At 36.0% G+C, this 144179-nt stretch overlaps 1 protein-coding gene across 1 annotated transcript; it reads right to left on the reverse strand.

Annotated features, from left to right (window-relative positions):
• Positions 1-11954: 11954 nt before the first annotated feature.
• On the reverse strand, positions 11955-98199 carry LOC149549741 (U11/U12 small nuclear ribonucleoprotein). The gene is made up of 9 exons (XM_089793020.1): positions 98053-98199; positions 84851-85025; positions 84140-84566; positions 83879-83962; positions 49433-49498; positions 38541-38613; positions 18403-18788; positions 12616-12656; positions 11955-12501 (listed from the first exon to the last, which is right to left on the reverse strand). The coding sequence occupies exons 2-9, from the start codon at positions 85012-85014 to the stop codon at positions 12372-12374; spliced, it is 1371 nt and encodes a 456-aa protein (XP_089649146.1). The 5' UTR covers positions 85015-85025; positions 98053-98199; the 3' UTR covers positions 11955-12371.
• Positions 98200-144179: the final 45980 nt, after the last annotated feature.

The raw sequence follows: 144179 nt of genomic DNA on the forward strand, positions 1-144179 counted from the left end.
CATCAGTATTTGGGCATCTGAACTTCACGTCAAGCAAGGAGGTTACAGCAAGTAAGTCTCCATCCAGTGAAAGGGTCTCGCGGCATATGCAAGATTGGATATGTTTTGAGATAAAGTAATCATCCCCCTACAGTGAACGTGCAAGTTAAGTATGGAGAAGTCATAATCAATCCGTACCTACACCACAAGACAGATTATGACCCACAAGACAGTTCGTACATGATTTGTCTGACAGAATGTCTGGTACCATTTTTGCTTTGTTTTATTCAATTACGACTTAGTATTGTTTGTTCATATATTGTTTAGTATTGTTTTGAATCATGGACCCCCCACCCAATCCAGCAACATTACAGCAGATAGTTGACCACTTGGCATTATTAGAGAAGGATAATGCAGCTCTGAAAGTCACAACTCTTTCTCTCTCAGCAGTTTCCCAAGGTCTCTTAGTGCAGCTCCAGAAGTTCGAATCAGTGAATCAAACTCTCTAGGATACTATTCACTCCCTATCTCAATCATTAAATGACTTGAACCAACAAGTTGTAGCTAATTCTTCACGCATCTAGGACCTTTTTGAAACTTTTACCACACAAACGGTAGGCATTACAAAAGATATCAGCTCCATTATTGAAGACTTTGGAGACATTGGAAACCTCAAGGATAAGCAGACTGAGCTTGTTAAAAAACAATCATCTCTTTTGACTGAAACAGAGCAGCAAATTAAAACTTGGGTCTCTACTTGCAAAAACTCCAGCACTACGCCTCTGCCAGTGATTGAAAAAAATGTCCAAGAGAAGTTGGCAGAAGACCGAGTTAGGCACTTCAGGGAACTCAACCTTTGGGTTAGAGGTCTTCCTTCATCCTCCATTGATCCTCTCCCCACAGGCTACTCATTTCTCAATGAGCAATTGGGTATTTCAGATATTACATTAGACAGAGCATGGTTTGGGCACGATGGTACCCTTTTTCTTAGGTTTCTCTCACTGGTTGATTGACTACAAGCTCTCAGGGCAAAGAAGAAGCGCTTCCTTCTTCCCACAAAGATATTTCTTGATGAGGACCTCACAAAATCACAGGTAGCTGAACTAAAGCACTCTATGAGTCTCGTGGTAGAAGCAAGGAGTAACGGGAAATGGGCAGTTATAAGGAATCTAAAGGCAGTTATTCGTGACTCACCTCCCAAGGGTTGGGATGAGAGACATACCCAAGCCAAATGACAGTCTGAGCACCAATAGTTTGGCAAGTCTAAACCCTCCATTGGCTCCTTGCTTGTCAATTGTTGGAATGGCAATGGTTCCCTGTGGTCTTTGCCAGGCTTACTTCATGATGTAGTTGGGGATGTTGATTTGTTAGCTGTTACCGAGACTCGTGAGAGTCCTGCTCGGCCCCTTCCAAGTTACACAAGTTATCAGTGGCTTTCAGTTTGTAGAGAGGAGGTTCGAGCTTCGGGTGGTGTGTGGTTTCGGTGGAGTTGCTTGTTTAATTAGAGATGATCTGTTCAATAATACCACATTGGTTCTTTCTGACACTTATGCCAGATTTATGTGGATCCGAGTTGGAGGTACCAGTCACCGTCAAAAAGATATCTTCATTGTTGTTTGTTACTTCCCGCCGACTACCTCACCTTACGCCATTCATAGTGTTGAGGATGGGAACCCTTTTTTAGACCTATTCGAGAGCATCTCCAAGTTTGGGGCTATGGGCGACATCATCATCTTAGGAGATTTTAATGCACGAACTAAAGATCTCCAGACCCCCCAATATGGCCGTGGGTCCGATTTGATTTGTACTACTGAGAGGGATCTTACTAGTATGGGGCTTCAGCGTTTATCCAAGGATCATAGTGGACCTCTAACTTGTTATGGTCGCCACCTTCTCCAGCTCTGTGAGTCCTCCAACTTGGTGATTCTGAATGGCCTCTCTTGTTTCTCGGGTTCTGAGCTTTTTACGTGTTGGCCTCATAGTGGGGGTGCGAGCGTGGTGGATTACATCCTCGTTGTTGCTTCCTTCCTCCCCTCCATCCAAAATTTTACTATCTCCCATCTTCGCTTGGCTAATCATGCCCTTCTTAGCCTTTCGGTCTGTGTTTCTTCCCACCCTTTATCACCCATCTCTACTCACCCTGCCCGGTTCTGCCCCCACACTCGTTTCTGTTTCGAGGATAGTGATCAAGACCTCTTCATTTTCCATTTAAGAAGATTCCTCTGCCCAGCTAGCTTCACAAATCACAGTCAAGTGTCCACCATGTTTCACTCACTAGCTACCACGATTTGGGAGTCGACTCTCCTCTCTATCCCTCACCGCTCCATTTCCAGCACTCACAGATCGGCTCGACGAAATACTTGTCCCATAAATCAGTGGTTTGATGATGACTGTAAAACTTTCCACTGCTCCTTGCGCTTAGCTTTTGATACTCATTCCCCCACTTTCACCAATTTACGACTCTCTTACAAACGCTTTCTTCGCCATAAGAAGTGATTATTTATTGCTTCACAGGGCAGATCCCTCTGAGACACGCTTATTCAGTATCCCAAGTTTTTTTGGCACATCATGTTCCCCAAGCGTAGCCAACCCCAGTCCACCCGACCTTCATCTCCTTGCTTCCCATATCTCCACGTTGTATGACATCCCGGGTCAGCTCGCCCCCCTTCCCTGCCCACTCCCCCATTGTCACTTATTCTCCACCTCCAGCATTTACGAGGCCATCAGACTTATGAGATGCAACAAGGCAGGTGATGAGGAGGGTTTTCAGGCGGAGCTCTTCAAACTCGGTACCACGATCTTGGGCCCTTATCTCTCTACGCTCTTTAATAGAGTGGGTTGTTTTGGTTTTCCGAACTCTTGGTCGAGACACATTATTCGCCTAATCCATAAGTCTGGGCTGACCTCTGATCCCGAAAACTATAGGACCATCATGATTGGGCATACATTTGCCAAACTTTATGCTACAGCTTTGAATACTATTTTCTCCAGTGATTCAGAACAGACTACCAGATCATAGATCATATCTTTACACTACGAGCTATTATCGAGGAGGCTTGACATCATTCGAAGAAAGTCTACTGTTGTTTTGTGGATTTTCGTAAGGCTTTTGATTCCATCCCCAGAGCAGCCCTTTTTCAAAGACTGAGAGATATTGGTATTTCTGAGATCTTATTGACGGCTATTATGAGGTTATATGAGACTGTGATTGGTAGACTCAGGACCACAAAGGGCCTCTCTGATCCTATCTAGAGCACCATTGGGGTGAAGTAGGGCTGCCCTCTCTCGCCCACCTTGTTCGGGATCTACATTGATGAACTCGAGGCTTTTCTTATTGACTCCTCACTTCCAGGTGATGGTTGTAACCTACACCAAGTATTGATCTCCATCCTTCTCTTTGCTGATGATGTGGTTCTTCTTGCTTCCTCTCCTAAGGGTCTTCAGAGGCTTTTAGATAGACTTGCATCTTTTTGTGATATGAGATAGTTGGTTGTGAACCTTGAGAAGACTCGGGTTATGGTCTTCAATAGTCTGAAGACTTCACGTCTCCATTTTCACTTCCAAGGTCGGGAAGTTGATATTACATCATCTTACACATACCTTGGGGTTAAGTTTTCTGGATCTCGTTTTAGCTTGAGATCAGTTATTCAGCCTCGGATCAGTAAAGGGTTGGGTTCCCTTGCCATGCTCGAGAGACAGTGCTTCAGACACCACTTTCAGGATACATCGTCTAAGCTATCCCTCCTGGATTCCTTACTAAGACCCATAGTGCTCTATGGTTCGATAGTTTGTGGTCCTTCTCTTTTAGACTCGGATTGGGCCATGATCGATCGTACCCAGATTATGCTCCTCTGTCGAATTATCAGATGTCATGATTCTACCCCCCACAGTATTATTTTGGCCGAGTTCGGTGCTCACCCATTCAGACTTGCAGCCATTTTTGACTTGATCTGATTTCTCCACCGTCTTCGTGGCTTTGCTGACTCGGAGGAAGGCCAACACAAATACCCTTATTTAGCCTATTGCTCTTCAGTTGCTATTGCTGATGTCGATCCTGCCACTAGAGCCCATGGTTGGTATGCTCAAGCTACTATCCTACTGAGTTTAGTGGGGATCGACATTGATCATCTTCCTCCCTACCAGTTCTCATTGGATGCCCCTGCTCATCTACTCCCTTCTCAGCAGGAGTTGAACGAGCATGTCAAACTTGACATTTACAGGAAGTATATCACACGGACCTAGGTGGATCCTCTAGGGGGACTACGTCCAAGGATGGCTTTCTACGCTGAGCACTTCTTAGTTATCCGAGATGGGATTATTGTATGCCCTGAGTACTTACATAGATACTAGGCTCACACCCTGCGTATCTCCCTTGGCTCCTTTAGGGTGGGCTCACACAAACTCTGGATTTAGGTCGATCACCATATTGCTAGAGAGGATCGGGTGTGTACACTTTGTACCTTAGCAGAGGCAGAATCTGAGATTCATTTTCTTTTCAGATGCCCCATATACTACGAGATTAGAGGGAGATTTTACTGTCTGTTTAGAGATTGCAGATCCCTCTCGAATTTTTTCAGGTACACCGATCAGCGTTGCATTGCACTCTATCTTCGCGAGTCCTTACAGCTTCATGACCATACTTTACAGCTTTCATTTCCCAGGAGTCAGACCCAGGCACAGCTTATTACGACCTTCTTCTCGCCCTTAACTCCAACTCGAGGTGTGAAGCGACTGTACAGTTTCCCTAACATGGGTTGTTCCAGATCGATGAGACCCCGCAGGGGACCTTTTTGCCAGCGACACTCCTCTCGTGGCACTCAACTTCATCATAGGCCTTCTGGTAGCCGCATAGATCAGTCACTGTTGGACTTTTTCCTTGTGAAGGCGGATACCTAATCTTTTCCGTGATGTTTCCTGCTTTCTTCTTCTTTTGTTGTGCTTGTTCTTTTTTGGACACCGTTTGGTGCTCCATTTGTCTGTTTTTTCCTTGTTCTAAGCTTCCAATCCCATAGACCCACATTGTGGTCTTTTGTTGGACATTAATAAATTTATTGTATCTTTTCTTATCTTATCTTATCTTATCATTTGAGTAAACCAAGGTTTGTAGAAATCCGGGTTTTTTAAATTCCACAAACCAAACGGACCTTAAGAGAAATTAGTAGGGAGTAGAAAAAAACAAAGCTAAAAAGGGATGTTTTCTCGTGGATTTTTTTTCATATTAATTGTCTTATTTTTCATATGTATGCTCCAATACAAGGATTTATTTCTCTTGTTGAATCCATATATGTTTATATCAATATATCCCTCCATTATATTTATATCATATTTTATTAAATAATAAAATTAACAGTGGTACATAGGAATGTGTCTCCTAAGTTGTTAGGCAAAGTCCCTTACCTAGGATGTTCCAAGGATGGACAGCGCCTTGTGACATTTCCAAGGTTGGAAAAAAATTAATCTTTTTTTATTGTTGGGATGTCTTGGAGATGCCTAGGGGATGACTAAACATCCCCAAGACACAATAGGATATCTAAGATGACCAAAACGTCCAAGGAATGACTATTTTTTACTTCATCTTTTATTCAGCGCCATTTTCAAACCAAGATGGATGTTTGAAACGATGTGCACTTTAAGGATTTAATACATCCAAACAACAAAGACAAGGTGGCCTTCAACTATGCATTGCATGCTCTAGGTTTATGTCTCTCATGTGTGCATGTAACTAGACTTCATCATTGATCAATGCCAAATGCATTTATAAAGAAAAAGATTAAATGTTAATTGATAATGACATTTAATATTCATCTTTATCAATTGGCATTTAATAGTGATAATTTTAGTTGTTTAATGCTCTCCACTCCAAAACCCCCTCACTATAATCAAATTGCTTATATGATGTAATGTGTCGCCCAGAGATCCTTGGAAACAAAGATGAACATTTTCTTTTCTAATATAAAGCAACAATACATGCAACTATAAACATATAAGACAATTAAGCAAATTACCAAAGATCCCCAAGCGTTCATCACTTACAAACGAATCCATTTCCATCTACATGAATTAATCGTACAAGGTCCATCTCAAGATAAATGTAGCATTATTATCAAGGTTCGTTTTAAAGCCCAAATGCAATGTTCCTACATGATTAATCCATACAAGTTCATTTACCAAGCTAAAACGCAACAAAGAAACATAAAACACTCTGACCCAAAAACATCTGATAAGTGGATTGTGAAGCTCCCACAAGATGTGAGGCCCTAAAGGGTATCCAAAAGTAAAAATTGCATCTTCCTGAAGTGTGTGGAAACACTCACTCTTTGCCATGCAACAAAACAGCCTGAATGTCAACGCGAGTCAGGATTGGCTCCTATACGAGCATTCCCCATGAGCCATGCAAGATACCTTTCCAGACTCATAGGAGATAGCAAAGTCTCATACAATTCTTTGCACTATCATTCCAGTGAATGTATGTCTCATGCAACAATTTGCTCTATCATATGAGAGAATGCCTTCCCTAGGCAGCATCAAGTCGATAGCACCACAACAACACATAAAAAGAAAGCACAAAAAGATGAAACCTCCACATTGGGGATTACCAGAATTACCAAACTTGAGGAGCAAACACCTAAGAGCTTCAATAAGCATAAAGAAGCTCAACATACCTCACATAACACCATACTACTCTAATCCATGATAATCAACATCCTCATAAAATAATATGCACATCAGCAACATCACAATGAAGGGAAAGTACAAGCATAAGATGTAACCAAACTAAATCAACATTGCTTGTTTCCTCTCAACCTTAATGAAATCATGAGACCTCAAGGATCCTAACCATACCCACAAACATGAAATCTCAAATCCCCAACAAGATTGTTGGTGTTGCCTTATGAGCTCTACCTTACCAATTACCATTCTTAATACCATCAATGACAAATGAAACATCCTACATGTTAATCCATCCATTGCATCACTAATCCTAGGAGTGGCCAGTAACATCAACTAAGCAATAATATCTAACATCATGACAAAGAAATGCAACAAGTAATACCCAACATCATTCAAAACATGATATCAAGGCATTCAAGCTAAAGCACAAAGTAAACATCAGCTCTAACCTCAAGACTAGAAGCAAATTGCCTTTGTACATCGAACCCTAGCAGTGGTATAGGTAGCTAGACCTCCCAACCATGTGGTACCCACAAGCCCACTCCTATCGTGCTAATGGAGATAATGATCAAACCACAATCACATAAGACAAATACCCATGGCCAACACACGCGTCAATCAAGTATGATACCAACATCTATATTATCATGAAGACAACACAATACACCAATTCATTGGTCACACCCACTCTACAATAACTATGTAGGGACTCTAGTGGAGTGTCATTACTTGCTTCGAGTAGTACAAGTACTTCAAGCCTTCGTTCTGACTCCCTCAAGATGCCAAACGCATGTGTACGTACACGTGTGGGCACAACCAACTTCAGGAATATAATCACATAATACCAATGCAACGGTTGGATATGAGAAATGTCACAAATGATATAACAATTCATACAATCATAGGCTTCAATCCTACAACAGAATCTTTTACTCATTTGCCTCTTTGGGTTAGACTCCCTAATCTTCCCCTTCACCTGTGGCTGGATTCGATTCTTGAAGCTGTAGGAGATGCTATTAGTGACTTCCAGATGATGGACTCCAAATCTTCTGATATCTTGCATACCACTTATGTTCGTATCCTTGTGGTGGTGAATATGTCAAAGGGACTTCCTGAGAAGATCAAACTTGAGGTTCATAATGGTTCCTGGGTTCAAACTCTAGACTACGAAAGAATTCCTTTCCGTTGTAGGGCCTGCTCTAGGACAAGTCATGTTGTTGCTTGTTGCCCCACGAAAATTAAGAAATCAAATAAAAGACCTTGGTGGTTTGGAGCATTGGTTCAGCATTACTCTGTCCTTAAAGAGGTTGCCCTTAAGGATGCCCTTCGGCTGTGGTTGTTAAGGGCGCCAGTAGCCCTGCTCCGGTTGGACCTGTTCTTGATCCTTTGTTGGATTAGGATGCTACGGCTTCTCCTCCCTCTGGGGTTCAGGTTCTGTCAGACATTGCTTCGGATGCGATCTTAACTATTTCGCCAGTTGTGTCAATCGATGATGCTTTGGTGTGGGAGGAGGCTTCTCTAGTGGAGGAAGGTTGGACAAAGGTTAAAGGTAAAAAATACAAACATCCCCAACAATCCTTGGACCGTCTTCTTAGATCTCACTCTTTTGGGAGTAGGGCGTCTTAACTATTTTGAGTTGTAATTGGCAGTAGTATTGCACGGAGTTATCTGCAGGGCCACCCTAGTCACCCTTTGTTGGTTGGTGACCTATTTCTCCTTTTGTATGTGGTCTCTTATGGTCAGGCTTCATTGAAAATCTTTAGTGTGAAGGGTTTCAGGAACCCTTCAAAACTTGTTTTCCTTAATAAAAAACAATTCATACAATCATCCTATATCTGGGAGTACGGATTTGACACAAATCCAATACTGTAATAAATTACTAAATACCATGAACTCACTCAACCGACCTAAATCCTAGTATGGATTTGACAAGAATCCCAATGTCCACGAAGTAAAAGCATAACATGCAAGGAAACATGGAATACAATCCATTTCCGCAATCTAAGAAGACATTGTTAAAGTCCCAATCAAATATGGGTAGCATGCAAAACGAGGCAAGAATAAAAAAATCCAAAATTCAAACTTCTCAAATAACAACGAAACTAAAACCCCAACCCTAGAATATAGTCGCATGACCAAGGGTTCAATAAAATTTGCAAAACAGGCTCAAATTCAACAGGCTCAAATTCAACAGGCTCAGATTCACAATCTGATAAATCCAGCAAAATTGTCGAGTCCATAAAATTCAACATGAAAATACAACTTTGGATTGGGAGATAAAATACCCTGAAATGTCCTATAACCATTATGATATCATGATCCTAATTGTTAAGGCAAGGGCTACAAGATCAAATCCTTAATTAAGCCAAATAGAGAAACGGACGAAAACCAGATGGCACACAAAACAAGACAATGTCAAATATCAAACATCGAATAAATTGACACAATTAAAACCCATTGGTCAAAATCCACCCAACATTACACTTTTCAAATAAAATCTTGGACCTTGACACTTACGGAAATCCAACAGCATATCAATAGGAAAGCTTACAAACCCGCATGTTGAAAAGGCAAAATGTTCACACTTGTCCAATCGGGTGATGGAATTGCGTAAAAAGAGGGGAACACTAGTTCTCCACTCCCTAACATTTAGCAACCGAGACAAGAAGTAAAATAGGCTAAAACTAAATAAATCAGAAAGTCCTACCTCACAACCAAAAGGACAAAACAAGAAATACCATCGTAAAATAACGAGGTTGCCGAATCAGACCAAACCATTAGCATAACGAAGTAATCCTGATATGAATCGAACGAGACCAATCTCATGAACATTCGTCAAGCCAAACTTCCGCAATGAGCAAAACACTGAATTCTCGCAAGAGGCTTGAAGAATTTCCTCAGAAACCATGAAATAACGAAGTGAGAAGTGAAAATAGAAACTAACTTTTTGCCTAATATAAGCACTTTATTCAGGTGACTTATAAATTAGGATATTAAAATAACTTAATAAACTAATTGACCCTTTCCCAAATTAAATTAGAGAATTCCGATTAAATTGGAATATATATACGGCAAATTAGCCGACAATAAAATAAATTAAACCAAATAATGAAAATCTCTCTAACCCATTAAAACAACATTTAATTAAATATTTTCTGTCACAACTGCGGGTTCCTAAATGCACAGACACGCTCATGGCTCTAGACCGCTCACAGGTCTAGACACATTTGCATAATAAATCCAGATTTTTCAATTACTGGTGAGTTATTAATAACGATATAACGATACATAGCTCATATAGGGACAATATTGGCATATGTCCTACACAATCAAGTGTAGATGCACAGTATATAATAGCCAAAGCAACAATTACATGTAATCATGTAATAAAGCGTCTAATTAATTTCATTTAAATAATCCATTTTCATTGTCTGCTGAAATGAACAAGGCAAATATCTGTAACACATAATTCCAAGAATCTAATATGGATAGATCACTTCCAGTTATTCTCAGAATTTAATAATAGAATTAATAACATAATACTCAGCAGTATAAAAGGAACAATATACATGAATCTTATTAGTCAACATGAAACAAATAAGACCAAATTACCATAAGTCAACATGGTCAAACACTGTAATGTTGACCCTAGAAATAGCTCTGATACCACTGTAATGGTTACTCTACAAATAGCTCTGATACCACTGAAATGGATACCCTTGAAATAGCTCTGATACCACTGTAATGGTTACTCTAGAAATAGCTCTGAAATTATATTAATGCTGAAAATGTTGCAATCAATTACAAAGAGATGTATTCCAAAGGCCAAACCCTAAGGGAAGGACGTCTAGAATGTTACAACAGAGAATGAACGTCCTCTATTGCCAAAAAAAGGAGTGTGATTCACACATCCAAGCTCTTATTAAATACAAGTCATAATCCTCCGATACAATAATCCTCATGCTCAACAATGAGACTTTCAACCCTATTTATCCTTTTCTTCATCCTTCTAGAAGGAACTAAAACATTAATTAATTGCAAGAGCTAGAAGCTTCCTCCTTCCAATAATTAATGCATTCTCTAGAAATCCCTCCCAAGCAATAATTAATTAAATGACGAGAGGTTTCCGTCCTTCCTATAATTAATACATACCCTAGAAGCTACTCCCTTGTAATTAATAATTAAATTAATTAAATACAAAGTCACCTTTAAATTAAATGACTTTATAAGAAATTAATTTAATTTCTTCTTATCCTCCACTTAAGACTTTGGAGAAAGTGAGAGCTAAAAGATGGGATCATTACAAACACATAAGTCAACACTGCTGCAGGAACCCAATCAGCTGCAACAAATAAACCATATAAGGAGAGAATCAGAGATTATGTGTGTTATTGGTTCTAGTTCCATTGGGAAGTTCAGTTACTCATCTGTTTGTTTTTTATTATCTGTGTTATTGGTTCTAGTTCCATTGGGGAAGTTCAGTTATCTGTGGTTGTGGTAATAAACCATATAAGGAGAGAATCAGAGATCCATGGCAAGGCTTGGCAAGGCCATAGCAGCAGGACTTTATGCTTCTGGTTACAGAATAGCTTGTACAAGCCTACAGGAATGCAAGAGGCTGAGCAGTGTGCTCTGATTGTTGAAGGATGAAAGGATGCTCTAGAAGAGATTGAACATATGCAGTATGGGTGACCTATAAGAGAGGAATGAGTTTGGCAGATCTAGCTGAGCACGTGTTACTACGACCAAAAAGCGGAGCATTAATAAATTTATGTTTTTAGGATGAGAAACATTTCTTACAAGAACAAATTGTTCAGATAGAATGTTATCCACTAGAGAAAAAAAATTCAGGAAAATTGTAATCTTCAAAAGCATATTGTTGTCCCCGCATGTTGACAGCTGAAGCAAAATATGGAAGCAAACCTGGAGCATCATCAAGAATCAGTATTGTGTAGGATCTGAGGCTAGGAAGAGTGTGAAGCACCTTGTTGTTCAGGTATGTGGAGTATTGTTTCTACATGATGGAAAATATTGTATGAGGCAATTGCCTTTCAAATTCACTACATTGGACTGCACACTGGCTCTCTGTCACTTGCTTACAGAAATCACTCTCTAATACTCTTCTTTCCCCATTCTACAATACAACTATGCACTTTGAAGTTCTGCATTTGCTTCTTGAATCTTTAGCCGAATCTGTCCTCATGCCATAAATGACATGGTGGATCTGATCTGCAACAAACCCAAAATACTATACTGAAGCTGCCCAAAAACGGAAATGAGAATTTTTCTTGTGTATCTGCAGATTTGGATGAAAGGTTTAATTAAATTTGAGGAAAACAAAACAGCAGCAAAGGCTCAATTATTTATCTTTTCTTGTCATCCTGTCATGAGATTATTATAACATGGACAGACTGTCTTCATAACTTACAGAATTCACCTGTAGCTTATAGTTTATACTATATACAATTTGGTATAGAACCATTTAGAGAACATGAATTTGCTTATATGACTTCTAATCATATACATGGCATAAGAATTCTCTACATTTACAGCTGTAACAAAAAAGAGTCCATGAAAGAATTTAGGATTTATCAATTCTTGATGCCAAAGGGTGCTGGGTATCTTGCCATGACCCAGGGACTAGATTGACAATTTAAGGGCATTCCTATGCAAAAATTCTAATCATACGCATGTTCATAAATCAGGATACTATTAAATTTTTATCTATTTTCCCTTTTTCTCTTTCTTTGCTTTGCTTGGTTCTTTGTACTTCCTTCTTTATTTACCAGGTATGAGGCCCAAACTTCATCTGCAGGAGGTGACGCCTGAACCCAATGGGCAGGAATACGACTGCAATTCAGATACGAATCAATTTAAACATCACAAAAAGAACATGCAAAACCTAAATTTGTATGTCAAAATAAAATTTCCAGACTGATAAAAGCATTCAACAAATAAACTTGCCTCCCTCCAGGCATAATAAAAGCATCCCACATTCTCCTGACCTGCATGACAAATGGATAGTTACTAAGAATACATCCAACATGTTTCTGAAAAAGTGTACAGGATCTCTGATAGAGTAGTTTCACAATTTTACTGACAATAATTTATAGTAATTCTGATGTAGAATAGAACTAAACTGATCAGTATATATTTACTAAGTTGTGGCAGTAAATAACTTGACCAAATCTGACATATGTAACAGACCCTATATACAAGAGAATTCTGAATTACTGATCGTTGTTGAAGGTAATGACTGCTGCAGAAGGTATTTAGGATTGCCGTGGGTATTGATCCATTTCCCATTGGCAGCAATAATATATATGAGGGCAACAGTCATGTCATGTAGAGACATGACTCTACGTGGCTATGATCTTAATAACCATTCGAAGAGATGCTTGTTATTAATAGTTTCATTTGTCCTGACTATCGGGTATTATAAGGAAGCCCGATCATATTGAGTTTAATTTCTTTGTATATTACTTATATTACTTATATATATATATATATATATATATATATATATATATATATATATATATATATATATATATATATATATATATATATATCTTTTAACTCATTGCTATCACCTTAACACTCCCTCGCTAAGTGAGTCATTCAAAGACGCTCATATTCTCTTGATATGTGCAATGGCATCAACCTCATTGACTATCAAGAGAATAGGTTATCTGATTTCCGACACTCCAGGACAGCAACTAAATGTAGTCTATCAGATAACAAGAATTCACAATGTCATGAACTCTATCATGACAAGTATTATGATCTCGGGCACTCCGGGACAACAATTTAATGAAGTCTGATCATAATACGTTCGTTATCATGACTTCTGACATTCCAAGACAACAATTTAATGAAGTCTGTCATGACAACAGGTCTACCATTGATAAGATCATCACCTTACAATACTTACCTTTTGTTTACTTATCAGTGAAAGATCGTCACCTTTCATGACATATTACATACAATATAAGATAGTAACTTTATCATTAAGAATTTATATGAATGTACATATATATTACAAAAACTGAGATTTAATTTCAGTAGTTACTATCACATTTGAACCATCCCAAGTTTACCTATGAAATACTCCAATTTAGGCTCAGATAGAGGTTTAGTGAGTACATGGGAAGTTTGTTCATTGGTACTAATGTATTCTAGCTTGAGGACATCTCTGTCCACCATATCTTGTAATGGTAAGGAATTTCAATATGCTTTGATCTGTTGTGAAAAACTGGGTTTACTGACAGCTTGATGCAGCTTTAGTTGTCACAATGCATAACTATAGGCTTTAAAGGCTTCTCGAATAATCCAACCAGCGATTTCCTTAACCATACTGGCTCCCATAGAGGCAGCTATGTATTCTTCTTCAGTGGAACTTAAGGGAACTGATGATTGTTTCCTGCTAAACCAAGATATCATGGCTAAACCAAGACTAATGCAACATCCTGTAGTGTTTTTGCGGTTAGTGGAGCTACCAGCTCAATCAACATCAGAGTACCAATGAAGTTGGATCTCAACTTGATCATATTTAAGACCAAATCCAACCATACCCCACAAGTATCATAAGATGTGTTTGGCTGCCATGAGATGAATCTTCTTAGGTTTGCACATGAATTGACTTAAGGTATTGGTTGCATAATAGATATCTGGACTAGTATTCATCAAATACATTAGTGATCTGATGATTTGTTTGTAGTAAGTGGGATCAGTAGGTTCTGATTCAAATCCATCATTTTTAAGCTTCTGAAGATTTGCTTCCATTGGTGTAGTCAAAGGCTTACAGTCCATTCCAAATTTGGTCAAGATATCAACAGTATTTTCCTTGATTTAGAAAATTGTAGTTCTCCTTTTGCCATACTTAGAGTCCCAATAAGTACTAAAGGGGTCCAAGATCTTTCATGTCGAATTCAACTACCAAATCCTGTTTGCATTTTACTATCAGATGGTCTTCACCTTTTATTAGTAAGTCATCAACATATAATACAAGAATAATCATATCACCATTAGATACTTTGAAATAGATATTAGGATCAACTTTATTTTTGGAGTACACTAATTTAGAGAGATAATTGTCTATCCTTTCATACCATGTCCTGGGGGCTTGTTTCGAACCAAAGTGCCTTATTTAATTTGCATACATAGTTATTTTTGTCATGAGTGACAAATCCTTCAGGTTGTTCTATATACACTTCTTCGATAATGTCATTTAGAAAAGCAGTCTTAACATTCATTTGATGTATCTTCCATCCTTTAGATGCTGCAATGGTTATGATACTTATGACAGAGGTGTATCGAGCAACTGGAGCAAATGTCTCTTCGTAATCAATTCTAGCTTTCTAAGAAAATCCTCAAGCTACGAATCTGGCTTTGTATTTTTCAATACTACCATCTGCGGCATATTTGATTTTGAATAACCATTTGGAGGAAACAATAGATTTATCCTTGGGTCTAGGTACAAGGTCCCATACATCATTTTTCAATATAGATTGGTATCCTTCAATCATTGGATCTTTCCAGAGTTGACATGTAATGCTTCTTCAACATTTGATGGGGTTTGATTAGTTTGGCTACTAGGGAAACATAGCATGAATGGCTTCTCGTTCTCTTGCTTTCTCTGAATACTTCATCAAGTTCTACTTGATTTTATTCTATCATCTTTCTTGCCCAAAGTGCCCTCTTCTTACTGTTAGGGTTTTCAGCAATTCTTCTAGTAAAATAAGGATCATGATCTTCTAAATCACTCTCCCTCTGATTCTCAACTATAGGATTCTCATCTAATTCACTAGTTGATTCTATGTTTGATTTGTTAATGTTCTTCGAGAGGTTAAAAGCAATGTCTTCTTCAAATTTTACATCTCTATTGATTTCAATGGTTCTCTGTCCAAGAATATATACCCTGTTCGATGATTCACTGTATCCTATAAATATGTCTTTCTTTCCGAATGGTTCAAGATTAGTTCTCTTTTCTTTGGGAATGTGAATATATACAGGACATCCAAAGATTCTTAGATGGCTTAAGTCTGGTTTAGTTCCTATAAATACTTATTCAGGAGTAACTATAAACTACGGTGTTGGATGCTTCAGCCCAAAATGATGTGTGGATATTTTGGTCATGCATCATGGCTTTGGCGGATTCTATAATAGATTTGTTTTTCCTTTCTGCAACTTCATTTTGTTGAGAATTATATGGCACAGAAAACTCCCTCTTAATCCCAACAGAGGTAAAGAATTCTTTGAAGCGTTTTCACCCCCATTGTCAGATCTTAGAGTTTTGATTTTCTTTCCAGTTTGGTTTTCAACTATAGACTTGAACTCTTTCAATTTGGATAATACTTCACTTGATTTGTTAAGTTTTAAGAAGTAAATCCAGGTTTTCCTAGACAAATCATCTAAAAAGATTACTTAGTAAAGACACCCATTTAGGGAAGCGACTGACATAGGACCACACATGTCAGTATGAATAAGTTCAAGTATAGTTTTGGATTTGTGTTCGCTTTTGGGAAAAGGTCCTTTGGTATTTTTTCCTAAGGCACATCTTGTACATGTTCCAATATGGTCTGCTTTAAGACTAGGTAGGCCAGTTACACTCTTTTCTATAGATGGTAAGGCACGAAAATAAAGGTGGCCTAGTCTTCTATGCCGGATTTCATTAGATTTTGAAATTTCATGATTTAAGACTAGATTTTTATGGTTACAAAGTTTGTACAGGCTTCCATCTCTGAGACCAATGGTGATAGCATTCTTGATATTGGAGTTCTTGGGCTAGGATAGAACTTTATCTTCTTGAAATGCAATGCAATACCCTTGATCTGCAAGGCCAAATAGTGAAACTGAGTTTTTCTTTATGCCAAGTACAAATAACACATTCTTTAGCTGAATAGTGATTCTTGTTTTTGGTTCTATTGAGCAAGATCCAATTCCTTTTACTGGATAAGTAGAATTATCCCCAATCGCTGCTTCTTCAGATGAGTAAGCTTCAAGTGTTTCGAATTTGTCTTTGAATCGCGTTATATGACAGGATGCTCCACTGTCAATTATCCATGTATTCTTGTTGGTGTATAATTCACTTGATAGAGCTAAATAAAATGCTGAATTTTCATCCTTTAATTCTAGTAGGACAGCTTGAATTTTCTTCCTTTCAGGGTAGACTTTGTGAGTGTGACCAAATTTGTCACATTTGTAACAATGTACTTTAGACCACTCTTTTTTCAAGTATGATTGGTTTCCTCTTTTCTGTTTGAATTTACCCTTCTTTCCTTTATTGTTTGCATTCGTTTGCAGAGCTTCAATTTCTCCCTCTTGATGTGGACTGATTCCTCTTGAGATTAGTCTCGACTCCTCTTGTGTGCATTCATTTTTGAGTTGCTCAAAATTTGGTAGTTCAGGTCAAGAGTTCAATCCATGGATAAAGGTTTCCCAAGATAAGGGTAAGCCTTTTAGAGCAATTAGACATTGCTCTTTATTATCTACTTCATTTCTGATGATAGCAAGTTGATCTTTTAATTCTACAATTCTTAAAAAATATGATGTAATATACTCTCCATTGTTCATTTTGATGTATACTAGTTGTTGCTTCAGTGTTAGCAGTCTGCTGGCATTATTAATGTTGAATGTATTTTTAATAGTGGTGAGCATCTCATGTGCTGTTTTGAGGCTTGATATTGATGGGAGTATATGATTTTTGACAGAATCTATAATGGTCTTCATAGCTTTATTATTATGTCTTCTCCAGATTGTTTTGTCAGGATCACTTGCAGGTATAGACTTATTTTCTTATATGTATTATTTATTCTAGTTCCATCTCTCGAAGGATAGTCATTATACATGTTTTACATGATGCAAAGTTGGAGGCACCTTCAAGTCTATCTTCTAATCTTTACATGGTTCACCATAGTTGCAGATTTGAGATAATTCAATGGATCTGAAATCTAAATGAAACTGAATGTTTTACTCTATCAGCTAGGCTCTGATACCATGTAAAAGTGTACAGGATCTCTGATAGAGTAGTTCCACAATTTTGCTGACAATAATTTATAGTAGTTCTGATGTAGAATAGAACTGAACTGATCAATATATATTTACTAAGTTGTGGCAGTAAATAACTTGACCAAATCTGACATATGTAACAGACCCTATATTCAAGAGAGTTCTGAATTACTGATCGTTGTTGAAAGTAATGACAGCTGCAGAAGGTATTTAGGATTGCTGTGGTTATTGATCCATTTCCCATCGGCAGCAATAGTATATATGAGGGCAACAGTCATGTCATGTAGGGACGTGACTTTACGTGGCTATTGCCATGTAGGGTCATGTCCCTACGTGGCATGACTTAATCTTGATTTACAATGATCTTAATAACCATTTGAAGAGATGCTTGCTATTAATAGTTTCATTTGTCCTGACTCTTGGGTATTATATGGAAGCCCAATCATATTGAGTTTAATTTCTTTGTGTGTGTGTGTGTGTGTGTGTGTGTGTGTGTGTGTGTGCTTTAACTTATAACGAATGCATATACAATCTGATCTGTGGATATTTCGACTGATGCTATCACCTTAACAGTTTCTATCTGTCAGGCACTACTCATTTTTTGTAAATAATATATTTCCAAAATAGAATCAACTTATGCAAAATTTGTAAAATGCTCTCACACAAAAGAACTGCTAAAAATAAGGATATTTCCTCACACAGCAACAAAAAGATATGAGAGCACTTGATTGATAAAATTACCTCAATAAGTGTTCCCAGGTCTGCATTGCTTCCGTGGTAGTAATGATAGAACTCAGCTGGTAAATTGTAATGTGCACCATGCACTGAAATTTTATTTCCTTTAAGTTTGTGGTTTCTATCAGGTTCTACATCTGACTTGCCTGCTGCCAGTGGACATTTATTGATAGCATCCTTTTCAGCTGAATCTCTCTTATTATTAGAACTTAAGTCCTCTTTACAAGTCTCAGTTCCAACAGTTCCCACAGCTTTTCGATACTCCTCTGCATTAGCAATAGCATCCTTTGCAGCACGTGTGTCAGCTGCAGCTGCAGCTTGTCGCTCCTCCTCTTCTACAGCTGCCCGGACACGTTCTAAAAATTTGTTGTCTTCATCCGGAAGAAAATGACCTGTGCACAGAGGCAATTATCCAGCAAAATTGAGATTGGTCCTGAAATTCAAACTAGTAGCAGAATGTTTGTAACAGGGAAAATAGTAGATGCGGCTGACCAGGTAAAAAATCATCTTGATTCTCTATATTCAACCTTGACAATATCTTTTAGCCCCAACCATAAATGAGCATCCTAACAGGAATATGGTAGACTTTGATAGAACTACCAAAAATGGGTACACAAATTTGCCTCCATGTGTTTTTGTCATACAACTCTTATTTTCAAGTATCTTCTGATTTCTAACAAGCCATAAAAACAGAGAATGCAAATTAAAGATTGATCTTAGTAGCCATTCTTAATAAATCTAGCACAGCCAATAGGCATCAGCAACAGAGAACCAAATCTAGAAGTCAATGGAAGTTCACAACCAACTGAATACTCAAAGAACAGACTGAAAAGATCTCATACAGTTTTACAGATAAAGTAGAAGATACTGAGTAATGCATCACGTTGCCAAAGGTAGAATTTTAAAATGGGTAAAACCTATAATGTTCCACTACTTCTGTTTCTGGTTTACTCAGAAAAAACCTCACATCTAGGTCCAGTTCATCCCGACTCAAAGTTCATGATGCAGTTCAGGTGGGTGTGGAGTCTGTGGACAGATGTCTTTTGAATTTCTCTTTCTTTTCCTCTCTCTTTATTTGTTTTTCTTTTTACTTATTCTTTGTACTCTAAATTTTTGTTTTTGATAGCACATTTCATGGAGGAGAATAGAAAAGACCCCTACATCACCATTACTGTTACAAAGAAAATGACTGCGCATGAAAATGATGTTTTGCTGATGGTGTTATGTTAGTGCAGCTGCTCTCAAGTTTTTTGTTTTGTTTTCAGCTTTGGAATTTGTGCAGCTATTGGAGGCTTTATGGCTTGACCGTTTGCAGAAAGCCTTGGACGATTACCTGCTTCCCATCCCTGTAAAACGCAATTATTGCTGGCTTGATGTTATAATAAGCAACGCATGCTTTACTTTTTAGTGCCTTTTAAGTGTCCACCCAAAGGGAGTTACAGATTTTAATATTAAGGTCAATACGATCCCATAAAACTTTTGTGGTTGTTATAAGATGTTATTTGGTTATTTTAACATAGTTTCTGTTTGTACTTGTTAGGCTAAAATATGTATATAGTAAGCATTTTTAAATATTTATTATACGTACATAATCAACCACCAATAATAAATTGTCTGCCAGCAAACTTAAATTGGTCATGGTCCACAAGTGAAGTGAAACATTGAAGGCTAACTGGCCAAAAGATGCCAGACTCATTACCTTTAAAGTTCTAAACCCAGCCCAGAAAGTTTATAAGCTGGATTGGTTGAAAATTTGAGATAAATTGTAACCATAATATACAGTGATCTCTCTATGTTGCCTTATTCTGGCTGAAGTATACTACAGTTCCAAACCTTTAAACTACAGAATACTAGTAATTTCCAGATAAAAAGTTTGGGAACATTGTCACCAAAGACTTCTACTGAATTCTGTGCAAAGATGATATGCATTGAAACAAGTAACAAACTACAAAAATGGTTAGTGAAATAGATGCCCAACTAGGTTTAAGAGTTTATGCTATCAATTGCTAATCCTCTACAGAAATTAGACTCGAAAGAACCACCTTAGCTGTCTTGAAAATCATAACCTTTATCCTTAAAATGGTTCATTATGTATTAGGATTACAGATCACAAAAGCAGAAAAAAGAAAATACTTTAAAGCCATTCCAGAAAAGAGGTTACAAAAGTTGTGAAATCCACAAGAAAATAACATTGCCTAACATCATCAAGAATACAATCGTCTAAAGCCATGTAGTCCCACCTCCCTATCAACAAGGTACTGCTCCAACTCAAAAAAATAGAAAAAATGAGAGGACAAGCATCGCTGCTCAACCCCCTCGATACTAGAAATATGCCTTGAAAACCCTTAGACCACAGAAAAATGATCCACTTTTCTCTCACAAATTCTTATCATAGAAGCCATTAAAAGTTTGGAAACTACAATGAAATGGAGTTACTCAAAAAGAAAACATTCGAAAGGGTTGCACAATTTCCTTCAAATGAGTTAAATCCACTAGACAGCCTGTAGAGTAAACTTATTTTTTACCTACTCGACGATGATTTAGGGATCAAAAAATATGAGCCACAATTTGACAATCCTTCAAGTAACTTGAACTTCCCCTACTAATATCAGCTGAAAAGCAATTGTTTGTACGAATCCCCATCAAGATGGCCTCCAGTCCAAAGGATCATATACATATGAGAACACTCTCAGAACTGACTCATCAAGAAGACTTTATCTGCACATGGTTTTGCGGATCTGAACCACAATATTTTTATATGTGTTTTTGTTTGCAAAATAATTTCCTTTATCCTATGCTATAGCTTCTGTTATATCAGAAGATCATTCCATGACAGAATTTCTCGACCTTGACCATAATGTTCTCGTCTGAACTATCCTGGTCACATTTGTTAGAGTTTTCTCAAAGTAAAGTACTATTTTTCAGATGTGAACCATCCCAGTGAAATTTCTTGCAGATGTTCTTGTGGTTTTTAAGAAAAATCTGCAGGTGAAGAATTTTTCTAAAACTTACTTTACATTTGTATGTTGTGACTTTAGTGTTTATGCACCTAGATGCGCATTGCGTAACTATTGTGTGGTTTTCACACCATCGCTCCATTGCAAATGGGGACCCCCTCTTTTCATTTTAGCAAGTAGGAGTCTTTGTCTTAGGTGGTTTTTGTTGGTAACATTTTTTCAAGTCTTGGTCTCAAGTTTGAGCAAGCATTTTGATGCCACTTAGAGGAATTTCAGTAGCCCAAGTCCAAGTGAAGAGAGGAATATTAGTCTAGGAGATAAGGGTTTGCATGTTTCAGAAATGGGACAAAGTTTGTGAGAGAACCAAGTCTTGGGGGAATTTTCCATCTTCAAGAATTTCCCTCTAGAAAAATTCCCCATCTGTTCCCTACCTCATCATTTCTCCCAAATAGGCAAGATGAAACGCAAACACTTTAGGAGGCCTATATTTGGTGACAATTAAACATTACAATATTAGAAAGATGAGGGGAAGAAATTGAAATTTTCAAAAGGATTTCCCTCCTCGGGAAATTTCCCATCTCTCGGAAATTTTCCCGCATTGAGTCTCCCAAGTTTTGCCATTCTCTGGCATTAGAAGATTGATTTATGGCATGAAGGCAACATCATGAGCAAGAATAGAGAAAGGAATCGCCAAGGAATGTTCAAATGACGAAATTTTAAGAGCGCCATGTCCTGGAGAAATTTCCCATCTGTCAGAAATCTCCCTCCTAGGGAAATTTCCCATCTTTCGGGAATTTACCCAACCAACTATCATCTTTTACTAATTGCCAAAACCATCCTACCTCTCCGCAAAAAAATGAGAGAAAATGACGAAAATTAGAAATAAAAATAAAAATAATATAAATGGTTTTGGATTGTGATGAGATTAAAATTTGCCTCAACTTTGCAAATGGTTGGTTTTAAGTTGGAAAGGATTTTGTAAATTATTGATGTGATTTTACTTTCAGATATTTTCCACAAGCTTAATGTTTTTCTCCTTTGTTTTGCAAGGTGGATCCAAGAAGAAGAAGGGCTGAATCAAAATTCATTCTTGCAAAATCAAAGCATTGTTGATGCACATACTCCCCATCGTCACGCCAACTAGAAGGAGAAGCTAGAGGGCAAGGTGATGATCAAGGCCTCAAGAATTTAGGATACTACAAGAAGATGGCTCAATCCCGAGGACTCAAGTGAGAAGGAAGGATTCATGGTCAAGCTATCAACCCACAAATTCAGATTGAAATCAAGAGGAAATTCAGGAGAGCAAAGAAGATCTAGCTACATGAGGACATATTCAAGGAAAATCAAGAGAGATCAAGTTCACAAGTTCACGAAGATGCAAGCGATTCAAGTCAATTCCATAAGGAAATTCCAAAGGATGATGAGATGGCAATTATTTGCCTCCAATTAGAAGATTTCAGTTTCAAGCACAGCCAATCAAATGGTGCCAAGTGTCCCATTTTCTCATTGGCTATCAAAATCATTGTAACTTTCTTATTGGCCCATGAATTGGTGCATCACGTAATTGGTTGAAAATTTGGCAACCCTAATTAGTGTTGGTAGGAAGAAATCTCAAACCTTGATCTTGAATCAATCTTGACCCTCCATTGTAATTGAACTACTATAAAAGGCCAAGGCCTTCTCATTTGTAATTCATTAAAATTAGTTTAGAGATTAGAGGAGACTAGCTTAGAGATTGGAGGTAGTAGAGAGCTAGGAGATTAGAGTAGGCTAACTAAGGGGAAGACGTGATCAAATTGTTGCTATTATGCTTGTCAAAGTAATTGATAATTCATTGTTGGTTCTTTATAGTGGATTACTTAGTATTGCTTTGTAGTATCGCATGGTTTCCTCAATCTTTCACTTGGAGTAGATTTCTTTTCATGTTGAAGTACTTTAGTTGAATGGAAGTTGTTATGGATGTTTACTTGTTTGACTTGAACAAATCAGGGCTACAAGCCTCTTGCCGATGGTAAGGGTGACTTGCATGGTAAGCTAATGAAAACACTTAAATTCAATTGATGTTCAATCTTTGGTTTGCATCCAGAGGATGGGATTCGAGAAAGGATATTGATGTAAAAATCATTTGTGTATTCCTTAGAAGCTTGCACTAGGTGAGTGGAGCCACTAGTGAGATTACATCTACTAGAATCCAAGTGATCCATGATTCCTTGCATCCCTCGTTAGAAGTAGAAATAAAGTTTAGAAGTTTAAGTTGGAGTTGAAGTGAAAATCTAGAAAATCATAAGCTAATATTTTTGTTGCACATTGCAAAGAAAAATCTTTAGAAGTGAAATTTGATATCCATTGAATGAATAATGTAAGTCCCTTTGTGATAACCAGCATATCACGCCATAAAACTGAGTGAAATCCACAATTAAGAAGGAACCTTGAAGTCATTTCAAGATCTTACTTTGCAAGCTTAGTGTGAGAGATGACCTTATATCAAGAGAGGATTGAATACTTGGTGTTTCTGTTAGGATTAACGAGACAGAAATAACAATTACATGCCAATATAACCAATATCAGTAAAATAATAATGCATACAGAAGAGAACACAAGACACAAGATTTAACGTGGTTCACCCAATCCCTGGGCTATGTCCACCAAACAAGGAATCCAATATTTTTATTATCTAGTGATTACAACCTAATTACAATCTGTAAACCCTTACAGCTCAATACCACCACAAGAAGCAACTATCACATCGCACCTTATGAAAACCCCTAACCCTAAGCCATTTTATACAAATATTTTTGCCACTTTAGGGTTAAAATTAGTGACAACGTATCAGCCCAAAAATGCCGATAAAATAGCCCACCCCTTGAGGAATTATGGTGTGTACAGTACTTCCCAAATCAGTCACCACAAACTAACAATCTCCCACTTGGGGACTGATCAGGCTCCACACTAGATAACAATCTTCCACTTGGAGATTGGTCTTATAGCTATACCGCTACTCAATGAGGCTACACTGGATCAAACCACCCTAGGCTCAATTGTTCCTTTATTCTATTCAGACAAGACCAACCGAAGCTGAAGAGGAGTTCAGCTTCTCCCTTGTCACTACCTTTGTAAACATATCTGTTGGATTATCATCTGTATGTATCTTGTCCAACTTTAACTATCCATCATCCAAAATTGACTGAATGAAATGGTACCACAACTGAATCTATTTTGTCTATGAATGCTAAGCAGAATTCTTGGCAGATGAATGGCACTCTGACTATCTGTAAACAAATAATTATCCCTCTATGGGTGTCCCAACTCTTCCATGAAGAACTAAAGCCATATCATCTCCTTGGCTACCTCTGTGGCAACAACATACTCTACCTCTATAGTGGATGAAGCATTTACCTTTTGCAACCAAGAAATCCAACTCACTATTTTCCCACCAACAGTAAATACATAACCTGTAGTACTTCGCCTAGTATCAATATCCCCTACCAAATCTAAGTCAATATAGCCCTATAAACCAATAGTAGGGCCCCCAAAATGTAAACACTTACTAGATGTTTTTCTCAAATATCTGAGAATCCATTTGATTGCATTCCAATGTGCAATCCCAGGATGACTCATATACCTGCTAACAACTCCCATTGCATCTGCAATATCTGGCCTAGTACATACCATGGCATTCATTAAGCTCCCTACAGTTGAAGCATAAGGTGCCTTGGACATCTTACCCTCCTCTTCTGGTGTCTTTGGAGTCTTGGACACATCTCCTTAGTTAATTTCAAATGACCAGGCAAAGGTGTGCTGACAACTTTGGCATTCTCCATAAAGAAACGTTACAACACTTTCTCAATATAATCAGTCTGAGATAATGACAATTTTATGTGCTTCTTAACTTTGCAAATTTCCATACCAAGGATTTGTTTTGCTGCCCCCAAATCTTTCATAGCAAATGAATGTACTAAGTGTTGTTTTAACCCCTTAATGTGATCCATGTTAGACTCAGCTATGAGCATATCATCAACATATAAACATAGAATAATGTAATTGTCATCATCCAACCTCTTAAAATAAATGCAATGGTCTAAATGACAAATATACCCATGCTCAATCATAAAACTGTCAAATTTAAGATATCATTGTCAAGGTGGTTGCTTCAAGCCATATAAACTTTTCTTTAACCTGCACACTAAATTATCCTTGCCATTGACCTCAAATTCCTGTAGTTGTGCCATATATATCTCTTCATCCAAATCACCATGAAGAAAGGCGATTTTAACATCAAGCTGCTCCAAATGCAAATCTGCAGTAGCCACAATAATTAGAATAGCGCACATAGAAGTTATTTTAACAATAGGAGAAAATATTTTATCAAAATCAATGCCCTTTTTCTGTGCAAATCCTTTTACAATTGACTTGGCTTTAAATATTTTCTTACCTCCATCCTCTTCTTTCAACCTATAAACTCATTTATTCTATAAAGCCCTTTTACCTGCAGGCAACTTACATAAATCCCAAGTCTGATTTTTCAGCAAAGAGTCCATCTCTTCTCTCATTGCAGACTCCCACTGAATCTTTGTATCCACCTACACAACCTCATCATAACATTCACATTCACTAGCATCTATTAATAAAATAGAATACAAAAAGGGAAAAAATCTTTCTAGAGGTCTACTTAGCCTTGTTGATTCTCTAACATTCATTGGGGTGTGTGGTATTTGTTGTTACGGTTGATGCAGAGCATGAGGAACTGCTGAAACATCATCCTTTTGGGTATCATCCAGCACTACATAATCATTTTCTTTCTTCTTATGCCACTACAATAGATTTTTGTACAACACTTTCTTATTGAATATGACATCACTGCTTACAATTTTATGATTTTCAAAATCCCAAAGCCTATAACCAAATTCATTAATGTCATATCCAACAAATATACATTTCTTTGACATAGATTCCAGCTTGGTTCTATTTTTAGAATCTATATATGGAAAAGCTTCACAACCAAAGGTTTTGAGAAAAGAATGACTCACCTTATGTCAGCCGACTGGATGGTCCCAGCGGTGTTTCTGTAGCCGAAGGAATGACTGTCGTCGGTGTTTTGTATTCTGTAGCCGTTGGGTATATAGTTTGTAGCAGACATAATGTTTGTGGCCAACGGACTCCTTCGGGAAGGTTCGGCGGATAGTATTTATATCCCATCTGGGATCATTGTAAATCATCATCTTCTATTACTAATCTTAAGAAGCATAATGAATGTTCTGGTATATGCGATTATAATTCTGCTATTCTGTTCCATTGTCTGTATGCGTTGATTTCTTTACCAGTACAGACTGCTCGGACGCATTGTCTGTAAGGAAAGATTAAAGACGGATCTCGACAAGGTGAGAGTCATTCTTGAAATGCAGCCATCTACTAATGTGACGGAGGTAAAATCTTTTCTCGGGCATATAGGTTATTACAGGAGATTTATTAAAAAAATTTGCCAAGGTGTCCCAAAAGTTAGATAAGTTAACCTGCAAGGAAGAATCATTTAGATGGGATAAAGAGCAGGTTGAGGCATTTTAAGGGCTAAAGGTACGACTGGCTACAACACCCATCTTGGCATATCCGGACTGGAATAAAGAATTTCATGTGCATGTGGATGCCTCCAACTATGCGATCGGCGCAACCCTAGCACAGACTGGTAACCACCGACTGGATCCCCCAATATACTTTGCCAGCCGGTTGTTATCAAAGGCCGAGCAGAACTACAGCACGACTGAACGAGAAGCATTGGGAATGGTCTATGCTGTGCAAAAATTCCGTCATTATTTGCTTGCCACACCGTTTGTGTTCTATGTTGATCACCAAGCCTTGTTGTACATGATTAATAAACCTGTCATCCAAGGGAGGATCAGCAAATGGCTACTCCTGTTGCAGGAATTTACTTTCAAAATCATTGTCCGGCCAAGAAAGAAACATGTCAGTGCCGACCACCTGTCATGGATCAAAACAGGGGAACCAGCAGAGGGTGTGAATGATGACTTTCCTGAAGCGTAGCTATTTCAGATTGGGGTACTGCCGGAATGGTACAGGAGTATTGGCGAGTACCTGTCAACAGGATAGTTTCCCACTGGGATGTCACCAAATGATAGGCGCAAGTTGATAATCAGGAGTCGCAAGTTTCAATTGATCAATGGATTGCTCTACAAAATGGGGCCGGATCATATTCTTCAGCGGCGTGTGTTGGAAGAGGAGATACCACAGGTGTTAAAAGAAGCACATGAGGGTCCCACGGGAGGACACATGGGGCCCGACACCACTGCACGGAAGATATTGCTCGCAGGTCTCTGGTGGCCAACAGTGTACAATGACGCGCGGGAATGGGTCGTCGGATGTGACACTTGCCAACGGGCCGAGAAGCCGCTGAAGAGAGATTACATGCCACTTCACCCCTCACATGAGCAGGAACTTTTTGAGCGATGGGGATTAGATTTCATTGGACCACTGAGGGTGAGCAAGACTCAACGGTGCCGGTATATCATTACTGCAACGAAGTACCTGACTAAGTGGGTGGAGGCACGTGCGTTGCTAGATAACTCGGTCGTCAGCACTGCGAAATTTATTTATGAACAGATCATTACCAGGTATGGAATCCTGTTACAATTAACAAGTGATAGGGGAGGTCATTTTGTTAATCATGTCATCCGCTTGTTCACCACCTAGTTCAAGATTTATCATTCATTGTCAAGTCTGTATTATCCAAGAGCAAACGGATAGGCCGAGGCTACCAATAAAATCCTAGTATCCATCATCTACAAATCCTGTGCGGTTGAAGGTGCTGATTGGGAAGAAAACTTACCCGCCACCCTGTGGGCTTACCACACGGCGTACAAGGTGACAACAAGGCACACACCATTCCAGTTAATGTTTGGACAGGAAGCGGTAGTCCCAGCGGAATTCATGATCCCGAGCCTACGAATAGCGTTGGAAAACAAGTTGGATGACGACGGAAGCTTACAAGAGCGATTAAACAATCTGAATAAGTTGGAGGATAAGCGATTGCTGGCACAGTGGGCGACAGAAGTGGCACAGAACAGACGCAAGGTTGGCTCCACGGCTAACTCTCCTCCACCGTTGTTCGCAGGATTGTCAAAGCCGTCGCCCGTGTTACAAACAAACTTTGTTACAAGACTCTTCCACGGGTTGCAATTGGAGGACGACATTCTCACACATTAAGAAGAGAGTTTCGCGAGCAGAAAATAGAACAACCCCGCGCACTTCAACCTCCAAGTCATTAGCCGCGGAGCTCGTCCTTGTTGTGCACCATCGGATTCAACACCGGCATTGCTACTGCAATTTATGATGAACTAACGAGCACGGCGAACAGCAATAGGAGGGTCATCATGTTATGAAATTTACCTGCCAGCATAATTAAGATCACCATTTCCAACTTGCCGCGGGGGGAAATCAAGCTCGGTAGCAAAATGGGGAGTCACGGGTGAGAAATCAAGCTTGCATCTGGTCCAACCGGTTGGAAAAGTTTCTGAAGACACGTTATAGCAAAGCCTACTATAATACTTCTGGGCGACCAATCAGATTGTGGGGAAAGAAGTGACTGCTCCTGCTGAGAAACGTTTCAGTTTCCTTTCTCAGACGAATTTGTGTGGACATCGGCAACCGGTGGGATCCCCTTGGAATTTTGCGAATTCACCGGCTGGGTTTCAAATGCGCAGGGTTGTGTATGGCAGGTTCCCATATTTTATATGACAAGTTCTTTTGGCTTTCCTTCTCACCTGCCCGAGTATGATACTTGTTGCGGTGGCGCAGTGTCCAGTGATGTGAAGATGCGATGTAGGTGATAATGTCGCACAAAAGAAGAGGGTTTGGTAATAGAGGTGTTCCATCAACATCTGGTAGAAGGAAAGAAGAGCCACATCCAGCAGGTGATTCCTTGTGCATAACAATAAAATTGATAAGCTAGCCTTTCTCTCCCACGGAGGGGGGGGTGCGAACAGTTTTTCCGCAGAAGGAAATTAAGCGGCATTTCGTTTGTCTGCCATGGGAGTAAAGGGAGAACTATATAAGAAAGAAGACGCCATTTTTTTATTTTTTTTTCATGGAATCAGCAGGCAAACGGAAGCCGTGAAAGAGTCAGCTGGCAACAAATATGGAAAAGAATTCAAGAGTTTTGGCATCGGGGATTCAAGTTGCAAGCCCCTCAAGTTCTAGTAGCAAGAAGCAGAAGACCAAGGAGGAACTTACTTATCTCACCGTCCAGTTTGAAAGTCTTAGTGGCAGCGAATGCCGGAGGTGGTGGCAGGAGACCCCGGAGGCAGACCAGATTAAACAAATTCTGATACGGGCACAGGTACATTGGGCCATCCAGATTCCCATCTTCTCCATCCGGTTGTTCGAATCAGTATTGCATACCGTGATAAAGACATATAGCGCCCGGAGCAGAACAAGTACATTCTTGTACAAGAAGCAACAAATGACGATGTCCTTTAAACCTAGAGATTTCACTAGGGTTTTCGGCATCCCTGGCCCCAAAGGGAGGAAAGTGGAAATCAAGAACCATAAACTCTCACGAGTACGGAAGGAGCATTGGATAGATCTAGTGTGCCAGGACCTTACACCCGTGGAGAGGGAGGCAGCGGTTCAAGGGTCAAAGTGAAGAGGGCTTCGCAAGGACTTTATTCGAGAGGGTCACTGGCGGTGTATCATGGACGTCATCAAGAGCAGGTTGACAGGTGCCACTTGAGCTTCAGATATAGCATTGTCACAGGTTGTGTTTATGAATGGTATCATGCAGGGAGTGGTATATGATTGGGCCTCAGTCCTAGCTGACAGGATGGAGGAGTTTATGACCCTTCAGCAACGAACATTTTTTATGTTGCACCATGCCATCGAGCTATTTCTGGAGGCTGCAACTAGCCAGATTCCACTGGATGATTTTGAGGCTCCTCCAAGGGGCAAGTTGGCAGACGGGGAGCCTCCCATATTCTATTGGCAACACTTGGATACAAGAGGATCAGCAACAGGCCACAAGAAAGTACTCCGCGGACTGGATGCTTTCGGAAAGATAGATAGCGGACGGGAGGGAACTTCGGTGAGTGACAAAGCTGAGTCCGTGGAAGAAGAGGAGAGCACTTTGGTGGAAGTTGGCGGTGAGGCAGCAGGTAGTGGGCCCACATTCCTTACCCCTCCTCAGCTGTCAACTTCGGCGCACTTGTCTACCTTTCCGACAGTCATTCTGTCGTTTGGCCAGTGCCATGCCCCGGTCCTCATGACTCCTCCAGCGGAGGCAGATGTCCCACGAATAATGACGAAGATGGCCCCACGGACAGCGACAAAAGTTCTCCCACAGATAGCGACAGATGTTGTCCCACGGATAGTAGCCGAGATATTGCCGACGGTCATAGCGGAGATGATTCTAGTTGTACCAACAAAGCAAGTTTCACAACCAGATGTCATTACCACCGCAGTCTCACAGAGAGCACAGTTGCCACCGCCGAAGCCTGAGCCTCAGGTTCGGTTGGATGTCATTGATTGTGATGTAGTTGTCACTGTTTCGTCATCTTTTTTAGCAGAGGCCGAGTCAGCCCAGCTAGTACAAGAGAACATGGAGCTCGCATAGTCAGACCAACCGCAGGTGATGGATAGAGCTAGTATGTTTTTGAGGTAGCAGTTTCGACTCACTCCTACCAAGCGGGGTCCGTCCATTCAGTCTCCTAGGCGTTCAGGAACATCATCACCAGCAGTACCAGAGCCTCAACTTTAGGAGGGAATGCCACATGCCGTGGTTGCGCCGACAACAGAGGAGGCGGCACCGGATGTGGACATGTCTCCCGCTAATGAGGAGAACAGTGATGCGGAATGGTCATTGGAGGACTTCACCAAGGAGGATTACGGGTCGGATGAGGACAGGTGCAGGCATTACCTCAAGACTATGAAGTCTGCGTTGAAGAAAGGACATGATGTGGCAATTCAAGCTCTAACTCGGCGAAGGGAGTGGCATTTGATTAGAGCATATATCCGTGGGATCTGTCCTCGACGATTTCAGACTTGTTTTGTAGACAGGGGTTAGCCGGCGGTGGAGATAGCTGAGATGTTGGTAGATTGGGCTACTAAGCCGGAGTTGGGACCCAGTGACACCCCTCTGATGAAGCTGGCACATGAGATTGTGAAATTGTACAAGGATGTTTACTATGCTCGTCGGCGTGCGGAGGCGGACAGGGTTGCAACAAAGAGATCAATGGCAGCTAAGAGAGAGGCTAGAGAGAAGCTAGCCGCCGACTTGGCCGACCAGTAGGCAGCATGGGCCGCAGAGCGGGCGGCACTGTTGGCTGATATGGCAGCAATGGTGCAAGAGAGGGACGTGGCTAGGCAAGGTACAGAAGCGGCTATCCGAGATAAGGATGCGGCTGAGCACAAGATGCAGTTAGCTAGGAGGCAGGCTATGGATGTTGCGCTTCTTCTAAAGGAGGCCGTCGAGGTTAATTCTCAGATTCAGACAGATCTCTGCATCAGAACAGAGCAGGTGTATGAGTTACGTTGCCAGCAACACTCTTCTCGGACGCCCCCTTCTCTCTAGTATTTCTTTTGTTGTCTGTAAGTTGTCTCCTAATTTTGTTAATCATCAGGAGACGACTGTTCTTTTTGGGGGGGATGGTGTCAGCTAACTGGATGGTCCCGGCGGTGTTTCTGTAGCCGACGGAATGACTGTCGTCAGTGTTTTGTACTCTGTAGCCGACGGGTATATAGTTTGTAGCGGACATAATGTTCGTGGCCGACGGACTCCTTCGGGAAGGTTTAGCGGATAGTATTTATATCCCGTCTGGGACCATTGTAAATCATCATCTTCTATTACTGATCTTAGGAAGCATAATAAATGTTCTGGTATATGCGAATATAATTCTGCTATTCTGTTCCATTGTCTGTATGCGTTAATTTCTTTACCAGTATAGTAAACACCTTACCTGTCCATGCTTCCTCTGGAATACCAAAACCCAAAGGAGTAGAGGGACCTCTATTGATCAAATATGCAGCAATATTGACAGCCTTCGCCCACATGTTTAAGGGCAGCCCAGCATGCAACCTCATGCTCCTTGCATGCTCCATTATTGTCATGTTCATGCGTTCAGCAACTTTATTTTCCTATAGAGTCCTTGAAACAATTTTCCATCTACGGATACCATTAGTGGAGCAAGAATCTTCAAATTCATTGCTGCAATACTCACCGCCATTATCAGATCTAAGACATTTTAACCTTTTACCAATTTCATTTTCAAACAAGCATTTCCATTTCTTAAAAGTTTGAAATACATCAGATTTGTTTCTAAGGAAATAAACTCATACTTTTCTAGTTGCATCATTAATGAATGTAACATTCAGGTTATGCCCTAGGTTCTCCAACCCTTGCTTCTTACTCCCAAGTAGAGTAATTGGTATACTATTGTTGCTCCCACTGCTTACTCAGCAGAATAGACCTATGCTATCGGTGCTGATAATGAGAGCCACCAAGGGAAGATACATGAGCTAGTCCCCATACATCTGTATGCACAAACTCTAATTTCTCATTTTTCTTTTCCTTCCCACTCTTCACAAAACTAACTCTTTTGTTTTTCATACACACAACTTTCACAAAAATCCATATTGACACATTTTAAACCTGGTAAAATTTTCTTTGAATGAAGTAATTTCGTACCTTTCTTACTCGTGTGCCCAAGTCTATTGTGCCATAGCATGGTATCAAAATCTACAACAACTATTTGTTCTCCCTATTCAACTACAACGACTGTTCTTGGACATTCATTTTTCTCTGAAACAATTGAAGTAGAAGAAACAGTATGACCTGTACAAAGATATAAAGTGTATACTTCCACACCTTTTGTTAATACAAGGGAATCTTTTAAAACCTTCCAATTTTTTTTAATTAAAACTAACTACGCAACCCTCATCACCCAGTTGCCCTGCTGAAATTAAATTCCTACTCAACCTTGGAACATGTCTTACCTCTTGTAGTAGCGCTAATGATTCCCATTCTGCAACTTAATCTTAATTTTGCCCTTTTCTACAATTTGACAAGGTTCATTATCCCCCAAATAAACAAGCCCAAATTCCCCTAGGACATAATCAATAAAATAACCTCTATGGGGAGTAGCATGAAATGAAGCCCTAAAATTTAAAACCCATGAATCATCAACATTTTTCAAGGAAAGAAGCAAAGCATCCTCTTTGGATTTATTACTTACCACATTTGTCTCCTTGTTTCCATCTTTTTTGTCGCCTTCACTGTCCTTTCGAGTCCAACAATCTTTCTTCTTGTGCCCTAGTTTTCCATAATACCAGCAATCTCTTGGTCCTCTTGATTGAGACCTCTTCCCGTTTGATTTTTCTCTTGATTTCCCACAATTTCCAGAATTGTTTCCTCTTTCAATTGTTCTTCCTCTACTTTGTGCGTTCAAAACACTTCCTAATATAGATCCACCTGAGCTTTTCCTACGAGTTTCCTCACTTAGAATAACACCAATCACATCATAAAATTTTAGGGTATTAGACCCAAAAACAAAATTACTCACAGCCATGACCAAGCCATTCCAGCTTTCAAGCAAAGAACACAAAATCAAGAGTCCTAATTTCTTCATCAAAATTAACATTTACAAAAGATAATTGACTAGTAACCATATTAAACTCATTTAAATGAACTGCAACAGATCCACCTTCTATCATCTTCATATTAAATAAACACTTCATGAGAAATACCTTGTTTGAAGCGGAGGGTTTTTCATATAACCTTACTAGGGTTTGCATCAACTCTTATGTCGTCTTTGCTTTTGTAATATTAAATGTCACCGATTGCATCAGGCATACACGAATACTTCCAAGTGTCTTTCTATCCAAAATCTCTCAGTCCTCATCTGTCATAGTGGTTGGTTTCTTGGATTTTCCTTCCAATGGCTGCCATAAATCCTTCTGATAAAGATAGTCTTCCATTTGCATTTTCTATAACTAAAAGTTCTACCCATTAAACTTCTCAACCTTCAACTTACCCTCGTCTAGCATTTCTCCCACTCAACTATGAGACTCCCACTCAACCATGAGACTTTCTAGTAGAGGATAACTGAAATAACTAGGCTTTGCTACCACTTGTTAGGATTAACAAGACAGAATAACAATTACATATAAATATAACCAATATCAGAAAAATAATAATGCACACAGAAGAGAACACAAGACACGAAGATTTAACGTAGTTCACCCAATCCTTGGGCTACATCCACCAAACAGGGAGTCCAATATTTTTATTATCCACTAATTACAACCTGATTACAATTTGTAATCCCTTACAACTCAATACCGCTGCAAGAAGCAACTATCACATCACACCTTGTGATAACCCCTAACCCTAAGCCATTTTATACAAGTATTTTTGCCGCTTTAGGGTTAAAATTAGTTACAAGATGTCGGCCCAAAAATGCCGATAAAATAGCCCCAAACCCTGCCAAGGAATTATGGAGTGTCTACAGTACTTCCCTGATCAGTCACCTCAAACTAACAATTTCTCCTTGAAACATTAAGCATTTGATTGTGCGCATTGTAGTGGAACAAAACTCACATCAGTAGTACCCCATGGCCATAATTTCCAAATCCAGGCCAGCTTCTTAAGTAAAATAATTTACTAATTCGCACAACTGCTTATCCTCAGCCACTTGTCTGAAAAGAATATATCATAAAGAAAATATTAAGAAAGTGTAATAATATTTCTTGCCATTATATGACAAAACCCAGGTATAAGTGGGGTTTGTTCTTCGCAATCTCCCTTCAAAATGTAAATCCATCCAGAACTTAAACAAGGATTTGTTTCCTTAATTTTGTGAGTGCTAGAAAACAACACAGATATTTTTGCACGACAAAACATCTAGACTGTTGCTGACCACTTTTCAATAATAGTGATGACTGCTGAGGGGAATGGGGAGAGAGTGGGCAGCAAGGAAGTAGAAAGGGCTTATTTACAAGAAAAATATCCAGAATGTTTTGTTAGCAAAACACATGAGGGAAATCAAAATAAAGAAATAATTTCTAAAACAGTTGAGCACGGGCACACCTTAAGTCTGCAGAGTAAGCAAGCCAAACCTACAAATAGGTTTATATTTTGAAACTTGTTGGGAAATCGCCAAAGAGACTCAGTGAATTAAAAACATTAAGAAAAATTAAAATATGTTTCATTTTCTTAAATCTTTTAAAAAGTCATGCAAATCTGTAACTAAAACTGCAAACAATTTTCTTGTGTATGTAGGCACGACATATTGTTAGCTTATATGAGAATCCTTAGTCCCAAGTTTTAGTGCCACTATTTGTTTCATCTATCTAGGATTAATGAAGGCTTTAGTGGGGGTTCTTTTCCAGAGAATATAATGAGAAAAATCATGATAAGTGTCTCTCTCTAAATCTTATTTTGCTAACACAACACATAGCCGCCGTTTCTTCAGATATGCAGATGCAAATCCGTATCATGTGAGTCAGTTGGGTGGCGGTGCCTTGCAATGTCCCCTTATAAGATTTCTTGGGGGTTGGGATCAATTTCTTAGAATTTCAATTGCAAGAGACTTCTTTCTATTAAACTTGTGCTCTAAATCAAATTGGATAGAATATGTATTGCAAGTGCAAGAGTAACAAATGATGGAAATTTTTTTGTCAATCTAATTGTGAGGATTATATCAATTTAGATATCTTTCGATACACAAGAACATGGAGTATATTGTTCAAAAATGTACATGAGGCTTTGAAGTATATAATATCCTCTCTTATCTAAGTTTTCAATAATAACGAATGTTAACGATATGATTTATTGATCAAGAGTAAATAATAATGCTATTTCTGATATCTCCTTAATATGAATGCAATCTCACCAATATTATATATATATATATATATAAGGACTACTGCTCCTGATATCACTTGGCATATATGCGATGGTATTTGTTATGAATCATCTTCATAATATATCAAATTATACTGCTGCTGATCAACCCCATCTGATTGCTTGTCTGAAATAGACTTTGTAATGACAACAATCTGATTTTAACTAATTTAGGCTATGGCTTCAGATGTACATCTTAATGCTTTATGTGATATTCAATTGCTGTCTCTAATTTACTTCTTTATGAATTATTGATCTGATCTTCTTATCTACTAGTGCAACCTCTGCTTGAAACTGCATAACTGATTGAACAATGATTGAGTAATGAACAGAATTGAATGCTCTTAAAATGGCTGTTGATGCTTCCTCAATACCATGCAAAAGAGTAGCAACTCTTCATCTTACTACTAATATTTGATTCTAAATGTTAATCACACCTCCTGCCATAAGCCTTTTGTGATTGCACCTTATATCCCTAAATAATCGGTGATTAGGGGAGAGGACCCAGTACTTGAGTGCATCCCAATGGTTGTGATGGGAGTTGTTCAATTGATACCCAAACTTAATGATTTAATATCCATATTTATTATCTTAATGCCCAATTTTTTTGACAAAATTGTACCAATAATTGTGAGTTTAAAGTTGTTAGTACAATAATAACTACCCATAATTGAATGAAATGTATGCTTAGTTATAAAAAACAACCAATGATGTGATGCCACATCAGCTGTGCAAGTATGAGAACCATTTTTGCACGACCATTGGTCTCACTTTTTATTTGAGTTGTTTTGGACTTGGCAAAAAACATGCTAATGTGGCATCATAATTGATGATGTAGACTTGAAACCTTAGTTATAAGCAGACGACTTGCCAAGTAAGCCGCTATAAAAAATTGAGATTTTTTTGAAATTTCCACATAGGGTTTTGATAAGTGCGAAGTTACAGTGCTCAAGTACTGGGTCCTCTCCCCTAGTCAGTTATTTGACAACTTTATGGGCCATGATAGTGAAGTTCGTTTTCATCTTGAACACTTCCTTAGATGCAATAATTATGACTTTGTTTGCTCTTACTCTTCAATACAATTAGGATTGCTGTTAAACTGTCTTGATGGAAGCATCGATGCGATATCCAATCCTCCATTATTAGCAATATGAATGACGATGTTAAATGCAGCCTCATGGTCACATCGATATATGGACTTTCTATTTGCTAGTAAATCATACTTGATCAATGGGTTCATGGATTGTGATATTTGATTGTTTATCACCTTATACTTGATATGCTTCATTGTATGGAGGTTTTGATGTATATGTTTTTCGCTTTATATTTGATATGACAATTATGGTTGCGTTGCCCAATGTAATCAACTGGTAATATGACAACATTGATATAGGGAGTTAATGCAATCAATTGTTGAGGAACTTAACTCTATGGACTGTTCATGGTTTTGAAAACATAATTTCCTCTTGTAATATGCCTCTGTTGTCTCATAATTATTTTCCTTTAGGACTTAGTTGACTTGAATTAGGTCTTGAACTTATGAATATGCATGGTTGATAACCTTGCTTCTCCCATGTGCTCTTTATGTATTAACAACTCTTCATATCATCAGTCCTGCACTTAAAAGTAAATATCCTATGAAGATACTAAAGATGGGCTATAAAATCAGAATCATTAACAAAAGAGTAAACCTAGAAAGAAGCTAAAGGAACAAAAAGTGCTAGGACAATGATGGCAGGAGTGACCATTGAGATCCCAAAAGAAGACAACCATGGACATGGAAATCCCTGATCAGACTTACCAAAACACCAAAAAATCCACTAGACCCACCTAACTCAAGCAAATGCCTCCAATAAGAAAATATTGAAAAAAAAAAATCCACAGAACATGTTTCAGCCAAAAATCCTCAAAATCCAGTTCACCAAGGCAGAGTTCATCTGAGCAACTAAGGCAAAGAACCAAGATAAAGGTTGAAAAAGAAATAAGAATGTAGAATTGATTCTACATCTTAATGGTCAGCTCCATCTAATTAGATCAGATAAGACAAAATCAACAGCACAGCTGGAAGACACAATAGAACTTTTACTTGGAACAATGTATTCCTTACATCTATAATATGCTTGGAGATTTCAAAATAAAATCTGTTGAGATATTGAGGAAAGAAATATATATTCTCTTAGTAAACTGTATAAGTTTGTCTCATCCATATATCTTTGTATATAAAGAATTGCCTACAGACTTTAGATATACTCCTCAAATTTATAAAATATCAAATCAAAACTCACCTTGTTTTTTCAATTTCTCTATTCGGATGGAACGAAGTTCTTTGAGCTTTTCTACAATCAAAACAAGTTCCAGCTGCAAGCACAGAAGTAGCAAACAAATAAACTTTTAACATTATACCATTTGAAGTAGCATGTTAATCCACTTATGCACACACAAGACAACCCCCCAAGTACAAAGAAATTTACTATCTTGATCCTTGGAGTTCATTTGAAATGTTCTGTAAAAAATAGCATGTCAATCCACTGATAAACAATCCTACAAAAATACTACAAAGGACTTAGATAATCTTTATCCATGCAGCAATGCATAAATAGGAAAGACTATAGCAATTTCATTTGTTCCTCTTTAGATGCAGATTAGATTCCAAACCATGACATGCTTTATTATTTAAATCAAAAGAAGTTCCAGCTGCAAGCACAGAAGTAGCATGCAAACAAAATCTGAAAATTATATCATTTGAAGGAGCATGTTAATCCACTCGTGCACAAGACAATCCTCTAAAATATACAAAGTAGTTGACTATTTTGGTCCAAGGAAAACCTTATATTTATAATTCATGATTCAACTCTGCAAGTTTTACACCCAAGTTTTAAGATAAATTCCTGGAAGGGAAAAAAGATTAAAACAACAAAAGTAGGTGGCCAATGAGCCACTCTCTACACCATGTAACCAAGCAGGGACTTTACATTTATCAACTCTCCCCAGGAAGAACCATCAGAGTTGATAATAGCAAACCACCCTTATGACTCCTCGGGAGGGAAAGGAACGCAACCAGCCAAGAAAAGGAGAGGAACAAATTCATATTAAGTGCATAATATAAATAGAGGAATTAATAACATATTTGGCAAAGGATAAACATAATCCTTTTATGAATAAAAAGATACAACTGCTATAAAATATTCAGCATGGAACAATATTCAAAGAATGCTCTCAAAATGATAGGGAGAACCTCTGCTTTTGATGAATGTATTTCCCTCTAAATTTCTTATTTCCTTTCAATTTTGTGTTTATCTGTGCCTTGTGAAGTTTAAAGGATGAAAATGGTAGGAAATATTTAAGGTGTTTCCAAGACAGCAAGGTGCAAGTAGCCCTTTTAACAAGACAGCAAAGAGTAGGGAAATTTGTAACAAACATACCAAAATTAAATTGTTCATATTATTGGACGCTCACGATATTCATTGTAGACTCAGTTATTGGATACACAGCTCAGAGGCTGGATGTGGAAACGATCTGCTGTGGATGCAAATTCGCTGCAGTACCTAAGGAAGCAAACAAAGTCTTCCACGGTAGATAGATTTTGCTTTAGATTTTGAAACCTTCGAAAAAGAGTTTGTGTATAATCTACAAGTAGAAATTTCTCTTTCAATTTCTTCTCCCTCTTTTCCCAAGTTCTTATCTTCTTATTTCCCTTTTAGGTTTTTCGATGTGATTCCACTAGATCATTGCATGCCCTTTTAACTTTGTGCATAAATTTTACTTTAGTTTCCTTCGTCATATGCTTCCATTCAATGAACTTCCCCATGTTGTTTGCCAATCTATCAACTCCTCTCGTTTAAAACTACCTGAATACTCTGTTACTTCAACTTTGATGTCATCATTTCTTCCTTCTAATTCCTTAAGCATGCTCTCCTTAGATGTTTTTCATCTTCTTCGGCTTCTGCATGTTGTTCAACTCCTCTTCCATGGCTTAGTTCGTCATCCAATTCCAAATCATCTCCTCTTTGCATTGTTAATCAATTTGTCTGCATTTCAGCAAGATCCACTACTTGAATCTGGTGCATTTGCATGTCTCTATGCATCTATGTAATACCTCTTCCTCGTCCTCTCCCAGCCATCTTCTTGCTCTGATACCAGATGATGCAATCAGATTTCAACCATTAACAGTATCATAGGAGAAAGCAAGATACATGGTAAATTTCAAAGATCAGAATTAAATGCTTCTTCATTATTCTCCAAACTACTTTTCTGCTACAACGAAAGAAAATGCCAATTTAACCACCATTCGAAAATTCCCATTTTTAGCAGATGTTCACAAAATTTGTTCTTTGCTATTGTTAATAATGATAGCCTCGTTCAGATAAACATGAATGATAATTATCAATAGAATGATCTATGATTCTATGGATGCATGTATATCAATATAAATTGAGTATATTGATATACATACATGCATAATTATATATTAAACCATAAAACATTAAATTGATTATTTGAGAAGCAAACTATCATTCATGATATCAACCTGGCAAATGATCATCATTACTGTTACTTTCCAAGTATAAATCTGCAGTTATCGATCTCCATTAAATCGATATTGAATATCATTATCATTTACATTTAAATGAGTATCGAATTAATCAATATTGAACATGATTACTGTCATTGATACTATGTTTTGATCAAGATAAATTGCATTGATTAATATCAGATTCGTATCTGATAATATGTGTTATATTACCGATAACAATTGCCTGAGTTTAGTTTGTGTAAGTCACCGATTATGAGAGGTGCCTATACATGTTGGTGAAGAGATGGGTCTGCAAATATATGGAGACATGTCTATCAATCAACAAGTCTCATCAAACTAAAACATGTATATGTGTGTGTGTGTGCGTGTGTGTGTCAAATCAGATCGATGAATGACAAATATAGAAAAACACTAGTGCAAGTCATTTGGAGTTCAATCTATTTTTCTTATACTCAGAAATATGCATAGTTACACCGCCCTGGGGGACAGGGGAACAAGGGAACGGAGGGGACAAGTTTCCAGGACGTGGGGACAGAGGAGCCTTAATTTGGGGATGGTGGGGAACAATGGCAGGGGACGGGGGGGCTGTATATATTATACACATTGTACTTAAAATGCTAGTTATGAAAAGATGTATTGCAATATAAGATATAAAGATGTAGAAGAGTAAATACTTGAACATTACATTGAATTGGAACATCGAACATTGAACATAAATAGTTGAATCGGCAAATAGTCTGTAAAAACCCCCACTATATGGGTCACCAAAAGTCAATACTGGATTGGGACAATTCGTCAAATGCTTATCATGTAACCTTCAGTTGGCATTATTTCCAGCGAAATGCACCAAGTAATATAGTTGTAACAAAATGGATAATATTACCAGCAATATTCAAAAAAAAGAATCTTATTGCAATCAAATCCTTACAATATTCATTAACAATTCAATCAGGGAATAACAGAGCCCGGACTGAATATAGATAACTAGAACAATATCAAAAACCTGAGTTTGTTGTCTCCATGAGTTCAGAATCTGCCTTTACCCGATCAGGAAAGAATGCTGTTGCTGCCAACCTTTACAACCCACTGTTCGGGCCTGTGCACAATCGCTCCAGTATTGGTGATGGTGCTGATCGGTTCTGAATTAGAATGAGCTCTGTGGTCGTTCCAGCTAACCGAGTTTGCTTTCCGCCAAAACTGGTCAAAGATCGCTACTCATTCCCACGGAATTATTCATGTCTGTGATTTCCAAATTCCAAATGATGATAGTCCCTGATGATCCAGATTGTATTGGAAACCTTCCCTTAACCGCCTGCCAGCACTATGTTTTTTTTATGTAATTCCAAACCCTCGACGGATCCTGATCGAATTCCTCTGCACTGGTGCGATTTGCACACCTTTTTAATTGATGTTTTCGACCTGAGTCCATCTGCTGTGACCTGCGATTTAATTTATTTTTTCCTCCATACTCCCCGATATTGGTCTTAATGATACTGAGACGCTGCTGGAAGGAAGGATGGTAAAATGGATCTGGAATTTGTTAATCTCCCACCCCGGTCTGTTCACACCTTGTCTTCCTTAAATACATTCAAATCTCCCACCGAAAAATACCCAATCCTGGTGTGGACTGAGCCGTCTGGGTTCAGGTAAGACCAGGTAATTATTTGCATACAAATTCGTCCAGGTAAATACGTTTCCAGTTTCCTTCAAGCTGCCCCAGTCCGACAATATTTAATCCCTTCCTCTGATGTCAATAAACCACAAAATTTGGCCTTAGGCCACAAATCTCTGCTCAAGTGAAATGACTGTGGCGTCACCTCCGATTTTGCAATAATTTGGGTGATATTCCACACCCTCAAAATTGCTTATCAATGGGAGTTATCGTTCCCAGAGATGATCTGAGAATTTTCAGACCAAATGACTACAAATCGCTCCAAAATGGAATAGAAGTCGAATCCACAAAACCGCTTGCCTCCAATGAGTGCCCCCGGCCCTCTATTTATTTACCTTTTTGAGAAGTTGCTGGAAGCTTCTAGAACATCTTGTTATAATAACTTATTATAATGCACTTTATTATTAATTAACTTTATAAAATTAAATAAATAACTTTATAAAGTTAAAAGTGCAATCTCAATTCGACATTAGAACAAGTAGGCCCCACTTACTGGATTATAACTCTCTGAGAGCAAGAATGTAATCACCCGGCAACAGAATGACTCTCTCTCCAAAATCATTTGCCTACGAGAGTCAATGATAGGCAAATCTACTGTAGAAGTTATGTCGCTAGAAACGGGACATGACATAGTCAACACCAGGACTTCCTCCACCCTTAGCAGAGGTGGCAGAATCTAGTGGCACAGCTAGGGACAGGGGGACAGAGTCCCCAAGTCCCCGGTGCATCCCTGTCTCCAGGAGATGGGCACTGGTTTATGGGGGTGGGGGGTGGGCAAGGGAACACATCTCTGTGTTACTATGGAAATGTGTGGTTCAAATTCAAAAATAATTGAAGTATTATCAATATCAAAATTATCTACATTTCTTGTGAAATAGCATTGTCTCATTATTCTAGCAGCACCCTGCAAAGAATCATAAGTTAGTAAGAGCATCATTCAAGATATAATAAAATTAAAAGGATATCTATATTCCTACTCAACTATAAATCTAATCTACTTAAACATGGTATCAGAGCACAATTAAGGAAGATCCTATTAGATTTGAGATAGCCTATGGTTGAAGTATTGGTATTTTGAGATTTGCTTTAGCATTGTTAGTAGTGATTTCTTTTGGATGGAAGCATTAGAAATTTCACAAAAAGCAAGAAACATTGGAGGGACATTTTCATATATACAGAAGCTAAGTAATAAGCAATTCTCTTGATACTGACTGGTCATTACTAACGGTGATGTAGAAGTAGAGAAGGGTGCCAACTCATACGGCACCACACCATTACTATCTAAGACGTTTAAAGCACCCAACTCAGCATACTGAATGAATAAGGAAGAAATTACATCTGATATTACTTGGTCCACAAACTGTAAAAGAGTGCCACTAGAGAATAGGTAAAACAGAATTCATTCTTAGCAATAAGATGCATCCACCAATACAAAGCCATTGAGAATCGAGGTATAGACAGGTCAACTTGAAATAGTGACTAGACAGAGAAAGTATCAATCAATACACACTTCATCATTATGACTGAAGATGGAACATACTTCATATACCCGGCGGCTACTATCTCTAAGACAAACGATTGCAAGAGGAGTATCGTCTTAGACTTTGATATCAAGAAGTATGTCAATGGGATACACAGACGAAGATGGCCATACATATCACCAATTATTGTATTTTTAGAATATTTGGCTATCAATAAAGTCAAGAGTAATATTTAATTAAGTGCATCGAGTCTTTGTGCCTAAAGGAAACCATTAAACAAATATATATGTATCCCACGATTAGTATTTGGCATAAACATACCCCAACAATTTTTGGGGGGAAAATAAAGATTTTGAAGACTACAGCCAAATTCAAATATGTGGGAACTTCATTTAACGAGTTGCTCAAGATAAGAATTTAAAATATATACCATAAAGGTAGCTGTAATAAGGTGTTACGAAGGAGGATCCAATTTTCAATTCTTCTTATGATCGGTGTTGAAGACTATTTTCCATGTCGAATAAACATATAGTGTGACATATAGCCCTGGTATAACCTTAGAGGGTTGATATAAATGCTGTGAGAATTGAGAGTTATATTGGACAATGGCTGCAGTGACTTTGATGGAAGCATTTTGACACAATTTCGATGATCTCATTTTAATTGTTGGTTGGAGAATCTCGGGCATTTTGAGAATGAGCAGCTACACACTCTAAACTGAATGGAAGATATCATGTCACGATAGTGTTAACTGAATTGAATTCCTCATAGGTGATGAACTCAAAGCTCTGCAATTTGAGTCAAGTGTGTAGTGGAAGAAACGAACAAAGAAGAGAAGCTCACACGAATCATCTCCTAGATTCTGACTATGCATTGCTGCCCCTGAATGAACAGTAATGATTGTCCTGGCTGCTGTGAATGCATTAACCATGAGAAGCATGGTTATTGGAATGGATATCAGACCGTATAAAGCTGTGTGAGGGGTGTTGTGAACATTCGCATGGTTGTTAGAAACTTAACATCTGCATGATTACCGTGCTTTTAATCTTTAGTATGACTGTTTGGAAGAAGTCAGGTTTGAAGAGGGAATCGAAATAATACCTCAGCTGTTCCAATATTGGGAGTGATTTAGATGTCTGTGTTTTGAATGTATTTAAGTTCAATACTTCCTATATAGCTTACATGCTGTGAGGAAGGGGAAAGCTATGTTAAGTCATTAACAGATTTTCACAGAGAAGACGATCACTTCTATATAAATAAATTCAATATAGCAAGCTCCATCTACTCAGAGGGTTATGTGTGGATAAGAAGATAAAGACTCAGCTATAGGACTAACTCAATGGGTATTGACAATAAAGAGATAAGTATTATATGCTTGTATAATGTCCATGAACTTTTTGAGTTATTAATTTATATTATAACATTGACATAGTGAATCTTGTATGCTTCTAGCATTGATATTGCCCTTTGGGTTAGTTTAGTTCTATGAACTATTTGAAATCTCTCTCTGAAATGCTTTGAAGATAGCTCACAAAGCATAAGAGATTGCATTCAAGGGAGAAAGAGATTGATGCTTACAGTCATGAGACTCAGTTGATGGCTGAAACATTTCTTCAAAAAGAGGAAATAAAATTTAGAGGGAATCTGGCACATTCATCAGAGGTAAACTTGGAAGTCAAGAGGTTGATGCATGTTCTTGGAGCTTCAGAAGGGAGACATATTTACATGAATGTCCGGTGTAGCCAAATCTGACAATAAATTCACAGTTTATTACATTCACTCATGTTACCATGGAATCAAACAAGTACATTTGTGTACGGGAAGTTTCTCTTGTGAACAATGTTGTGATTATTAAACTAATAAATCATGTGCCCGATGTTGAGCCTCTTGGAACAAGATATTTTCCATGTTTTCCATGATTGGAGTATACGAATAGGGCATACCTCCATTACAGAGGGAGCAGCTTAAGGAACTACATCAGTTAACATCTGACAATATTGATTTAGAGGGAGTAGACCATGTCGAGATGGTTTCACTAACATTCAGTCAAGGTACATTATCACTAAAGAACTGATGACCGATATTCTCGCCAAGCCTCATGCTAGAGAAAAATTTGTGTACTTCAAAGATAAGCTTGATACATTGGAAAATGAAGCCTTGGCTGAAAAGGAATTTCAGCAACAGTGATCTATTTATTGTATCTTTATACATTCATCCCTTCGAGAGAAAATTTTGATGTGAAAGTCCTTGTTTCCACTCTCTGGAATGAAACATGGTGGATCCACGCTCTAATATGTTACATGGTGGATGTCATGTGTATAAGTCCATGACTTCATTTGTTCAATAATTAATGAGCCCCTATGAACATTATTAAGAGTTGATGATCTCTCAATGATGAACACTTGTACGTCTTACTATTATTGTGAGGTGAAGATCTCAAAATAATGGTGGATATCATGTATGGTGATATCTATGAGAATCCATAATGGTGGATATCATGTGAAGTGATATTTATGCAGAACCATAAGTAATGGATATCACGTGAGGTGATATCTATGAAAATCCATTATGATGGATATAATGAGACTTGATATCCGTGGACATGTCATGATAGTTGATATCTCTTAAGTAATATTAACCAAGTGGTGGATATCATGAGAACTAATATTTATGGATAGCCACAATGAGTTATATTACTGGGATATTTCATGGTGGATATTATGTGACATAATGTTTGTGGATATGCCATGAGCAGATATCCTTATGGTAGGCATCATGCGATGCCTATGCACATACCAAAATGGATATTGTGAGTATGGTGAATATCACATGACTTGATATTCATGGACATGTCATTACTCCTAATATCACAGTGAGGTAACATCATTTATTGTGGATATCATGAGACTTAATATCTGTGGATGTGCCATAACTCCTAATATCACATTGAGGTGTTACCTCCTATACTAAGTCACAAGATTCGCCGAATTTCATTCATGAAGTTCGAATTTCAGCGAATTTTTATCCTTTCTGAACTTTATCCAAATTTTATGATATTCAATATAATATTGTTATTTATAATAAGATTATTTTATTTTAAAATAATATTAACCTATTTAGTTTAATTATTTAGCAAAGTTAAAATATTTTGACAATTTCGAGGATATATTACTTATATTTAAAAATAGATAAATATATATAAGTTCAATTTAATGTCGATTTTTTTTCCAATTATTTACCCTTGCCGAATTTGAATTCGAGCCTTGTGACTTAGCTCCTATATATCACATTGAGGTGATAATTACTTTGATATCTCTTTGTCACAATAAATGGATCTAGTGTGTTAGATACTTGGATTAAAAAAATTCTCTTCCCTAGCTATGACGAGTGTTAATAATGATAGCTTCTGTCAGAAAACATATATGATAATTATCAATGGAATGATCTATGATTCTATGCATGCATGTACATCAATATACATTGAGTATATTGATATACATACATGCATAATTATATAATAAATCATAAATCATTATATTAATTATTTGAGAAGCAAATTATCATTCATGATAATCAACCTGATAAATGATTTTTGTTACTGTTATTTTCCAAGTATAAATCTGTAGTTATCGATCTGCATTTAATCAATACTGACTATCATTATCATTTACATTTAAATGAGTATCGAATTGATCAATATAGAACATGATTACTGTCGTCGGTACTATGTTTCGATAAAGATACATTGCATTGATTAATATCAGATTCATATCTGATTATGCGTGTTATATTACTGATAACAATAGGTTGAGATTAGTTTGTCTAAGTCACCAATTATGAAGAGGTGCATATACATGTTGGTGGAGAGTGGAGACATGTCTATCCATCAACATGTCTCATCAAACTAATACATATATCTCAAATCAGATCAATGAATGACAAGTACAGAAATACATTAGTGCAAGTCATTTGGAGTTTGATCTCTCTTTCTTATACTCGGAAATATGTGATTCGAATTCAGAAATTATTGAAGTATTATCAACATCAAAATTATCTACATTTCTTGTGAAATATCGTTGTCTCATTATTCTAGCAGCAACCTGCAAAGAATCAGAAGTTAGTAAGAGCAGCATTCAAGAGATAATAAAATTAAAAGGATATTTATATTCCTACTCTACTATAAATCTAATCTACTTTAACAGCCATTTTTGGTAATTTGTAAAACCATCCCAAAAACTACAAAAATTCCCAATTACTTACATGCATAAAAAGAAAGGCCGTAAAAAGTTTTAAAACTAGAAAATCCTTTAAAAAAAAAAATTAAAAGTTGATTTTGAAGCCCTATATAATGGAATTTGACCCAAAGATGTGTTGAGATTTGGTCCAATAGGTTCTATTGGTGTATTGATGAACTCTTGCAGGCACATCTGCTTGCAAAATTTCAGCACAAATGAACAACCAAGTCAAAACTTATGACTATCAGAAGTCCCTGAATCAATAATGAAAAAGCATATAAAACAAATGAGTAAACAATATATCCAGTCCCTTTATACCCCAAGTGTCTCAGAAATACATTAGGCAAACCCAAGATGTACCCAAGCGAAATCAAGGGCACCCACCACCAATAAACCCCCAGAATTTTATTTAAATAAAATTAAAATTAATTAAAAAACTAACCTAAAAGCATCTACTCATCCTAAAGTAAGAGTGTAACACTTTATTCAACACATTTGACAAACACAAAAGACCAAAACTGTTATTTTCCCTGTAGCTATCATTTTTAAGTCTTGAAGGGTGATTATGTTTTACAAAAGTGAGGACTACAAAAGAGTTCTTGGCAATTTTTCTTTATATCCAATGAATTAAAATGCTGTGTTCTCAAGTTATGACATCAACTGGTGACATACCACACTCAGAGTACTACAATATCATCTGATATTTGTATGCAAATCTGAAATTACCATAATTAATCCATTTTCATTATGATGCTAAAAATCAGCCAACATAACATGCTAAACAACAACTTATGTGAACTTAAAAAAACTGTAAATAAAGTATATCATCACCATAAGGTAGCAGCAAAGAAGTACAAATCAGCAACATAAAGGCATAGCATGACAGAGGATTTATGTGGAAAGACCCTTGCAGGAAAAAACTCCAACCAAGACGTAATTTTTTTTTTGGTTTTATCAAAACAGAAAGCTAAAAGATCTCCTTCATTATTGAATAGAAGAGTAATAACATAATAACAGAAAATTGGTATAAGCAAATTTACCTAAAAATCATCAAATCGGGCTTTTGAGAAAGATGGGAATTAGCTTTTTTGTACAAAAAATCAGTCCTCGAAAGAAAACTTTAAAACCAGGACAAAGCCCACAAAATTGACTTTCATTTTACATTTTCTCTTCAGTACTATTTTCTTATATCCCTCTTTCTTTCAGTTTTCTTAGTCTTTTTCATAGTGTTTTGCTTGGAGAGTGCAAGCCATACCTCTGATTCCAGCCTTTGTTTCTCCTCTTTAGCTTTGATTTTTGCAATCTCCTTCATCTTCTCCACCTGCAGATGGCATCCCAAAAAGTGATCAGAAGATTGAAAATCAAATTTTATATTCACAAAAAATTTGCAAATAAATGAGGCATTGCAATACTTATAAGAATTAAAAACTGCAGTAAATATACAGAAAATTTGTGCACACATGCAGAAACATCAATAATCATTTGGAAATCTACCTGGCCATACCCTAAAAACTTGCAACCTTAATTGTCTTCAGAAGTATTTAAAATATCATACTATTATTTGGAAAAAAGTTGACTAAAATGGCTTGTCTTGGAAAAAAAAAAAACAAGTAAATGAAATAAAATAACTTAACTCATTATCCATTTCTTATGATATATTACACATTTTTAAAACACTCCCACACATTCTATACCTCAGTTCACTATGTCTTCATTGACTGAAATAAACAAGCTTGCCTTGTAAAGCTCCATTCCCTAAACAAACTACCTTTCTATATAAACTTACCTTGCCAACCTCCACTTCAATAAGATGTTTCAAAGATCATGATGGAAGTACAAATCAATAGATGCCCATGGTTATCAAAATCAAAGTAACAAGAATTGAGATCGGATCGGAATCAGCAACGCTGAATCGAATTGTGAATCGGGCATGATTTGGAATCGAATCGGCCACGAATCGGCAAATTTAAAAAACCCTTGAAATTTAGTAACTTATTTCATAAACCCTTTATCACTGATTCGATTCACCGATTCACAAAAAATCATTTGGCTTGAATCAAATCGCTCAATCGGGTGAATCGCGTGAATCGCCGCAATTCTTGGAACTATGAGATTCAAAATACATAGCTTCAAAGACAAGCAAAACAAATAGAAAGAGAAAAGTAGGTATAAGGACTATGAGAAACTTTTTAACACCGAAAACTATCATATAAAAGTGTGAAATCAATTTAAAGCTCCTCGTGTCCACAGCCTTTGTAGCATAAATACCATCCTCCTCTTGTAGCATGACATTGATCTTTTGTCCATCATCTTGATGGTATTGTAAGTATTACTTTACAGAGAAAGTTGCAAAGGTTCTCAATGCAATTGAAATCATAATCAAACATATTTAATCAAAATTCCCGAACTTGTTGGGAGTCAACCGAGTTGGCAAGCTAGGTCAACCCAGCAAAGTTACGCCAACTCGGCTCACCGAGTTTTGGTATGCCAACTCGACTCACTGAGTTTTGGGGCATGACTTGGCCAACTCGGTGAGTTGCCATAACTCACCGAACTCATCAGGTCCGAGCATGCAAAACTCGGCCAACGGCAGTGCCAAGTTTGGTATTTAATGAACAATAACAAAAAAATTTATAGTTTTTCATACATTTCTTTTTGTTTTAACTTTTAACCCCAAAAAGTCTTCTAATAGCTTGGTATGGGAAGAAGAGAGGAAAACTGAGACGGGAAGAAAAAGAGAAGCCATAGTTTTGCAACCAGCAGGGAAGAAGAACATCAAGGACACCACAAATCACTTTGGAGAGGCCATAAGCTTGCATTGGGACTTCTCAACTCATTTGCAAGAGGTAAGTGTTAATCTTTGTAGATTTTGATGATTATTTTCTATATGCTAATGTATTTCCATTGTTTGTTAATTTTTTTTAGTTTAAGTTTCTAAATCTTGAACACGTTTTTTATTAAATTGCATAAGAGAAGTAGAATGATAGAAAAGTCCAAAGTGCAAACCCTACGATTTTTTTAAAACAAATTTGTAAACATTTATTTACAATTTTTTCTCAAAAAAATGTAGGGTTTACTGTTTTTTTATTAGTTTATAACTTTGTAAAAATTTTAATTTTTCTTACTGCAATGTTGTTTTTTTGAGGATTGCTGAAAATGTAATAGCACCGTCATAATGTTTGGTATGTGTGTTCCAATGACAACAATTTCACTCTTATTTATATTATGGATGAGACATGGAAAGGCATGTCCCCTCATGGGACATGTCTATCCATTATTATCTTATTAATAGAATAACAAATGATTATTCAAATATATAATATCTCACATAATAATAGTATATATTTAACCATGGAGGGAACTCCGTAGTTAAGCACGCTCGAGCTGGAGTAGTACTGGGATGGGTGACCTCCCGGGAAGTCCTGGTCCTTCACCTCTGTGAGCATCACCTAAATCCAATGAGTGTTGAGGGTTCCATTTATTCTCATGAGAGATGGATTCATGTGTGAATCACTACTCATGATATATGGGTCAATGAGTTTGACTCAAAAAAACTACACAATTAAATCCTAATAACAATATCACAATATAAATTTAATTTATATATATATATATTTTTGTGCGTGTGTGTGTATATATATATATATTTATGTGTGTGTGTGTGTATCTCATACACAAATTTATATATTGGCACTTTAGTCTCATAGTTTATCCAACTGAAGCTATCAAACATCAACACTCCCTCTCAGCTAGGGAGGATAAACACATGACCATATATTACCTCAATGTAATATAAGAACATCTTTAATCAAAAAATATTCAATATTTTGATATCATGAGTATTGGCCTTCATAATATCAACACATGATATTCACCAAATACTCTAAGTAATGAAGATAAGAGTAATAGCCTCCTAAATGTCAACTCATGTGACATTCAACAAGTACTCTTTGAGGAATGGTGTCCTGAAGTCGAGTTGCAAGACGTTCACCAAGTACTCTGAGTAATGGCCACCTGAACATCAAGTCACGTGATATTCACCAAGTACTCTACGTAATGGCCTCTTGAACATCAATTTGCATAACATTCACCATGTGCTCAAAATGTTCATGGGGTATGTGCATATGCATTCTCATAATGCTTACCATATGAATAGTCATGATCTATTTAAGGAACTTAATCCACCATGCAAGTTATCATCTATAGTGATTTGCTTAGACATCATAAGATGTCCATCACAATAGAAGGCCATGGTCTGTTTGAGGAACTTAATCCACCATGCCAGTTTACAATCTATTATGAACTGTTTCAGACATCAAAAAATGTCTATCACAATAGAAGGTTAAGTTATTGAGAGATCGTCATCTTTCAGTAACTTCTACAAATACAAGTGATAATCATTTGGATGTCGCCACTTCCTCATGATGTACACAGGGGGTAGGTCCATTAAAGTCATATAGTCACACACAAGGACATTCGAACTCCCTTTAAATATCAATCATCTAAGCTCCTTATCCAATGTCTCTTTTCCTGTAATAACATTCTCAGAGGAAAAGATCAAAGCAAATAGCTCTTATAATACATATTGAAAATATTACCAATCAAAAAAAAAATGTATTGAAAATATAAATGAGAATATTAACATTAATTAGGATGTTAGCAAAATTACTCTTACTTATTACTAACAATAACATAAATAATTTTAACTTAACTCTTTATTTTATATTTCCAATAATAGAAGTAAGATAACATAATACTCAATCTTTAGATTTCATACTCCATTAATGAATCTCTTTATGTTTAACAAACATTATATCAAATTATTTAATATCATTTTGAATGAATGTATAAAATTAAAATGCCACATATATTCTCAATTATAATATCTTATATAATATTCATTATACATTAAGGATATAAAATGAACGTTACCCGTAAAGCATACCTTATTACTTGCCTTTATTGGCTCAGTACCTGATGCCTCTATAAACTCCCAATATTTTGTCTTCCCCACTAAAGCAAGTATCACTATTATTCATTTTGACCTCTTATGGGGGGTGGTGTCGGTTCGAGGCCCTTTCACTTGGTGAAAGTGTACCCTCAAAGAAAGTGAAACCATCGCAAACAAGAAAGCACACTCATGCCATGTGAGAATGAATACATAGCTCCAATTTTATTGAGGTTCAACATTGAGCCCATGATGGTAGTTGCATCAAAGCTCTGCACAATTTGTATGCCCAGTACAAGAAGACTTCCACATACTTTGGTCTTTGAATATTAATCTATCACTCCAATATTTGAAAGGTTCTTCTATACTTCGGAACAATACTTTTATTGTTTTTCTTACATTCTTGTCGTCAAGGTATATACCTTAATTATTCTTCATAAAAACTTTGGGCAAGGAGCAACCATATAATGAGTAAGTCTACCTATTGATATCAATCTCATATCACTCATATATATAATAATAAGTTTTTGTGTACATGTATCGATCTACATTGTCAATTTAGGTTTGAGGCTTAGTCTTCACAAATTTTATATACTGAAATATCTTATCCTCTCTTGAACAAAGTCTCATGTATGCTAAGATTGCTAGAAGATCATACGATGACTCCAAGGTTCCTTCAATGTCAGGTCTTGACTGTGGATAAGCCCGATGGTTGATGTGATTTGCTAATGATCACAAGGGGCCTTACGTGTGTTTACTTAGATTCATTTGAAGACATACTGGATGTGGGAACTATCTAAAGGTTTTGTGTTGAAGTACATTTTTTGGTTTTCACGAAATATACGGAAATGAAATGGGATAGGGTTTAGAGATTCTAATCTATTCTTAAGGGAAGTGGTGACAACAGATAGTACTCTGGTGGACAAATTCCTCAATTTACCAAGCTCTGCTTCGCCAAGTTATACTATAACTACACGTGAACTAGTGCAATCTTCAAGAGTTATGCAAAAGATTTTCATACCACAACATACACCATAAAGAACAATGTATATGAAAGATAGAAGTGAAATATATGCATGAAAGGGGTTCAGGCTAACTTTGCACAACGATTTAGAATCATTAAAACGTCAAAAGTATGAACCAAAGGAATCCATCAATACACCATTATATTCTCCATTACAATCACAACACTTTAACTAAACTAACTTAATCTAAATGAGGGAATTTAAGAGAACAAGCAAGCACCAAGACACATCAAGTATTCACCAAGCTTCAATGAAAACTCTATTATCTCAGTAGTTCATAGCAACAATCTCATAAAATCCTCTCTTTACAAATGAGAAGTGAGGCCTTTATATAGGTCTTTGATTACAACGGATGGCCCCAATGATCACAATAACCAATGGCCCAGATCATGCCACATCAACCCTAATTAGGGTTAGGAAAAAGAAAAGGAATCTACATTAATGCAATAAGAAATCCACTACCATAGTGGGTAATAAACGCTCACTGTGCATTAAATGCATCTATCCTTGATTCCCACGCTTGAAGACATGAAATCGATCCAACACTGTCTCCAGCTCCTCTATACTGATGCTTGGTGCCGATTCTTGCTTGAATTCTAGAACTACAATAGCTCTTTCTGCTTTTCCCAAGCTTTCCTCCCAATCTGGTAGCAAGTCCTGAGTAGTGTGCATTGTATTCGAGAAGATGGAGAAGTTCTCAAAATCGTCTCTTTCATAGACATTTAGTTGGAAGAATTCCTCTAACTTGACTTTTAGATTATCAGTTGTAATTTCTTCTTCCACCAATCTCTGTGATAACAAGGATGCAACTATGTTGAATATCCCCTGCTTGATGTTGTCAACAATCTTCTTCCATTGAGTGGGTTCCTTGGAGAAGCTCTCAAACATTTCCTTAGTTGTGATCACTGCACTATACCATCGAAGATAGTCGACATCCCCCTTGCTAATAACTTGACCATCAATCAATGCTTTCTTTGGGGTCTCCATCAGATTCTAAATGTCAGAAATCACTTCATCTTGGTAAATATGTTCATCCTCCCATGATTCCTCCATGCATTGGATCCTGGAGAGTGCAACTAATGCCCTACTATGCACTTGCACTAATTCTTCTGCATGTTTGAAGGCTACCTCCTGAATTCCTTCGACCCAGACCTTTGCACCTTGAGCAATCTGCTTGATCCTATCAATGTCATCTACCACTTCAGTGGAAACACTCGTCAGAGGGACGAATGATGGACCTTCCTCTCTTACTGGATGAGGCAAGCCATTGATGTACTCACATAAGGCTCTAATCTCTCTTTTTTGTTTCTCGTACCCTTCTTCCACCTTCTTCAATCTATCCTTCAAAGCCTGTGTAGAGTCATCAAATTCTTCTGATATTTGCTCCCGGGAGGCACGACCAAGATTTATTTCTATAACATGGTATTCATCTAGAGCAATCTGATTTTTTCTCTTGTCGACCATAGGAGGCGCAATCTACAAGATTTTGAACCCTAATTCTCCTCTGACTACCTTAGTTAATCTTTTTGCTTTCCCTTGTTCTTCTAATCAATTTGCTCAGTCCAAAATTTCTTGTAATTCAATTGCCGGATCAACCTCCCTTTGTTGACTCTTCTGAATTCGTTGCTTCAACCATTCTGGAATGGGTATACTCCGGTCCCTTGGAATCACCAATTGCTCTTTCCTTTGGACTGCTCGAATGTCGATCTCCTCTTCACGTCCTGGACTATCCACTGTTACTTCAGGAATTACGGCTTCAATATTTGGAAGATGTATTGCTACTACAGGAGCCTCTTCCTCTAGTGGACCATCATCGACCTCCATAATTTCTCACTCCAAGATTATAGCAAGACTTTCTTCTGTAGCTATATCTTGATCTTTTCCTCTTTCTTGCACGGATTTTTCATAGGCATTTATAGTTAGTCTATCATGCACTGGCCTATCCAAATTTTCCTCTTGCTCAAATCTCCTGATGCTTGTCTCTACTTCATGCCTTTCAAATGTTTCTATCTCTTGAATGCTCGGAGTGTGACTCGGAGAAGAAGGGGCATTTCCAGATTTTTGCTTCTTCTGTTGAGGCTCTTGGACATCTATCCCACTTCTAGGATGTTTTTCTCGAGCTATCTCTTTCCCTTTCCTAGTTTCTACACCTTCTAATGGAGGTTCTCTTTCTTCAACAGTCCCCTCAGATATTTCTCCCGGTCTTTCATCCCTAAGCAGTTGGTGACCAATCAATCTATATGTGAATCTATTTACTGGTGTAGTTTCTCAAGCTTATGCTCAATCCACCACTTTGGAAAATCCAAGACTAGCTTTGAAAGAGCTTCCAAATTTGTTACCTCTTTCCTTTTCCAATCATATGGTTGAGCTATCATTTCTGGATTGAATCCTTTTCGCATCACGTTTGGATCCTCCATCTGATCAGGAGCCCGGAATATGTCGTATGTTCTGATAATGTTCAACGGTAATCTTGAATGCATCTTCATTCTAATCTCATTCTCATCTACAGCATTTGCCCAAAAATTTTCAAGATGAACTTTGTGTTGGTACTTTGATCCTGCTACTAATGTGATCTTGTTGTAGGGATCAAAATCAAGCCTTTTCGGATAAAGCGGAAAACGGAAGAAGTGGAGTTCATCTGATGATCTCTCAACAGCCTTCAGACATGGGCATACCTCAGTTTTTCCTTCTCCTATGGAAATTGGGAACTGCAATCCCAACTTCTTCTTCCCTTTCTAGATCTTGTCATAGGCTGAAAGTTGTCGAGTAAGCTCTAACAAGACCATCTTATCTATTGGGTACCTGGGAAGTTTGTATGGCTCCATGGAGAATCCCTAAACCAGGATGTATGAAAAGGTAGGAAACTGAATTAACCAAGCACCGTAATTTTCCACCAACTTCATCGCACCAACTGACAATCTCATATGTAGTCCCTTTTGTAATTTTCTAACTATGCGCATGGCAAAGGCATCATTAACCCTTATGTAATCATCCTCGGAATATAAATGCAACTGCAAGTAGCATTCATGAACTTTCAAGTGTTGGGTTCTGCTTCCGATCGGTCCTTTGCATTGTAGTCCATCATAATTTATCCTCCATGCTAGCATGTAGATAACATAAGAGCTCATGTAAAATCTCCTTGTATGCTCTAGATTCATCAACTGCTCATTCAAATTGTCACTTATGAGCTCAGCCCAATCTATCTTGTCACCTTCTTCTGTCACCTACGCAACAAAGTGCCACATCCAAGATTCAAATCTATAAGAATGAGGCATGCCAAATATGCAACTCAGCATCATTATCATATCGTTGTATTCCCTCTGCAAGTCAAGCCATATTATTTCCTTAGGAATCTTGGAATGGTGCGATCTATTCTTTTTCAACCATCTTTTGTTGATTATTTCCTCACAGAAATAAAGTCCAGAGGTGTAAATTCTAAGTGCCTGCTCTTGTGTTTTCGTGACCATCCTCGGGTGAGAAGGAATCCCAAATGCTTCAGATATGGATGTTGGAGAAAAATCTGCAAGGATATTTCGTTTAGAATCTCCGATAGTCTTGTCCCTGGGACTATAGTGTTTGGTACATTCCACAATCAACTTCGGATGCTAAAAAGGAGGGAAACCAGCTGCAGCAACAATTCCACTTCTCACAATTCTCGTAGCTAGTTGTATTGGATGATGGTCATTGTATCCAAACATTCTTCGATTGAATTCATTTAAATCAAGGCCGTCAAGGCTTGTATCTCCGATTTACACCCACTTCGACATAATTTTGGATTCGGGAAAGAACCCTCTCCTTTCATCCTTTATCAATTGTCCGCACGTTTCTCTTGTTCCTCGAGGTTTTGCCATTCTTCCTGCAAACGCAAAATGCCCATACGTAAGAATATGCAAAAAAAGCATAAAAAAGCAAAGACAATTTCTCCAAAGGACGAAGATTTTGGAATTTTGTCAAAATTTGTAGATTTTTCTCAAGATTCACAAAGATTTCTCCAACTCACTAAAATATTTCCTTTTGATGAAATTCGGAATCTTACTTGACTAATTCCTCAATGATCTCGAAAATTTCTTCAAAAAATCTCCCTTCTTACAAACTCTTTGAATTTCACTCCTATTCTCAATTCGCTCTTCAAATTTATGGGTGTTCAGAGGGAATGAATGAAAGGGTTTCTTATATAAATCATCCTTCAGAAAAGCTGCCTTCAAAGCTATAGACTAAAATTAGGCAGCTACTTTACTTAGCCACCAAGATTCCCACTTCTGTGTCACTTGTCGCTCTTTTCCTTGTTTTTCAAGAAGTTGCCAATTTGATGTTTTTAGCTTCAGGATGAAGCTAGGTCTTCATTGATCCCATTTTGACTTTTTGGAAATTAATTAATTAATTAAATATCAATTAAAAAATCAGTATTTAATTAATTTCCATGTTTTAATGCAAAAAATCAAATTTCCTTTCAATTTCTTCGAATACTTTATTTTTTGGATTATTTTTGAAAAATCATTAAATTAAACATTAATAAGAATTAATATTTATTTTATTTTATGTAAATCCAAAATCATTTACACAAAAATCCACTTTGAAAAAAAAATGATTTTTAAAATCCGACTTTTCCCTCCTTAGGAATTTTCCGACTTTTTGCTTTTTCCTATTTTGATGGATTTCTTTCCAAATTTTGCATTATTTTCCAAATTTTTTTCCAAATTCCCATTGTTTGGATTTTTCACGAGATTTTTGAAATTTTCAACTTCAGAAATTTTCCAAATTTCAAGCTTCCTCTCAGATTCTTCCAAATTTTCCAATTTTTTGGATTTTTCCAAAATTTTAAGTTTTCAAATTTTTCATATTTTTCTCAAATTTTGAAATTTCAAACACTTTTGGATTTTTAATTTTCACATTTTTTTGAAATTTTTTGCAATGTTGTGGATTTTTTTATTTTTATTTTGCGAAAATAATTCCTTAAATGTCTTCCAATGTGTGAAGAGAATAAGAATTTTGCGAAGATCAAGGGTTTTGCCCACAAGGATAAATAAATGAAATAAATTCAGAGCATAGTGGAAAATGTGCCAAAGAAATAAAGGCAATGTGGACTTTTCAAAACAATTTGGATTTTCTCGTTTTGGGCAAAATCCATAATACAGAGGAATTTGAGCTCCATAAAGCGGTTAACGTGCTTTTTGGTGGGTTGGGGATTTTGTAAGGCAAAGGAAATCCCTCACTGCAAAAAAAATCCACTCCAAGGAACATGGAGAGCGCAACTTGGAGGGGATGTAGAATTTTCCATTGCGGAAGAAAATCTATGAGGTGAGCAAAGGTGCGCTCCACAAATCTCAGTGAGAGCGGTTTGGAGTAAGTGGAGGATTTCATCTCTCTTGGATACTATCCTTGACACGCATAAACATGTGCTCCAAGGATATGGGATAACAGGAGTTTGGGGTAGCCGTGGATACCACTTGTTTTGACCCTTCCCTCAACTCCGCTGACTTGCGCTCCGAAGAATGTGGATTTTACATTCAACACTATCAATTCTGCTTCACTAAAACAGGAAGGGGTCCCAGGCATGGGTGATGAGTGACGAACGGTCACATCACAGCTCATTATCTTCTACGATCAGTGTCTAGTAACATGCAATGGTATTGATCAACCTTGATCAATATAAATATCTCCAATCTGCCTAAAGGCGGATTCGGATACTTTGTATATAGTTCATTGTGTATGAATATTGATTTGCATTTATTAAATGAACAACTCTGTCTATTCTTCATTTCTGGTATCCTCCCCTGCAACTTACGATTACAAGGAACTCTGAAATTTCGTGACTTCAGCATATTTGAGCATTTTACCTTGGAGCAAGTACATTAATCATTTGATGATGCTTATTGCTGCAATGTACACTGACCGTGACTTGTCCACTTTATATACTTCCCCAAATACATTTCTCACCTTTCTTCAACAATCCAAATTTACCTTCTAGTTTGTAATACTAATGTGAAGGAATCTATACTGATTCCACATTGTTTTTCTGAGGATTGTTGCAAATGTAATAGCACTGCCATAATGTTTGGTATGTGTGTTCCAATGACAGCGATTTCACTCTTATTTATATTATGGATGAGACATGGAGAGACATGTCCCAGTGGGACATGTCTATCCATTATTATCTTATTAATATAATAACAAATTATTATTTAGATATATAATATCTTCCATAATAATAATATATATTTAATATATATATATATATATATATATATATATATATATATATATATATATATATATATATATATATATATATATATATATATATATATATTTGCACTTTAGTCTCATAGTTTATCGAACTGAAACTATCAAACATCAACACACATCAGCCTTAAATATTGATTTTTCACAATGCCTCCAAAGGATCCAGCTTGGAAATATACCAAGAAATTTCCTCCCAAAAAAATTAGTCAAACAAAATGTTTTTTTTTTGTAAAGAAATAAATTATGATGGCATTAATAGATTCAAATGTCATGTTGTTTTTATACCTAGGCATGATAATACTGTGCACTAAACAAACTGTCGAGGCAAAACATTTTTGTTATGTCCTCTTAGAAACATGTGAGTTCAAGAAAAGTAACTAAGAAGAGGCAACTCGAAGAGTTAAGTGTTATTGGCTTCGATGCTCCCACATTTGTAGGTTGTGTTGGAGAGGATTCTACTAGGCCTCCCTTTCATCCTAGTGCTAGTGCTTCTACCCCTGATAGTGGCATTATTACATTTCATCCTAGAGTGCAGAAGTCGAGATTGAACAATTATTTTCTGCCACGCAATACTCCTAATGCACAACCCTTCCTGAGAGCATGGGTTGGAACAAGGAGATTCATGATGGTGCCAAAAAATAAATTTGTAATTTTTGGTACTTTTGCAACATTCCATTTATTACAACCAGGTAATTCTTGTTTATTGGTTTGCTTTAAGTTTAAAGTTAAATATTTATATTTATAGTTTGAATTTGAGACTTTCAAGCTGAAGTCTACTTTGTCTAATCATAATCTATTTGTGGTAGGTCTCCTTGTTAGTAAGGCATGATAGATGTAACTATTCGCAGTGCAGGGTTTAAAGCCCTTACTAATGTTGAGTTGAGTGGGCCCTTCTTATTAGAAATGGTTGAGAATAAGAAACTTGGGCTAGAGGGCCACCAACAATCATGGAGCCAAAAGGGTTGCACCATCATGACAGATGGTTGGACGGATAGGAGTATAACACTCGTAAATTTTCTTGTTTCCTACAGAGGTGATTGATCATTCTATTTCCCTACATGCATTGAATAATTTAAATTTTGATTTGTTGAGATCCATGATAATTAATTGTTTTGCTCTATTTACAATTTGTAGGATCCACCATGTTCTTAAAATCTATTGATGCTTCCTCACATGTTAAAAATGCCACATACTTATGGGAGGCTATTGAGGACATCATACAAGAGGTGGAGGAAGAAAATGCGGTACAAGTGGTGACAAATAATGCAGCAAGTTATGTTGTTGCAGATGAACTTTTTAAATTTTGAAATTTTGATGGAGAGACATTTATAAATTTATTTGAAATTTTCTTAACATATCTAAATTTCTAATAAATTTAAAATTACTGCAGATAAACTTTTGATAGAGAGGCACCCAAAAAAAATTGAGCTCCATGTACAACCCATTGCCTTGACCTCATGTTGGAGGATATTGGTAAGCTTGAATGGGTCAAATCGTGCATTGAAAGGGCCAAGAATATTTGCAAGACTATCTACAATCATGTATTAGTCCTTAGCATAATGAAGCAATACACAGGGCAAATAGAGTTGGCTCGTACTCGTATCATGAGGTTTGCCTCAAATTTCCTCACATTGAAATCTTTGTTGACATCAAGGGGAGATTTGAGACGCACGTTTGTTTCAGGTGAGGTGGACTTCCTCATCCTATGCTACGAACACTACAAGGATAGATGTGGCGAATTGCATTTTTGATAAGACATTTGGATCCCTTTTCAAGAAACTTTGGAGGTAAATTTATTACAATTTAACATTTAATATTTACTTGTTCAATAATTTAGTTTTTTCTTTTAATTTATATGCATATTTTTATTTGTTTTGCAACTTTCCAATTTAATTTTTTTTTAATTTTATTTGTGATTTTTAACTTTTTTTTTACATTATATGCAAGTCACTGAATACCTCATAGTTTTCCTATGAGTTGTTGATAGGGAGAAGCTGTAATGTTCCCCCATTTGGCGACATTAGGAAATTAAGGACACCAATTTAATATTAAATTTGACTCATGAGAGCATAATAAAATTTATAAAAAGGGGTAGATTTAATATTATAAAGTGGGAAATAAAAGTGACAAAGGAGGAATAAGATGGAAAGATAGGAGATGGGAGTTGAAGGGTCAGAACTTTGGGCAATAAGAGAAGGAAGACTTCATTCATTTGGATATGCTTGGATTTGGGACTTATTTTTTGGTTTCTCTTTGAAGAACTTTGGGAAGCTACTAGCTTTCTCTAGTTGAGGATCTTGAGGACAGAAACCTTCGAGCTCTTCTTGAGTGGATTAGACGTAGCCCCTATTCATCTTTGTGGTATATTCATATCAGAATTCACACCTCGGATTATAGGTGTTGGTTCCCAAAATCGCAAATTGGAAATCCAAGAGCCTGCCACTTCTCCAATAGGATTCCACAATCAATTTTGGCCAACAAACGAGAATCACCTTGATTCCCCTACACTTTAGGCTCTTCTACACCCAAGCGGGTAGACCTTCACCTCAAATGTTGACTGCTTGGTTCAAGGCTTTTCTATAGCGAATTTAAGCTTTGCGAGTTCGCCTGATGGCAAGGTTTTTGAACTCAATTAATATGGAGTTACATGATAATTTGAAATGAATGTTTTGTATAGGGTTTTAACAATGGATTTGAGGTTTGTAAGAAGGAAGTTACAAATTTTCTAACTTCAAATATAAATCCAATACTTAAATGATAAAAAGATCAGTGCTTTAGCTTATTCGAGCAACATAGTCAACTATAATGAAGATTATAATGTACAACTTTATAATGTTCTATGCACAAAAACTATAAATAGTTTAATAATCAAGACGTGACATATCAATATATACACACAATTCTAAACTAGTTCAAATTGCGCTTTAACTCTTAAGGTCGAGGAGACAAACTGGGCACAGATTCGGAAACAATTAAATATTCACAATATCTACGCTGATCGAGTTTTAAATGCCATAGATGACCTCGTCCACTTATCTGACCAAAATTGTTTACAGAATTAAAAAATGATTATAAAGGACCAATCGACTGCAATTTAATTCTCCACACCATTTAAATAATCAAAAAGCGGCTCATTGAAATATAATATATGAATTTATATTACAAAACCATATTAAAACTCCTTATCCCTTTGTTCAAATGAATATATGAAGATTTCTTCTTCCAAATGTTTTTTTCCGACAATATCTTATTCCATCTTTTGTTTACAAATGTCTCCTTATTTATATCCTAATATAAGGCAAGATGTGACCTTTCAAAATGACAACTCATTTTGCTTTACATGTTAATTGTTTATTCTTAATAATTCTAATTTTAATATTTCTCGAAGCATTACTTCATGCTTCCGCATATCACACTCTTTCACATTATCTTCATTTCACAAATGATTATTAGAATAAATCAATGCTTTCATCCTCACCATCTTAATAGTTTTTGACATATCACAATCGAAGGGTAACATTAGCCACGATAATTAAACTGACGGCACTTCTTCATCTTCATTTCCTACAATGAACCTTTTCATTAACGATCTCCATATATGCAAGGTGTGTAGATGACATCTCTCTGAAGCGATTGATACTCGTCAATTTGTGTATTGCTTTAGATTTTGAACTGCATCTCGCTATGATGGTCTTGGCATCTCTCTGTGAAATAGTAGCGGCTACAAAAGCATCTCTGATCAATTATCTATGCAAATCTTCCCAGCTGCACCTGGACAATATGGAATCCTTTATCATAGCCTAGAGCAGAAGTTATTACTTTATAGATTACTTTGATAATGATCTGCACCAACATATCGCAGTCTTATTGTTTTTCTTTTATATGGTCAATCTTCTTTAATTCCCATCAGCAATCTCTCACAGGGTCTTCCGATCTTCCAAAGGGATGAACGTCTTTGACATCACTGGTCTTTATTAATGTAACTGCATATTCCCGATGCCTCACTATCATAATCTTTGATGCTGCTTTTGGAAGTTGCTTTCAAACTAGTCACTTTTATTTATTTGTCCTCACTCTTGTCTCTATTGCATTTACATGCTGTGTATGATGTTTTTCGTATCACTGAAGGCTCCTTCTGTGCTGACGATAACAGAATAAACCTATTTCATTGTAATGTTTCACAAACCTTCATAAAACTGATGGCTCATATATTTTGTTTTGTTTATTGGTTGTTGTCGGGTATCACTAATCATTTTTGACATCTTTGTCTTTGGAATGTTTTTTGTTCTCAAACATGTACGAATATTTAGTTACATACACCACTATGTGAAAGGTACATACACAGTCAGCTTTTAATGCTGAAAACATTGTAATTTTTAGTGTCAACTCCATATTTGTGTCATCAGGAAATAATGTATCAGGATGTTCCCGACGGTGTATCGAGAGGTTCCCAACGGTGTATCAGGAGCTTCCCGATGGTGTTTCAGGATGTTCCCGATGGTGTATCGGGAGGTTCTCAACGGTGTTTCAGGCTGTTCCCGACAGTGTATCAGGAGCTTCCCGATGGTGTTTCAGGATGTTCCCGACGGTGCATCAGGAGCTTCTCGACGATGTATCAGGTTGTTCTCGACGGTGTATCAGGAGGTTCCCGACGATGTATCGGGAGGTTTCTCTCAGTGTATCGAGATGTGTGCCGTCAGGCCGACATGTATCGGGATGTATCCAGAAGGTTCTATTATTGTAGTTGATATGTTGTATGTGGCCGACGGATACCTTCGAGAAGGTTCCTCGGACAGTATTTATATCTCCCTTCGGGACCATTGTAATCATCATCATGATAACCTAATGTAACATCTTGGATATGCGAATAATAAGAGAAGTGCTCTGCTGTTCAAGTTCGTGTTCATTATCTGTGTGCAATTCTTAATTAACTTATGCCGTAAACAATTTGTATATATTGTACCTTTCACTCCAAATAAACAATATACATCTCCTTTTAGAACATGGCTCCATCATATGTTTTAGCCACCATCCTCTGCGATGCCTTTGTTAGATTCCTTAAAAATCACTGCATGTGTAAATCTCCTTCTTATTGAACTCCACAACATAACATTTCTTTGAGGCGGTCTGCCATTTGGTCATGGGGTGCAGGGTCCATGACTTTATACTCCGTATGCATGTTGATGGCTCCACATCTTGCTTGGCACCATAAATGCATATCTATAATGGCATATCCACTTGTATATCTGGCAAACTCCCTTGTTTCTGAACTGAGGAACCATAAGAATTTTGACATCCAACATTCATAATATCTTTTCCAAATCTACTACAACAAACTGAATCTGCTATTCTGGTTGCTGAACTTGGAAGAAATGTACTGCTACACTGAATAATATCTGAATCTACCAGATGAGCTGGGGCAAAATGCTGATGCAATATTTTTACTGTTTGAACCTGGAATGAGTGTGCTTAATCTCTCTGAAATGTGTCTCTGCAGTGTTCTAAAGCAGCAGCGTCTTTCTTCATGTCTAAGAAGTACTTGCCACTTACCTTGGCCTCCATCATGTATAGATATCTCAAGAATAGAGATTTCATCATAGTTCCAAGAATCACGGCGATTCACGCGATTCATGTGATTCGGCAATTTGATTCAAGCCAAACGATTTTTTGTGAATCGGTGAATCAAATCAGCGATAAAGGGTTTATGAAATAAGTTACTCACTAAATTTCAAGGATTTTTTTAATTTGCCGATTCATGGCTGATTCGATTCCAATTCATAGCCGATTCACGATTCGATTTGGCCTCACCGATTCCAATCCGATTCCAATTCTTGTTACTTTGGATTTCATCATAAGCATAAAACATATCAGCTGTAACATTAGTGCAAAGTCCAAGAATTTGTCTAGAACTTGAATCAAATTCTCAGTCAAATTGCAGCTCTTCTATTCAAAAGTGTTGTTCAAAACTCCAGATGGAACCCACAGGCTCCAATCTTTAAAAAGTATCCAAGCTAAATTTAATTACACCAGTGGTCCTTTTCAAATAAAGTCTGTCAAATGCATTCCCATTTTTCAGCAACATATTAGTTTTTACCAAATTCTATATTACTGGTTGAAGGATAAATATCATGCAGGGTCCACAAATGGAGGCCTTAAATTTTGTAAAAATTTGGGCTCCATCAACAGGTGCATCTTATTGTTCTTTCCAATCTGACTGTATTTTGTGTATTTATGATTGGACTTGATATCTGGTTATTGTATTGCTGATGTATAATGCAATAACATATTCTGAGGCATTTTAAGGAGAATTTACTGGTTAATATTGTTGGGTTTCATTGCATATTTTACCTGTTATATTCTGAAAATAATTTGAGGAAAAATTGGAGATAATATCCTAGTGGGATATTATAGTGCTATCAAAGCAGTGTATCCTGCCATCCTGTGTGGTTTAGGAATTCCAAACATTAAAATAGTACTAATATGATCCTTGAAAATTTATTTTAATGTGCAAACTAAAGAGAATTGAGACGCCATCAGATCTTATTATTAATGTATTTACCGAGGCATCAAATTAAAGAAGCAAAATCTTTACTAACAGTTGGGCACACTGATTGGAGTTTTTAATTGGTTGTCTTTGGTGGAAGTCTGACAGGAGGAGTTGTTTTGATAAGGAGAATAGTTATATTTGAATCTTGCAGGAAAATTGAGGACCGTGTATTGTAAGGGAAATATATTGAGACTAATTGTTGGATTATGGTCTAGAAAATACAACAATTAATATTTGCTAAGGAATTATTTAGCATCTGCGTGCCAAAGGACATTATGTTTGGTGAAATAATTTCATTGTTACTCCCGTGAATATTAATATTTCTCAATAGCACGAACTGAAGAACTATTGATAACAAGAACTGGGAAATTTCTTGTCAAAGGGGCTCATAAAACACAAGTTTAAGAAGTTTTAATTGTTGCAAGTAATGTACGGGTATGTAACCAAAACTTCCAAAATTGGAATTGTTCCTAGCAGGCATTTTCGATTTTCTGGGCAAAAATCACGATGACAAAACAATCATATTCAAACCATTCTTAAATCCCTACAGTGAAGGACAACGCGTAAGAAACTAGGTCGAAAGGAGTCCCTAAATGCCTGAGGCGGGAAGGTTTAGTAGAGAAGGAACAAGATTTTGCATTAGCAAAAACACGAACAAATGACGGGAAGGTACAAAACGGTGGCCATTTGTAATGTCCCCCTTTTTGGGACATTGCAAATATTGAAGTCTTATTTCTTATAATGTTAAAATTGACTCTGAGACGTAGACTCAAATTATTAAAAGGTCAATTTAATGTTATAAAGAGGGCAAAGAGTCAAGGTGGAATAAGACGAAATGCCAGAGGGAATTTGAAGAGTCACAAGGGAATAGGATGAAAGCCAAAAGGGATTCAAAGAGTCTTAGTTTGTGTATTAAAAGGGGAAAGAGGCTCATTCCTGGGCATGCTTGATTTGTGATTCAATTCAGTTTTCTCTCTTGTGAGAGTTTCCAGAAAGCTTCAACTTTCAGCTAGTTTGAGGACGTAGCCCCTCATGGTGGCAGACAGTGGACGCAAACCCATTGTCCCAAGAGACATCAGTTCAGGTGTTTCATTCGCGCTTACAGGTTCTTACTCTAGTATTTCAATTTGACTGTTAATCTGTATTTAAGATTGGGTTTTTGTGTTGGTTATTGTGTTGCTGTTGTATAATGCAATAACACGTTTACGGAGTTGTATGGAAGTTTTCTGATTTTATCATTGTGGGTCTATAATGCATTTCTATATGCCTGAAATCCTAAATATTATTCTAAAAGGAACTGGTTATTAACTTGTGGAGAATCTTCCGGTTTAATCATCGTATTGTATTCCATTTGCCTAAATTTGAGTTTGAATATTATAATTAAGAAGAAGCTGGTTAAACATCTGTTGGTTTTGTACTGGATTCAATTGTGCTGGAATACATCTGCAAAGTTTTTGTTCTGAATATATTGTTGAAAGAGAAATTTAGTAAATATCCGGTTAGGGATATTTTACCATTCAAACGAGAACCAGTTTAATTTGTGGAAATCGCACATAGTTGGGCGCTCTATAATTTCCGTAAACATTATGAACAACATTGTCGTGAAGACTACAGTCGGGAGCCAAGGACAATCATCGACCACTGCCTATGATTCAAAAATTGCAGAATATAGTATCGTATCTAAGTTGGTTTGAATTCTTCATACGAGCTGTGAAGTTCTTAAACGAATGGTGGAGTTATTTCTGGAAGAAACAAGAGAGATTGAACTAATAAATATTTATAGAACTGATGTTTCAATCTTGCTAAGGAAGCGTTTAAGTGGAAAGAAGAAAGATATTAAGAATTTGTCATTAAACAGGAATCCCATTCTGCAGTTCAGAGCATTTCAGAGAAATTATTGGTAACAAAGATTATTGGAGAATTCCATACGATTGAATGGCCAAAGCCATATATTCTGGAAGTTTTATTATGGGCAGATGAATAGTCACGATGGTGTTGTGTATTGAGAAGAAAGACAACGGTCCTTGCAATATTGTAATGATACTAAGTGGTTGACAAAACCAGATTTACCAACAGTCATTTCAATTGCCGCTAGTCTGGATGGAGTTGGTGTTGTATGAAAGAGATGCTATTCGAGTTGCAGGCAAACTACGACAGTGCACCTGTGAATAATTCAAACACAATGCATTGGAGTATTGGCCTATCAATCAATAGGAGGAGGAAACGCTTAATCATCCAGCTATAGGAAGAGCATAGAAGCACACAGCTATACACCACTAGAAAAAACGACAGGAGGAACTGATCATAGTTGAAGTCATTACCGATCCCGTTCGGAGCAAGAACCTCCTTGCACATTTTTTGGCATGGATGTTCGAGTTGGCTACAGTGGTGAATCTCTAGAGACTATCATTGTTGAACAATGAAGTGACGGGATATAACAAGGATTCATGTTTCAAAGTTATTGGCCAATCTATTGAAAAATGAAGCTTGGAAATAGCTATGAACACGCTACCAAGTTTGAGTTACTTTCTTAATCAGAGAGTGGATTTGGTTGGAAGGAGAAATCAATTATTTCGTTCATTGTCGAGAATAGGTGAAGCTTATGACAGCAAATGCAAATTTTTGGTAATGTCTCAACTTGTAAGCGTCAACGATTGAAGAAGAAGAGTTATTGGATTCTTGGGGAGGATTGTTCAGATTGTGAAATGATCAAATTACTGTTGGGTATGTGTCTGTGTGGAGACCTTGTGCGATTGTGGAAGATTATCATATTGTGCAGACACTTTGGTGACTGGAGAGATATTCTGTCTAAAGTTGGGAAGGTTGGAAGTAGTGTTTGCTGGTTTGTTTGGTAGCTTTAAGAAGTAAACAGAAGAGCAATATAGAAGTTTGTTTGATATACAGCTGCTTGTGCTTTTATACTGTGTAAATAAATCTTCTGGACTTTGGAATTTTTTGTTGCTACTGCATGTTCATTTCCACATAGGCAGCTACCCAGACACAACAAAAAGCCCATGGGTAGCACGTCAACACTGCTACCCGCCTGGGGACTGCCATTCTTCTTTGGGTTGGCCACATATGCTTGGGCTACTTTTATAAGTGCTACAGCTAACAAAAAGGGGTTACAATATTGGATGTTTACAGATACATCAGAACAAGTGAATACAAACCTGCAATGAGATTCTATGCATTCAGATATTATTAAAATAATCTTGAATGCCTCTGTTTGAAAATGAAGGTTTAGTGGTAAACAGAGCAGTACCTTTAGTGGTCAATCTCAAAGATCAGAAAAACAGAATATCAGTCATTTCTAGCTGCTAATAACAGATTTTGTTGGATGTTAGTTGAAACTTAAATGATGGAAAATTTGAAAAGTGAACTCTTTTCAAGGGAATTTAACAACACATTTAATGGTGAACAGCTTAGGGACCTTCAGAAGGAAATAGGAATAGGTAATTGGCTGTACGTGATTGGCTTGCAATTGAAATCCATGGAAATCCAAGATGGAGCTCTCTCTAAGTTACAAGAATTAGAAACATATTTGTCCAAGGTAGACCAGACAGATTGTAGGCTTCTTAATTGGGCCTTAACAACCCTCGATGATTGCTTTAGTCCAGCATAGGTTTATGGAACATCTGAGTAAAAAGGTTAGACTTGCGGTGGCTTCATGTCTCAGTGAAATCATACGAATAAAAGCATCTACAACACCCTATAATGACAATATGTTGAGGAAAGTTTTGCGGCTTATTGTCGACAGCCTTCAGGGGTTACATGATGACAAGCACACAACTCAATCAAACATGGAGCTTGAAGCATACAAAGACATTGATGGCATCCTTGATGAGTCATGTATTTTCTATGACGACAACTCATTTATACATAATAGTGATTTAGCAGAACAATCAAAAACAGAATTTCAGGATAATGGTGTTAGGGGTGACCAATTAGAAAATGCATGCCAAAGTGACAATGATTCTTTGAAAAACCAGCTCAAAGTTGATGAAGAGATGATTGTTGCAGCCTTGGTGTGTTATGATGATACTCACAGGATTGTTTAAGATATCTACAGGAAGGCACATATAGAAGAGAGGCAAAAGGGAATGGAAAGTGATTCTAGATTGTTGTTGATTTACAAAAGGTTAAAGTAGCCTTAGAATCTTTGAAATCAGAATCTTTTGTTGATTTTGGGCTTGTTGTAAGTTCTCCTTAAGAGTTTTTAAAATATCTGCATTCTGCTAGATAAAATATTGTGTGCTTGGTACTCAACTCTCTTGTGGATCATACTTGCAAATGTTGGTGCCTCATAACCATATAAAGCTTTGAAAGGGGTCATTCCAATGGACATGTGATGGGTTGTATTATAGAAAAATTCACCTAAATGCAGCCATTTGATCCATGCTTTCTGCTGCCCGGTTACGTAGTTCCTTAAATATCCTTCTAACAAGTTATTTACTATTTCGATTTGCCCGTCTGTTTGTGGGTGCTAACTTGTGCTAGGAGTTAAACTAGCTCTCGCTAGTTTGAATAGCTCTTGCCAAAATTGACTGATAAATTTGCTATCTCTATCGCTAGTTATATTTTGTGGAAGTCCATGAAGTATAAATACTTCTCTGAAAAATGGATCCGCTATCTAATGTGCTGATGATTCAGTGCTGACTGGAAAAAATGAGCTAGTCTATCCACTATCACATAAATGTTGTTCTTCCCGTATACTTTGGGTAGGCCGGTTATGAAGTCCATTGAAATGCTTTCTCATTTTTTATTAGGGATGGGTAGAGATTGTAGTAAACCTACAGGATGTGTTTGTTCTACCTTATTCTGTTGACATGTCATACATTTGTACATACTTCTAGACATCTTTCTTCAAACCTTTCCATGAAAATTTCTCTCTTATCTGTTTATATGTTTTGAAATATCCTCGATGGTCAGATAAGGGATTATCATGATACTCCTTTAAGATGGTGTTCTTTGTCCTTGACTGAGGGGTCAACAATACCCTTCCCTTGTAAAATATAACATCATCCCAATTTTTGAAATCTCCTTTTGCAACTTTTCCTTTTAAAATGTCATTGGCTTCAGGGTCCTTTGCATACTCAGCAATGATATCTCCTTTCCAATCTCTTGAAATACTAGTAACCAAGTTGAGATGGGGGCATCTAGATAGAGCGTATGTCACTCCGTTATTCACCCCTTTAACATATTCTATGTCGAAATCATATGCCTGAATCCTGCTTACCCATATTTATTGCCGATCATTAAGATCTCTTTGGCTCAAGAAAAAACGTAGATTTTTGTCTTAACAAAAAACTTTCCACAAACTAGGTACTGTCAAAATTTGGCTAAGGCGTGCAATCAAATGTCCATGATGCTTGATGCTTTGTTCATCAAGCATCAAGCATCATAGAACAAATGTCCTAATAGAACAAATGTCATGATGCTTGATGCTTGATGCTTTGATTGCAAACAAATGTCCTGATAGAACAAAGCGTCAAGCATCATTTGCTAAGGTTGGAAAGACAAATATAGAACATGATTCCGAGAAATTTGTTTTCTACTCATCATTATCAAGCCAAGTATCGAACAATCTTAACACCTGGGTGATTGATAGTGGCTCATCAAGACACATCACAAGATTCAAAGAACACTTAGATACTATGTTAGAAGAAATTGATGAATAAGTAACGATTGGGGATGATTTTGCACATCCAGTAAAAGGGGTTGGAACTTGCACTATAAAATTTAAATCTGGCATCTCTCTACAACTCACTAGGGTATTGTATGTACTAGGTATTAAGAGGAGCCTCATATCCATATCTACTCTTGAAGACAATGGATATAGGGTTACCTTTATGGATGGGAAAGTTCTAGCATGGCCACAGAACTCCACCATAAAGAAAGCACAAACTAGAGGTATAAGACAAGGATATCTACACAAACTTTGCATTGACACAAATCAAGCCCTTATTCATGAAATTTCAGACTCAAATGAAATCAGGCATCGAGGATTAGGAAATTCATTTTCGTACCCTACATTAATTGGAAAATTTGGTGACAAGACTACGCAAACTAAATCAAATTCATACAAGGGCAAGCAAAGGGTGTTCCCTGGGGAAAAACACAAAGATGACTTAACAAAGTAGTTTGAGTAGAACCAAAAATATCTTTGAATTAGTCCACTCAGACTTATTTGAACCCATGTTTGTACCCTCCATGGCGGAATTCTTATATTATGTAATCTTTGTAGATGACTTTTTTGGAAAGACCTAGATATATTTCTTAAGTGTAAAGAGTCAGTGGAAATCCTTGAAAGGTTTTAGGAGTTCAAAGCACTTACAGAAAACTATTTAAAAGGTTTAAGGAGTTCAAAGCTCTTACAGAAAACTATTCCAAGAAGAAAATTAAAATACTGAGAACAAATAATGAAAAAATACACCTCAGAAATTTTTAAAGAATTTTGTGCAAATGTTGGGATTAAGAGGGAATTTATAGTACCCTACAACCCACAACAAAATGGAGTTGCTGAAAGGAAAAATAGAACTATTGTAGAAGTTGTTAGAGCAATGTTATACGACCAAAACATAGAAACTTCATTTTGGACAGAAGCCTCTTGGACATTTGTCTACGTTCAAAATAGATGTCCCCATTCTCATCTAGATACAAAACTCCCAAAGAAGCATTTACTGGTGTAAAACCTGACATAAGTCATCTCAAGAAATTCGGTTTTCCAAACTACATTCACGTGCCTAAAGAAAAGAGGTCTAAATTAGAATCTACTGGAACGAAAGGAATAATTGTAGGTTATAGTGAAACCTCAAAAGCTTACAGATACATTATTATCTATATCAGATCGTAATGGATCCAAGTATATTGTTCTGATTATTGTCATTTTTATGTTCCTCTTGCCCAGATCAAGTAATGATCAAATGCTTGAATAAATGCAATCAGATCAAAGTCTGATTATTCCTCATTTCAGATCGGCGACATGTCATATATATTGGTTAATGCAAACTATTACTAATCTCAATTAGTAATCAGGCTTTTTGTTTGGTAAATCAAACAGTTGCATTTGAAGAGGCATGTCATGAGTGGATGTCTCCACTTTGTGGAGACACGTCCACTCATGGACATGTCTTTCCATCACATACATATACTCAAACCGATCGGCCAAGAAGAGCATCGAAATCAATTAATGCTCTGCCCTTTGGAGATCGGTGATTACAAATATCAGATTCAGAATTACTAATTAAATATTCAGTATTTATCAATATTGAATTGTCTCTTGCATCCACATTTGCCAAAGATCATATTCTGATTACATCCTGCAAAGTAGAATTCTGAGATTAGTAATAATCAGATTCTGAAAAGTAAAGGACATTCATAGTTCTAATCTGAGATAAATTTAATCAACATTTACAAATATCAGCAATTCATTCTTTGCATTAGCAATAATATTGTATAGGCTATGTTTAATTTTTTCAGCAATAAGAAATCACTACTGTTGTAAATCTTGCTGACTATACTATATTAGAGTTGCGCAACTTTCTTGCTAGTTATTGGAGAATGATTCAAGTTGATCCTTCTAAGTTCAAGCGTTATAAGTTGGTTTAAGGACGAACATTTGACACAGTCGGGTGTAAAGCGATGATATATCCAGACCGGTACCATTGTGATCAATATAACAAAGCTCGGGCCTGTTTCAAAAGGATGTCTATTGGCGTAAAATAACTCTCATTAATGTAGTGAAACATACATCATTCACAAACAATCACTATATTGGCAGAGTGACACAAACCCGTAGTCATTCATTCACTTAGACAGTGGGGGCTTTATGTTCATATTGTGGGACTTATGAAGTGTCTTCCTATTGTGGGACTTATGGAGTGTACTATAAACCCCTTCATGTTTGAGACAACAATTTCATGGTTAGCAATTAAAGGTATTTGCAGAAGATGTGTATTAAGGTATTACCCCAGCAGTTTGGATATCTATCATTGGTAATAGTGTGACACCAAAGGCAATTTTGTGTATCCTTAGAGGTATCGAAGACTGTGAAGAAGATAGTAGTGATGTGGATAGCCCACCTGGTAGTGAATATTCCTAGTGAGAGCTCTATATCCATCGGGCATAGCACCCTCTTTTGCATCATTCCAAGAGACGCAGCTGAGATTGGGAGTATTTGTGTACAATGAGACTACTTCAAGCCATCAGGAGTTTGAATGTGCCAACTGTTCCTACCATAGATATCATTTTTGTTGTTAGCAATATAGATATACATTCATTTCAATGTAACATTGAAATCGTTCTTCATTTTTCCCTCAAGAGTCAACGTCAAATTTAAGTTACATTTTCAAATTTGTTAAACTCGGGTAAAGGTGCTCATTAAATTTATTTTCTACAAAGCACGCAATGTAGTGTCACAATGAGCTCTCACAATATGAGTGAGTATGAGACAGAAATTCATTCTCATGGTAGAAATGAATCAAAATATGAACCTGAGGTCGAAAGGGGTGATCATGGGGCTGATCGTGAAGCCCAAACTAGATCCATGACAAGTGCACCAGCTACTTGCAAAATATTGCCCCTCTGAAATACTGGCAAAGTATACTACAGGTCCTTTTCAATGTAACATTGGAATCATTCTTCATTTTACCCTCAAGATTCAACATCAAATTTTATAGTACATTTTCAAATTTGTTAAACTAGGGTATAAGTGCTCATTAAATTTATTTTCTACAATGCATGCAATGTAGTGTCACAATGAGCTCTCACAATATGAGTGAGGATGAGACAGAAATTCATTATCATGGTAGAAATTAATCAAAATATGAACCTGAGGTTGAAAGGGGTGACCATGGGGCTGATCATGAAGCCCAAACTAGATCCATGACTAGTGCACCAGCTACTTACAATACATTGCCCCTCTGAAATGCTGGCGAAGTACGCTACAGGTTCTTTTAATCCTAAGTCTCCTCTCAAACAATTCTCAACAAAAATACAAAGCACATTGCTGACAAGTGGTGGCACAAGGAAATGGAGATGCAACATGCGTAGTGTAGAATGGTATGGCAGCATTCCTAGAGTTAATGCACTGTTCCTTTTTACTCAAGGAAAAGGTGTGGAACCGTAAGTTGTTTTGGAACAAGCTGCAAATGTCAAATATAGAATTGAGTTTAACAAGCTTTTGGGTGTTCCTAATGGCAAAGCAGTTGCAAAGCCTTGCTTTGTCTCGTAGGACCAAGTTTAGCTGTCTAGTCATACACTGAGAAAGAGAGCAAGAGTGATGTCAAGACCTTCGTGCACTCATAATGCTGTGGCCCAATCAGAGAGGGTAAGGGGAAATACTAGTTGCAAACTAACCCCATAGCTGTATTGTTCAATGTGCAGCTGAAAGAAGAGATATATGATGCCATTGACAAGTTTTCTTTGCCAATGGCACCCCACTTCATGTAGCTCGATCTCTTTATTAAAAGAAAATGATATCAATGGTGGCGAGGGGAGGACCATCATATGGCCACCAAGTCAGCACAAATTGAGGACCATGATCTTGGATGATAACTATTCCAAGATCAATATTTTAATAAAGAAGATGGAGGCATGTTGGGTGGAGTCTCAAAGCAACATAGTTATGATGAGGGGGCAAACATTGGGCACCATCTGCATATCAAAGTCATGGTTACATGTGCAAATGGCCAATACTTTCTCAAGGCGGTTGATTGTACAAGGCATCACAAAGATATTGATTTTCAATTTGGGATCCTTAGGGAGGCTAAGGAGGAGGTTGGGCCACAAAATATAGTCCAAGCAGTGATAGATGCAGCACATGTGTGCAAAGCTGCAATGAAACTTATTAAGGCGGCCTACAATCATATTTGGTGGACTCCATGTTGTGTCCATGCCATGAACAATGCACTCAAGGATTTTGAGAAGATTGAGTGGATTAGAGGAGTGGTCAGCGATGCGAGAGATGTGCATTTTTTTATTTGCAACCACCACACTTCAACTCCTCAGAAGCTTCACGAAGAAGTTCTTGAAACTTGTTGAACCCCAATATGGCTCCTATTTCATTCTCTTGAAGAGAATGGATCCTCATCCACTTTCTTAAAAGGAACATACTTACCTCTCAAAGAGTAGAAAAATCTTATGGCTATACATAATGCTTTGTGTCTCACTGCCTACAAGATTGTTGGGATGTACAAGAAGAGTCTATCAACATGATGGGATATAGAGGCAGAGAAGCCATCACTGATTGATGAGTATGCTATGACATTAGATGCAAGGTTGGTTGTTAATTTGGTGGATCTTCACAATAAGGAGTCCATTAGTTCGAGTGATGAGGAGTTTTGGGATGAGTGGAGGCCTCTATAATACATTTTGATGTTTGTAAAGTGTTACACGGGGATACATCTTGGCCACCAGAAACTCATGTTCGGGGAATGCAAACATCCTTGGGACAAGTGGTGTAGATAGGGCCTTCCTCACCATTGCCTACATGCCACCCAACTACAACCGAAATAGAGGGCTGACCTAGAGTCCCTATAATGATACGAGGATGCCTAATTGTCCCTCAACTGTTCTAGGGACATTAGCACATTCCTTGATGTCGAGCATCTAAAATGAAATTTTAACCATTTGAACCCTAATTTATGGTGAGGCCCACTTAGGACCCTCCATGCTTCATTTTTACTCAATTGCGTTTCTCATTGTTTGCTACAACAAATATAGAATAGTGAAAAGGAGAGAATAGAGTGATTGGACGAGTGAAAGGGGTGAGTGTAAGTGAAAGAGATGTAACAAGGAGCAAAAAGAAGAGGAAATTTCTAAACCTTGAATAGATTTTTCAAGAACACGGTAATGTTTTTTTGTTTTATTTTCTAATTTTCCTTCTTAATTATTTTTGTTGTTCCATTCTTTTTCATTTTTTGTTGTTTCATTTTTTAAATCAGTCTTTGTGCTGAATTTTGAGGGCCTCAAGATTTAAAAAACTTAAACTTTGTATTAGAATTTGAAATTTGTTAAAAAATTAAATTTTAGAGAATGTGTACTTTAAAGTAGGTTGAAACTAGGTGCTTATTTAATTTATTTTCATTTTGTGAAATGAAGTGTCACAATGAGCTCCCACGGTCATGATATGAGTGAGCATTAATGGAAATTCAATGTCAACATCATGGTGCAAGTCAATTAAAAAATGAACCTAAGCACCAGGTTGAGGGGGATGAGCATGAGGTTGCTCTGGAAGGCCAAACTAGTTTCATGGCTAGTGCAACAGTTGCTACGAATTGTCCCTCTAAGCTTTTAGCACAATTTGCTAAGGTCCAAATGATCCCAAGTCTCCTCTCAAATAGTTTGCAACAAGAATAACAGCCCCAACACCAACAAGTGGAGGTACAATAAATGGAGATGCAACATTTATAATATAGAATGTTTTGGGAGCATTACTAGAGTTAATGTACACTTCCTCTTTTGGAAAGGAAATGGTGTCAATCCATGTAAGTTATGGGAGGAGCCTAAAATAGCAAGTACAATTTGAGTTCAACAAGATTTGGGGTGATCCTCAAGACAATGCAATTGTAATGCCTACTACTTTGTCTAGTAGGATTTAGGTTCAAACTATTCAATAGTTTCAAGGCCAGTAACATATTCATACTTGTACATTGCATTAGAAAGCAGGAAAAATGTCAAGTCAGCCTCAAGACCTTCATCCACTCATAGTTATATGGTTGAATCACAAGAGGGCAAGGGGAAATGCAAGATGCAAACCAATCCCAAATTTGATTTGTTCAATGTACAGCTCAAGGGTCAGATAGATGATCCCACTAGAAAGTTCTTTGTCAATGGCATCCCATTTCATGTAGCTTGATATCCATATTATACAAAGATGATGTCGATGGTGGCAGAGGGGGCCATCATAGTACCACTAAGTGAGCACAAATTGAGGACCACAATCTTGGACAACCATGCCAAAATCAAAGTTTTGATGGAAACGATGAAGGCATGTTGGGCGAAGTTTGGATGCAACATACTTATGAATGGGTGGAAATACATTATCCATCATCCACTCATTAACATCATGGTTACATGTGCAGGGAGCCCATACTTTCTAAGGGCTATTGATTGTTCAGGACAATGCAAAGATGCTGATTTTAAGTTTGAAGTCCTTGGGGATACTATTCAGGACGTTGGGCCACAAAATATGGTTCAAGTAGTGAAAAATGCAGCACATGTGTAGAGAGCTGCAAGATAACTTATTCAGGTAGCCTACAGACATATTTAGTACACCCCATGTTGTGTGCATGACATGAAAAATGCACTTGAAGACATGGGGAATATTGACTGGATTAGAGGAGTGATCAGCCCTGCATTGAGGACATGGAGAAGATTGATTGGATTAGAGGAGTGGTCAATCATGCAAAACGTGCAAATGTTTTTTTGAAACCACCACACTTCACATGCACTCTTCAAGAGCTCTAAAAAGGAGTTCTTGAAACCAATTGAGACTATATATGCATCCTATTTCATTCTCTTCGAGAGAATGCTTGAGTTACAAGAGGCACCACAACTATGGTTATGACAAATGATTGGAACCAATGAGCCAAGGCCAAGACAGAGCAAGGGAAGAGGCTGAAGGAGACAATGAAAAGTGATGCATTTTGGAGTGATGCAAACAACAGTCTCTATCATTGCTCTGGGTTTCCAAGTCATCAGATATGGGGATGGGGATGCACTTGCCCTTGGAGAGGTGTGAGTGCGCTGATTCTATGCTTGGCTAGATGAGGGATTCAATGCAAGACGACCCCACTTAAGCATTCTACAATGAGCACATTCAACTAATCATTCAGCACCTATGTTACCCGAGAACACATTTTCGACATAATTTGACCCGTCCCCCAAAAATGGGGACATCCCAGAAACTCAAAAACTTTTAGAAAGTCTGACCCAGGCTCTCCCATATATTAATGTTTGAATTTTGATAATTAGTTTGACTTCCACTCTCATGCGAACTCTAAATTAAATTATTCAACACATACATTGTATGTTAAGGTTTTATAATGTATATAAACATATGCTTTATCCATTTTTTTGTACAGATATTTAAAATTCCCCTATATATTTTAAATTTTCCCTAATTTTTATATAGTTGTCCCCACTGCTTCCCCTGCTCCAGGAAAAATAATTTGTTTTAGAAACCTATTTCCCATCCCCCCATCCCGAAAACTTGGTTCCCCATCTCTCGTCCCGAAAACCCGAGGTAACATAGTTTAGTGTAGATGGGACATGTTGAACACTCCCTTGTACATGGTTGCTTATGCATTGAATTCAAAGTGGCACATGCCTAGGCATGGTAGACTTACGTGGATTCAAGATGACCACATTAAGGCAGGGTTCTTCAGGTGCATTTAAACGATCAATGATGTTGTAATTGTCGGCGAGATTTGCACTAAGTGAACAAGATTTGTCACTCTTTGGGCTTATTCAGATGCTGTAAATGTAGATATAAGAACTATGGCACAAGAGGATTTGATTTTGTGGTGGAATTGTCATGGTCAAAAATCAAAGACTACCATACTAACCATTCGTCTACTATCTCAGTTTACTAATTCTTCGACTTTAGAGAGGAATTGGTTTACTTATAATAGCTTCATCAACTCTCTTAAGAGGAACAAATTTACCTCTAGGAGAGAAGAGAAGCTATTGGTAAATATTGTTTTGTGTATCTTCGACCGCAATACACATGCTCACAAGGAGATCTCAGCGACATGATGGAATTTAGAGCCATAGGATCCATCACAGGTTGATGAGGATGAGGATGAGGATGCATTGTCTTCAAATGTAGGGCAGGTTGGTGTTTGTTTCGTGGATCTTGACCATGAGGAATCCAGTAGTTCTAATGATAAGGAGTTTGCCTTGAGGGATAATTAGAGGCCTCCCTTCATTAAATTTCAACATTTTGTGCATGTTTTGATATCATGCTACTCATTGTAATCATCTTTATGATGTTTTTGATATAATAATAATCTTCTATTTGCCAATTCAAGAATTTCATTTGTCAAATTGAAATTTTATTTAGTATTCTAATTTCTTATTTGTAATTTGATATTCAATGTTCATCATTCATTATTGATTGTCCAATGTTCAAATATTTAGTATTTGGCGTTTTCAAGTTTGATATTTTACTTCTTATACATATTTTTACAACTAACATTTCAAGTACTATATGTATAGTATATAGTATGTATAGCACTATCCCCCTGGCATTCCCAAACTTAGGCCCTTTGTCCCCCAAGTCTCATGTAACATTGCATTTTTATACTTATTTTGATACCAAGCTACTCATTCTAATCATCTTTATGATATTTTTGATATAAAAGAAATCTCCAATTCTGCAATTTCATTTGTCAAATTTTATTTAGTATTCAAGTATTTAAGATGAATATGGAAATTTCATTTGAAAAGTACTTCTTATATATCTTTTCATAACAAGTTTCTAAAGTGCTATATGTATATCAGCACCACTCCCTTACACCCCCTCAACCTCTCCTTTCTCATCCCCAAACTTAGGCCCTTCGCCCCAATGTCCCTGAAACATTGTCCTCCCATCCCAAAACTCTATGGAAACACAAGTTTGAAACCCATCTTGTATGAAAGGTAGGTGGTGTAGGAGGGGAATTATAAGATAGTTACCTGAATAGGTGACCCAAGGGATGACAAAGCTACTAGCTCCTAGGGTCAAGAGGGCTCCAAGATGTATTGTCTATTAGGCTTAGTAGAACAATCAAGAAACCACCTTTAGAATCTCCTCTCCGACTCTACAATGATGGCCCTTGTCTTGGGGGGGTGATGCATAGATAGGGAAAGTAGGTACAAGCACCCATTAAGTAGGTGACCCAGGTGGATGTCCATGTTGACCACCCACCAAGGCCAAGTGGGCTCTGATACCCATCTATTCTTGGGGTTAGCGTTGATATTATTCTAAGAAGACCTATCATGTTTCTTCCTCCACACCTTAGTGTGTTTGGATAAGCTATCATATGAATGTTATGCATAGTTACACTACCCTGTGGGATGGGGGGGACGACGGGACGAGGGGACAAGTTTCCAAGACAGGGGACAGAGGGGCTTTGATTTGGGGATGGCGGGGGGACGGCAGCGAGGGACGAGGGGGGTGGCGAGGGGAGCAGAGGTGTATATACTATACATATGGTACATAATTTGCTAGTTATGAAAAGATGTACTACAATTATACAATATAAGATATAAAGATGTAAGAAACTTAAACATTGAACATTGCATTGAAGTTTTGAACTGGAACATCATGATTCATGATCAAATGACAAACAATGAACATTGAACATCAGCAAATGAAACAGTGTCAAATTATATAATTTTAAATTTATAATATATATCAGTCTTCAAATATAGAAATGCAAATGTGAATAAAAATGAAGAATAGAAGGTTTTTGAACAAAGGAGGAAGAAATGGGCCCCACATCCCATTATGACAAAAATAGAACCAAAAAAATATAAAAATAATACCTTCTTCTTTTTTAATGTCCCCCATCTTGTTGCTACAGGAGATGGCTTGGCATCCCCTTGCGCATCCCCCCCCACCCACAGGGGACACGAAGATGTCTTGCCGTCTTCGGCAGAGGTGGCACTCTGAGTGGCGCTGCCCAAGATGCCGAGACATCGTCCCCCTGTCTCGGGTGCATCCCCATCTTGGGTGCGGCCCAGTTTTGGTGGGGGGACGCATCCCCATATTGTTATGTGTTCTTGTCTAACCCTAATAGTTGGAAGTATATGTGTGTGTGTGTTTCCTTGGTTATGGTCGCGGGATTCAAATCAAGGATCACAATGTTTAAGGAGATATTTTATTTCATAAAGATATAACCTAACCCTAACTTGCTGCAATTGTGATTCTAGGGTAAATTTTAGGGCAAATTTGGAAGGGGACATTACAGACAAAGTAATACTACCAAACAAAATTATATGCAACTTATGAACACCAGAAAAATCTTAAATAGAAGGGGAACTAGAATAAAAAAACATAGATGATTGCAAACCAATAAAAGAAGAGTATAGAGTGATCGTGTATTTTATACAATAGTAGTACAGGAAACAAAGAGGTGCTTTGCCATGAAACAATCAGCATCTTAGAGGCTGACCATGTCAGAATTATTTGGGTGGATAAATTCCTTATTAATGCATAAGAACCACCCTTAAAAGCAAAATGACAGGGTCTTGAAGTTTCTTTCTGCTTCTGTTCACTTTTGGTTTTGCATGAACATGAGAAATTGCTAGCATGGAGATGTCACTTGCTAATAATATGGTCCATAGACTGTTAGTGGACACATAAACATACTGAAATCATTTCATTTCATTAGCTCTTTGTTTGTGCATGGTTATATCCAACCAGCACACCCCTTAAGGTTGTTCTATCCTAACATAGAGTGTAAATGTAATAATGTGTTCTGAGTGAATTTTATTCCACGCATCAGTCTCCACTTTACCAATGTTACACGTAAGCCATTAGCATATCATGCTACAAAAAAATGAAGCTGACATTTTAATTCCAAAAAAGGCCAAATTTCTATATAAAAGATAATGAATGACATGCTGAGAACATTGCAAGACTAAAGAAAAAAGCATTGACTGAAGAAAAGGAAATAACTATTCAGTAACTCAGAAGATAAAGATAAGGCCAAGTCTAGTATTAATCATTTCTGGGAGAGAAGACTTGACAAGAAGTGGAAGGTGAAACCTACATATTATGCAAATGGTGAAGAATCAGGATGAAATGATACACAAAAAATATAAATCACTCTAACATCCCCGAAAGACATCCTCATCTTCTAAAGAACTTCAGATAATCCGTGACCTTAACTCTATACTTTAGAAAAGGCCTCAATTTTTTTGGATTCTCACTGTAAATGGGCAGCTTACCTTTCGCTTTGCCATGTCCTTTGCAATTTGTCTTGCCCTCCAATCATCAGCCTCTTGGTCAACCTTTTCAAAACTTTCACACTCCTGTGAACATAGAAGAGAAAATTGTATTACCCAAAAATTACAATCAAAAAGGAGATGAAGCATAGAAAAAAATTATTTGCAGTTTCCTATTGATTGGTATGCATGTCTGTCTTTGACAATCAGATTGCCATAATATAAGTGGCCAAACCAGTAGATCACAACTTCGGCCTCCATTACCTTGCGACGCTTGTCAGCTGCAGCTTGCCGTTTACGCTTCCTCCGTCGTCGGTTGCGCTTAATCTTTAGTTTTTTGTCTGCTAAGCGTACTGCTGCTGCTCTCTCTTCCCATTGACCTGTCTGATTAATGACTGCATCCAATGGAACCAATTCATGTCGTAAAGTTGACTCCACGGACTTTCCAGCCTGTAAGGCCATAAATTGTTGTGTATTCAAACCAATGTACTTTTTTTTAATCACTTCAACAAGGCTCTTAAACAAAGATGTTTGATCCTTTCCCACATTCTTCGAAACCCCTCTGCACTCAACAAAGTTTCCCTTGAAAGCTGATGTTGATCCTGACTCGTATTCTGCATCATCCACATTACATGTTTCTTTAACCTCTCTTGATTCTTTCATCAGAGTCATCACATCTAACTCTTTTGTTCTGTAATAAGAAATAATAAGACAATCATAAAACCTTATAAACAAGCATACAGTAAAAACAGACAATACCTCCAAGCCAAATAATTACAAACACACTAAGCTATGAGATAAAACAGAGCAAATTCATGAATAAACAAACACAAAAGAATATTTAAAGATGAGATGCACAAAAACAAATAAAAAGCTTTTCGGCCCAAGATTGATAACCCCCATTAGCAAAGCTGACCAAATGAAGAAGAGAAGAGAAGAAAAGAAAGAGAAAGGAGATGAAGCATTTAAGCATACAAAGCTTTCAAAAGATTAATGTTTTCTAGAAGGCGCTTAAGTTTCTGTTGCAGCTGTGAGCCTTGCCAAAGAGAACTGGTTGGGGGCATATTTGGAGGGAACATCTGTGTTGTAACAGGATGTGTTCCAATTAGTAATGGTATGGACATCCTTCCCGGCTCCATTGTCAATATTCCTGCAGAAAGAGTGAGAAGAAAGTCATTATACTCATTAAAAGTTGCCATCAGTTGCTTTAAAGTCTCATTCAGATAGTTGTCTTTCTCATAAATAATGCTTCTAATTGGATTGTGGTAAATATCATTCACATATATCACACTTTGGATCACATATACCATTGTCACATAACTCAAAAGTGCTAGAAAACTATTATAAAAACCCAAAATTATAATATAAGATCAAAGAAGTGACAACCAGGGATTTTTTATCAATATTTTACATCCACACCAAATCATTACTGATTTAGCAGTGGGCAGTTCAGCTATAATTTTCCATTTTTTTATTTACTAATTACTCTCAATAACAATTGTTAAAGCTTTTGTATCATTTACTTGATAAGCACTTATGGATTTGTAAATAATTTTAACTTTCAAGTCTTGACTAAAAAATGTGAACCAAGAATCAAAAGTCTGTTCGTTCTATTTTCTTTAAGGAACAGAAGATATCAAGCACAATTATGCTTTAAGACAATAACTTGGCTTAGAATTGTTGACCTGATCTTTTTCCTATAAACATCAGTCTATTCTATAAAGATCAGTCTGTTGTCCATAAAGAAGAATCCAAAAAAGCATACAGTCATAGATATAAAATAGATCAACGCCACCAGTCAGATTATTTTTCTAGCCCTATGTTCTACAAAAATTACAATTTTTAACATAGCAACTGTTGCTTGCAGAACAGAAAGCAACAGTGCTAACGATGTAGCTTCAGTTGGATTGATTTATATTGTAAATCATAATTCAGATGATATATATTAAATATATATATGCACTTGTGTATAAACTTATATCTATATATACCTATATATACATACACACACACACACACACACACACACACACATATATATCTGTCTGTGTGTGTGAGTGTATATTGGTAAATTAACTATTATCATAACATGATTTACATATAATAATAATCTGTTGAATAACAGATCAAGGGACATCATTAACATCTCTTTCCCAGCGAATATGATAAGTCTCGATTACCATGAGGCTGCTTTACCAATATAAGAAATGGTTAATTAAGACCACGCAGGGTCATGACCCTACGTGGCATAAGCGACATAGTGTCATGCCCCTACCTGGAGTGTCTCTTCGTGCATAATAAATACAAGATGATATTGCTGCAGGGAACATATCAGACAATACAAATATTACTACCTCAGCGATATTGTAAGCACCTGCGACTATATTCTCAGTTACTACGACAGTGACATTATAAGTACCTGCAACTGCATAACCAGTAATAATATATAGTAACAGAACAGTGTGAAAATAAAAGGATAAAATCATAGGTCTATCAACTCAGATCAAATCCATTGTTGTTATCAAAATTATCATCTGATCAGTTCAATTTATTATTATACTCTATCTCTGATCTAAGTTCCTTAACATGGTATCAGAGCTAAATTGATATACTTCAAATTTAAATTTTGATTGAAATTACTATTCAAATCCAGACTTACATCAAAACCATTCTAAAGAGAAACAATGGTGAACAGAGTCAGATTAGAAGATAGACTAGAAGGTGCATCAAACTTCGTATCATGGAGAATTAGAATAATGATCATTCTTCGATAGCTCAAAAAATAGAATCATATGTGGAAGAAAACAAAACCATGCCGGACAGTGAACCAGATAAAACCATACGGGAAAGGCATAACAAAAAAGCCATGAAAATCACTACAGATGCAGTGAAGGATCATATACTACCAGCTGTATCAAAAATTAAAATTGCCTATCAAATGTTTATGACTCTTTCAAACACATACAAAATTAATAATACTAGCAGGGTTCCCACTTTGAAACATCACCTCCTTCGTATCAAGATGAATAAATGGGAATCCTGTCATATTTCATGGGAAAATATGGAACTAAAAGATCAACTATCAACTATTGGAAATCATGTGGATGAAAAGGAATTATCCTTGATAGCCCTAAATGGGCTACCAACTTCGTGGGAATCCTTTATTCAAGGGATCAGTGTACAGCCTAAACTCCCTAACTTTGATCAGCTTAAGAATGACTGAACTCATGAAGAATCAAGATTAATTACAAGAGGAATCAGTCTAAATTAAGAGGGGGAAATACAAGCCCTACATAAAAAAACACTAAAAATAAAAGGAAGAAAAATTTCAAACAAAAAAAGGGGAAAAACAATCCTAAACAAACCTTCAAGAGGAGAGATACATCTAAAATAAAATGCTACAAATGCAATAAATTCGGACACGCTCTATTTACCCTCGTGGGGTAATAGAGACTAATTGCGTACAGAAAGTAAAAGTGCTCAACATGGAATGTAAAGAGAGATAATAATATTATATTCATTCATTGATCACAGTCCACAAATGTACTCCATACCAACATCTCTCAATAAAAGGAAATGGTGTATACATATAGTGTTTGAGGGGTCGTGAGGCGAACTATCGCAACCGTGTAACTCCTTCAAATGTGCCAGCCGTCTAACTACCAAGTAACCCGACAACATCATCCCCCTTAAAAGAAAATTTGTCAAGAGACGACTTACAACTTACAAAATAGGAGACAACTATCTAAATACATCAAAAAATAGAGACTAAGGGGGAGGTTGCATTCCTGGAGTGTCCAGCAACCGATGCAGCTCATAAACCTAATCTGTACGGATGCGCAAATCCTTTTGTGTCCTTATGTTGACCTCTACAGCATCCTGCAGTAAAAGTGTTGCCTCCATGGCTTGTGCTTCCTTCTATGCACAGGCTGCTTTAGCCTCCTCTAACCCCTTTTCAGCCTTTTCCTTGTCCTGCAAGAGCTCTGCTCGCTCTGCCACCCAAGCTGCCTATTGGCTAGCCAAGTGAGTGGCTAGCTCCTCCGGAGCCTTCGCCTCCACCTCTCTAGACCTCTCAGCTTCAATTTTGTCTACCTCTACACACTACTGAGCATAGTAGGCGTCTTTATATGCCGCTACTATCTCATGTGCAAGTCTCTCCATGGTTTTGTTGATTGGTCCCAACTCGGGTTCTATAGCACAGTCTACCAGCATCTCTGTCATCTCTACTGTTGGCCACCCTCTTGCCTCAAAGCAAGAGCGGAAACGTCTGGGGCACGTCCGCCCTATGTAGGCTTGGATCAGCTACAATTACCTTGTTCTAGTCAAGGCATTATGTCCAAGTACCCGACCTCTTTCCAGCACATCCTCTAGAGCCCTAATGTACGCCCTAGAACTCTCTTGGCCCGACCCATAAGAGAACCTCTCCTCATCCTCCTGCCCATCCTACTAGTCTATATCTATCTCCATTCCTCCTGTGGTAGCCACTTCCACCTCCGGTGTGGCCCCTTCATCTCTTGGCGCATCCTCGAACAATGGAATCCCCTTCTCCTGTAGCGTTGCTAGTACTCAAGCCAAAACCTCTTCCCATCTTGGGCACTGAATGGAGGGACCGACGTCTGCAAGAGTGTGTAGGAACTGTTGTCGCAAGAACATACTGGCGCAATCCATCACCTAAACATCCTTAGCCTCTGGTTGTGCCAACTGTGCCATGCTCACTGGTTCGGCCAACAAGGTAGAAGCAATGGTGATAACAGCCTCTGTGCCAATTACCTCTAATTTGACCTAAGGCTCTGGTGATCTATTCTTGTTTGCCTCTATCTCCTGGGGCATCTCCATCGCACCTTCTGCTGGAACTACAACCACTACATCTAGGCTAATCTGATCCTGGGCAACTTCCACTATCTAACTCTCAACGGCTACTTGGGATGGCAATCCTACAATCTTTGTTCCCATCATCTTTGGAAAGATTACCTCTCTCTCCCTGTTGCCTGCTCAACCACCACTCCTTGTGCGTTTTATCACAGAATCAAATTCGTTAGTTGTAAGTTCTCGGCCAACCAGCTTAACCCAATATTCCTTTTAGTCCTGTGGAAGTTTGTGATTTTTTATTGCCACCTTACGGCCTCCTTGTCCTGAAATACCAAACACTCTGGTAAAATCATGGGCTTTGAACGAAATAGTGATAGTGTGTTTTTTGTATTTGAATGAGCTTCTCCAACTATACTTGTCAAATGATTCAATCATGGTTCTCAGTACCTTCTTAAAAAGCCGAATGGAAAATATTGGCATTTGGATGGCCCAATGCACCTGTGCGTGCACCAATATCTACTTGACGAGGTCTGTCTAGCGTCTCTTGCCACCATCAGCGGCATTCAATGTCGTTCAAGCCCTCAAATTAAACTGTGTGATGGGAAATGTCTTCTTTTTGGGATGCTTGTTGCACCTTGGGACAAATTCTCTGCTTTTTACTATTGGAGGTGGCTCCTTGGCCTACAACACGAACACCTGAAGCCAAGACCCGTGCATTCTTGTCCATGTTGGAACTAGTTGCTTTCAACTCGTCCTTCCACTGCCGCCTCTTGCCTGCCAACTACATACCTTAACCGTTTCTTGTTTTGTCTTTATAAAAAACAAGAAACAGTTACAGTTGGATCACATCTTCTTGTCGTTGGGATGCACTGCCCACAATCTCCTTGCTTTATGGTTGGTTTCTTTTCCCTCGAAGAATGGAGAATGGATTGGATTTTTCTTTCACTCATGGATTCGTGCTTCCTTCCACGGCCTGTCTGCAATTGCCTACAGCCCTTCTCTAGTACCCTTTGTGTCCCCTCTATGTTGGCTACTACGTGCATGAATGATGCTTGCCGCCTCAAATACCTCTCTGCGGATGTCTATTGTGTGCACGCGACCGTTGTTTAATTCCACTCCTCTGAGTATGTTTGCGGCAAGTCTTTTTCCGGCACTTTGTGTTGGTTGCGGTGGCTCCAACTTCCCTCGGGTTTTCCTTGCTCTACGTCGATCATTTGCTCCTCTGCGGACACCTAACAACCTTGTGCTATGTATCCACTGACGATGTGCTCCTCCGCGAGCTCTGCTACTTTCACCGGACTTCTTTCCGTCTACGAGTCTCTATGTTTTCTCCCTCTCTCTCCCACTCCTCAACCTTGTTCGCGAGCCTTTATGTTTTCTCCCTCCCTATGGCCTTAAAGTTTTTGCACGTGAGGTGGTCATTGCGAATTTATATCCGCAGGCCGAAAGTATAAGCCATGGAAACTCTGTAGTTAAGCGCCCTCAAGATGGAGTAGTACTGGGATGGGTGACCTCCCAAGAAGTCCTAGTGCTTCACCTTTGTGAGCATCACCTAGATCCAATGAGTGCTAAGTGTTCCATTTATTCTCATGAGAGATGGATTCATGTGTGGATCACTGCTCATGATACATGGGTCAATGAGTTTGTTTCAAAAACTAAACAGTTAAATCCTGATAGCAGTATCAGAATTTGACTTGCAATGGAAATATCTCCTACTTATCAATTGATGAGCTTAAGGGGCTTTCTAATGAATGGTTCATAAGGCACAACACTTAATGAAGGTTTTGCAAATGGGGTTGCAAGCAGAGTGGGTTTAACCATTGACAAAACTCTATAGTTAAGAGCACTCAAGATGGAGTAGTACTGGGATGGGTGATCTACCAGGAAGTCTCAGTGCTTCACCTTTGTGAGCATCACCTAGATCCAATGAGTGCTAAGTGTTCCATTGATTCTCATGAGAGATGGATTCATGTGTGAATCACTACTCATGATACATGGGTCAATGAGTTTGATTCAAAAACTACACAATTAAATCCTAATAGCAATATCACAATTTGACTTGTTGTGGAATATATCTCTTACTTATCATATTCTATATAGTCGTTAAGACTTCATGCGAAGTTGAGTTGAATGGTTAAATTAGTTATTCGTTAAGGTTTCATGTGAAATTGAACTGTTGGTTATTTGTTATGATTCATGAGAATTAGAAATATTGGTTGTCATTATGATGTTACAAGAGTGGAAAATGACTTAGCTAAATGATTACTTGATTTTGATTAAATGATTTGGAAATATGTTAATACCATGGTAAATTTCTTTTTTTTGTAGGAACGCAATGAAGGGGGGGGAAGCATTGCTAGAGAGGGAAATGAGTATGAGCACACCAAACTACCATTGAGTAAACAGGTAGGAGCCCTAAACCACCATGGCCAGGGGAAAATGGACTAGGGAAGCAAGAGTATACCAAGTGATCAACATGAGCTAATTGGGTCAACACATTTAATAAAATAATAAAAGTATCCACTTGAGCATCAATTGAACTAAGATCTATTGTTAACTTTAAGAAATGGATTGGCAGGCATGTTCTAGTATAATGGTAACCATGGTACTTACATAACATTCATACATGTATGTATGCGTATATTCAAATATGACGTACATGTATGTATATGTATACTAAAAAATACAATGTATACACAAAAATACATATATTTGGAATCTTAAGTGTATGTATGTGTTTGTTACACATACAAATGGATGTAAATACAATAAGTATCATTATAAATAAAACATGAGTAAAATTATTATTACTTCCATCTTATGTCAATATATTTATATTATCTTCATCGGTCCTTTACTATTATTTCCATCGGCTTTTTGTTATTATTTTTGGCTTTTTGTTATTATTTTCGTTGGTCTTTTATTTGTAAATTTTAAATATTCAAATCAAGAATGTAATTTATATTCACCACCGTTCAATCATCTTGCTTGTAAATCCATTCCGGAGATATAACTTGGGAAGCGAACATGCTTAAGGCATGCACAAGATCAATAGGCCATGTCATACGTGCGATTAGCTTCTCTTCATGCGATTTATTTCTTTTGAGCAACAACTAGCCATTACAACTCTATTATTTTCTCTTCTATACCTACGATATATTCCTCTAGCAACAGTAGGCCATTCCAAGCTTCCTTCTACCTCTCCTATAACCAGCGATCATAACCACAATCGGAGGTTTGATTAACACAGTTAAGGAGCCATGCCAGGCATTTGTGAGCTTCTAACAGCAGGTGAAGATGACATAGTGTTTTACAAGCCAATTCATGCGTCTATCTGCACTTCTCAGTTTTTCATTTATTATGATTGAAAACTCTAATATTCAAGCTAGTAGCAAGAATGAATTTTTAATATTATGAATCATACTAACAAGACTTGGACCTAACTAACTCAACAAGGGCACTTTGACTCATGACCCAGCTTGGACTCGGCAGTGACTCGACGAGCCAGGGTATATTAATAGAAATACCTTATAGAAATATAAGATAATTGATGACTTGAAGGGGGGTCACGAGTCATTTTGAACCAGCACGGGCAACTAGACTCATCAACCTGGGTGATTCCCGTGACTCGCGGCGAGTTACATTACTACGTTATGAATAGAGCTAGACGGACAAGATTCCATGTTTGAATGATTTGTTTACATAAGTTAAAGTAACCAATATGATTGCTTATGTACATGCAATCGATCTTATTTATCTGATGTATACTATCATGATTTCTTTTCAGACCCAAAAATAATTGGGGAAGAATGCCAACTCTATGCAATTCTTATACAAGGGTATAATCCATATGCCTTTGAGATAAGAAGAGGCACCATCAGAGAGCTAATGATATTGTTCATGAAATGCCATGAACTTCTTCTTTTTATTATATCCGTTGTAGGCCCAAGTTGGGCAGAGAAATCTTGTTTGTAGTAAATAGAGTTTAATCAACAATCATGGATACCCACAACGAGATTCATGAAAGATGACTAGCAAGATTGAGATGAAGGGTGTAGGCTGATAACATTTGGTTATGGGAAATAACCTGCAAGACAAAATGTAGAAAATCAATACAAAACTAAACAGTAAATGAATATAAGCAAATATATTAAATTGAGTCAACTCATGGTAGTCAAAGGGTATAAGTCTTGTTGTCAAGTTGAACAGTGGGTGATCGGGCACATAGTCTCCCTGTAAATCCTTGGTCAAGGTAGGTTTTAGTGGCTTATGATGCTGCTATGATCACTAGAGGTCAGGATAGCTTGCAGACGGATGGATAGGTTTTCTAAAGGAGTTCACTGCCTAGTCGGCTTTGAAGTTGACACTCTTAACACCAAGATGCTCAGTGGCAAGATAGGGGTGTTCCCGTGTAGGGAGGGACTTTCTCAATTGAGATTGTGTGGGGATACTTAGGATCTGTAGTTGGGAGGTTAAGCCTCTGACAATGCTTCTCCTCTCCACCTGATGCTAGGACTTTCTCAACACAGAATGGATCTACACCCATGTCTCCTTCATTTATCGGGTATTTTACTTTTGTATATTTTTCAGGTTCAATTGAAATTATGTTTAGTTAGTTGTTAATGTTATAATATTTTTCATGTTTTCAAGCAGTTATTTAAGTAATGAAATTAATCTTGCTTTCATAAAAGCAATTTTCTAGAATTCAGTTAATTTGTTATAACCGTTAATCTCTTTCATATGAATATATAAAGTACCTATTATATCTATCCTTCATGCATGTGAATATGGGAAGTAATGTAATCAATAATTTATTAATTGTTATTTAAGTTTAGAAATAATAGCTTGTTACAAAAGCATTGTACTTGGACATTTATTATTTTTTAAAAAGAGAGATTTCTCTGGTGTGGCTGGGTTTTTCCCTCAAGTTGGAGGGTTTTCCCAGGATAAATTGTTGTCTTTTGTTCTTCATTCTGTTTACTGTTGTTTATCTTTATTTCAGGGCAAAACATTAACAAAAAATTCACTTGGTCTCAGGAATTGTGTGAAGTTTACATTATGTGAAAAATGATTTCTCATAGAGAACACAATAGTGGTACAATTTTTTTTAAAGGCCACCAAGTACCTACAAACAAATGACTATGCGAATTTCCCACTACATAACTAAGTAAATAAGGCTGAATTAATTAAGGCTTGATTAATTCACAGAGATATAATAATAGTGCATGCAAAACTTAGTGCAACCACACTAAAAGTCTTCAGCTTCTAGGGATAAAAGGGAAACACCGCTACCTCTACTTAATTTTTAATCACTGTGTCAAATTAAAAGTTACTGTCTAACAGAATGGGTATTTTACCATTTTGTAACTGTGAAGTGTGGCTGTAAATGTATTTGAATAATTAAAAATTAAAAAACCAAATAGTGATCTGAGGCCTAGGTTCAATGCCAAAGGACAACACTCTAGCCGAGGATCTATATGAAGTTATGTGTGCATGCAGAAGCTTTGTGAGACAGAATGATACAAAGATTGAAAAAGGTATAGAACTAAAAGTTCTAGTAAAAGTTATACGGTAAATGTATATTGATTCAATGCTTATCTATCCATCCAACACATTGCACACTCTTGAGAAAGTGTATGGCGACTACTTTCTAATCTTCCTATCTATTTCCTTACTTTTATACAGTATATCTAATGTTATGGATATGTACATATATAGATTACTTGCCATAAAGGTTAAGAGTTGCTAGAAAAATTGAGCTGTTTTCCTATGCAAGTGGAGCCATTCCCATGAACAGTCCATCATCTCCCAATGGTAGCGGAGTCTAATGGTTTGCTTGTAGGAAGCCAAAAAGTTGGCGGATCATTTAGCATAGCACAAGCCCAAGAGTGCAGCCTGGAATGTTGCATTGACTACACTGTCTAAAGTCCAAAGTGTGATCCTCAGCACAGTGTGGCAATGTACAGTTTGAATGAGATTGTCTGATTCGACTTGGTCATATGTTGGACCTTGCCGAAGCTATGGTAGAAACCAAAATAAGTTTGACAGAATTATGGTGGCTACAAGAACGTCTCACCCTATGTAGAGTGTCCTATGCCACTACTTGAGTATGTATGGTACTTGCAAGAAACAAGTGCATGATCATTGTGTAACTGCAAGCATCCAAGAGGTGCTCATGTGTACAACAGAACATAGCAATATTCCCACAATTACCAAATCCATGAGAACGGAATTAGCATTACCATGAGAACTAATATTAGTAAATCCTCCTTGATTAATAACCACTCCGGGACAATAGTCCTGATTGCATTAAGTCTAGGAAGCATTTGCAAAGGCTTGAATTCTACTGATTGCTACTTATGTAAACATGGTTTCTACGGTTACATTTGGTTTTGCTGCAACAGGCAGTGCATTAATTGGACTGGAAGTGCAAAAAGTTGAATATGCATAGCCATATGGCATAATCTTGTTTGGAATTGGCACAAGACATGTTGAGCATGGAATCACTTCAGAAATCCAGTATCTCTTACTACCCACTAATAAACCTACAATGCAAGGATTTGCACTGTAGACACACTCGTGATTATGCATGTATGGATGTCCAAGGAGTACATTACAAACCTCCTTCAGCAATCACAAACTATCTTCTCTTGAAGAAAGAAAAATAGGATAAGAAGAGTGGCCACAGAATAATGCATATCTCTTGGGCATTTTAGAAGCTCAACCATCTCAACATGTAAAGCTTTAAATAGAAAGCAGTTGGTAAATTCAATTCCTTGGTGATTGCTAAAGATATCCAGTTCTTCATGCTACCACTCTTGACCACGAAGTTCAATGGCTACACATTTTACCCGCATTTGTCAATGGAATAGTGCTCAACTTCAACTTCTAATGTTGTCACTTGTGTTGTCTTGACTAGAATTTTGGGACTTGTGCCAATGATTCCATCCAAGGTCTTAACAATGTAATCCTTTGTTCTGGTAACAATCTATTTTGAACATGGCAGTCTAAAATGGAGTTACTGTTGCTTTTGTGTCAACAAATACAGGGTTAGTCAGTTTGTTCTTGTTCAAAAGCAATGTCTTCTTTGACATATCAGTTGCTTCCTGATTTCAATTCCACTTGAACTCCTCCTCAATGATTGTGGCATAGAAAAAGGCTTCTCCCATCGTCTTTGACTTAAACCAGCTTTAGTTTGGACTGACTGGATGGTCATATGCTACTAGAATACTTGACGGCTCAATGTTTTTCTGAGTCAAATGACCTAGCCATACTTAGAACTCATGAAGAAATAAGCATAGCCTTAGACTAACTAATCAATTTTGTACCCCAATTGTGACCACTACATGCAGCAATCATCATAGGCATCTTCAAGATACTATTCCCCTTTGAAGGCTTTCTAGAATTACTCCCAAGATAGCTCATATTTTCTAACTATCTCACCATCCTCCAAGCATGGACCTGTCACCCCTTCTTGATAGGTGAGGAGATTTTCAAAAGTGCAATTGTGAACTTCTCTTCATCAAAAAAGAGATTCAAGGAAATATGTGACACTAACTAATCTAAACCGTTATCGACAACATCTACATTAATCTTAGCCTCGATCATGGCAATATCTAGGTTTATGTGAAACCTAATGGAGGACTTGACTGTCAAAGCTTTATCTGATGATAATGTAGATGGAATCACCCGTCGAGGACTTCTCCAAACTGATTGAACAAAAATTTCCACTCCCAATGTTGCCCTTTATCATCACATGTATCTACACTTGCATTAGTTTGGCTGTTGTGAAATAGTTTTGTAGGTAGTTTGATGGTTCTCAAGGTTTAAAGTTGAGGCTCAGAATTCTCCAATCGTATTTTAAGAAGTGACACAATACAATGATGAACCACTTTGATACTACTAATCCAAGGCACAGGTTTAATCTTGGCAGACCATTCTCTCCATTAAGATATAAGTGAATTTATGTGTATGCAAACGCTTTGTGAGACAAAATAGTACAAATATTATGAGGGATGTAGAACTAAAATAGGTAAACGTATGTTTTATTCATTTGTTCATCCTTGACATGGCATTTGAGAAAAATGCATGATTTTTACCTTCTAATCTTCCCATCTGTATGCTTTTCTATCTAATGTTACAGATATGTGTATATATATATATATATATATATATATATATATAGATTACAAGTCATGAAGAATGAGATTCACTAGAGAAGTTGAACTGTTTTCATATGGAAGTGGACCCTTTTGGTCATGGGTTCAAACAATTTACTAGTAGGCAGCTGATGTGCTCGCAGATGACTTGGCATAGCACAGGCCTCAAGAATGCCACCTGGATTGCCACATTGACCAAAGTCTGAAGTTTGATTCTCAAAACAGTGTGGTTGAGTCTCAGGACTTAAAAGGCTAATCCAGCACCACACTTTCTGCCATTAATATTTGATTAGCAGTCCATGATCTCTTGCAAATGAGTGGACAAAAACTGACAGTGGAATTTCAACCAAATAGGCTAGTAATACTTTGAATCTAGCTATATTACATTATTTGAACAGGCTGCAAAAATAGCGCAATTCTGTTCTTGATGTGGTCGCTAGGAGATTAGAACTACCAGATTGCACTTTCTGTGCCTTGTGAATAGGGCAACAGCAGGGCATTTGAAAGCTGTATGACTAATTTAATCATATTTATGTCCACATGTTACCAGAACCCTAGATTATTGATGTACTACTCACGTCCGCAGTGACTGAAAGCAGCCAACAGCACTCTAGAGAAGAGAGGTAAATGTCATGAGAGCAATAAATTCTTTATTCCAACTTATAGGACTCGAGAAAAGTAAAAAATTGGTAACCTATATACAGAAACTGCCTATAGCTCAGAGATAATTAACTTATACCATGCTCCCATGTTATAGTCTTTTCTTCTAATTCTTGAACCACAATTGCACTCCGTTGCCCTAGACATGTAAGTGTTAGCACTCAATACGGAAATCGTAAGCTTACCATGTTCCCCAGTCCAAGCAAGAACACGAAGTTTCATCAATCTAAATTTTAGAATCCCATTTCCATGTAGTCTTTTTTCTATAAACAGAATCAATCACAAGCCTACTTAGAAAGGAAGTCTCGATAGATGAATCAAGAATATGAAAACTCGTGTGAAATGACAAGAATAATCAGTGACACTGGAGTTGAATTTTGTTTGGTCATTGATAAATATTATATATATCCTTACAAGCACATCACTGAAAAAAAATGTGTAGAAGGTTTGGCTTGTTTTATGGAAAATAGAAATCCCAAAAATGTTTTACAGTTTAAAAATAAAATGCTGGAACGTTAGAAAATACAGGAATGACTAACCAAAATATACCTGATGCGATTGCAAAGTATAATCTGTCTATTACAAATTTCTCAGGCACGGGGAGTGAACAAACCACACTTCAGACTTTCGTGTAAAAAATCGATGGAACGTTGAGAGACCTTTTGTTCTCTCACGCCTTTGTAGAGGACCTGGCTTAAACATTACAAACTAAGCCGGGTGTAATGCAATGTGATGCTCGACTTTGGCCCACGGTCATATCCCACTGTAATTCATAAGATCATTTTCTTTTTCCTGCTTGTCAGAAGGAGCTTCGCACTAGTCACGACTCCTACTTACCTATTTAACGCAGGCGTATGCCATTTTTGTGTAGTGAAATGGACTTAGAAGTTGTAAATAAAAGATTTTTTTATTTTTATTGTGTTTATTTTCAAATCAAAAATTACCTTTTATTTAGTAAACACGTTATATTTCATAATGAATCTAATTTAGATATTAAATATTTTAAATTGTCTTTTTAATTAGTTTATTATCAAACATAGGAAGCCTTCTTTTTCCTTTCTTTCGATAAACAAATTTACTAAGTTAAATAAATTATTATTTCATGTTTTAAGTTATGTATAGTTTTATTTATTCATTTTCAAAGATATGATTCAATAATCAATATTTTCAAAAAATTGAATAATTTATATATAAATAAAAGACTATTTAGTTGTGATTTTATTTTTGTAATAAAATATATAATATTATAAAATGGTATTATTAAAGATCGTTTTAAAATATATAGTATATCACTTAAGTTCAATGATCCATGATCTTAAAGAATGTAAGATCTTTTTTCAAAAATATTTCTTGTTATTTAATTAACATAGTTATTATTAAAAAAAAATGTGTCGGGTAAACTGTTTAACGTGACTGGTAGCGCTGGCGCGACACGCCCACTGGTACCACGGGGACAGGGGAGACTAGAACCCGTGACCAACCCCCTGCAACAGGGAAGATTTAGCCAACCGAGCTAGGGCCCCTGCCCATTTAATTAACATAGTTATCCCTTAAATACTTTATACTTTGTTTTAGAAATTTGTAGATTATAAATTTTGTGCATAATGTAATTTAATTCATATTCGTATAACTACTAACACATATTAATTAAGGGAATCAACAATTCTAAATATAAATTATAATAGTACATGTATATAGTTTTTTGTAAGGTAAATAATAATATGAGGCAACATGTATTGGTGTAATTAATAGTAATTTTTTTTTAAAGTAAAAATACAATTTAATTTTCTTATAATTGAATTAAATGGAGCTTTGGGAGGAAATGGGTTTATCTAGAACCCAAGAAATGTGGTGTTTAGCAAATTAATCTCAACTAAGAACTGGATGAGGGGGAATTAAGAGCTTTTGTCACAATTCCCATTTTACACTCATCAATGTGTATGGACCCATACAAACAATAGACAAAAGAGAACTTTGGAAGGATATCAGCAGATTCTTGGAAGATAACTCTAGAGAGAATTTCCTAATATGAGGGGATTTTAATGAAATTGCAAACATAGAAGAAAAACTTGGGGGCTCACAGATAGTATCTCAGGCAACAATAGACTTTAGGGTATGGATGGAAACTAAAAACTTAATGCATATCCCCAGCAACAATGGTGTTTTCACATGGAACAATAGAAGATTAGGTCTTTGCAACATAGCAGAAAGATTAGACAAATTTGTATTTAAAGGAGACCTAAGCCAAGCTAATATACTTTTGCATGCTAGATCAGATCATTATCAGGTCATATTAGAGTTCATAGACTTGGTTAAACCTTCTAGAAACCCCTTCAAATGCAAAAAAAATGTGGGTTCTTGATAATAAATTTATGGAAAATATAAAAAAAATGGTGGAACGAGTATACATTTGAAGGTTCCAAAATGTTTTGTTTTGTGTCCAAACTTAAAAGACTTAAAGAAAACCTTTTAAAATGGAATAAAATGTACTTTAATAATATTTTTAAGGAAAAACAATTGAAATTGTAAAATATTGTTTTTAACTTTGTTCTTTAGAACTACAAGAATAAAATTGAAAAAAAGCTCTACCTAGCGAATATGACAAAAAATACGAAAAAAGCAAGAAATGTGATTGATCCTAAATGCAGACCTCCCTTTATCAATAATGCAAATATGAATCAATATCAGATGATAGGAGGGAGTGGTCTACATGTCAAAAACCAATTCGAAGTACTCTCTACAACCTAGGAAAAACAACAAATCATCAAAGTACCAGAAAGGGCGAATGGTTTTGAAACCCTAATTAGACTTCACGCAGAACAAAATGAAATCATCCACAAAAATTAGAATAGCAACAACAAACATGGGTGGAAGATTGTCCAAAATAGAAAGAACAAAAAGTATGGTGGTAAAAAAAAGATCTCGAAACTATATACTAGGACCAAAGGACTAGACCAACAATTGAAGAATCAAAAGGTTTTTTTCAAAAAAACCAAATATATCAACAGAGAAGATAATCATAACCAGTCATTGTTGAATCAAAGAGATCAAGGCATTCAAATTTCTCAACCCATCTAGATCTCGGAACCTAATAACATACCTCTAGGATCTTTGAAGCCACATATGTCTCAGTCATTAGTCCTGGTAGAAAAACATAAACCATTTGTATCGATACTGAAAAACCCTATTGATAAACCTACTTAGAAGGCAAAAAAGACATCCTTAGTATCAACATATATTCCTCCACATCAGAAAAAGTAGTCTAACTCAAACAAATGAAGCAAAGTTACAAACCCCAACTAAAGTAACACATCCAATGTTGAAAACATTGAAACAGACATCATCAGCAATAAATATAGTGAAGCAAAATGGCAGGAATGCTTAGATCTAGGTATCTATGCAATTTAGAATGATCCGGCAAAATATAGAAACAATTTGGAACGAAACCTAGCAAAAATCTACAAAGCAAAGGTAAGTAACATTACTCCTCGTATAAATCAATATTGGTATCTGCAATGTCAGGATATTAAATTTAGGAATGAATTATTAGAATTTTCCAATTGTTTTTACAAAGGGCATCAATATAAATTTTTTAGCATGACAACCCAATTTTAATAAATACTATAATAAACAAAAACAGGTAATTAAATGGATGGAATGTGAAAGCATTCCATTAGAATTAAATGATATTAACATAATAAGAAGAATAGGACAATCTTTAGGAACTTTAATAGGATTTGAAGTTAATAAATTTAAAACAAGTAAGATAAGATTCTTAGTAAAAACAGATCAAAGTGTATCCATAAATAGAAAAATTATAACAAACATATCTATATATAGATTAACCTTCACTAAATATACATGGGAAATAAATAAAATCATAGGAATAGACTTTAATAACATAAACATCAAGAATAACCTAAAGAAAATATTAAGGAATAGTAGGAAAAGGGAGGAAAAGGCTGAAGAAAACAGGGATAAAAGAATATCAAAGAACAAAGGAAACCAAGACCTGAAGGAATCAGATATAGTTCAAGAGGATCAAAAGGAAAATTCACGAAAAGAGGAAGAGAAAGAACATAGATGGAAGACAAATACAGATTTCCAACATTCAATAGAAAAATATAGAAACTGTGAAGACTACTGAATAGAAAAGGAAATACTAGAAGAGATAGAGATCAATGTTAAAACATTAAATATGATTTCCCATGAGGTATTGCTCCTACAGAATAACCTGGAACACCAATTCATCATAGCAGATATCAGGCATAAAGAACATAAAGGTAAGGCTGCCTTGAGGTCAAATTCAGAAAAGGAAATATAAAAAGGAGGCAATATAAAGTTAAAATCATTGGAAGAAGGGACAAATACATAACAAGATGGAGAAAATTGCAACAAACAGTTAGAGATAGAGGCCTACATAGAAATGGAATCCAAGGAAGAAGTGAATCAAGAACAAAATCAAATAAGGAAAGGAAAAGAATCATTGGAGAACAATTATCAGAGCTTTAATATCCTACCAGTAGAATCAAACCAATGGAGTAATGTCACCATTAGGAAAAAATCAAAGAAGAAAAGTTACAAATTTTGGCAGACATTGAGCAATGGGAAGGACATGTTTGATCTAGATGAAGAAGAGATAAGAAGGGCAGAAGACAGAGGTGAGACAAAGGTATTGATGTCAGTAGATATAGAAAAAATATACACAAAAAAAATAACAAAACAGGGAACAAATAAGCAAGCAAGGAGAAGAACAGGATGATCACAGAGAATAATACCCAACATGGGAAGATTTTGGAAACATGGTAGAAAATCCCACTTGGGAAGATGGATCAGAAAAAGACAGAATGGAAGGTGAAGGAAAAAATTTAGAAGCAGAAGAAGAACCAATAAACAACCAACTAATTAAAGAACTCTTAACAAAAGATGATCAAGGAATAGAAGAATCAAAAATTGTAGCAAGATTAAGAAAACAATTAAATTTGGAGAAAATGGGTATAGCTATTAATCAGGAAGGGTTGAAGACACCTAATTGTGGAAAACAAAAACAAAAAAGGGGACAAGAATCACTCAAAGAGCTTACGGAGGCAGAAGGACAAACAAAGGAACAAACTAAGATTATAGAAATTCTACAAGGTGGGAAGGGGAAGACCCTTCCCAAGGAACAATGAGAATAACCACTTGGAATGCTAGGGATCTAAATGCCCCTAGCAAGAAACGCTTGTTAAAGTGTAATCTAACACTATTTGACACATATATTCTATTAATTCATGAAACAAAATTAAATAAAGAAGAAGGCAATAAGTTAGAACAGAAATTAGGAACTTGGAAATCAGAATTCAACACATCACATGGTGCTTCAGGAGGACTGGGAATAATATGGAACCACCAAAAAAATCAATCTAGAAATTATATCCTCTAATTCAAATTGGATGGGTAGTAGAGTCTCAAGTACAAAAAATGATCTCCAAATAGTTGTAATAAATGTCTATGGGCCTGCACAAACAATAGACAAATTAGTAGTATGGAACGAGATGAACATATTTCTTAGCACACTATAGAATGAGAACATTATCATTGGAGGAGATTTTAATGCAATATTAAAAAGAGATGAAAAAAGTGGAGGGATTCAAACAATATCAAGAGCCATAAAAGATTTCAGAGAATGGACAGAAAGAAATTCTCTTATAGACATTCCAACAAAAAATGGAGTATACATGTGGAATAATAGAAGAAAAGACTTTAGCTACATAGCAGAAAGATTGGACATATTCTTCTTTAAAGGAGAACTAAGCAATCTGGAAAGAGAAATCAATGTAGAAATTCTACCAATTGCAGGATCAGATCATTTCTCAATAAAAATTGAAATCAAGGAACCTTCCAAACCTAGCAGAAACCCTTTCAAATGTGAGAAAATGTGGTTTATGGACAAAAGTTTCGTGAATAACATAAAAAATTGGTGGCAAGAGGAGCAATTTTAGGGCTCAAAGATGTTCTGCTTCATATTCAAATAAAAAATAATAAAAGAAAAAATATTAAAATGGAATAAAGTACAATTCAAAAACATATTTAAAGAAAAGTTAGATATAGAAGAAAAATTGGACAAATTAAATAAAGAAGTTATCAAAAAAGGAATGAATAATAAAAACTATCAGCTATAAAAAGAATACATACTAAAGCAAGAAGAAATTTTAGCTAAAGAAGAGGTGTATTGGAAGCAAAAATTCAAGGAGAGATGGCTAGCAGAAGGAGATCGCAATACAAAATTCTTTCATACTAGTATCCTACAACATAGAGCCCATAATAACATAGGAAAAATCAAAAACTCATAAGGAGAGTTAATAGATATTCCAGATATAGTAGCAGAAATTTTTGTAGATTATTTCAAAGATATCCTTAATAATTATGAAACTTCTAACAAAATAGAACAAGAGGAAATGTTGAAAGCAATACCAAAGGTTATTACAACAAACGATAATAAATCACTCAACAAACCATTCACATTGCAAGAAATCAAAATGGATCTCTTTAATATTAATCTCGATAAATCACCAAGACAAGATGGATTCCAAGCATTCTTCCTCCAAAAATGTTGGAAAATAATAGGAGTAGACCTGTGAAAAGCAATTGAAGCATCAAGGAATGGGGGAACACTCCTAGCAAAAATTAATCATACCTTCCTAACTCTAATCCCAAAGAAAAACAAAGTTGAAGTAACAGGTGATTTCAGATCTATCGCACTATGCAATGCTATCTATAAAATTTTCTCAAAAGCTTTAGCTAACTGACTTAAAAAATATCTCCCTAAATTAATATTAGAAGAACAAATAGGATTTGTACTAGGGAGATCTATTATAGATGGTATATCAATCATTTAAGAAATAATACATTCAGCATCAAAGAATAAAGAAGCATGCATGTTATTAAAACTTGATATACAAAATGCATACGATAAAGTAGACTTGAGATTCCTATGTAAAACACTTGAAGCCTTCGGATTCTCAAATCAATGGATCCACATCATTTTCCAATGCATTTCTACCCCAAAAATCTCACTTCTCATTAATGGAACTCCAGAAGGATTTTTTAACATATCTAGGGGGCTCTGACAAGGTGATCCTATCTCTCCCTTTCTATTCATCATCGTGGCAGAAACTTTTGGGAGATCAATCAAATTAGCACAACTTCAAAACAAAATTAAAAGTATAAAGGTCACTAAAAATGTGGCTAATACCACATATTAGTAATTCATTGATGATATGATACTAGCTGGAGTAAGCACTAAAAAGGAGGCAGACTATATTAAAACAATTCTAAACACTTATACAAAAGCTTCAAGCCAAAAAATCAATGCAGAAAAATCTAAAATCTTTTTCTTAAATACAAAAATAGATAGAGAAGAATATATATGAAATGCACTAGGATATAAGAAAGGTACCTTCCCATGTAAATATCTGGGAATATATCTGGATAAAGGAAATAAAAATAATCAAGGCTAGTAGCAAGCATTGGATAAAATAGATAATCAGACAGAAGCTTGGAAAGGAAAATGCCTAACCAAAGTTGGGAAAGCAACCAAAATCAGAGTTGTTCTATTAGTTATACCTATTTATCAATTATCATGTCCACAACTACCTAAGAATATCAATCAAAGAATTGAAAAGAAGTTGAGAAACTTCTTTTTGAATGGTATAGAAGATAAGAAGAAGGAAGCATTAATAAGATGGGAAAAAATATGCAGGCTGAAAGAAGCAAGGAGACAAGGAATAAAAAATCTAGACTGGCATGATGAAACCTTAGGAGCAAAACAAATATGGAGATTGTATCAAGAAACAGATAGAAAATGGGCTAGAATTATGTACATAACAAATATCTAAACACATCAGATAGTACATCACTATTGAAAACTAGGAACCCTCCAAGAGGTTCAACAACATGGAATTTCTTATTAAAATGGCATCCCCTAATTGCTAAATATACAACATGGGATATAGGAAGAGGAGATAAAGCTCTATTTTGGGAAGATTCCTAGAATGGATATTCCCCCCCTTGACCTTTTAGATTTGACCTATAATGCAAAAACTCACTTACAAACGATCTAGGGTGCTAAGATAAAATATTACATACAACTGGACTAGTCTAATGAAGAAACAACTTGGAAGTGGAAATCCTTAGCAAATTGCGGTCTCAATCAAGTTGATTAGGAGATCTTAGAAAATATCCTTAGAGAGCACCAGATTAACTTCAAAAATAGAGAGGACAAACTAATATGGCCAGTTGCTAAAGATGGTATCTACAAAGTAAAGGAGGGATACAATCAAATTATAAATTCACAAAGATGGGAAATAATAAATATCTCGATAAACCTCTACTGGGATCTAGTAGGTCTTCCAAAGGGTATCTTTCTATGGGCAGCCTTCCAAAAAAGAATCCTAACAACAGATAGAATTAGGAAAATGGGATTTGAAGGTCCATCAAGATGCACTCTCTATAAAGAAGAATCAGAAATTGTAGAACATCTTCTTTATCAATGCAAATTTGCAAAGGAATGTTGGTTATGGCTTAAATAGAAACTAAATTGGATAGCTCCTCTACCAGAAAAATGGCAAGACCAGTTGATAGGATGGCCAAAAATAACAAACAAGAAAGTTTATGGAAAACTCTGGAATATCACTCCAAGAATCTTAGTTTGGGAAATATGGAAGGAAAGAAACGAATGAATCTTTATGAATGAAGAACTTAATCTACCATCTCTTTACAAAAAAATTGAGGCTAGCGTTGTAGAAGTCATCAACAACAATCTTAGGAAAACATCAAATGAAGAAGGCTCCTTCTTAGAGTGAGATGTTGAAATAAAAGATAATTAGAAATATCTTATCAACCCACCCCTTGGTTATAAAAAAAGTAATAGTGTAGCCAAAAAAGAATGCAGATGGGAACCTCCACTGAAAGGCTAGAAGAAACTCAATTTCGATGGAGCTTCTAGAGGTAACCCTAGAATTGCGGGATTAGAATGTATAATCAAGGAAGAATTTGGAAGCTAGCTTGTAAAAAGAGCAAAGCCTCTGGGAATAGTCTCTAATAATATGGCAGAATTAGAAGCAGTAGAAGAAGGAATAAAACTTTGTATTAACCTAAAAATCAAAAAATATATAATCAAAAGATACTATCAAATAGTCCTAAATGCACTCAAGAATGGAGGAACTCATAATTGGATATTAAATTCTAGACTAGAAAAAACCATAAGACTATTGCAAAAATTTGAAGAAATCAGATTTACACATATATATGGAGAAGACAATATTGAAGCAAATAGTTTAACAAATAAAGGTACAGATGGAGAAAACATATTAATGTTTAATCATAGATAGAAAAGGAAAATGATCATAAGATATTATCCCTTGACACTTGGATTCATGATTATCTCTAATGGTGCAAATCTTGCCTCACGTATTTCCACGCGATTGAATCTTATTCTCAAAGATATCGTGACTATTAGCATCACTTTAATAATGATCTTGAGTGGATGAATAATCATCTAGTAGCATGGAAATGGCATCATACTTGATTTTCTAGAGGTTTATCTTCTAACATTCTATAAATGGGTTTATTTATCTTATTATTCTCCCCATTTTGTTTGATTTAGGTTTCTTGTTGCCTCCTTTATGGATACCAATATTTGTTTGTGTCATGCCTCTAAAAATAGAACTATGGCCTTTTGCGGTATAGTCAAACCCAAAAGATGGAACTGGTTACTTAGGCCAATAGATGATATGAGTAGAGTTTTTGTTAGTAGGGTCATGGGTGAAGGTATTTTTAACTATGACTATTCGTGGCATACCAATAATGACATTTTGGGGACATGGACTGGATGCCTAGCTAGGGCTTGAGTAGAGAAATGGGATATAATCAGACTCTATTACAACCTATTTGACTCGAGCTGGTTAGTAGGTTTAGAACAAGTGATCTTTAGCATCAATGAGGAATTTAAAATCCCATTGCCAGAAGCCTACATGGCTCACTGACCAGGCAATTTTGATCTTGCAACTATCCCTAGGCGCCCATGTTTGGTGGTCAGAGATAATATTTCTTTCTTCCAAGAGTGGCCTAGAATTGAAGCTAGTGTGTAATTCCTGTTGCAATGGAGAGGCATAAAAGAGGACCCTACAAGGGAGTGGCTCACAAATTAACTGAAGGCTTTTGATGCTTATATTCACTTAGATATGGACTTCTCTGACCTAGAAGTCGTCGAGTTCTACCTCCCTAATTTTGACAAGTCAAGAAAAATGAGAAGCGCCTATGAGTTCCCACCTAATTCTAGGGGAAAAAAATTAGGAAAGCCCTAGAAATCATCATGGTTTTTGGGAAGTAGATTCCTAAAGAATAACTGGGATGACATGTGTGCCTTTTGTTTTGTTTCTGCATGTTGACCCTTTTTCCTCATTCTATGAAGCTTTGGGTGTACTTCGAAATGTATAATTTTAGAGTTATATTAGGTGCAAACTTGCTACATTTTCCTTAAGTAGTAAGTACATATAATATTGTAAATGGTAGTCTTAGTACTTGGTAGATTATGGCTTTTTCTATTATGTAAAAAATCTATTTATATTAATACTATATCCTTTATCTTATGAGTGTTAGTTTCTCGATCGTTTTGGGGCTTGTCCCCTTTGTTTGGTATTGTCCTCAATATCTGTTCTTGGAAACCAAAATTATGCCCTAAATTTTGTCCAGTTTTACTAATTTTCAAAAGTTTTAATCACCTATGAATTCTTGATCATAGACCAATTCACTTCAAATGCGTAGATTTAAACCTGTATTAACATATACACCTATCACCCCGTTATAATCAATTCATAACATTTAATCTTATAAGGGTTGTTGAGGCTTATATGGATCTAAAAAATAAATTTTAACTACAATTCCATGAATATTATCTAACAATAGCTATCAACTGCAAATTCATGAATTATGTTAATTTCAAAAACTAGTAAAGAAAATAAACAAGCACCATTACTTCACACTAAATCTGAATTAGGATAATCATTAAAAATAAGATATGAGTCATTACTTAGACATTAGTTTAGTAATCAGCATTTAATTAACCCATTGGAATAATTTGGTATCTCTCCTTATTTTTCATTATGTTTCAATATGTTTATCCAAATTAGGTATGGGTAGCAAATTTTATTATAACTTATGACTAACCCCTTTGACTGTTAGATTTTGTTGTTCTTTTCCTCATTCGACAGGTTTATTGTTCCTTCCAAAGGAATGCCCATTTTCTGATGCTCATTGATCCTCTCTTTTTAAAGCTTCTCACTGCTCTGATTTTCTCTCGAGCTTTAAGATATCTTTTGAACTTATATTTTCATTGGGGTATTGCCCCTTTTATTATTTGTATAATATTGGACCTCAGTCCTAGGCTAGACTAGAGGTTTTCTTTCTCTATTCTTTCCTACCAGTGCTTGTCAGAACAAAGAATTTTTTAATTTTTTAATTTTTATCTAATATAATATAAGGCTTCGCTCATATATATATATATATATATATATATATATATATATATATATATATATATATATATATATATATATATATATTAGATAATGAAGAAGAACTTAAGAAATTCAATAAAGAAATAATAAAATATGAGATGGATAATGACAAATATTTAAAAGAAAAAGATCTATTAGGAAAACAACAAAAAATATTAGCAAAAGAGGAAATTTTTTGGAAACAAAAGTCAAGAGAGACATGGTTAGCAAAAGGGGATCGAAACACTAAATAATTTCATAACAACACAATTCACAATAGAAATATTAATAGAATTTCTAAAATCAGAAATGTTGAAGGGAATATTGAAGAAAAATCCTAATAAAATAGTTGAAACATTGGTAGAATATTATAAAAATATATATTAAACAACTTTGAGTGTTCCAAAGGGTCAACACAAAAGAAAATGTTGAAAGTTATGCCTAAAACCATTATAGAAGAAGATAAAATAATGTTAAGTAGACCTTTTACAATGGAAGAAGTTAAAACACCAGTATTTAAAATGAACCCAGATAAATCGTTGGGCCTCGATGGTTTTGAAGCTTTCTTTTTCCAAAAATGTTGGGATATCATTGAAGAGGACCTATGGAGAGCTATAGAAGCAACAAGAAATGCAGGCTCATTACTAACTGAAATCAATCATACTTTCCTAACTCTCTTTACCAAAAAAATGGACTATGATGAACCTAGTCATTTTAGGCCAATAGCACTTTACAATACCATCTATAAAATCTTATTAAAAGCTTTAGCCCTCAGACTAAAAAAAAACTCCCGAAACTCATATCAGAAGAATAGACAAGTTTTGTCCCTGGAAGGTCCATTCTAGATGGAATTATCATTATTCAAGAAATCATTCATTCAGCCCAAAGCAATAAAGAAGCATGCATGCTTATGAAATTAGATATCTAGAAAGCATACGATATGGTAGATTGGAGATTTTTAGGCAAGTCTTTAGAAGCATTTGGATTCTCACACCGATGGGTAAACCTAATCTTCAATTGTATTTTGACTCCTAAAATATCAATTTAAATTAATGGAACTCTAGAAGACTTTTTCAACATTTCAAGAGGTATTAGACAAGGAGATCCTATTTCATCATTCTTATTTATCATTATGGTGGAAGTATTTGGAAGAGTTATACAAAAAGCACAGGAGGAAGGAAAAATTAAAGGAATTAAAGTAACTAAAAATATCCTAAATATTACTCATCAACAATATGCGAATGACACAATCCTTCCTAGAAATGGCTCACTAGAAGCCCAAAACTTCAAAGATATTATACAAAAATATATGGTAGCTTTAGGAGAAAAAGTAAATGCTGAAAAATCATAAATCTTCTTTATCAACACTCCTCTAACACTAGAAAATGATATTTGCAATATGTTGGGATACAAGAAGGGTTCAATCCCATGCAAGTATTCGGGCATTCAATTGGAAAAACACTCTAGAAATCCTAAAACGTGGTATTTGATTCTAGATAGGATTGATTGTCAAATTGCTAATTGGAAATGAAAATGGATAACCAAAGTAGGTAGAACCAAACAAATTAAAATGGTACTTTCAGCCATACCCTCATACCAAATTTCTTGCCTTCCTCTGCCTAAAGGTATTCACAAGAAACTAGAGAGAAAAAATCTTTTTTTGGAAAGGTATGAATGAGAAAAACAAATCATCCTTAATCAAATGGGAAAATTTATGTAGACCTAAAGTGCTTGGAGGTTTAGGAATAAAAAAACTCTAGACTAAAACAAAATTTGATGCCCTCTATGCTTCTGCATGGGCTTATTTATAATTATCTTTGCAGGTAAAAGTTACTAGGAACCTGATGACCAGGTAAGGCAGTATGTCCTTTAAAATAAGATAGTGATGACCATTTACAAAAAGAGATTCCCACTAACTACTCGTACTTCCACTTGATGAGCTTCCAACTGGTGACGGTAGTGGAGGAGTCAATTCACCATGATCAAATACATCTTCCCACATGAGTGGTCTCCACGTTGCCAGTAAAGTAAATTGATGATGAATATTCTAGTCAAGTTGGTGATCATCATATTGCAAGTGGGGAGAAAAAATTAAGATTCCCATCGTAGTCACATTTTGGTGATGCCACAAACAAAAACTTCTAGATCAAGGTCATCATCTGGGTTAACTTTATCTGGATCGACATAATTGAAGAACTCAATTACTTGCTCAGTGTGTGGGGCCGCACATGTAATTCACCATGTGAAGAAAGGTCTTCAAATCACATCAAGGAAAAGTAGACACTAATGATCATTTTGTATTTGAAGAATAGTAAAATCTCTACTATCATCACTATTGAGATATTCTGGCTGTGTCATGCTACCCAAGTTTACCAAAGTATCAATGGCATAATTTGCATAATGATAGAATTTTTGGTTCATACCTTGGAGCAAGCATTGCCTTTGGGCAATGTGATGTAGGGAAGAGAAAAGGACATTGAATTCCTCTTCTAAGTGGAAACCATAGTAAGGTGGCTGAGAAGGTTTTACCATAAAGACTCTAGGAGCTTGTCGACTGAATTAGTTTGCAACAATATTTTCTTTTCCTGGGATGTGTTGGACTTCATAATTATATTGGTTCAAAAATGCTTGCCAGCAAACATATTTTCCTTTTCCATCCTTCTGACCATGGTCCTTTTCCTTAAAGGTAAGAAATTTGGTGCAGTCCATGTGGATGATAAATTTCAGCATATGCATTAATCTTAATGCAAACCTTTTGAGACAATAGATTACACCATAAATTTCCTTATTAGAAGAGATCAATTTCCTGATATCGGTAGGAAATACTCCACTGGTGTATTCAGTGATGTATTCTTTGTCATCTTTGACAAAACATAAATATCCTCCCCATGCTATATCAGAAGCATCTGCGTACAAAATAAAATCTTGAGTTGTTGGTACTATTAGTATGGGAAGATTTTGGACTTTATGTGGGATCTTCTAAACTGCTTCAGTGTGAATGGTAGACCATTGTGGTTTCCTCTTGGTGAGAAGCTATTGTAATGGTTGGAAAAATGAAACATTTGGTGCAAAGCTAATATGGGGTATGTTCCAAGAAAATGAAAGAAAATGGGAAAAAATCCTTTATCATAAATACTAGGAAAACAATGGACCTATCCCACTTTTACATGTCCTAACCACCACCCCCACCCCCCCACCCCCCGCCGCCCCCAACCACCCAAAGGGTCTAATGCCTAGAATTTAATGCTTAATTGTCGATCAATCATTAGGAACAATGTCTCTTGGGACATTAGGAGAGGTGAAGAGGTCTTATTTTTGGAAGACTCTTGGGATGGCCTGCCCCCTCTTGATAATTTCAATTATCTAGAAATATCAAAGAAACTCTAACTCTTCTTTGGGGAAAACAAGTATCCAACTATAGACTTGTTAAAGAATAAAATGGGGAACTATTATGGGAATGGAGACCTAGCAGATAATGGTCTCTCCCGAGTAGAAACAAAGGAATTCTCTAATTTCTTGAATTGTAGATCAGTTTCCTATAAGGATAGATTCGATAAATTAATATGGGCACATCAAAAGATTGGAAATACTCAGCAAGGAAAGGTTATGAAATATTATTCAAATCCCACAATAGGGAGGAAACATGTATATCCATTAATATATGTTGGAATCTTGCATCGCTACCCAAAGCAGGAATCTTCTTGTGGGTCACTGCACAAAGGAGGGTCTTAACTGCAGATATATTCATGAAAATGGGATTTGAAGGCCCACCAAGATGTATTTTCTGTAAAAATGACACTAAAAATGTAGAACATTTACTATATAAATGTCCTTATGCTTTGAATTGTTGGGAATAGTTGATACAAAAATTAAATTGGTCTCCCCCCTTCTCCGAAAATCTAGAAAACCATCTCAAAAGTTGGCCTAACAATAGTAAGGATAGCATATATAATAAAATTTGGAATATATCTCCTTCTATTTTAGTATGGGAAATATAGAAGGAAAGGAATAGGAGGATTTTCAACAACTTGTGCATGGATACCCCCTCAGTCCTCAAAAAGGTAGAGGTATGTATTACAAAAGTTGTGAACAATTACTTAAGAATAACAACCAAAGAAGAAGGAAAATTTTCATATTGTAATGTGAAAATGAGAAAATCCTGGACTAACCTTATCAATCCCCCATTAACATATATCAAGAAGAACTAACAAGCCCTAAAGGAATGTAAATGGGAACCACCACGTCTTGGATGGTCAAAACTCAACTTTGACGGAGCATCAAAAGATAATTTGGCTAAGGTGTGAATATGTTGTGTCATACACTCAGATAACCAAAATTGGATGGTAAAATGATCAAAACCTATTGGTATACTTCAAACAATATGGCATAATTGGAAGCTCTTAACGAAGGCTTCAGACGAAGTTTAGAGCTAGGTATAAAGATGTTAGTAATTGAAGGAGATTCCCAGATTATTCTGAATACAGTAAGAAAGTGGAATGCTCCAAATTGGAGCATTTGTTCCAAATTGGACATAGTTTTGCCCCTTATAGATTAATTTGAAGACATCAAGGTTCAACATATTTTGGGAAGGAAACACCATAGCGAATCAATTAGCTAATAAAGGAGTGAATGGCGAAGATATCACTCTAGTACCTTGAATTTCATTTTCTCTAGCTTAACTCAAATTTAAAAGTAATATGGTAGGTTTCTTTATCTTTATTTGTTACCCTCATTTAGATATAATATTGTCCTCACTTAAATAGGATTTGAAAGTATAACAATCACTTAAATTTTAGTATCGCCTTGATAATTTTTTTAAAAATTTAGTTAACTTCGATATCAGGGAGTGAGTAAGGCTAACATTAATACCAATTACATTTAATATTAATTAAGCTAGACATTAACATTTCCACCTACGATTATCATTAAAAGGTATGAAGAATATAGAGATCAGCCCATAGTTATCCTAAATCTTAATCTTTATGTATTAACTTTTCTTTTTTCAAGAAAGATGAGGAGTTTAGTAGATATTATCCAAGTTTTCTCTAACTTTCTTTTAGGACATTATCTCAAATTAAGGATGGATGTTTTCAATCTAGAAAATAAATTCTTCTTTTCAGATCAATAGAGTGGTTTTTAGATGTCTATAGTCACTATTCCTCTTAAGGTCCCTCTAACCTTTCAATTTTGCAAATATATATCTTTGGCATTCCAAATTAAATCAATGCATAATTTGATCTCCAGTATTTTAAGGATTTAATCAATACTCAACAAAATAATTGTAGCCTTAACTTTTAAGATAGTAATATTCATTACAAATAAAATAACTATAGCAATGTAATTTTACATACCATTAATGTAATATAGAAAAGAAAATCAATGGTGAGAAGCTATCTTTGACAATGTGAAATAAGGTTATCAATTTTGATTTTGATATCTAAAGAACTAATATTAATAAGTAAACTTGAAGTTTTTTAAGATGCATGGAAAGGAAGGAAGCAATTATCGAAGGCAGTTGGTGCAAAGCTTGACTATTTTTTATTCATCCCATCTTGAATCCTTAAGCAATAGATAGAATGTATAAAAAAGAAATTTAAATGTACCAATTACTTTTTGGAAAGCATCAAAATAGAGAGGAATGGTTGTATATCTTTAAAACTAGGGTATGGCCCATAGAAAATGTAATCTAAATATTGTATTATTGGACATGTGTCCCAGGCAAGATTGGAGGTTTTCTTCGGTGCTGGCTAATCTCCAGACAAAATGCACCAAAGACCAAAAAAAGGTCAAACATGATTCTTTTTTAGATTCACAAAAACACAACAAATTTTTCTCAAAATTTTTGTTGTTTTTTATCACAAAATATACAAATCATGAAGATCAAATGTTGAAAATCTCAAAAAAAATCATTGTGTTTTTGTTTTGTTTTTTGTTTTTTTTTAAATTTAGTCAATGGTGCAATTTGTAGGGAGGATAGTCGTGTTCATTTTCTTCTCCTTTCTTTCCTACTAGTACCCATTTGAACGAAGATCTTGTAATTATAATAAAATAGGCTTTGGTCATATATATATATATATATATATATATATATATATATATATATATACATACATACAATTTTTTAAATTGTGGATCAAACATTATTAGTAATATCTTTTAATCAATATATTAAATATTTCTAGTTATAATTTCAATAATCTTATATTTAAAGAGAAAGTTCTATAAAAAAAAAAAAAATTAAATTTATGTTTAAAATAGAAAAAAAGATCAAACTTTAAATAATAATAGATTTTAAAAAAAAATTATTTATATCACATTCATAAGCATCTAATTAGTAATATTAGTTTAGACAATTTTTAGTTAAGTGCAATTATTTATAATTTATAATATAATCAATTTCAATTTGTATTTATAAATTATAAATTATAAATGTTTAATAATATTAATATATTTTGAATAATCTTATATAAATTTTTAAATAGATTCAAAATGATGTCTTACGATCTCTATTTATATAAAAAATATTTAAAAATATTATTCAAATTAATAAATTTTATTTATAAATTAATTAAATATAGATGTCTAGAAAAGTCTCTTAATTTAAATCTCTAAAAAAAATTCATAAAAAAATAATTAATATATTTTTAATATTCTAATTCACCATCAAATTCTTATTATTAAATTTTAACAATATGTTTACTAAATCAAAGTATTTATTTACATCTTAATGTATGAATTTATGAAAGAGAAATTAATAAAAAATTAAAAACATGTTATTTATTTGGATCTATCATAAATAAGAGGATAGGGAGATTGAGTGTATTTTTTTCCCTTTTGGCAAGCACTATGGGTAAATGAAGATGATCTTTGAAAAAGATTTGATTGTAGTCCCACAAAGGACATCACACACAACTTAGTTTGTGATGTTTAAGCCCGACCATTGTAGAGGGAGTTAAATTAAATATTAATAGCTCAAAAATCAAAGTTAACTACTTAGAAATTGAAATGCAATGAATATAAAATTTGTATTAATTAAATAAGTCAGTATTCTTTGTGTGGGAGGTTTGAAATTTGATGGTGGTATTGGTCATTTTCGCACTTTTAACCATGTATGATAGGTTAAAAATTTGTTAGACTTGTATGAAATAAATAGTCAATATGAAAATTAAACTAGCACTTGCGCCATATGAGGTGCAAGGGAATAGCGGATAGGCAATTTTGTACATGTTTCAACTAAACTACCTATATGCCCAACTGTGTAAAATTGAACAAATTATCTAAGTAATTCCTATTGTGCGCCTCATTTGCCCCAATGAAAGAGCTATCTTGGCTCCTATAGTCATGGCATGAATAAAAGAGTGCCGAATAGATAGGTTATTCTACCACACATTATTGTCATGGTAGATGGACCCAATAACTCAAGAAACAAGAAAAGGAAAGGTCTCTCAACCTTCTCAACTAGTAAAAATTCTAGGAAAACCCACCATACAATATCTTGCTTCTCAAATTTATAGGGAGCATCAAGTTAATTCTCTTTCATTGTAATATTGAAAGATGCCTCTAAGACAAAGCCTTCTTGTCTCCCTTGTCATTTGTCATGGTTGTATTGAGGCAAGAGTGATTTTCTTTTTAAAGCTTTAACAGTCTTTACTTTGTTCATAGGAAACCTAATGATTGGAAGTGACAAACTATTAGGTTCAAAAAGATTGATTTAGAGCATAACCCCAAGCATCCTTTCATATTTTGTAGTTGCCCACTTGATGGTTTACTATCTTGAAAACTGTTGACTGAACCCAGCCCACATGTTGTTATCCAATTTTGGACATAGAAATCCCCTTCATCCCAAAGGAGATATGCAAATTATTTTGATGACCAACTGCCAAAATCTCTCCACATAATTACAAACTTGGAAATGTAATAAGAAGAGAAAATCAAAGTAATGTTGCTTAAAGGCTCTCATTTGCAAGAAAATAATTCTTATCAAAATTAGCTCAAATAAACCAAGTGTCTATTGCAATCTACTTTTGATATCAATCATAGAGATGCTAATGAAACATTCTACATACAAACCATTAAATCTTGATCAAAAGGTTTAAAAAGAAAGGAAAGTAAAGGTTAGCACACCTAAAAAAACCAACCATCCATGTAGTAATTACTTACTAAAACAGAATTCAAAATAATTGCAAGATTCTTAAGAGGACTAATTTGAACCTAAAATCATACCACACATTAAACCAAAAAAATATTACAATGTAAAATATAGGTAGATATTACTAGGTGACAAGCTGTCTCTGAAAAAATATCTTGCCTCTATTCAAAGGGCCTTAAAACAAAAACTCACAAATCCTAAACATCAGTGATTGCAACAGTTGTTCCATTTTAATAGTAATTAGTATATTGAATGGACAATTGATACTTAACACAATACAAAATAGACAACTACCAAAATACTGACAATTAAAAATCCAATTTGAATTTCATTCATACAAATATGTCAAATACCTTTAAGTATGTGAGTCTTCTCAAATTTGTGGTTATTTGAAATACTCTGACCTTATATTTAGAGGCAGAAGTTGAACACATTACAAGACTTATGCATAGTTTTTAGGAAATTTTAAAATAAATAAAAAATACATGATTTATTTATTATTTTAGAGATTTAGGGGTCTTATATTATTCATTCTAAAAAAAATTAATTTAATAAAATAAACAATTTACATTGATTATTTTAATTATTAAAAGGGGATAAATGATTTTTACTTTTGTTACCAAAATTAAAATTAATTTTTTTAAAAAATTAATATAAATATGTTTTATTTTATTAAAAAATATTATTTAGTATTTTAGAGATTTAGATATATTATTATCGTTTTGATGTAGGAGCATCCAATGGTGTAAGGGCAATCCTGTATCACCCAAAAATATGCTGAGTGTTAGTTTCTATTTAATGTATTTGTATTTTTGGATACTATTTGGGCCAAATAGAGATTTCAACTCATAATTCTACTACTGGTTTTATGCGTTAGTGTTTTTGAGCACCTCGAGATATGTGTTAGTGTAGAAAATAAGTTATTTTGTAATTCAGCAATTGAGCACCTCGAGATATGTGTCAATGTAGAAAATAGGTTATTTTTTAATTAAGTCATAATTATGATAATTTAGAGGATGCAAGTTGGAGGGAGTTTGTAATTATAATTTCAAGCACTTGAGAAAAACAATCAAGTCAAAAGGCTTTACAGTTTAAAAGTTATGATAGTTTTAAGTTGCTTGGAGACCCCTTAAGAAAGCTTCAAAGTCATATTTGAGGCACTAAATGGCCTTGTACAGGCCCAAAAAATGGGGGACAAATGAAGTTCGTCCATAGGGCTGAGAGCTAAGAGAGATTTTGGAAAATATAAATGGTTTGTCAATCAAAGTCCCGAATCAAAAGTTATGCCTCTCAGAAGATAAGTTATCATTTCTGGATTCTTCTAATTTTGCACTGACATTTGACGTGTCTTCTAGAACCTTTTTCTTTGTAAATGGATGCCAAATGACATATTCTAAAATATATTCCTAATCCTAAACCAAATTCAAGTTACTTATGGTCATTTCTCACAGTGTAAAGGTAGTTTTATGGAGTTTGGGAGAAGGTACCGTGAGAAGGGGTTTTCCTCCAAAATTTGATAATATTGTAAGCCCATAGGGCATGTAGTTGAGTCTATTTTTGTTGTACTAAATGTAATAACATATCATTTCTAATAATAAAATTCTCCTTTTTCTTGTTGTGTTCATTTTGTCTTAGGTCGTGCCCTCATCAAGAGGTATCAGAGTGAGAGTTTCTAAGTGTGTAGACAAGGTGCCAATTGTGAGGTAGTTTGAACCAGGACTATGTGGTTGTGGGTTTTGAGATAGAGAGAAGACACCTCCACAAAGAGAGCATGGTGGAAGGGCTTGAGGTGTTCCCCCTGATGTTAGAGCCCTCTAGAGACAAGTTCAAGCATTGCAAGAATCCATAGAGGGATGAGTCTTGTCATAAGGGATGAAAGTGAGGAGGAAAATGAAAAGAATGAAATGTTGTGTAAAAAGGAGAAGAAGAGGGAGAAGTCCAAAACCAAGTGGAGGATAATATTTTTAGGGTCATTTCCAAGCTTTAAAAAATACCTAAACTTAAGGTTGACATGTTTTTGGGAAATCTAAACCCAGATGAGTTGAACAACTAGATCAATGAGTTGGAGGAATATTTTGAGTATGAGGATATTGAGGAACCTAATAGGGTTAGGTTTGTGAAGGCTAGACTAAAGGGCCATGCCAAAATATGGTGGCAAGAGATTCAATTAGAGAGGAATAGAAGAGGGAAGGAGAAAATCACAAGATGGGATCGTATGGTGGACAAACTAAAGAAGCAGTTCATTCTTGTTGACTATGAGCTTGATTTGATCAAGAAGATGTAAGGGTTAAAGCTAGCAGGAAAAGCTATCCAGGAATATACCTAGGAGCTCTATCGATTCCTTATTAGCATAGGGCATGCATAAGCAAACAAGGAGAACATCGCTCATTACCTTAATGGGTTAAAACCTAGCATTTTAGTCTGGTTAGAATGACCAACATTGAAGAGGCATACCAATTTGCCTTGCAATTTGAGGACTGTCATGTCCCATTTTCAACTAATTAAAAAATAATAATCTTTGCTAAGGCAGGCAAGCCCAAGAAAGTGAAGTTTCAGAAAAAGGGGGTTAATCTTTGGAAACTGTTGGACTAATAAATGAAAATTATTATTAAAATATGTTTCATTAACCTCTCTTGGATGTGAGTTATGGTTATGCCCTCTTTTAAGGGGTTTGGAGGCATTTTGGGCTGATTCCAGAACTTGATTTTTGCTCATTCTTTGTTGTTCTTCAGAGGCTGCCAAACCTGTGGAGAAGGAGACCCAAGAACGGGAGTTTGTAGGTTTCCAGAGAGACCCAAGAACAGGAGTTTGCAGGTTTCCAAGAAGGCTAAGGATGGGAGTTTGAAGCCATTCCATGTTCATGCTCATATAGAGTTTGCCTTTGTGCTAAACAGTGCAGATTTGTGGGTTTTCGGGTGTGTTTTTTGTATGAGTTTGGTGTTTTCAGTTGAGTATTTCATCTCAGTTTGGGTTGCTGCTGTATTTCAGACTTCAAGGTGTTAAAATAGAGCTGAATATATGTATTGGGATGTGATTAAACTTTTGAGATAGATTATTAGTGTTTTTGTGGTGTTTTCGGGTATTTTTGTGTTAATTTCGGGAGCCCGATGAGCATAGTTTTTGTCCTACATTTGAGAACTGTTGTGTAAAGGCTATACGGATTTGGAAATGTCATTTTGTAGGCTGTTATGCTGCTGAAATTTCTGTAAAAAATTTCCACTTTCAGATTTATTAATAATAGGTGAAGCTGTGAAGCTTTTGGCACAATTTCTGGCATACCCGATTTGGGGTTTCTTGAGAAATTTGGTGGATCTTTGTGATATTAGTTGTTTGATCTTGAAAATCTGATTAGAGGTTGGAAATATCATATAAAATCAAAAAAGGGACATTTCAGTGGTATCAGAGCCATGATCTTGCCAGCCTGAGGGTTTGTAGAAGTTGCATGTCAGTTTTGACAACTACCCAGATCTTGCATTTCAGTTTTTAGAACTACCCAAATCTTGCATGTCATAATTTATGGTTGCATGTTGCTTCTAATCAGCTGCATGTCAAAATTTATGGTTGCATGCTACTTCTAATCATTTGCATGTTAGTTCTTGGTGAATTTGGTGGTTGTAGAAGTTTGCACGTCAGTTTTGACAACTACCCAGATCTTGCATGTCAGTTTTGACAACTACCCAGATCTTGCATTTTTGACAACTACCTAGATCTTGCATGTCATCATTGATGATTGCATGTTGCTTCTAATCAAATGCATGAAAAAATTTATGGTTGCATGCTACTTCTAATCATTTGCATGTTAGTTCTTGGTGAATTAGGTGGTTGCATGTTGCTTCTAATCAGTTGCATGTCAAAATCTATGGTTGCATGCTACTTCTAATCATTTGCATGTTAGTTCTTGGTGTTTGAAGAAGTTATATCCTATTGGGGTTACACTCTACTTTATCCAGAATGGATAGGTATAGTACAGAGTCTCAGAGGACACGATCTTGGACAATTGATATCCAGAGTCAAAACAGTAGAAAGGATGGTTATTTAGACATTTGAGATAAACTTATGAAAATAAGCCATGACATGTCTGAACAGTTGATTGAGCACCACCGTATAATGAATGACATGTTGTCCGACCCAGCTAAGGTGGATAAGTTGACTGGATTTCTATTTGGCAGATTTTCTCATAGGGCAGATGACACAATTACCAAGAACTTGCATGAAGAGTTTGAGAAACTAGCTGATAGCCAGGTAGAGGTCTCAGATTCTACTCTACCACAGGAGGTGGTGGGAAAGGATATTACACAAATTGATAGTAATGGTCAACTTGATACTCAAATTGAGACAATTGTTTACAGGTCGTCAAAGGGTGATGCCACAGGTATTCAGGATGGTATAGTTACAACAGGCAATGACTACAGTGTAGTGGGTTCAGATGATGATTATGAGGATGTTGTTGTGTAGGATGGTGAGATACCTGGTAGAGATGAGCAGACATTGAGCATTCATGATTTTGCTGAGAAAGAGTACTAGGCACAGTTAGATGCTTCACCACATGAGGTTGAGGCTGGTAGTACTTCACATGATTTGCCCAGCCAGCTGAAGGTGAACAAAGATAGTATTGTGACTTCATTATCTCATCATGACAGGTATGTGGAGTTAGTTGGTATTGGTCATATTACTCAGGTGAGGAGTTTTCTTGAGTTACCAGTTGATTCTAGTTTACAGATATGGACTCAAGATTGTTATATTGGCATTTGGGATTCAGTTCACTGGAGATCTTTAACACTTTTTGGTAGCAGTGTTTGTTTGGGTGCTATCATGGATTTGATTAGCAGATTACATGGTGTTGTCTTTTCTTGTGCCAGTATCTTGTCTGATGTTGGTATTAGTTTTTATACACCGATGTTGGGCTTTGTTCATATATCCAGTCGACCATATTTGCTAGAATGTGTTGATGATCTTTCATATTTGGCAGTGTGTACAGATGAGTCCTAGGATCATATTGGCATTGATGACATCCAGGAGGCTGTAGTGGGTAGTTTTGAAAACTTAGTTTCCTTGGGTGCAGAGGAGTTGGACGGTAGTGCTAATGTTTTTGATACTCCGTATGTTGATATGAGCTTTAGATTTGATTCACAGGATATGGATTGTAATACTCTAGAGACTAGTGACTTTGATTATACTCCTTTAGACAGTGCATCAGAGGAGGTTTGTAGGAGACAGTCAAGCCAGTGGCATCATGTGTCTAATCAGTTGAGAGTTAGTGACCGAGACATTGCTATCACTTGCCAACATTTTGATGTTGCTCGTCAGTTGTTAGCAGTTTATGGATGGGGTTCTCCTACTAGTGATGAGCAGGAAGGAAGTTATCTTTCCTTGACAGAGATCCACTCTTTATGGGAGGCTATTCGGATTTTGAGACAGAATTATATGCAGTTGGTAGCCGACAGAGATTATCTTATGGAGTGGGGTAGTACAACATATGATGCATTGTTGGCCAAGGAAGATGAGGTGAGTGAGCTTACTGAGCAGCTTGAGGTGACTTCTGAGATTCTTGAGAGTACACAGTTGGCTTTCAAGGAGTCACAGTTTCATTTGGCTAAGGTGACCATGGAGTTAGAGCGACTATAGTCTTTACCTGATTCTATACAGTCACAAGCTATGGTGTTTGGTGATTCGAGGATGTCCATGGCCGAGATTGTCAGAGATAGTGGAGATGGGGATGCATCCATCCTTGATACTAACATTGGGATATCAGGTTCATTCCCACTAGAGTCAGGTTTAGTTGAGTTGGGTGTTGTAGCAGATTGTTGTATGCCTGACAGGGTGGTGGCCTCTAGTACTGAAGGCATGGAGACTAGAGATGTATTGAAGATCATGTGTGATGTTGGTGAGTCGGCAGTTGGCATGGTTCCTGCTAGTAATACTACTCCCTTGGTGATATCTTCGGAGGTAGTAGTTAGTTCCAACATGGTTAATGATCAATTGCAGTTAGTTTCATCTGGATTACAGTCTGAGCCACTGACTGAGATTGGCACATTCTATCGGCATTACACTATGAGGTACACTCATCAATTTACCTTTGATGACCATGTTGACGAGATGATGATACAAAGATGTACTTTGGTTCCTAGTGCTTGTCATCAGTTATGGGATAGTTTGACACCTTAGGATGAGGGTTGTGATGGGCATGACATGGCGATAGGTTCTACAGTTGATAGCTTGATAATACATGATTTAGAGTAGGAGTTTCAGAGTGATGCTTCAGCAGGTGTTGTTATTGATTCTACTCCTTTGGCTATGACATCTCCTGACTTAACTGGTGATTAGTCACAGTGGGTTGTATCACTTGTTCATGGTGAGTTGTTGACTAAGGTTGGTTTTTTTTATCAACATTATATTGCAAGGTATGTACATTAGTTAGCATTTGATCCTTGTGTTGAGGAGTTGATGGCAGGAAAATTTGGTTTGGGTTCCAATTCTTTCTATTTATCTTGTGATGGCTTGTCACCATCAGGGGTGCATGGTAGTTATGGTTATGAGATAGTGGTCGGTGATCTACAGAGTTGTGTTGACTGTAGGCATTGTATAGTGTGTGGATTCTCCATACTTGGTACAGTTTCATTCGGGAGCATTCACCATTGTTGCAGAGTTGGATTGTACATTCCGTATAGGCCAATGGAATGCATTAATGGTATTTACTGTGTTGGTAGTCCACTTTACTTGGGTTTTGATGTTCTAAGAGTTTTTGTCTCATGGGTTTCTGACTGTGGAAGTTGTGATTTTGGAGTTTGGTGGAGCTATAATTGTCCGTTTGATTATGGATTCCTCTTGGTCATATTGCAGAGGATATTGCAGGAGCCTGTGTTAATTGGTAGTAGTATAGTTCATGACTACATTTGGGATCCAGGTGGATTGATTGGTTTATTGTTCAGCCATTGCTTGAGGACAAGCAATGTTTGGGAGGGGAGGACTTGTCATGTCCTCTTTTCAAATAATTAAAAAATAATAATCTTTGCTAAGGCAGGCAAGCCCAAGAAAGTGAAGTTTCAGAAAAAGGGGGTTAATCTTTGGAAACTGTTGGACTAATAAATGAAAATTATTATTAAAATATGTTTCATTAACCTCTCTTGGACGTGAGTTATGGTTATGCCCTCTTTTAAGGGGTTTGGAGGCATTTTGGGCTGGTTCCAGAACTTGATTTTTGCTCATTCTTTGTTGTTCTTCAGAGGCTGCCAAACTTGTGGAGAAGGAGACCCAAGAACGGGAGTTTGCAAGTTTCCAGGGAGGCCCAAGAACGGGAGTTTGCAGGTTTCCAAGAAGGCTAAGGATGGGAGTTTGAAGCCATTCCATGTGCATGCTCATACAGAGTTTGCCTTTGTGCTGAACAGTGCAGATTTGTGGGTTTTCGGGTGTGTTTTTTGTATGAGTTTGGTGTTTTCAGTTGAGTATTTCATATCAGTTTGGGTTGCTGCTGTATTTCAGACTTTAAGGTGTTAAAATAGAGCTGAATATATGTATTGGGATGTGATTAAACTTCTGAGATAGATTATTAGTGTTTTTGTGGTGTTTTCGGGCATTTTTGTGTTAATTTCGGGAGCCCGATGAGCATAGTTTTTGTCCTACATTTGAGAACTGTTGTGTAAAGGCTATATGGATCTAGAAATTTCATTTTGTAGGTTGTTATGCTGCTAAAATTTCTATAAAAAATGTCCACTTTCAGATTTATTAATAATAGGTGAAGCTGTGAAGCTTTTGGCACAATTTCTGGCATACCCGATTTGGGGTTTCTTGAGAAATTTGGTGGATCTTTGTGATATTAGTTGTTTGATCTTGAAAATCTGATTAGGGGTTGGAAATATCATATAAAATCAGAAAAGGGACATTTCAAGGAGAAGCTAAACAAAAAAATTGATGGAAAGCAAAGAGGGTGTGATTAAGGAGGAAGGGGTGGTGGTAGGTCTTTTGGAGGCCAAAATGAGGACCAGAAGAAAAATGAAGATGTGGGTACAAGTCAAAACTAGAGGAATGAGGGTTTCAACCGCTCCCATGATCAAGACTTTGGAGACCAAAGAGCAAGAGGTAGAGGACATGGATGTGGACAAGGTTTGGGAAGAGGAGGCTTTTGCGGTGCATGTTTTCATTGCAACAAAGAAGGCCATCGTGCCTAAGAGTGCTCTCGATGCTAAGAAGGATAGATAGGAGAGGTGATGGTCAAGCAAGGGTTTATTTTGTGGAAAATGATGCTAAGTAGTTGCATTTAGAGGATGTAGAAAGAGGAGAGGTTTTGGTTAACAAAAGGGTCTTGTTGAGCGGTGAGACTGAACCTAGACAAAGGAGGCATTTGTTTCATACCAGGTGCAAGTGTGAGGGTAAATGTTGTGACATGATTATTGATGGTGGGAGTACTGACAACTTGGTGTCAGAGGAGATGGTCTCAAAGCTGAAGCCCAAGAGAGAGAAATACCCCCATCCATTTCGGATTACTTGGGTGCAGTATGATTGTAAGGTCTTGGTTAGTGAACAATGTCTGGTAAACTTCAAGATTGGGAGTTACCATGACGAGGTTCTCTATGACATCATGTCGATGGAAATATGTCATTTGTTGTTGGGAAGGTCATTGTAGCATGATAGGTGTGTTATACAGGATGGTCATACGAACACTTATTCTCTGGTGAAGTGTGGAGTTCATCACAAGTTGAAGCCCTTGATAAAGGAAGATGAAAAGGTATGCAGTAGTGCTAGGGTATATCTTGTTAATGGGAGATTTTTTTGGATGGCATTAAAGAAAAACATATGTGTTATGCTTAATTCATATAAAGGATAAGGAAGGTAGTGGCGAAGTTCCTGTTGAATACTTAGGTCTATTCAGCGAGTACAAAGATATCATATCTGATAATGTCCTAGAAGGGTTTCCTCCAGTAAGGCAAAATAGTCATCAAATAGATTTAGTCCCTGGAGCTAGTTTGCATAACAAGGCTGCTCATAGGATGACTCCTACTGAGACTAAGGATTTGAACAAACAAGTTCAAAAGGAAAGCTATGATTCAGGAGAGCTCGAGTCCATGTGTGGTACTTGTGGTACTGGCACCAAAGAAGGATGGAGAACAAAGGATGTGTACAGACTCCTAGGCTATAAACAAGATAAGTACCAAGTGTATTTGCTATGGATGAATGATCTTATGGACTGTTTGAGTGTAGCTTAGTACGTCACAAAGATAGATCTCAAGAGTGGCTATCACCAAATATGTGTAAAAGAGGGAGAATGAGTGAGAGATTACATTCAAGACCAAGGAGGGTCTATATGAGTGGTTATTCATGCCCTTTGGACTGACCAAGATGGAGGTTGCCCATTTGATTTTCCTCAACCAACTTTAAAGTTGCAAGGTCACTTTTCAATTTACCCTGGGTATCTAATGGAAGAGCACCCAATGGTGTAAGGGCAATCCCGCATCACCTAAAAATATAATTAGTGTTAGTTTCTATTTAATGTGTTTGTATTTCTAGATACCCATTTGGGCCAAATAGAGATTCCAATTCTCATAGTTCCACAATTGGTTTTTTGGGTTAGTGTTTTTTAGCACCTCAAGATACGTGTCAATATAGAAAATGGGTTATTTTGTAATTGAGCCATAATTATGATGAGTTAGAGGGTTAAAGTCGGAGGGATGATTGTACTTATAATTTAAAGCACCCCAGGAAAAGAATCAAGTCAAAAGGCTTCACATTTTGAAAGTTATGACAATTTTAACCCCCTAAGAACACTTTAAAGTCAAATTTGAGGCACTAAACAACCTTGTACAAGCCCAAAAAATGGGGGACAAAATAAGCTAGTCCATAAAGCTATAAAGTGCTCAGAGAGCTTTTTGAAAATTTAAATGGTAAGTTATGCCTCCCAAAAGTTGAACTACCATTTCTAGATTCTTCTAATTTTGCATCGACTTCTAATGTGTCTTCTAGAACCTTATGCTTTGGTGGTATAGGCTAAATAGCATATTCTAAAATATATTCCTAACCCTAAGCCTAGTTCAGATTACTTAAGGTCATTTCTCATATTGTAAAGGCAATTTTGTGGAGTTTGGGAAAAGGTATTGTGAGAAGGGTTTTTCCTCCAAAATTTGATAATATTATAAGCCCATAGGACATGTAGTTGAGTCTATTTTCGTTGTAATGAATGAAATAACATATCATTCCTAGTAATAAAATTCTCCTTTTCTTGTTGTGTTCGTTTTATCTTGGGTTGTGCCCTTGTCATGTTTATTTAAATTTTGATATTTTTATTTAAATAAAAAAATACTTTATTTTGATTATTTTATTTATTAACAAATAGAGAGAGAAAATTACATATTAAGAAACACAAAATTAAGAAAATATTTATTTATATTTTTAATATAAAAAATCTTAAATTTATGTTTGTTTAAATTAATTAAATAGATGACAAATTTGTTTTATGAAAATATAATATTGAGAAACTATTTATTTAATTGTTTGAGTATATAAAGTTTTTCAAATATTATTATAATTTGTTTTTTTAAATGTGGAGTTTTAAAAAAAAATTAGTAAGAGGTCGAAGCCAAGATTAGTTATTATTAATATTTCTTAAGCGTGAGTGGATTTGAACCCAACACTTCTTCGATCAGAGGCTCACAATTTACCATTGTGCTGTAGGCTCTTGCCTATTAAATGTGGAGATATTATCATTGCATTTAGATATTTTCTATTTTATTCGTTCAAGGATATTATTTTAATTAGAATGAGATTTTTAGGCAAGGGTAACTTGTGAGCCTCTCACGTGGGAGGTCTTGGGTTCGAGTCTATTCGAGCTTAATACAAAAATACATAATAATAATTAATAACAACAACTAATAATAATTAGTCTAGGCTTCAACCCATTACCAATTTTTTTAAAAAATTAGAATGAGATTTTTTTTGCAATTATAATATTTTATAGTTTTAATACTTTATTTGATTAAGATTTTTTTTTTACCTAAAAAATATAAGTTTTAAGTTTTATACAATTAATTTTACCTATTCTGCGATTATTTTATACGATATTATTATTATTAAATTTTCAAAATGATTAATAAAAAAGATAAAGTTAAAAAGAACAACATGCCTTTTCTATTAGTAATTTTGTTGTGAAAATTTTCTTGATTAATTAAATACATAATATTTATTTTTTACGATAATTAAAATATTGAAAAAATATAGATTTGATTTTTGATAAAAAATATAATAATCTTAACTTAATTATACTAAGTTTGTTTAAATTAATCAAGTAAATGATAATTTTTTTTATAAGAATAAAAATTTAGAGAAGTATTTATTTAATTGTTAGTATAAAAAATAATCTTAAATTTACTATTTAAAGTTTTTGAATATATTATTAAAATTCATTTTCTTTTATTTTTTATTTTTTTAAAGCAAAAGTGGACTTATCACTATATATATTTTATTAATAAAATATATCATAGTATTTATTTTTATTTGTGATTAAATTTTATTTATTTTTTAAAGCAAAAGTGGAATGATCACTATATATTTTATTAATAAAACCTAATTCAAAGTCTTAATAAAAAAAAGAATTGAGAAAGAAAACCCAACCTCATTGATGTTACTATTTTCTTTAAATGTTAGCATTGCACATACATACATACATACATACATACATACATATATAGATCGGTAAGAGGCTGAAGCCAAGATTAATTATTATATATTATTATTAATTATTATTTTATTCAGCACGGGTAGATTCGAACCCAAGACCTCTTTGATAAGAAGCTCACAATTTACTATTGTGTTGTAGGCTCTTGCCTTTTATATGTGTTTTATTTTATTCACTCAAAAATATTATTATTTTAATTAACAAAAGCAAAATTTGTAATAATTATTTTAATTAATTAAAAACAAATTTATTTTTTAATTTTATTTTTGTTAAAAGAATAATTAAATTAAAGAGGAAATAAAACTGTTATACTATAATTTATTAAAAAAATATACATATCTTTATTATTTTATCCAATGTTATTGTTTATTTTAATTTTCAAATTGATTAGTAAAAAAAATTAATAACTATTATTTTACTCATTAAAAAAGAGATATGAAGAGTTTTTTCAAACAAAATAAAATTTCTATAATGTTTGACATCATTTTCTCAATGTGAACAAATTTTTCGACTGTCACAAAATGGTTTTACAGGTTTCTAAAGGTTGTTTTGTGGCTTTTAAAGTAGTTTATGTGAGACAAATTTTCCAAGCAAAAATTGTAAGGGCAATCCCACATATTAAAAACCTAACAGCTAATTAAATAGTAAACCATCAATATTTACTAGCACTTGCTCCATAAGGGGTGCAAAGGATACACCAATAGGTTCTATTAAAAGAAAATTTGAATAGATGTAAAATTAAAATAGGGATTTCAAATTTGATAGTAGAGAACCAATTCTTTATATTAAATTGATGTATATACACATGGAAAACTTATTTCGAGGTTATGAAATTGTACAACTCTAATATGTTATTTAGTGTCTGACATCCCAATTCAAGTGTTGTTTTGAACTTTACAACATTTGAATTTTATTTTTAACTATAAATACAAAAGTAATTGGAGTGTTATTCATGGCCAAGCAACAAAAACATGTATGGTAAAGGAAAATGGGATTAATTGATAAGAGGAAGTACATATACATTCGTTAGTATTCGCTCTAATCCTTGCATTCCCATGCCTTTACTAAGTTTTCACTTAGTCTCTCATACAGTGAAGATAGGTTTCCATCTTAGTATTATATATTCTCCATGAGTATGTATACACACTCAAGCCATATTTGAACTAAAATAGTATCATAATTCCCATTTGGGACTTTGACATTTTGATATTCCCAAAATGTGCTCTTAGAATGTTGATGTGATAGCATAAGAGAGATAATATTCCTTTTTTTATCATTTGAAGATAGATGTAATAATTTAGTTTAACTCTTTAATCTTCATCCCATGATTCATTCATCTAATAATATCCTTATGAAGCTCAAATGTATAGGAATTAATGCTATTAGATTTCGATCTTCATTGTAAAAGAATCATGGTGACATAATTCTATATTATTTCTATGTAGACTTTGTATTTCCTTTGTAGGCTCCTTGAATCCTATAACCTGCAAACCATATTATATATATATATATATATATATATATATATATATATATATATATATATATATATATATATATATATATATATATATATATATATATATATATATATATATATATATATACTATATCCTGATATTAATTTTTCCTAATGATTATCTTATATGTCCATACCAGTCCAATATTGATATTGTCTGGTGTTTCCCAGCCATCCTTAAATTGGTGTTTCCCAACCATCCTTAAACATCACACACTAAGGAAGAAATTAAACTTGAAAAAATAAGTCAACTTTGACTATTTAACACTTCTAGGATAGGAATCAAGCCTTAGTATGTGATGTTTAAGCCATTTGATGTTTTTCTACTACTCGATTTGAGAAAAGCCAAATAACTGACATGAGAAATAGTTATCTCAATCATCGATAAAATCCACCAAGTTCTAATCAACACACTATTGTATATGGTCTTTGGTTGCTGTTATTATTATCTGTATGCATGAGATTAATAAATTTATCCTTAGAAACATTAGCCATCATTCCATATATAGCTCAGTCATTTTTTTCTATGTTTGATAATAGAAAGTTATGGTGATAGAATCAGATTCATTGCACAAGAGTGATAATACAAACTTGTAGTTTAGAGAATCATGAATCTGGAAATGAAATGGTGTACACTTGGTTGATGATCCAATGAATAGTTTAGATGTATCCCTAAATAATGGTGTTGCTACCCTATTTTCCAACCAATGGTAAAATATTTTTTTTCTATTTCTATTTTTCCCTTTTCATTCCTTCTATCATTATCCATATCCTTGTCCTTATGTTTGACATGGATGTTCTTATTGATGATTTTAAATCAATTTGTTTGTTGATTTTTGTTCCTATATCTTACCGCTCTCTAGAAATAATTTCTTCTGCATTTTTATCCTTGTTGATTGTCCCCCATATCATGTCTTCAACAGTAATCTCCATTTTGCTTCTCATGGATTTACTTTTTGCATATGATTTTACTCTTGCCTTGCACCCAATTGCAATTGACATAATTTTTTGTTGGCAATGCACATGTCTATAAGCTTTGGAAGGGTGTCTATTACTATTTTCTATTGTTGCGGTCATTTTTAATTATTTATGCCTGGATATTATAAGTTTGATGAATGCCCTTGACACTATTAGCAAATCATTATGAGTGTTGGAATAACAATGGGAAAGTAAGTTTTGAGGGGGTAGGGGAGTGGGGGGGGGAAGGGGCTGGTTGAATCGAGGTTGAATCAACACTTAAAACTTTTACATCTAAATCATTTCACCATTCATCCATCTCATAACTTAACATGTAAATTGAAGTAAGTAACCATGCATCACATGCAAATCATAATGTAAATCAACATATAACACATAAGATTTTGGTTACCCAAAAAACCTCCAATGAGAAGGTAAAACTGGGGCAGGGATGACACCCACAAATCTTCACTATTGTAGTTGTAAAGTGTGGCCAATTATGGCTACAAAGTTTTGATCATAATCTATGATCCACCCTGTGAAAGGTCTACCATGTTGAAGGCTTACAAGACTATTAGGCCTCACCTTGATTAAAGGATTTAAACTCACAACTAAGTACTCTATTAGGAGATTTACAAAATTTCGTTAGGACTACTATGTTAAGAGGTTTACTCTATAGCACCTATTAAAATGATTCAACACTTGATCCTTCAGTTAGCACCTTACTGCTTGATGTCAGATCTCCTCTTTAGTGGTTATCTCTCGATCCTCCTGATCAGATCTATCTTATCTATCCTTTAATTTCTTATCTTTGTTCTTCTTAAATTAAATATGCATTGTAGTTTCATAACTTAGCCATCATTTCCACCATGAAATGCTCTCTATGCTCTTAGCATTCCTCTCCTTGTGCATGTAATGCTTCTCTTTGTAACATTTTATTTTCCTCTTAGGGTTTACCTCTTTAAGTAAGAATTATGGTGATGGGCTAGGTCATAATCAAAAATTGTGGTTGATCCTTATTATCGCCTAACTCTTCCCTTTATTTGATTGGCTGCATGTATTTGCACAAGGATTCGTAATATGACTCCATCCTTATTTCTTAACATAAAAAATGCATGTTCATGTTGGCAAAAAATGGTTTACATAGAATTTTGTGCCATAACAAACATCTATGTCAAAAACTGGTAACTCGACATCAACGGACTCTAATGCATGACCTTCACTTTGGTCTTTATATTGATACTTAACTTCTCAATGGCTCAACACTTACTCTTGCTCGACACCTAAATCACTCAGCACACATTGTTTGTTCAACTCCTATTTCCTTGGCACTTGAGTAACTCGACACACTGACTGCTCAACACATACTAGTGCTTAGCACTAACTATCATATTACTCAACATGTGTTGTCTGGAGGCTTATGCTCAACATGCAGTATGCACTCGAATTGCATTGTTCTTTGCTAGATAATGACTAAGTGTTTTGTCACTACTTTATCAAAACCATAATGATATTAACAATCTCCCCCTTTGACATGAGTGAAAAAAAAGACTTTGTCAGGGCATATACAATCTTATTTTATGCATAAGTCAAACAATATATTTGGCTTCTATACAAAATCTCAAAATCTCAAAATTTTCAAAAATGGTTGTCTCCCATACTTTATTACTCCCCTTGAGTAAATACTTCATTTCATTTCTGTAACTCCTTCTAAATAGATATTTGCCTAGATAATATCTCCAAAATTTACAAAATCTGCAAAATCTTCAAAATCCCCCTTTTTTGACACTTATATCATTTGGGTGGTACACCTATACTATATTTGTCCTAAAATGGCTCATGTAGTTCCATTATGATTCCCAAAGTGAAATCCCAATTTTTACTGACTGCATCTAAAGATTGAATCTATATCTCTAAATTTTTTTTCATATCCACTAGACCTTCTTGTGTAGAAAGATTAGAATCTTTCTTTAGCAATGTTTTTGCAAATGCTAGTTCCTTCTGCAAAACTTCCATGTGTGGGATCAACATGGACTGAATCCTAATCAAAGTTGATTTTATATTAGCATCCTTTTCTTACAACTTGATAAGCCTACTTTGTGTTAGCAATAATCTCTGAAAATGAATTTGACTAGTGCTAGGAGATTGCCTCAATGTAGTACCCATTAATTGTAAATCTCCTTGTAGCTGGTTAATTGACTACTGAGTTTCTTTTAAAGTAAAGATATCAACATCACATAATTATCTATATAGAGAGAAAATGTTCTCCGATACTTTCTTCACACTCCCCATCTTAGTTGATAAATCAACTTGTCTTAGTGCAATGACACTAGACATCATATCCATAACCTTAGTGTGAAATTTCCTTTTAGACCATTCCAATAACTTTACATTTGTCTCTATAGCTTCATCCTTTATCTTATCAACTATATGTACAAGTTTCTTTAAGATATGTTTATTACAAAATGAATTTGAAATATCAAAAGCATCTACAAAATATCTCTAATATCATGAAGAACCTTTTTTTTGCTTATCCTCCCTTCTTAAGATTTCTTGCCTTGATTTCCTCTATAAAGCCTCTTGAAGAAAATCCATATATTCAAGTGTGATTGTTGTTGGATCAAACTTGGGTAGAACAATCACTTCCTTTAAACTCACATCCTCAAATGATGTAGTCTCACTATTCTTAGGTGTACTTGTACTTAGCCTTGGTATCTGCAATGGTGTAGCTTGAGCACTCGGCCTTTGAAGAGTTTGGCTTCTTAGAGGTGTAGTGATTGGTAAAGTGACCAGTGTTTATATGGCTACCTATTCCTCTATCTCAATAATCATCTTATCCTCTTCCTCTTGTTCAACCTTTGTTTTATGTTCAATTGATTTCAGTGAAGTGAGTGTAAGATTCTCTTCCTTATCCTTTGTCTCTTCATTACCCTCTTTGTCAATTATGACAAATGCTGGCAAACTTGAGCTTTGTATACTCAGTAGTAATGTAGCTGGGGTATCTACCTCCTTTTCCTTCATCTCAATGACAATAGTAAGCATTGAAGATGGTGCTTGGTTAAGTTCACCTTTCTATTCCAGGGTTACACTTTGATCTATTTTTTGTTCATGTGAATCTTTCTCCTTAACTTCTACAACATGTGGGGGCACAATATATTTTCCTTGATGTTGTGTCTCAATGGATGCAATCTCAGCCTTTTCAAATTCATCAATCCTTACCAATATAGGATTTGTGCATGGAATAGTAGTATTGGAGAATTCTTGTTGCAGTTTCTTTAAATCTTCCTCAATCAAAGGATTTACATTCTATGTAGAGTTATCAGGTATGTCCTCAATAGTCACTGAGTCTTGTTCACTCTCTTTCTCTCCATGTGTAGTACTGGTGCTTGGCACATTAACATCCTATGCATCTTCCTCAACTATGTCATCCAAAGCTATCTCATCCTATTCTTTTCATTCTTCTCTAACTCGGTTCCTTTCTTCTCTTCCACTATTTCCATTGTTTGTGCAGCCAAGCCATAGATTATTTTCCAAAGTAATTTTCTCTAGGTTATCACCTCTTCAACTCTACTTCTCAAAATATGAAAGGCTCTACATTTAGGAGAAAATCTCCCTTTTTGTTTCTCTATAGCCTTTGTGATGTGTTTCCTATCAAATTTAGGCATAACTTGAGCTAAAATAGCCTCTTTGATTTGTTTTTCAATCTTCATACTGAACTTCCATTTCTACTCAACTCTCTCATATAATCTTTTGGGAATAGAGTTGGAAATATTTAAAGGAGTTATCTTAAAAGTAGCCATCATATCATAAATAGCTTCTTCAATATTATTCTTAACTCTATTGTCTAACTTATCAAAATCAACATGCTTACAACCTAACAAGACTGCATTATTCTTTATATTTTCACATAGGTTTTCAATATCAGATGAAGGATTGTGGCTTACTACTTTGAATTGGCTGATGTAATTTGATTTTTTCCTCTCATCATCGGATTCCTCTTGAATTTTCAAACTCCTCTTCAATCTCTTAGCAGGCACGCTAGGCTCTGCTATATCATCCTTCTTTTTACCTTTTGTTGATTGAGCTTCCTTATCTTGTACAATGGTAGCCCTTGTGCTTGACCTTGTTAATGGTGCAGCTGGCTTCTGTTGTTCCTTCTTTGCCACTTTCTTTGGTTTCTCTACTTTCTTTTGTTGTGCCTTTCTCTTCTTTTTAGTTTTCTTTGGTTCTCACTTGGCTTCTTCTTCATCCTCTGAAGCTTGATCTTCTCCTTGTCCTTGTGCAAGCTGTAAAGGCCCTTGACCTTTATCTTCTTCTACTTCTTCTCCTTCACCAAACTATTCTTTCAATTTCTTCACCATTTTGTTCTTCTTTCTAATGACGGTGGTAGTTTGCAATTTTATAGTTATCCTTGATTTGGCTTCATCATAATTCCCAAAGGATGTAGCATCCTTGTCAATCTCTTCTGCCAATAATGGTTGATGATGCCTCATCAACATTTATCTCATATGGTAATGGTCTCAACCATCTAACCCTTGGAATAGCTACCTAAATGTAGGTATAGTTGGCATCTACTAGGAAACAAATATCATTATAATGTTGTTCCACTAGAGATACAGGAATTCTTGATCTCTACTTCATTGATTTCTTGAAATCTTCAAAATAACTATCATTAATGACTCAAAATTTTCTCCTAATTGCTTAATGAATTTACCTATCTATTGGGTAACAGACTGACTGGACTTCCAAACTACCTTGCCAAATGTAGGAAATGTGTTTTGCATATAAAAGAATATACAGATAATGAGTTAACTAAACTTACGCGATGAACTCTTTGCCTTTCTAATAGCTTCTAGGTTTTCTAATAGTTGTTGAAGTTGTAGCTTGGCTAAGTCATAGGAATGATCTTTCTTTATGATCTTGTAACCTAGGTCAATAACAATGCATGACACATTGTTGAGTCATCTCGACTGGTAGAATCTATGTTCTATCACTCTCACTGTGAATGCAATAATAGGGTTTCAATTGTATTAATTGACATTCCCCTCTTGTTCCACATGACTCCAGTATTCTTCTTAATTACTTCTTGTCTATCGCTCCTCAATGTCTTCAGCCTATCTAGGGTAGGATACCCTGTCACTCTGTAAATGATCCTCTTTGATAGGTCCATTCTCTAGCCATAGCTAATTGTCATGTATTCATATCAATACAATCTTTATCCATTCTATTTTGAAAACTTGGTGAAAATCTAGGGTTGTGTAAACCCTTTTCGGTCTACAATTTTGTTTTCTTCTTTCAGAACATCATTTTCACAAAACTTTTGATAGGTCTCTCTGATTTCTTAGTCTCCAACCTCTCTAATCTTGCATGTATAACAACATCTTACATCCTGCATCATCAAAACCTTGGGCAATATAGTCGATAACACACTAGATGGATCTCCTTTATATGCAATCTTAGGAATAGCATAAAATGGTGGTTAAGGAACATCAGTACTAATCAATTATACATTAGTAACCTCTTTACCTTCACTTCTTACTTATGTCGATGAACTTACTATGATTTTTCACTTGTTGGGGTTTGCAAAATGCAAAACAATATAACTCAACACAAGTAAAATACCTTTGAAATCGATGTTAAATGTCATGTAGCAGTTGAGTCTAGTATGCAGTCACTAGAATCTCTTTCTCAAATCACCTTCATGCTCTTTGATCTTTTGGTAAATACAAATGACTCAAAAAATGGAGTATATAGCCTTCAAAACCTTGCAATTAATGCTTAGTGCATATACAACTATAAGCTCAGTTTCTATAGGGTTTTCAATTCACTCGACTATCATAGGTAGCTCGAAAGTCACTACAGTACCTCATTACTTGGCACTTACTACAATACTTCTAATTCTCGGCGGCAACAAAGAAAAAATAATAATGATAGATTGTCTCTTTTTTCTAATAACTTCATTGCATCTTAATATATGTTGATAGATCCTTTTCATTACTTGAATACTTGGAAATGATGCAAGATATATCATTTTAGATGTTAATTCCACACATACCTTTGATTCCCTAGTTGGGGGTGATGTGATCACCTGGTCCATTAGATAAAGTGACCTCATGGGACTTGATGTGTTGCAATCTTCTTTCTTTTTCCACGTCTTGTTCATCTACATCTTTTTCTTTTCAACATCTACCTTTCCTTTAACTTTGTTGAATTCATTGCTCAGTGCAGGTGACTGAGTTGGACACTTTCTTCCTACATGACTGGTCTTAAGACAACTAAAGCATATAATATCATGCAACCATCTATTGTAATTGCCTCTAAAATGTGTCCTAATGCAATTTATAGGAACATGACCATACTCACCACAATAATGACAATTGTACCTTGTATTGTAATCCTAATCATAAGAATTCCCATGATGATGTACCTTGGTTTTCTTGTTTGATGTCAACTTGGGTTTGGATCTGCATTCATATGTCTTGTGTCCATACTTCTGATAGTTGTAACAATATCCTTCAAATCTCTAAGTGTTGGTGGTCTTTGTCTTGCATTCATGTACCTGATGTCCTTGCTTCTTGTAGTTATGGCATTGTCCCTTAAATTTTTGCTTAGGGCTTTGATTTCTAGTTTTTCTCCTACATGCATTTGTTATGTGACCCAATTTTCTACAGTGATGACAAGTGGGATTTTTGTTCTTTCCCTTATTGTTCCTTTATTCACCACTTCTAGATGATTAATCTCCTTTCTTAGTGGTAGAATATCCCAATCCAACAATGTCATTGTTTGATCTTGGTGCTTCCATCATTTTTTCAAAGTACTTTATAGCTTAACTAGGCTTGTTAACATTTTCCTTTTCCGTCTTTAGTTCATTCTACGATAGGGAATTCTGTGTTTCCAAAGTTGTAATCTCAATGTCTTTCCTATTTAGTTCTTTATTTGCAATCATCAGCTGATTCTTCAAATCTAATTGAGTGCTTGATAAATTTTTCACATTTGATGACTTCTCCTCAAGTCTATTAGCTAGTAGTCTTTTTATCTTCTTCATTCATGACTCTATCTTCTTCATCTTTCTTTTTCAGTTCAATTGTCTCACATAACAATACTAATTGTTTTTTGTGTTCTCTTTTCAAATTCCTAACTTCTTCATTTAGGGCACTATTCTTTTCCATCAAATCTACAATTGCTAGATTAAATTCATTTGAATTCCTATCCTCCAACAATCCAATAGTGTCTTCTTCTTGATATTAAGTATCATTTTGTTGAGTCACCAATTCCTTTCTTTTCTTCAATGACTTCTGCAGTTCATCTCTTGCCTCCTTGAATTGATGTAGGGAAAGTTGTATTTCAATCTTCTGGTTCTCAATAGTATTTCCTAGTTTGTAGACTTCCATCTTTAAGATCTTACCTCCAAATTTGTCAAACTTTCCTATCTAGAGAACAAATCTTTGATACCAATTGTTGGAAATAACAATGGGAAACAAAGTTCTAAGAGGGGGGCGGGGGTGGGATGAATCAACACTTAAAACTTTTACCTCTAAAACATTTCACCATTCATCCATCTCGTAACTTAACATGTAAATTGAAATAAGTAACCATGCATCACATCCAATGCATAATGTAAATCAATGCATAACACATAAGATTTTGATTACTCGAAAACCCTCCAATGAGAAGGTAAAAGTTGAGTGGGGATGACACTCACAAATCTTCACTACTATAGTTGTAAAGTGTGGCCAATTATGGCTACAGAGTTTTGATCATAATCTATGATCTCCCCTATGAAAGGTTTTCCTTGTTAAAGCTTACAAGTCTATTAGGTCTCACCTTGATTAAAGGATTTAAACTCACAACTAAGTAAGCACTCTATTAGGAGATTTACAAAAGCCTATTAGGACTACTGTTAAGAGATTTACTCTGTATCACTTGTTAAAATGATTCAACACCTGATCCTTTGGTTAGCACCTTACTAGTTTATGTTAGATCTCCTCTTTATTGGTTATCTCTTGATCCTCCTGATTAGATATATCTTCTCTATCCTTTCACTGCTTATCTCTATTCTTCTCAAACTAATTATGAATTGTAGTTTCATAAGTTAGCCATCATTTCCACCATGAGATGATCTCTATGCTCTTAGCATTCCTCTCCTTGCACATGAGATGCTTCTCTTTGCAACATTCTATTTTCCTCTTAGGTTTTACCTCTTTAAGTAGACATTATGGAGATGGGCTAGGTCATAATCAACAATTTTGATTGATCCTTATTATTGCCTAATTCTTCCCTTTATCTGATTGGCTACATGAATTTTCACAAGGATTTGTAATATAATTCCATACTTATTTCTTAATATCAAAAATTCATGTTCATGTCGGCCAAAAATGGTTTACATAGAAGTTTGTGCCATAACAAACATCTATGTCAAAGACTGGTAACTTGACATCAATAGACTTTGATGCTTGACCTTCACTATGCTCTTTATACTGATACTCGACTTTTGAATGGCTTAACACTTGAGTGACTCAGCACACATTGACTACTCAACACATACTAGTGCTTAGCACTAACTATCATATTACTCAAGCATGTATTGTCTAGAGGCTTATGCTTGGCATACACTATACACTTGGCTTACACCGTTCTTCGCTAGATAATGACTAAGTGTTTTATCACTACTTTGTCAAAACCATAATGAGATTAACATATGAAATGAGTATAATCACACATTAGTGATTGCTCCTTCAAGGGTATGATATCTACATGAACATGTTTGACATAATAGATAAATCAAGGAAATAGTCAGCGTGCCAACTTTATTCACCATTAAAATTTTGTATGTTCTTAGGTGCTGTTGCATATTGAAACAATAATAGATGGAAAGAATTTCCATATAGAGGTTAGGAATGAATTAGAGTAGAAAATTGACCAATACTCAAAGAGGTCCCACAAAGAGTTAGGAAGTGACATAAAAAAGTTCAGCTTTCTCAAAACAAACTTCCAACACAGCTGTGCAAAATCACTTTGAAGGAACAAATGATCCACATCCTCAATAAATTGCTGACAAAGCAAGCACTTAAATCTTTTGGCAATATTAAATATTTCCAGCCTATCACTAGTCAAAAATCTCTTTCTAAGGGCAAGCCATGAGAAAAAACTAGCTTTAGGCAATGTATAATCATTCCAACAAAACAAAAAAGCTCTCCTTTTCATCCTAGTATCCACCACTTTGCTAAGTGCAATTAACCCTGCCTTGACTAAATATTTTCCATCATGTGCCAGGGCCCAAAATACATTTTTCTCCTAATTTTGGAAGAAGAATTGTTTATCTTTTAGAATTTCCTTAAAGAATTTAGCAGTGGAATCAGAGGTAGGGAGTAGGCTAGGATCTTTTGAAATGACCAGTTGAGAATGAGGCTCCACATGATTGACATAATGAATTTTTTTCCCTCAGCTAGTTTTGAAAATTTGTATTGCCTCTACAAAATCAAGGATACTAATAAATGGGGGGAAGTCGTTCCAAGAGTCTTCCCAAAATTGGGCCCTCTGACCATTACTAATCTCCCAAGATACAAAGTGATCAATAATATCTCTCAAATTAGCAATAAAGTTTCACACCTTAGAACCTTGAGGGAGAGTAGATGCAAATAGGATCCATGGTATCAAAATACTTTGTTTGCATAATCCTACACCAAGTACTATTTGGCCTTTTAATCATGTTCTAGACAACCTTACCTCCATACACTTTATTGCGGATTGCAAGATCATGGCGGCCAACACCACACCTTTATTTATCTAACACCATTTCATCTAGAGATATAAGGGGAATTTTCCTTTGCCCAGTGATGTTGATGCTCCATAGAAAATTATAGATAATCTATTTTATTTGTTTAAGAACTGTTGAAGGAGCATGAAGCACATAGATAAAATAATTAGGAATCACAAATAGGACAAAACTAATAAGACAAAATAAGGTGAGCCATCTGAACTTCCAAGCTAACACTACCCTTAATTTTGTCTAGTATAGATTTCCAATAAGTTGACTTGTTATTCCCAACAAAGAAGGGAATATTGAGATAATGGGTGTTGCACACATTTCATAATATTGTTATATTGTATTATTTTTATTTTTAATGTTGTATCTAGGAGTGCCTAGATGGACATGCAACATGTAAAGATTCACATGGGATATACTTGATACTTGATGGGTTGTATTGTAACATTCTGATAATATTTTATTTAATCATTTAATATTGGAAAAAAGAATTAAAATTTCAATATTAAATGTGGGGTCAAGGGGTTAGGTAGCACATGGTTTATGTAATACCACTTGGTGGTTTTGTGGGACTTGCTACTATGTAAGCAGCCATAAGGGTAGTTGTTGTAGAGTGAAAAGATAGAAGGCAAAAAAGGGAGAGAGTCGAGTGGGACAAAGCTTGATAGGTTATCAAAGGGAGCATTTGCAAAGGTTGGAAGCATGGAATGGGATGTGTGGATTCATGCTTGTTCACATAGATTGCGTGGTGGTGGCTATGGCTTTGAAGGCTTCCATGGTTGTATTGCAATGGTATTTTTGCTGAATAATCCATGATGATGGATGCTTTTGGAGGCTGGGTTTTTCCCTCAATGAGGGTTTCCCAATATATATCTTATATCACAATTTTTTTGTGGGCATGTTGTCTATTCTCTTGCATGTAGATTTTCAATTACATATTTATTTTAGATCTATTATGGGTTATGTGGAAATGGTTATATTCTTTGTTACAAGTTTTCGTACAAGTGGTATCAAAGCTATGATCTTATTATTGTAACCCTGGATTGAATCCATGAGAAAGCATGAGATGATAAAAGAAAGGGCAAGATTTATGAGTTATTTTTTATAGATATGAGGGTTTTGGATTTTCTATTATGATGGGATGTTGGTAAATTTTAAGCATTTGAAATTGTTGGACAAAAGGGTTTTTTGGATGTTCCATTTAAATGAGGGTTTTAGAGGGGAGCTTGTAGAAATGACCTCCTGGTTAAAAACAGACCTCACCATTGGATCCGGGTTGATGTTTCCATAAATTTGGATATATAATATGCCCTAGTTTGGCCATGTTAAGAGGAAATCAAAGAGTTTTTTAGTTTCAACCTGTGATGCTAGTCAAATTTAATCACGTCAGAATTTTCGTCACAAAAAAAAAATCACAGTGAAAAAGGTAAAAAGTCTATCTTAGTAAAATGACCATAACTTTCTCTTAGGATATCAGAGTTCAGACTTCTTATAGGCATTGGAAAGATAATTTAGAGAACTACAACTTGGTGTAGGTTTGGTTTTGTGATTTTGACATTTTGTCAAGTTTTAAGAGTCTGAAAGTTAGATATTATTTATTTTGAGCATAGATTAGGGCATAATTTGGGCATATAGAGTCAGATTTTAGACTTCAAGTACTCAACAAAAATTTCTTGGAGAGCTCTATACATTGCTTCAAATTTGGTGTAGGTTTGACATGGTTTATTTGGTGATATATTAATCTGAACAGTTTATGATATATATTGACTATGGTAGCATTATGAGTTTATGACATTGTATGTTTGGAGTTTTAAGATTTGATGTCATTGTATACTCAGTTCATATTTTAAATTGGTCTCATGATGATATGGTTATCAGTGTTTGGTTTAGATATGTATGATGACTTGTTGGGTCTACAAGTTGTGCAGTATTGTAAGTGGTCTATACTTATAAGTTACATTTATAGCTTGGTTATGGGTTGTCTTTACCCATTGATCTTTCATTATTGATACATATTCAGATTGGTGGCTTGTTTTTGGGTTGTCTACGCTCTAAGTCACATGATTTACTAATTTTTCTTCATGTAGAAGGGATGAGATGTTGTTAATAGGTATAGTCATGGTGGAGGATTGTGGTTGACTATTTTATGTTGACAGGTTGGACATATTAAGAATTAGATGCTTGGTTCATGGATGTGAGCCATGGATTTTGGCATGACATGATTGGATATACAGGTACATCCTTGATGTTCATTGGTTTGAATTCCTGATTTGGTTATGGTGGTATATCTTCTTGATTGAGGATCATGGTTATTTGGTTTCTTTTGAGGAGCTCATGATGTGCACTTTGAGTTCTTTTATGGTTTGATACCTTGGTTGATTCTCATGGTTAGAGGATATTTTTTCATTATGATGTCATGGATAGCTTGGATACATGGTTTAGTGGAAGCTTGTGACTATGATGAGGTGATGGTGCAAGATTATTTCTTGGTTTGGTTTGTATCTTCTTGGCTTAGAGATCTTGGTTTCACTTGGTGTTGACACTTTTGTTGTGTGTATAAACCTAGAGGATCTTCATGTAGGAGATGGATTTTATGATGCCATGGGTGACTTGGTGCCATAGTTGAGTGGGAGTTCTTGCCAATGATATATTTATTGAGTGTTTGTAGATGTTGGAGGTTTGTCTTTGATCCTGTTGCTGTAAAATCATCTTTGACAATTGCATGGTGCACTTGATTATCTTCATGGTGTGTGGAGATGGTTCTTCATGCTATGCGAAGATGGTTTTCTTCATGGTGTGTGGAGATGGTTCTTCATGCTATGTGAAGATGGTTTTCTTCATGGTGTGTGGAGATGTTTGCATCTTGAGGACTAATGGGGTTCTTGGTAAAGGTGTGGTTTATGCTTTCATTTGGAATGTTCTCCTTGGTGTGAGGATGATTTCATTTTTTATGTCATGGTATACTCTTGATACATGTTTAGAGTTTTGACATGTTATAGTATGTTCATATGGAGCATGTTATCTCTTTTGGTTGAGATGGTTAGATCATGTTGTCATGTTTATGTTCCTAGGGCCATGGTTGGAAC

Source organism: Cupressus sempervirens, chromosome 7, assembly GCF_028749045.1.
Source record: "Cupressus sempervirens isolate cs-2001-9-10 chromosome 7, ASM2874904v1, whole genome shotgun sequence".
Lineage (NCBI taxonomy): Eukaryota > Viridiplantae > Streptophyta > Pinopsida > Cupressales > Cupressaceae > Cupressus > Cupressus sempervirens.

Excerpts from the sequence above, each read along its gene's own strand:
- LOC149549741 (XM_089793020.1), bottom strand. The coding sequence starts at position 85,014 with ATGGAGCCGGGAAGGATGTCCATACCATTACTAATTGGAACACATCCT. Across the intron at positions 38,614-49,432 it reads AACAAAGGCTGGAATCAGAG|CTGGAACTTGTTTTGATTGT; the intron begins GTATGGCTTGCA and ends CTGTGCTTGCAG. Across the intron at positions 12,657-18,402 it reads ACCTGGGAACACTTATTGAG|GTCAGGAGAATGTGGGATGC; the intron begins GTAATTTTATCA and ends TTTGTCATGCAG.